General features: G+C 45.9%; 3 protein-coding genes across 3 annotated transcripts in view; 1 reads left to right on the forward strand and 2 right to left on the reverse strand.

The window, feature by feature from the left end:
* Positions 1-34,966: 34,966 nt before the first annotated feature.
* On the reverse strand, positions 34,967-73,932 carry LOC142582031 (kinesin-like protein KIF2A). Its single transcript, XM_075691453.1, has 16 exons — positions 73,673-73,932; positions 70,340-70,443; positions 68,355-68,517; positions 64,647-64,737; positions 63,512-63,575; positions 63,333-63,424; positions 60,119-60,261; positions 57,770-57,844; positions 56,024-56,159; positions 50,780-50,890; positions 50,329-50,396; positions 42,139-42,256; positions 40,627-40,728; positions 38,878-38,950; positions 36,856-36,918; positions 34,967-35,563 (listed from the first exon to the last, which is right to left on the reverse strand). The coding sequence occupies exons 1-16, from the start codon at positions 73,918-73,920 to the stop codon at positions 35,379-35,381; spliced, it is 1,836 nt and encodes a 611-aa protein (XP_075547568.1). The 5' UTR covers positions 73,921-73,932; the 3' UTR covers positions 34,967-35,378.
* Positions 73,933-76,469: 2,537 nt separating this feature from the next.
* Positions 76,470-99,796, reverse strand: LOC142583702 (uncharacterized). Its single transcript, XM_075694189.1, has 6 exons — positions 99,613-99,796; positions 89,291-89,385; positions 81,729-81,797; positions 81,400-81,568; positions 79,992-80,182; positions 76,470-76,544 (listed from the first exon to the last, which is right to left on the reverse strand). Exons 1-6 carry the CDS (start codon positions 99,671-99,673, stop codon positions 76,470-76,472), a joined length of 660 nt encoding a protein of 219 aa, XP_075550304.1. The 5' UTR covers positions 99,674-99,796.
* Positions 99,797-131,557: 31,761 nt separating this feature from the next.
* The window catches only part of LOC142583704 (phospholipid-transporting ATPase ABCA3-like), a 63,941-nt gene continuing 58,300 nt past the window's right edge, over positions 131,558-137,198 (forward strand). The window contains exon 1 of the mRNA XM_075694190.1: positions 131,558-131,980. Coding sequence (XP_075550305.1) covers positions 131,558-131,980 — 423 coding nt within the window. The remainder of the gene's footprint in view (positions 131,981-137,198) is intronic.

Below are 137,198 nucleotides of genomic sequence, written 5' to 3' on the forward strand. Positions count from 1 at the left end.
GTGCCTCCTTGAATGACATATTTTTGTTTGACTGTGTGACCATTTCTTTTTCTTTTTGGAGACTGACACTACCATGAGTACGCTGCATTCTCGTCATCACAGTTGACCTAGTGTGGAGTGTTCTGGCACATTTCAGAAAAATGGCAATTCTCACTGCACTCTGCACAAGTCAGCCGGCCAAGAGAGTTTTTAATTATTTTTATATATTTATTCAATACTGCCGGCCACCTTTTGGTAGCCAAGGCAGGAGTAGGTACATGACATTTACATATTAATGGTCCATCAGGAAAAGAACAGTAACAACTACAACAGAGGCACATAGGCACACAGTAAAGTTTCTGCGAAGCAAAGCAGGAAGAAACAAAACAAGATGCGAACGCGTTACATTCAAATCCGAAAATAAAGCATTTAAAGCATACCAGTGAAAAACCGAGTACACCAAACTTATTGGCTATAACTATAATTGCTGAAAAAAAGCATCGGGTGATGATATGGTGGCCACGTCGTAAGGTACCTTGTTCCAGTCGGCTATAGTTCTTGGAAGGAAGGAGAGCTTGTATGTGTTTGTTCTGCACCGAGGCCTTATAATCGTTTTGTCGTGTTTGTGCCGAGTCTGTCGGGTTCTGTTGTACTGCGTGTAAGTATGGAATTCTAGTTCCGTATGATTGTTAATGATTGCAAATAACATGTTCAGAGGGTGAATTTTTCGACGAGGTTCCAAGGTGTGAAGACCGGAGCGGCTGAGAAGATCAGATATCGATACCTGTCTTCCGTAGGCGTGATGTATGAATTGCATTGCCTTTCTCTGAACCCTCTCAATAGTGTTTACATTCTTTTTAGTGTGCGTATCCCAGACATCGTCAGCATATTCCAGTAAAGGACGCACAAGTGAAGTATAAGTTACAAGTTTTGCTATATTGATTGCATGTTTTAACCGGTGTCTTATTATCCATAGCCTTTTGGACGCCAATGCGACTATGTTTTAATGTGAGGGCTCAAACTAAGGTTCGAGCTGATCATTACGCCAAGGTACTTAAATTGCTCTACTGGTTCGAGAGAAGCGCTATTAATTTCGTAAGAAAACTTCAATGGATATTTTTTTCGGGTTAAGGTCATTTGTTTGTATTGCGTAACATTTAATGTAATCGACCAGTTTTTGCAGCAATTACTAACAGCTCACAAGTATAGTTATTTAGAATGAGCGGACCACCTTCGGTAAGAATTGTATGATAAATTACCCAGTCATCTGAAAAAAACCATCCCACACAGGAGAGTCAAGCTTCAGGTCATTTGTCAACTGTGGCCGAACTTCTGGTACGTAAGGCATCTGAGAGGATTTGGCACACATGGTATAACATGGATGTTGAGGTACCCGGTCTCGATACACTCGGGCTAAACACTTGAGCCGAAAGTGAGTACTAGGTGTTTGGTGTGGACGTTGCACAATGTACACGTTTCACCCGGTACAGATGCAGAAGAGGTCGAGGTTTACCGGGGTGAGGACGCATTGCTCTTTGGGGGGCTAATGACGATACCACACCGAAAGCTTGACCGAGTCTCAAATCATAACGACGCAGAAAACTTGGCCATGTCTCCAAGCATAACAAGGCATAAACTTAGCCAAACCAAGAATAACCTAGGTGGGGCTGCCACCTTCGCTGTTTGCCCAGTCTTCGAACCACGAGTGCGAAGCTGCCCTAAATATTTTTTCTACTTCTTTTTTTGTGTGTGTGATTACAATTCGTAGAGTACTTCACGCACTTTCCGAAAGATAAATGTTTTTGTTCCAGGATTCGGAAGTTTGAAAGTTTATTGCGAGATTTATTTTTCACATTCAGCATCCGAATATATATCACCATACCAGGTCGAAGGCCAAGGGCTGTGTATACCAGAGGAGGCCTACCCTCGCGGTGGTCAAAAGAGTGCATTTGAGACTTTCCGGAAGATAAATGTTTTTGTTCCAGGATTCGGAAGTTTGAAAGTTTATTGCGAGATTTATTTTTCACATTCAGCATCCGAATATATATCACCATACCAGGTGGAAGGCCAAGGGCTGTGTATACCAGAGGAGGCCTACCCTCGCGGTGGTCGAAAGAGTGCATTTGAGACGGCAACAAGCTTCCTTGTATGGCAGCCTTAGAATCACACAGAAAAGGAACATCCACAGTTCTGTGCAGTAAATAAAGATTTCTACATATTCACTTTGCGAACTACAGCTGTGAAATGAAACAACACAGAGAGCACTCAAACATAAATAAATAAATAAATAAATAAACAAATAAATGAATAAATAAATAAAAAATCTACCACGTTATGAATACAATAGGTCAAAGTCGTGTCCTATGACGTAAGTGCGAGATCCATAAAATTTTTGCAGAATATTTTTCTTGGAAACTCGTGTATTAGTGTTTCGATTACCTTGTTATCATTTAAGAAAGTTTTGGCAGGTTCTCAAGTCTTACACCCGTAGTTCTCACCTCAGGAGTCTTGCGCGAAACGTGTCCGAGTTCCTATATGTTATGAAGCCCCGTTTAGAGCCAGTATTTTCGGGTATTCTAAATCAATCAATCAACCAATTAATCAATCCATACATCAGACAATTAGTCAGTCACTTCATCCGCCCATTCATCCATGCATCAATGAATTAATCCATCAATCATTCAATCAATGTATCACGTCCGTCCGTCCGTCCGTCCGTCCGTCCGTCCGTCCGTCCGTCCGTCCGTCCGTCTGTCTGTCTGTCTGTCTGTCTGTCTGTCTGTCTGTCGGTCCGTCCGTCCGTCCGTCCGTCCGTCCGTCCGTCCGTCCGTCCGTCCGTCCGTCCGTCCGTCCGTCCGTCTGTCTGTCTGTCTGTCTGTCTGTCTGTCTGTCTGTCTGTCTGTCTGTCTGTCTGTCTGTCTGTCTGTCTGTCTGTCTGTCCGTCCGTCCGTCCGTCCGTCCGTCCGTCCGTCCGTCCGTCTGTCTCTGTCTGTCTGTCTGTCTGTCTTTCTGTCTGTCTGTCTGTCTGTCTGTCTGTCTGTCTGTCTGTCTGTCTGTCTGTCTGTCTGTCTGTCTGTCTGTCTGTCAAACAATCACGCTCGCCCAGTGGAACAAGTTGCGAGCCAGCTTGGCCTACTAAGTATGTGCTCGGGCTCGTCACGGCATCGTGGTCGTTCTATCGTGGTCAGTGCAGCTTTGACACTTGACTCTCGTCATGCCATTGTCGTCGCACCTTCTACGCCGATTCACTGTCCCAAGTTGTCGAACAGCTTGGGCCACTAGGTATGCAGACGTTGGCGTGGTGCCGTCGTGATCTTTGGATCGTCGTCATTGAAGCGATGTCATCAGGCTCTCGTCGTGTCGTAGCCGTCACTCCACCGTCGTCACACTGCCGTTATGTATTAGTTGCGATACGGTAGTCACGATACCATCGTCATCGTTTCATCATCATTACTCCAGTTTCGTCATTGACTCTCGTGATGCCGTCGTCGTCACATTACTACCCTCCCGTCATTGTTGTCATGTAGTCTTGGTGATGCAGTCGTCGTCGCGTCAGCGTTGTAATACAGTCGTCGCAATCTTATTGTGTTCCCACCATGCTCATGAGATTGTCGTTATACGATCGTCGTCATGCACTCGACGTCATACTGTAATTGTGAAGCTCTCGGGGTCGTTTCAACGTCGTCATTCGAACTTCCTCGTCCTTCCTCATTCGCCATGCCACCATCCTCACGCCATCGTTGACACAGAGTGGTAATCATACGATTACCGTCATGACGACGTAATCGCGCTGTCTTTTTACCATCGTCATCACTTCAGAAACTTCATTCCGTCGTCGTCATGCCGTAGCTGGCATATGGCCCTCATCGTTTCACAGACATCATTCCTTATTATAAATGCTATCGAAATCATACGCGCGCGATGGTGGTGTAGAGGCTGTAGCATTGTGCTGCTAAGACCCAAGGCGTGGGCTTGAATCCCGACCGCGGCGGGTTTCACTTCTATGGGAGCGAAATTCCTGAGCGCTTGTGTACCCTGCATTGGGTACACATTAAAGAAACCGAAGAGGCCGCAATTAATGCGGAGTCCCCAACTTCGGCGTACCTCATAATCATAGCATGGTTTCGGCACGTAAAACCACAGAATGCGATGCATAGTAATCATGCTGCCTTCATGCAATCTTAGTTAGGGCGCCATTGTCATGCAATCTATACCACTGCATCATCGTGATACAATCGCTGTCATGCATGCGGTGTCACACCATCGTCGTCATGCCCTCATTTCATTGTGCTCGTGGCGTAGTTTTAACGTTGTAATCTTTATAACCCAGTTATCACTTCATAACCGTAGCCTCATTATTGTCCTGCCCTTGTCATCATGCCGCTCCTGTCCTTCCACTGGCATTCCTTAGTCAATACATCGTTCTGAAAGTGGGGTCGTCATACCGTAGTGCTTATGGGTGACGTACGGAAGCAAGTGACGCAGTGTATTGGACCGAAAGGTGTGGTCGTACGTCGCATGTAGCCGAAACCATGGAAGTCTCAGATTGACCGCTACAGATTTTAAGCTAACGAGACTTCAACAATATAATGCGTCGCTAGATTGCTTGAATGCTGATTGCAGTACGATTGCCAGTCATCGTGAGATGGTTCCAGCTGTAATTTATTTATACTCGGTCTATCATGACCAACTAGGCACATCGAAATGCTTATAGCATCCCTTGCTTCACGTCCCTCTACATAACGCTGCGAAATAAAGCCTGACGAATATTTTCCCAAAACTGAGCTATTCTAAAGTTCGGTTCCCAAATCATGAACAGCAGGTTGCCGTTATCCCTCAAGAGAAAAGTATATAATAGCTGTGTCTTACCAGTACTCACCTACGGGGCAGAAACCTGGAGGCTTACGAAAAGGGTTCTACTCAAATTGAGGACGACACAACGAGCTATGGAAAGAATGATGGGTGTAACGTTAAGGGATAAGAAAAGAGCAGATTGGGTGAGGGAACAAACGCGGTTAAATGACATCTTAGTTGAAATCAAGAAAAAGAAATGGGGGCATGGGTAGGACATATAATGAGGAGGGAAGATAACCGATGGTCATTAAGGGTTACGGACTGGATTCCAAGGGAAGGGAAGCGTAGCAGGGGGCGGCGGAAAGTTAGGTGGGCGGATGAGATTAAGAAGTTTGCAGGGACGGCATGGCCACAATTAGTACGTGACCGGGGTTGTTGGAGAAATATGGGAGAGGCCTTTGCCCTGCAGTGGGCGTAACCAAGCTGATGATGATGATGATGATGATGATGATGATGATGATGATGATGAAAGTTCGGTTTGCCCTCGCAATATCCGCCAGTAAAACAAGCTGAATGAAAGCGCACTTCAGTGTGCAGTAGTGCAATCAATCAGGGGTGCTATAACGTACAGCTATTCTAAACTTTTCTAATCGAATTCTACAATCAGCCCTCCCCGATTGGTCAAAAATTTTTTTGAACCAACCCCGCCTCACCGGTTTGTCACGCGACGTCACGAAAACTGCCATAGCTCCCCTCTGATATGACATGTACAGATTGATTATGCATCATTCGACCTAATAAAAAAATATTTCTGAGTCGACGCCTTTTAGCCTATAACCCTCGGCTATTTGAGCTTCGGGCTGTATCCACTTCACCTGCCAGTCACGCGACGTCACAAGAGCGCGAAAACTCACCACGTCAAAGTGACGTCTACGCGTTAAAGATGCACTAATATGCCGAAAAAATCTGATTTTTTCATTCAATAGCCGCAGGCTGCCCGTTCAGAAAGGAATAAAAGATGGCTGCCGCCGATCGCTCAGGCACTGGCTACTCACACCTGCCGGAGAGCGACAGTTTAGAGGCGTACAATAAACCTTATTGCGTGGCTCTGCAACGTTTTAAAGCCCTTTCGGCACGTTTACGACCTCGCTCTGCCAACTCTTCTTTGCTGAGGATCAGTTTTAGAGGCATTCTTAACGCTCCGTTCCATGCCGCCGCGATTTTCTACCAGCCCACTGAAGCCAAATGAGGGAAAACCGACCAGTCGCAGATGCCAGCACCACCCTCTTCATCAGGTTATCAAATTTCAGTGCACTGGCTCGGCCCCATTCTCCACTTGAGCATGCTCCTTGCCTCTTGTCAGCCGCTTAGATAAGACAAGCCGCTCACTGTAGGCAATGTTATTCATTTTTAAAGCAAACAAAAGTGATCTCCTATAAACGAGGAAAGCGTTTTATTGGTCTGTTCAGACAACCATGTGGGTCGCCGCCCAATGCTTGCGTCAACGGTTAGGCAAATTTGACGTCAGGAGATAGGAATGTGAACAGATTGGAATAGTTTTACGTTACAGGGCCCTATGTCTACGAATAAACAACTGCAAAAAAAAAGTCGTAGTTTCGCGCGAACGGCGAAGCATTCATTGCGATAGCAAATTATTGGACACCTATACCAAGTAAGGATTGAACTTTTATTGGCCGTGAAAACTTGGTAAAATATAGGCATACTGACTAGTTAACAAGCAAGTTTCACGCGCGCACAGGCACACAGAAACAAATCTCACTCGATGACCGCGGACGCTTGCTATGGGAATGCTGCAGTGAGGAAACGCGGCAGCAACAGCGAGCGAATTGATCTTCCTGCAGCCACTCGAATCCACGTGAACTAAGTCGCAAAAACACAGTGCTGCGCGGACTCTGTACCTATCGTACATGGTTTTCAGCATACAGCGGCTTGGCAGGGCGCGCGCGGCCACCCGGAGTAGAACACTCCCTCCCCCTTCTCTACCCTCCCCACGAAGCTTTGTGCGCGACAGAAGGCGACGCCTTTCCTCCCCGCATGTCCGTTGCGTGCGAGAGCTTGAGCCGCGTTCACCTGCTCACCCTGGAGAGCTTTCACTCCCGCATACGGCGCGTAGCGAAGTCGATCTTATCACGCTTGAACTTTATACGGATCCTCACCGCGACGGCGACGGCAGAAATGCACCTGACGTTACCATATTATTGCTTTCGTAATAATAATTCTAGACACCTTTATTTTTCACCAACTTCACGAGCACGCACTCTCTCAACCATCTTCTCATCCATGTCAGCTTTCACAGCCCTTGTTTTGCATGTTAGGTACAACACTGGTAACTTCCTGTTTTTTCTTTTTTATCCGCCGGTTGTTTTACCCTGTTATGACCTTATTAGTTTACTTTCTTCTGGTATTTTCTTGCATTTCCTAGATTGAATGGATTGTCTATGTGCAGGCGGCGACAAAAGTCGTATACTCCACGCAGTCCACGCAGCGGGAGCCGGAGCAGCGGCACACTGCATCGCGATGCCATCTACAGACGGCATCTCGGATCGAGACAGCCAATGGGTGCCCTTTATTATCGGCAGACATGATCCCAGATGCTGCTTGTAGATGCGTTGCGATGCAGTTTGCCGTTGCTCCGGCTCCCGCTGCGTGGAGTGCGTGGAGTATACCACTTTTGTCGGCGCCTGTAGATACCTGTTTGGAACAGCACCACCAGAAATCCGTTCTTCAAATGATTTGTTCGTCTTCTTCATGTACTGCGTTTACATTGCAACTTTTTTATAATACTTTTGAAATCTGATTATGTTTCTCGCTGTTGTGTATCTACTAATGTTTTGTACCCACTACTACCTAAGGTCTAGGGAGAAACTGGCAGCAACAAAGAAAAAAAAAACATAATTAAACACTTATTCATGGTATTCGCTAACAGAGTGCGTATCACAGTGAGATCCTCCAACCCCTTCACTAAACTAACTCGGAAATTATTGACAGATATGAATAATTTGGGGCGCAAAAATTCAGCGCCAGGTAAAATAGTGTAATGTTTTGGACACGACTTGGTTTACGTTCTCTAAAAGACTGTGCTCAGCGGTTGTGCAAATCATACGAAATGAGATAAGAAACTAACGGAAATGAAATAAGTGTTCGTTTACTTGCCTACTGATGGGCTCTCCAAAATTCCTGCCAACAGCAGCTGTTGATGAACTTCTGCTTCGTCTTCACGCTCCCAGTGCGAGTTATAAAGCCTTGGTGAGCCTTGCGCGCATCTGGATACACTCTGTCTGTGTATATCGGCGTGCTTTCCACGTAGGAAATTATTGACTTAAAGGATTTTAAAAATTTGATCCAACGTCCATGTTAGGACCTTCATGAGTCGAAGCTATCGCAAAGGGGGTAAATAAACAATGCTAAACAAAATGAGATGCCTACAACTGTTTTTACTGTGACGCTATCCAGAATGGTATATTAGGAAATGTTTGTTTATAGATTACACGGGTCGCAACTTGTTTAGTCATCTAATATTATTGTCTAGACAGTAACGCGCACACAATGCAAACACCAGTTCAAGCGGATGTACATAAGCAGAAGCCGACGCTGCAGCGTGAGGAGGTTTAAGGTGATGTTTGTTATTTGTCGAGAGAATTATGCTAAGAAGTGGTTTATGCAGAGCAAAGTACCACGAGTATGTAAGTGTATGTATCGCTTTTATAAGCCTTGTGCGAAAGTTCCGCACGTGTTTTTTAATGATCTGGATAAGAATGGGCACACACCCACCGACGCATGCCCACTTCCAGAAGAAAGAGTTATAATATAACTAAATCTATAACATATGCGAAAACGAAAGTATTAGCAATTTTAGGAGCTCACAGAAGCCGTCGATTTTCATGCGTTATTGAATTAGGAAGTATGTGGGCTTTGGAGGTGCTTAAAATCCAACACGAGTCGGTTTTCTCTCATGAAATATTGTTGAGTTACGCAGAACACAGGTGGCGCTCACTGGCAATACTTTGTTCCGTAACACTGAGGGAAAGTATATACAGGTCGGTCTGCTAGAGCTTGCTTACGTAGCATGCATAACATTTAGGTACATATCGACAAACATTCATGGCGAGGTACCAACCGACAGACGTTCGAATGGACGGTAAATCGTTTAGCCCAGCCGAAGAAAGCTTCGTCTTAAAAATCATAGCGCTTAAAAAAAGCATCATTTATATCACTTACGCTTTAGTATCATATGAGTGCAAGGCAAAGTAAAGAAAATACGTTGTCTGCAAATAAACGTAATATTTGGAATGTTTTGACATCTGATCCGAAGTCGGCAAAAAACCAATAATAAACACTAACTTCCCATTTCAATACAAGCTGACCTTGGTGAGCCTCTAAAGCAAGGCCTTGCAATATACGGGGTTTAAAAAGGCGTAGCTTAGTTTATAAAAAACTTGAGAATCCCGTGCGCTGTGAGAATCGATTTAAGCGAAGATTTCTTTGGTAATTGCAAATAACTCTTTTATTATTTAACCACCATTAGTAAGCATAAGCACAGACTGAAGTTGGACACGCGTTCATCGCAAAGTTGCTCGATCTTCATAAGCTTTAGGTCGTCTAACATATGGCAGCCGCCAATTACTGCGAAGATATGACGACGATGTAACGACCATAACAGTGTGACAATCACGAATTGAGAAGAATGGTATGACAACATCAGAATGATGATGTAACGACCACGATGGTGTTATGATCGCTGTATAACCTGTGACGACAACGCATTGACGATGATAGCATGACGCCCATAAAAAAAACCACGATGGCATCGCAACGATGGAATGACAATGACGGTATGACCACCGCTGCGTTATGATGTTGGCTAGCCACAACTATATGAGGGTGACTCAATGACCATGATGGCACAATGACAATGCAATGCCGATGAAATACGATTACGGCGAAACGTTGACAGTGACGTGCTGGCGATGACGCCATGACGAGTGCAGGACCGCGATGCATTAACGACGATGCCATTTGTACATCTGTCAAAGGCGTCCATGTATCTAGTAACGCTACAATGACACCAGACAATGATGGATAACCAGATACCTGCAATATTCTGCGTGTATCATCAATTACTACAGCGAACTGGTTCTGAACAAATGTAATGCGAAGTAATCAGTGCCTCATTTCAAGCACTCTGCGACTGGTTGGTAGGCAGGGAGCTGTGACTTTCTCGCCTCGCTTCAGACCACTGTTAAAATATGCCTGGCGGCTTGTAGAATCACACCACTGCCACTGAGCAAATCAGTTCGATGCAGTAATCGCTATACCGTGATCGCACGCATACTTATCACGATGTCACGCAAAGGCGGCTAGTTCTCCGAGTCGTTTGGAGCATGCGGAATGTGCAAGCTGCTCGCATTCTGTCCTCGTGACAGCTCGCACTTCGAGACGTTGTGCTAGATCACACCGCCTTAGGGATCAGCCTAGATCCCTCAGTACTTTCTTCGTAAGAGCTAACGCTACAGAGAAACTATGCGGCTTATACCGCCTTCATGATCGACGAAGCTTGATCACGTTTTATCATTTCTTCGCCGGAATGCCAATGCAACCGTCGATATAAGCTAGACCGCATGACTTGGATATAGATACGTATGACTGCATAAGATTTAGCCGCAGATCGCGTGATATTCCGTGTGTCTTTTGTCACAACCATTATGCAGGCATTAAAAACCCAGCAATCGGAATGTTGTAACAACTTTACGTCGTAAACGGCAGTAGGAATTCTCCCACTGCCATACCATGACCGTCTACACCGTCCTCGTGTTTTTGCTGCTGTCATCACACACATAGTATTCGATTTGCACAAACTAGCTGGTTCACCTGCAACGCTTTGCAGAACCCTAAACAATGCTGGATAGCCAGGCACCTGCAAAAACCTTCTTGCTTATAGCGATCGAATTACTGTTATATCGAGTTACTCCGTCATAAAAATTTGAGTCATCGACTGATTCATTTGACTACAGCGAATCGACACAAAAAAAAGTAAAAGAAGAAGCAGCGCGCTGTATAAATGGCAGTTACGTGCTCAAAATTAGGCTTCCTTGAGATGTCCGCCCGTCAATTCTATTCGTTACGATGACTGGGACAGCAATAAACTTCACAGACATCGTCAAGTCGTCGCCAGCCGGTGACCTCCTCACCATGAACTTCACCCCCGTCACGCGGCGAAGAAAAAGAAAACTTCGCTCACAACAGCGAATGCAGAAACAATAAGTCGCAGCATACTCGCTTTGCTACGTTGTCCTAGCTGACTTTTTGCCAGGGTTTAGAAATGTGCTCAAGGAATCTGGGATGGCGCGAGCGAATAACGTTGTTGAAACTTATAACGAAGAAGCCACACTGTTTTTAATTCTGATTAAATTTTAGTTTGTCAACAATACGTAACAAACTTCGCAAGTGACGACTTTAGCACGGAACATTAATAAGAATGCAGTAGGGTGTAGTGTGGAACACATAAGGAAGCAGCTTCGAACTTCCTATTTTTTGCTAGTTACTTTTTCCTTGTCCTACACGAAGCACGCTAATATAAATAAAAGCACGGGACATGGCCATTCACGCGCTGTAAGAGCAGCGCTCTCAAAGTGCCACTTAAGTATAATAAGGTCAATGTTTTACATTTGCGATGTTGCATCAAAATTGACGTTACGAGGTACTAGAAGACTAGCTGGAGCAAATACACGGTGACGTGCTCAGTAGGAAACTGTCCACAACCGACACTTGGCACTACCGTGGCAATCCGCACTTTAATTTTCACCACCAGAGGATCTTAACGCGCACCCAATGGACGGGACACAGGTGGTTTTTCATTTCACATGGATCGAAATGCGGCCGCCGCAGACAGGATTTGAACCCACAACCTCGTGCTTACCACCATAACCACTAAGCCACCGCGACGGGCAAAAATGCCTGAGGAGTGCCGACTTTTGTTAAATCTGATGTGATTAAACGCTACAGAACCGGATTGCTGGAGGAACATTCTCGCTTCTACGCAAGTGAAGACTTATTGTGCCTAGAGCGTTACAACATTTGTTTGCATTTGGTCATAATACAGCAATGTGCTACTTACATATGTGTCACGGCTTTTTAAATCCGCACTTATGACTGAATCAAGTAAGCAGCCCATAAATAACGCAGTAAAGTAGTACACGTGCCAGACATGCTTTATCGCTTGTGATGATGATGCTGGACTTGCCTTCACTCTTCGCTGCATCGCAAAGAACTACCCATGAAAAGGGCACTTGCTCTCGCAGCGCACGTTGCATTTACCTTACAGAGGCAACGCTAACGTATTTTGTGATATATTGCCAATGCAACACCAGTACTTTTTAATCAGCGTAAGCTCACTCAGTGATAGACTATTTTGCCATTGCTATCTTGCTGCTTTGACGCAGGGCAGGTATAGCAAGAGCGAATTCAGGTTCAGGGCCTGTACAGCCGGTGCGCAGATAACGGAATGAGCAGTGGCTATATATATGGGATTGCACGTCGGCACGCAAACAAGATCACGCGCGCTGCCGTGCATTCAAGGGAGCTAGCCGTGGATCCGTTGCAGCCTGCGAAATGAAGTCCGCCACCGCTGCACTGGTGCTCCTGTTGTTACTGTTCTCGGCATCCGTTCCGGTCATGGCTCGGTGTCCCAGCAACGAAGGCGTCTTCAGTGACTGTGCCTACACCGAGTGCTCGCCGGGCGAGTGCGCCGCTATCGGCCTCGAATGTTGCCCGAAGCCTTGCGGTGGAACCTGGTGTGTCAGAGGCGAGTACACTTGTAACGTTTCTTTCGCTCTGAAGTTCTGCGGTAGCGTGCGCTCAACTGTAGGTTAAAAGTGTCGGGCCATTCTGGTTCAGTTGTTCTATTCTCTATAGCCAAAGCTGTCGTGCGTACATTTCCACTGGCAACTTTCGTAAGCAGCGTTGACCTGCGTGGCACGCTCAGCGCGGCAGCAGCCACAGGAACGTGTTTTCAAAGCAAAAGTGTTCTCGGCTTGAATCGGAAACTTATCATCCAGCCTCGTCTGTGGCGCTTGGCCATGAGAACTACCCCTTTCAGGTTACCAGTTCAGCCGGTGGACTAGTATTGATGGCACGAACGACGAGCCATCGCTGCATAGTTTGCGAGAGCATAACATCATGCTCACCAAAACGACTGCTACAGCTAATTTTGCTCTTTTATTCTTCATAAAGATCGCGCGCATCCCTCGTACGATGCATCACCTGTTCCGTCTTCACGCAACACAAACTCACACTTGCGTGACAGCACGTTCCCTTCGCTCTTACCATGTACCTTTTCTTCTTTCTGCAGGTGTTCTTCGCTAGCCGCCAAAGCCGTTGTGGTACTATGGCACTGAGCACCGTCATTTCCTGTGACGCCTGCGTGCCGACCATGGCGCCTTTACCCCTCCCCTGATGGAGCAAATAAACGCTTAGCACAAGACATCCGTTTCTGTCTTTCCTATGTTCTCGCTGTAATGTGTCGAGCAGCTAGTAGTTGATCTAATTTTTTCATGCAAACACATTCTCCTTGGTCGGTCGCAGACGGAAGGCATTAGCCAGAGGCTCGAAATGGTGCACAATTTAGCCCAATATCCAAACGTAATTTGATCGCGTTTGCACAACGTGCAGAAGAGCCAAGGAATGTCCACGCGACATGTAGGTGACGCGAAATACCGCGCATGTGATGGTGTGGTCACTAGCATAGGGAAAAGTAGCGACTAATTCATTTATGTTCTGGTACAATGATATGCCTAGAAAAATCATTGGTAGACTCCAGTGCAGTTGTATTCGCGTAATGACAAGCATTGCGCGAGTCGTGAAAGCGCGTCGGAGCTGTTAGGGGCCCTGGCGACGCCATGCGCGCTTTTTTGCATTTCTACTTCCTATTGTGAAAGGCTGAGGGGAACCCTAACCAGCTAAACCAACACTCCACTCATTCGCCTTATCGCTGCCATACCGGCACTGTGCCAGAATAGGACGTCGCTTGCCGGTGTCTTCGTGCCGCGCATCAAGGACTGGCGACGAAAATGTAGACGCCAGCATTGGCGGGTCCCCCTCCGTTGTCTCCACTTCCCCTCCCAGACTGCGGATGGCGGTAGTTGCGTGGTCGTTGACCTAAGAAACGCCGAGATGCTCGCACTACCAGGAAACTGGCACGAGTCGGAGAATTGCTTGCATTAAATTTAGACTTGCCACGAGGCCGACGTATATCTTTTCCTGAGTGCGGTGGATGTAGTTTCTATTTACCGGCATTGGCAGTTAAAGGTTTCCCGTGTTGTTGGCGCTAAATGATGGGGTGCCATCTGCTAGGTCGAAATCAAGCTCCGTTTGCCACTCAAAGTGGTGTCGTCGCAAGCCAATAGTGGTGCCGAAAACAACCGATTTCAGTAATACCTACCAAACATGGCAATAATTGGTCACGAGAGTCAAATGTGATTTGGTGAAAGTTGTTTGTACCATGCATTTCTGCTTGTCACGACGGAGCGCAGCGGGCAAGACAGTGTTCATATTGAAATTATTAGCCTGGGTGCGGCATCGTAGTTACGTAATCGGGGTAACCAGCCGAAGCCGCTGCGCGGACTTCAGAGTGACAATAAAAAATTTCTAGCTTCTACTGCCCCTACCGCTTCCTAAGAAGAAAGAAAGCAGAATATTTAATAAGCGGCCCCTCCCGGCCCTAGCCGACCGTTACACTTGTCGTTTCTCATCGTTGCTTGTAAATTTTGTGCGTGCGATTTCGCCTTATAAGGTAGCTTTACTCGGAACGAACTCCGATTTTCCTATTCATAGACATGTAAAACGTAGAAATGTTTTTGTGAGACGACTGCAGTACCAAAGTAAATGAAATTGGGTACCCTTGGGAGTGATCCTGAAGTTTTACAGTGTTACTCTATGAAGCCGATTTTAATTTCTTATTCGGAAAGACATTTCGAAAGAAGTTAACGAAAGTCTGTAAGTAAAAAAATTGAATCGCCATGCCGACCCTGCGTAAGTGGATGGCCAGCGAGTATACTGTAAACAGCACGAAGTTTACAAATATGTAACTATCGCATAAACAACTATCGCATATCTCTCAACTCCATCGGCTAAAGTATCTGAAGTGAGCGAAATTTACGTTTTTTTACAGGTTGCACAAAATGATTGCAGTGCTTACAAAGATTTTTGAGAAGTGCAACTCCAAAGTTAGTAGTATATTATAAATTGGTATGCAATGCATCAATATTGTCCGATTTAGTAGTTATTACGTGGATTTTAACAAATTGTGATATCGTCTTTCATAGCTGTGTTAGAGTTATAGACATTTATACTTGAATTTCTTTTAGATTTTGCAACATTCAATAATATTCATGAGAGTATTGACAGCCTAATAAAGTAATAGGCTTGCTACTGTCACTTGAGTTCATTTTTTTCTTAATTGCAACAACTCTCAACGATACCAGTGCTCTTATTGTCCAGAAAATTAATTTGTCCATTTCCTTGTGTTAGACAACAGCGGCCGAGCTAAAACCCCCTTTAAGCCTTCCAGTCACCTGGCCAGCAACGCTGCTTCCGTATCCTTTTGATAGCAAACACCTGTTATCGGTACATTTCGAGCTTTTTCATAACCCGCCGTGGTTGCTCAGTGGCTATGGTGTTGGGTTGCTGAACACGAAGTCGCGGGATCGGATCCCGGCCACGGCGGCCGCATTTCGATGGGGGCGAAAACAACCGTGTACTTAGATTTAGGTGCACGTTAAAGAACCCCAGGTGGTCGAAATTTCCTGAGTCCTCCACTACGGCGTGGCTCATAATCAGAAAGTTGTATTGGCACGTAAAACCCCATAATTTAATTTTTTTTAGCTTTTTCTGTGCAGTTTCAGGGCGTTCTCCTGAATTCCGCACGGTTAAGAAGGACTTCCCCCTCTTTAGTAAATTGAACTGCAGCTTAGCACTCCCGAGTGGACATGAATATAACATTGTCAGGTGACAATTAAGCAAAGCTTGCAGCTGTTCCTCTGAGACAGCATTTTATGTGATCCTCAAGTAGCACACGATTCTTGGCAATTATCTCGAAGTACTTATGCGAATTTACAGGTTTTTTGTGCAGGATTGATGCCACGGCACTATTTTCCTCTCCCATTCGAAGTGCTCGCGACTTTACAGGGCTAATCGAAACAGCCGCAAAGCTTGCCTTCTTGAACTAGATAAAGAGATAATATTCATAGTTTCGAGAAAAAAATAAACCAGATCCCACGCACCACACGAATAGATCTTCTGCAAAGCATTTTGCAGGCAGTTGGATACCCAGCATGGTTTGTGATCACACCAAGCGTTATTGGATGGACCAACGTGTTTCTACAAAACGAACAGCTATGTATCTCGAGCGAGTGTGTGACGACAAGCGCAAGACGTCGGTTACAAGGATCGCATGGCGTTGACGGGCATGATTTCTACTCCAACCATTCGACGGCACCTTGCGATATGCCGACTGTCTGGATGTACTTAAAGGCTTGAGTATAGTCCAGCGTTTCTAGCGTGCCGGCGAGCAGTCGCTGATGTGGGATACGTCTCGCGGGGGAGGCCAGGATCGCGGAAAACTGGCCCCTGTATACTGAAGTGATAATTAAAGCCCCCAACAGCCCAACGACCAGCAGTTGCTCCAGCGCATAAGTGCGCAGAGAGCGGGTGATTTTTCGTTTGCTGAACGCGCAAACTCGGCACGCTCTCTTCAGTAAAACATAACTGTAAGTCATCTTGGCGCCAGCCAGCCAAGATAGAGCGTAAATCATTCGGTACTAGCAGCCTCAGTGTTAAATAGGACATGTTCTATTACCACACCAGCCTGCGCCAAAACTCACGGAACGACTGCGGTCACGTCGACGCCGCTGGACCGGTGGACTGTAGAGCATCCCATTTTTACCGGCATACCGTAACTGAGCCGCAGGTGGCGCGTATAGATACTGCGCTGGACTATCTCCGCGCCTTATGTACTGGGCGAGCGGGAGCGAGAGAAACATGGAGCATGACGTCATCACAGACTATATGTTATACAATTGCACATACCTACGGCTATGTCTAATCGTGTAAGACGAAACGACGATGACGTTTGCGCTCCGGCGATGGAACCCTGAAACGTGTTTGGCCTGGACTGATCAGGAAGGCGTCACAGCTTCGCAGTTCCTACGTACCGTTAGCTGTTACGAAGAAAGTAGTGGATAATGTGGACGAGACAGGGAGGTGAGGGGAGAGGGTGTAGTCTAACAGAGTGTCTCAACGCATGAGCTGTCACGAAGGAGACGAGAAAGTGGCAGAAGACGCACTCGCCAAGTGTTTCAAGGAGCTACTGACTGACTAAAAGACGTGTAAGTACTGACGTAACCTGTGTTTTATACCACTGGGACGCTGTGTTTGAAGCCAGATGTTCGATTCCCCTGTCGCTAGTGGGCGAACCGAGAATGTCATTGAAGTCAGCGTTTTAGCAAGGGCATTTCTCTTCTTGAGGGCAGTTTCCACCCTAACGAATGTAACTTCCCTGTTCAGAACATCGGCTGCAGCCGACATTCCTTGTTCGACCACGTGTTATGATTTGTGGCCTCCATCTTGCTGCGTGCTTCTGTCCTGTTTGAATTTTCCGTCATGAGTAACAGAAACATAGCAAAATATCAAAGATCCTGTAAATACGCAGTTTGTTTTAAACGAAAATTAGGACATGTAGTAAAAGCTGAAAATATTTACCTGTAGCGCAGAAAGACAAAAGTCGCACGTAGTTCTCCTGTGCGTCTCCGTTATTCTTTTACTTTATCCAGTTCTTTTTCTGTGCTGCTGTTGAACAGAGACAGCACTTTTTGTGTCACTGCCTGTCAGAAATAATTTGTAACATATGACATTGTAGAACAAATATATATTTTTTTTTCATTTTACATCAAAAGATATCCTGTGACAGATAAGTAGAAAAACAGGAATAATAATAGAACTGCTTATGCCCACTATATTAAGAATACAAGTACCATCAGTTTACCTCCAGTTCTTCAAATTGCTTAAAAGTGACTTTCTCAGGCTATAGATGAGACTCCGCTGGATATGGATCACACGCGTACGTAAAGAAGGAAAAACAGAAAAAGTACATAACCTTTGAATGCAAGGTAAGCGGAATAAATAAATACACACAGCGTTTTGTTCAATAGGCTGTGATAGCTAATCTACGGAACTCTCCCAAGCCTGTCAATTAGTGACTGCGAATGTTTATGCACAATGTTGCGGCAAACAAAGCATCAAGCTGGGTGAGCAATTCGTATTACGCATCATGCTAGGTGCGCAGCGTTTGTTATGTCGGTGTCCAGATATTGTGAACTGCGCCTTGAAGAAATTTACATGCTTTCTAAATGCAAGTACAATCGAATTTTTTTTCGATGTAACGGAATTTGTTATGGAAAGTAAGATATCGATTTAAGTATGTCGTCACTAACTTACAAAATAGCGAAATTGTTCTCATCTGAAAACTTTATTCTAATTTCATTTTACCACTTTTTTCTGTCTTTTTTTTTCTAAAACCTAAGCAACCAAATATTTCATGGAGCCACATGGGACGAAGAGCACGTGGCAGCTCTAACATTGATATTTGATGCTTCAAAGAGGTAGGCTGCAGTTGCTTTCGTACGAAAATGGAAAGGTGGCTTCTTTTAAAGCATGAAACACTGATGGCTAAATTAGTCACATGAAAGAAAGAGAAACAAGAAATTTCTTGTTTCTTGTTTCTTTTTGTATCGTACTGCTGTATTGTACAACCTGCTTACATATTGAACGATAATGGTGCTGAAAAATTACTCAAAGTGGCCTCGGCATAAATTATTCGTTACTTTTGCTTCAAAGCTCAATCTTCAAGACACCTCTTTATGAAAACAACTTTTGGTGCATGGCCATGACGCTCGCTTGAGCGCTGGACCTTGTTTTCGCTCTCACGGTGTCATGCTGAGACCAGCCTGAAATAGAACAGTGGTACTCCTTACCGAAATATGTGGTAGCAGCATAATTGTACACGCCTCAGTGGGGCACTTATTTCGCTAAGGGTATTCAACAAAGCCGAGTAGTGTGTGCGTATCTGAGTACCGTGTGCGAAGCTAATTACAAATAAATTTTATTATAACAGTAAGACGACTATATCTTCTAAGGCAACTGCAGAATAATAGTAGGCGGCCAGTCAGTGGCAGTGTATACACTTTGTCTGACACCGACAGCGCTTACCGTTGCACAAAATGTACACGCATCAACACACACGCACACGCACGCATACGCACATGCACATGCACAAAAAATGTGAACCACACACATAAGCAGACGGACACAACATAGACACTAAATCATGTTCGTGGTCACTGTTTCTTTAACAAATGTAGAAGCATCTACAAGCCATTCCGCTGACATGCTTCATTTTATTGTCAGTATGCACAAGCTAGATGATGTGTGAACCTTCGGTTAATCGACTCGTGTTGTACTACCTACCCATCAAGTACTACCTACCCATCATTCCCGATATGGCTGAACGATTGCAGCGCCACAGTTCCCTCTAGTAGTTATTTTGGGTGTAGTGTATTAGAATAACATCCTAGTGACGCGAACCGGAGGGAGCACTCGTGCCCATTTTTGTTTACACCACTAGGTGTCGCCACTGCGACTTTTTTAGTTGAACAGCCAATGTCATAATCGCTGCTTTTGAAGCAGTTCGTGTTTTCTGGGCATTACTTGCGCACAGATAATTTTCATTATTACAGAAAAAGGTTATGTTAGCAAAGTATGGTGTAAAGAAAGTTCGTGAAGACCACATCGATACCCTGGTATGACAACGTCGTCTGCTGGCGTAGTCTGCCGCAGACCGGTGCTTTGAGTGCGCTAAGTACATTGCGCTCATGGTATCACCAATGGCAGCTGGCTATTCACCGAGCTCCTTTGCTAATATACCGCTTGAAAGCATAAATTTTCCATGGATCACGAAAAAAGCAGCAGTAAATTGAGGCTTGCAGCGTTTACCCATGTGAAAGACAATAGTGGTTTGTTATATCCTGCCTCCACTCTGTATCAGTTTGTGGTCATTAGAGAACACTAAAATTTACCTTTCCTAGGCACCGCGCATCTTACAGTCCTATAAGGAGCTATCACTCATGAAGCACATAACCAAAGAAACCCTGTAGCATGGAGTTATAGGTACACCGACTGAGCCTAATATACTTCGAGCTCCGCTGCCTTCCTGTCATTGGACTCATTCACGCTCTCTGTCAATAAATGTAGCCTGGTTGTGTTGTAGAAGGCTCTAAGTTCTGCTCTCATGCATTCGCAGTGAAGGAGGCCGCCAAATTTGCGCTGCCGCCTTGCTTTAACATTTGCAACACCTAATACAGTGCGTGCGACTCAAGAACACTACAAGTTGTGAAGTTCTCCAAGTTGACTACAAACTGGTACAGAGTGAAGGCAGGATATAACAAACCATTATTGTCTTTCATATGGGTAAAGACTGCAAGCCTCAATTTACCGCTGCTTTTTTCGTGATAGGTAGAAAATTTAGGCAGGCTTCATACCCTGCCTTCAAAGAGCACTGTCGCTGCATAACCATCGATATAAAAAATTAGGCAGTTAAAAGGCGCGAAGTTTAGTTTGGTGGCCTGCCGGTCAAACTGTGTTTTAAAATGATGGGGCCGTATGGATTTTATTGGTGCAAGGACCAGAGATGGCCAAAGAACGCTAGCCAATGATAATAAGTCAAGTTTGGATGGTAGAACGTGACAAGTGTCGGCGCTGTGAATCAGGACCTGTATGGTACATGTAACGTGGTTGTAGAGAGGCCTAAAAATTTAGCCGGTGCAAAGTGCGTAAAATGTACAGGTATTAAAATAATGACAATGACTAATAGTGTATGTGGCTTCAGAGAGCACTGAAGATTTAGTCGATATAAAGTGCGTAAAATGTAAAGGTATTAAATTAATGACAATTACTAATGGTGTATGCTATGAATGCAAAGTTCTATTACCAAGGCATGATTTACTAAAACTGTATATAACACTAGCACTCGTACTTCACCAGTGAGCCCTTGAACGCATGGGCTGGGAGGCACGTGCGTTGTAAAAATGCTATCACAACGCCAGCCTCTACTGAGAGGATACGGTAGGATACCTTGGTCTGATAACAATGTACCAAAATCTCGTAAAAGCGTTAAAACTAACTTATTGTCAAATAGCGGCTCAATGCCGAAAAAAATTCAGGGGGGAGTGAAATGTGTTGTTTTATACCATGCAAAAGTATTTTTTTTTTTTGTTGACCATCTATTTTTCGACACTCTAACAAGACGTAAAAGACCGTAAGCGTCTCGCCACACTTATCGCAGACAGGAGGATCATCACCGGTTAATAGGTACGAGTGAATGCCATAACTACGACCTATACTAAGGCGGCAGAAACTAACCTCAGTCTGTCGTATCTTTGTTATTGGTGGCCAGTTTCCTAAGTTTGGCTTAACGTGAAGTTCCTTAAATATTTCAGTGTCCTCAGTGCGTTGCCAACGGCCTCTGAGCTTGTCGCGCAGGAAGTGCATTAAATCTATGACAGGTACAGCTATGGATGAATTACTTGAATTTGTAGTTACTGTTGTGGCTTTACTGTCGGCAATCATATTACTCTCGATTGCTGTGTGGCCAGGTACATAGCACAATATGACATGACGATGATACACGTACAAAATGAAGAGAATTAAATAAAGTTCAGTAAAGACCGGATTATTATCCTTTTCTAGAGAAATTAAGGTTTTGACTGCACGTAATGAATCTGTTAATATTATTCACTTTTGTAGTTTTATTTTCTTGATGCGTCGTGCAGTCAACAATAGTGCGTAGACCTCCGTTGTGAAGATACGTGATTTCGGGTGCCAACAGCCAGATTCCGAGAAGCATGGACCAACTGCAGCATAAGAAACGCCGGCCGGCGATTTTGAAGCCACAATGTAGAATTCTGAGCGTGAGTGCTTCAATTGAAGTTACAGGAAGTGTGCTTTTATGTGTATTTTCTGGGCGGTCTTTGTCACTTCTACAAAATACGTGGCACAATATATCTGCTTCCACAGCCACGGTGGTACTGGCTTCGCTGGAACCATTAGATGGTTTTCGAGAAGTGCGACAGCCATTTCTTCTCTGAGGTTCATCACACGCAGGGAAAATTGTTCTGTAGCTGTTGGACAATTGGGAAAAAGTGCCGCACAAGTCGTATCGTTTGCGATTCCGCTACAAGGAAAGTCGCGGTTAGCGTGTGCTTTCAGGAAATACATCAAACTGGACAACCACCTTTGCAGATGGAGTGACCACTTATTGGATTTTGTATAGTGCCTATGTTGGGCTAGTTCTGAAAGCTCCTGTGGCCAGGCGTATACCTAAACGATATATTGAATGAAGCATTCTTATGGCACTCGGTGTAGCAGATCGATACAGCGTAGCCCCGTAGTCTAGGCCAGATGGTATAAGAGTTTTGTAGAGATTCATTAAGCATCTTCTGTCACTTCCCCAATTTGTGTGGGAGAGAATTTTCAGTATGTTCATTGCATTCAGGCACTTGACCTTGATGTATTTGATGTGAGGGATGAAACTTAGTTTTGAGTCAAATATGACGAGTATGACGAGTTTGAGTTAAGTATGAGCAAGAATTTATGTTCTTTGTTCAAAGGAATGTGCTGTCCTTGCAGTTCGATAGTGGGATCAGGGAACAGTCCTCTCTTTCTTCAGAAAAGGAAACAGGAGCTCTTATGTGGATCGATCTTGAACCCATTTTGTCTGCCCATTTGGATACTTCCTTCAGCCCAAGCTGAACATGCCTCACGCAGACTGCAAGGCTACATGACTTAAAGCCTATCTGCACGTCGTCTACGTAAACAGAATAGAAAATGGCTAGAGGTAATAAATAATGGAGCATATTCACCTTTACAATAACAAGCGCACAGCTGTGGATGCCTCGCTGATGTACCCCTGCTTCCTGTCTAAATGGACGCTAAAATCTGTTGCCCATTATTATGAGGAAATTACGCTTCGAGAGGTAACTCTCAATAATATGCATGCTCCCCTGATACCCATTCATAACAGGTCTCGGAAAATTCCATATTGCCTCGTGGTGTCGTAGGCCTTTTCCATGTCAAGAAATGTCGCTAAAAATTATAATTTATGGACAAAGGTGTCAAGAATAATAGCCTGGTCACGCACGAGGTGGTCCGTTGTTGACGGGCCTTCTCTAAATCTGCATTGGTGCGGATCAAGCATTCTGTTCGGTGTACGATGATGTAGGAGGCGACGATTTATCACATTTTTCAAGCAGCTTGCCGAGGCAGCTTGTTAGCCCTGTCGGGCGACAGCTTGCTATAGAGCTGGTATACTCGTCCTGTTTCAACACAGGGAAGACAATAGCTTCTTTCCATGAGTATGGAAGATGTCCAGCTGCCCAGAGAGTATTAAAGACTGCGAGTAGTGTGGTCTGTGTCTCGGTGATAGTGCTAATCAACTCTGTCGGGACCCGGAGCAACGTTCTGACACGCGTTTAGAGAAGCTTCCAGCTCCGCAATACAGGAAGGCTGGTTAACACATTCGTTTAAATTTGCGGTTGAGTGGCTTCCGCTTTTCCGTTTTTTTAAACTTCAGAAAAAACGCACGTGGTGCATAGAGCTGGAAACACATTCAAAGTGCTCACCAAGGGCGTCGGCCTAGTCCTTCAGAATGTTTCCTTGTGCATTTATCAAGGGAAACGGGTGGATTTGCTGCCCTTTCAGCCCTCTCAGCCCTTCTCTAACTTCACCTCTTGTGTGTACAAATCAATACCTGAGAGAAACCTCTCCCAGCTCGCCCTCCTTCCCTGCGATTTAATGTGTCTGAATTCAATAAGGGTCTCTGCATTTAGATATGAGCGGATAATGCCCATGCTTTATTTTCTTTCTTACGTGCCTGTCTGCATTTATTATTCCACCAACGTACTCAGATTTTGCATGAGTAACCATTTGTTTCTGGAATGCGCTTTTCTGCTGCGTCTATTTCTGTTGCGTATATAAGCGGTAAAATAAGCTAGTGCGCCATCAATACTGAATTCGATTATAAAATCTCGTGATAAAGAAGTTGGTCCTTTAATATATTCCAAATTGGCAGAGGCTAGTTTCCACCTAGGGGCATGTGGAGGGGAGTCATGTTGTCTTAGTTTAAGGTTATGGAAATCGGTCCCGTCCGTCAGAATTTTTGAGTACATTCCAGTCTAAGTCACGGAGAAGAGCAGCAGAGCCAATCGACATATTCACTGATGAATATGTGTTATAATATGTATTGTTATAGGTTGGCTGCTTCTCATTGAAGAGACACGCACCGGAGGTTACACGGAAGTTTTATACTAGCCGGCTTCTCGTATCGGAGCACTAGTCTCCTCATAGAATGTGATGGGTGTTCAAATCACCGGTGTTTTAGTGTGGTTCCGGAAGCTCGTCAATGAGGCGTTGAAATTCTGTTTTCGTGAGATGCGAATTATATGGTGTAAAAATGTTACAGATGGTTATCAATTTATCGAAAAGAATCGCTTGCACAGACACCGCCTCGAGGGACGCCTGGAGAAAAAAGTTCTGGCAGGCACCAGACTTGTCTGCAATTATTACTACACCTCCGGAAGCGGCAACAGCACCGTCACGGTCTTCCCAGAAGATAGAGCAACGTCTGAGGAATCTTGTGTGTGAAGGTTTTAGGTGTGTTTTCTGAACACAGAGCACCTTCGGGCTGTAATTACAGTTGAGCTCTTTAACGTCATCGAGGCTATGGAGAAGTCCCTTAGCGTTCCATTGCAATATTTTCCTGTTCCTATTAAAAAATAAGCTTGTGCAGTGTGTTTAACGAAAGTTAGTTCACAGAACCTCTTACGGGTCCTGTGATTCGCTTTTCTTTTCTTTTTTGAGTGGTCGAGTGATTCTCGCCGCTCCTGAGGCGCTAACTGCGCCGTTTGACTGGGAGTTGTGTCCATCGCTTCTTATAGGGCGCTGGACCCCCGCTCTTGCGGGAGCTGTGTGTGACGTGGGGCCTCATCTCGGGAGACGAGACCCTTGAGGCCACCAGCCCGAGGTCGATGGCCCCTTCTGTCGGTGCGGCAGAGCAGCGCTAGCTGCAGCCGTCAAGGAGGCGGGAGGCGTCACGGCCAGCTCACTGCGTGTGGGCCGAGTAGTCGCCGGTAGCCGTTGTGCCACTGCTCCCTGACGCACGCCATCGGCAAAGCTGTTCTTAGGAATGTATGATCTACTGGTTTTATCTACTGGTTCGAGAGAAGCGCTATTAATTTTGTAAGAATACTTCAACGGATCTTTTTTTCGGGTTAAGGTCATTTGTTTGCATTTCTAGACATTTAATGTCACCGACCAGAGTTGGCACCAATTACTAACAGCACACAAGTAGTTATTTTGAATGAGCTGGTCACCTTCGGTAACAATTGTATGATAGATTAAGCAGTCATCTGCAAAAAAACGGGACCGCACAGGAGAGTCGAGCTGTAGGCTATTTGTGAACTGTGGCCGAACCTTTGGCACTTAAAGCCACTGAGAGAATTTGGCACACATGGTCTAGCATGGATCTTGAGGTGCCCGGTCTCGATGCACTCGGGGTTGAACACTTGAGCCGAAAGTAAGTACCAGGTGTTTGGTCTGGACTTCTTTCCCGTGCCACCTAATCTTAATTCGTTTGTCACTGATGACCTTCTGATCACTCCAACCATGACGAGTTCAGCCTCAGGCAGCTCCAACGAATCAGCGTTGAAGACGATGCCACAGGTGGTATTCAGGGTACGTTGGGGTCACTGTTACTGGAAAATCCCCAAAGGACAGCAGATTGGGCAGTTTTTCATGTTGTTTCTGATCGCGTAGCTCGAGTAACAGACCATCGTTTGCCATTTTGTGTGTCTGTAGCCTGGTCTCAAGGCTTCAGTCAGAGATTTCGAGACGAGAAAAGGTGAGATTATTCTCACGATCTTTTCAGCCTTATCAGCACGGATGACACAAAACCGGGGAAGGTTCTGCGTTCTGCTGCTAAAAAAATGAAATACTGCTTCGGTGCGCCCCCGTCTCTGGCGGTGATCAGCAAGTGCAGGAAAAGAATTATCCATATATGTAGAATGTGCATTGGCGATGGCGCTTAACACGGAGACACTACAGAATCAGTAAAAGACAGGTTCTGCAAATTCCAATTCTACGCTACCGCTATAACAAAGTATGACTAACCCAGAATGGTTATGTGACACAAGGTTAAGCCTTAAAAAATTATTTAAATCATGGCGTTTTACAAGCAAAAACTACGCTATGATTATGAGGCAAGCCGCAGTGGGGGATTCCAGAATTATGGACCGCCAGATTTTCTTTATCGTGCACCTAAATCTACAAGGTTAACCCTTGCTACCTGGAATATCTGAAGTAAATTGAAGAGATAAGAAGGCATTAGAGATTAAACGTAAGAGAGAAACACGAAGATTGGAGAGGAAGGCAGGAAAAGGGAAGTACCGATTTCCCCCAGGTGACTCAGTGCGGAGTTGCCGTCTATGTGAAGCCGAGTCCAAAGGCGTGTGCTCCCTCCGCCGAAGGGCAATGCACTCAGCACTCCCTCAACACCCAAGATCCTGTATTCCCCGCACACGGCTAAGCCGCGCACGTTTAGACGCGGGAGGGTCCAACCCATTTGTGCTCGGGTACGTGGTATCGCAACACAACAAGCTCTTCCTCATACAAACGAGCCAGCGGGTGTATTTTCAAATGTCCCGCAATTCGATTCGATAGCCGTTTCGAGCTTCTGACGCGAAAAGCGATGCAGGAAAACGTCAGTTGTATGAATGTCAAAATCGCACTCATGCGCAGAACACAATTTTTTTCTTGTCCGGAGAAAGCTTTAGGCCGTGAGTGTCTGCCGACCAGCACAGCCAAACGAAGGCTGCTAAAGTAAACAAATATCTTGCGGTTGTAACCCACTACTTCTGACATGAACACGTTAAAAAACGATGAAACACACATTGCCTATGATGCACCACAAGAATTTGGACAACTGTTTACACGCAAAGCAATGCGACGTATGAGGGGGCGAGTAGTAGAAGGTCAACTTAATGTGCGTGCCTTCAACGGCTGCACTACATGTTTTACAGCAGCCTGAACGCCCCCTTTTATATCTGTTGCTGAAAAGGAGAAATGTTTTTAGCAATTATGAATAAAATGGAGTTGTACCCATTTTCCTCGCCACAATTATATACATTTGACCAGGAATCTGGTTTTGGTTGAATAAGATCAGCGTTGCTCTTTTGAAATAAACAGCAGTTTACTTCGTGTTTCTTCGCTCCTCAGAGTCGCTTTCAATCGCTGCTCCAACAACCGCCCTTACTGATGACAGTGACAATTAGTTCTGGACCGCATTTCACCCGAATTCGTTTTCGCTACCCATTTCGATCGACATTGTCCGGTATTCCTGAAGTAATCAAAATAACCAACCTGAAACGAAAAAAAAACTTTATGCTAAAGGAAGCCTGCGCTGGCTGCGCCCAATTTGTGCTCATGGTGTCATGTATTCTCTCTGAGGAACACCAGTTACAAGTCGGAACAGGGAAGCCCTTTCCTTCTGGGATGAAATCTGTTAGAGGGGTCACGGTTCTGAGTACCACACATGTGGTCTCATCAGGTGTACTTGTCGAAGGAATGAAACATTGATATTACAATAGCTGTCGATGTTCAGCATTAATAAAAAAATGTTACGATAAATTATGAAGAAGTGCAACACTTTTTGTATCCCAGCTCTGAAAACATGTATGTCTTTTCTATAGTTGTGCAACACTTCTTTTATTCCTTACCTCATGGTGAACTTATACTCGTCCTGGAAGGGTGGATTGACGGTAATGGTACTGCAAGGCCTCAAAACTCTTCCGGCTTTTCTGTAGGTAAGTTTCGAGAACTATCGTTTTACTTGAAGTCCACATTCATTCAAAGGAATGGAAACCCCTGCCTTCAGGAGCAAGGAATTCATACCGGTTTGTGCGTAGCACCTATTTTCATTGATGTGTTTCTGGTCAAATTAGAAAATTGTCTAAAATTTGGTAGATAAGGGAATGTTAAAAATTTGTAGTACGTTGATGACTTATTTTCCTTGACAAGGTTTCATATGTAATGCAGAGGCAGGGCCTTAATATTTTCGGGTCGTTTAGGGAATGCTGCAAAACTAACAGCACTCTAAATTTCTTGACGTTGGTCTATATCCTAAGAAGCCAACAAACAATGAAGCCAAGGACAACATAGGGGAAATTACTTCTGCTTCATAAATGAAATTAAGCAACGATAAATCAATGAAAATTAAAGTGGATAAAAAAACTTGCCGCACGTGGGGAACGACCCCACAACCTTTGCATTTCGCATGCGATGCTCTACCAAATGATCTACAACGGAGCCATTTTCTATCCACTTTCTTGGGTATTTATATTTCCTTGTAGAACTCTGGGAGTGTTAGCCATCGCCACCACTCACAGACCTTGGCGGCGGATGTGGAACATCCTTTCTGCCGCAGGCATCACGAGAACGTGATCTTTTCCGGTAAAGGCAACCAGTCAATAAACCCACACGTGCCGCTTGAAGGCATCAGTGTTGCCGGATTCGAGACCCCCGTTACGTAATAAACGAGAAGAAAGGGGTTTAACCGAGGGGCCGATTTTGATTAGACATATCCTAAGAAGCCATCAAACAATGACACCAAGGACAACATAGGGGAAATTAATGAATGAAATAAAGAAACGATAAATTAATGGAAATGAAAGTGGGAGAAGCAAGCACTTGCCGCTGGGGGGGCGGGAGGGACTTCGCAGTTCGCATACGAAGGTTGTGGGATCCTTCTCCACCTGCGGCAAGCTGTTTTCTCATCGGTTGCGGAATGGGTCCCAATGAAAGTAATGATGAATTCGTGGTGTTTACGCGCCAAAACAACGATTTGATTATCAGACACACCGTAGTGGAACACTCCTGATTAACTGCACAGGATACAGGACATTGCTGGACACAATAATTGCTGGGCACAGGAGAAGTGCACAGGACACAGAAATTTTTGCATTTCGCTTCAATCGAAATACGGCCGCCACGGCCGTGACGTAATCCAGCGAGCTCGTGCTTAGCAGCGCAACATCATAGCCGCTAAGCGGGTTGGCAACCGAGGCGGGTTGACAAGGCAAGGGCAGCGCCGTCGAGGACGGCAGAAAATTAGGTGGTGTGACGAAATTAGGAAATCTGTAGGCGTAAGCTGGAATCATATAGCGCAAGACACGGGTAATTGGAAATCGCTGGGAGACTCATTCGTGCTGCAGTAGACATAAAAAATAGGCTGATGATGGCTATGGCGACAAGCAAAGCAAATGGCCGGTGGCGATATTAACATACATGTGCTTTTTCGCACGCAAATGTCTCCAACAAGCAGTGTGAAGGCCAACCACATATATGACAGAACGTGCCGCTATCGCCCCTGTCACGTCTGTTAGTAGACCACACCAGCTGCACCTCATTCTTGTTCATGGTGCCGCCGATATTCACTCAAACATGCACCAGCTGCCAGTAGGAAAAGTGGACAGTCACTTTAGCATATGCTGAAGAGGACTAAGGCGAAAGTCTGCGCGCTTACGAGTCATTCATTGCATTACTTCACATTTTCATTCCAATGCGTTGTTACTTTCTCTTCCTCCAATGGTCGCGGGTTCGAGTACCTTAAGTAACTATACCCTAATTAACTGTGCCTTCATTCACTTCGACCTAATTAACAAAGTCGTGGGTCCGGCTCCCATCAAAGATATTGGGTTCTAGTGCCTTAACTCTATCGTATTTAACTATGCCTTAATTTACTTCGCCTGAACACGAAAGGTAGTGGGTTCGATTCTCGACCTTGACTATATCAATTGGAATCTAACTTGAAGTTATGGTTGGTTCACCCATATTTCAAGGTTCGGTCGCGGCTTCAAGTGCCTTAATCAACTTCACGTTAATTAGCACCAAAAGTAGTGGGTTCAACTGGCACCAAAGGTCATGGGTTCGACTCTCAACCTTCAAGATGTCAATTAGAATCCAACTTGGATATATCGTCGGTTGACCCATATCTCCAAGTGGTTTCGACTCCCACTAAAGGTCGAGGATACGACTGCCGTAATCAGCACTATCTTAACTAACCATGCATTAATTAGCTTTGCCTTAACACCACAGGTCGTGGGATGACCTTCCACCGAGGGTCATCAGTCCGACTCCCACCAAAGGCCGCAACATCGATCCCCAATTTTTGTGCCTTTCAATTTTGGTGCCATAACGCTTAACGGTCAAATTTTCGTCCCATGAGCGGTCTAAGGCATTCGCCTGAAAAAAACGGACGAGAAGTGAGATTAAGAGCCCCTTGAGGATAATAAAGCAAATGTGCACTTTCTCGGCGTTTTCATGCAGCATGGCTATCGCTAGCATTGCTGCCCGAGCTTGGCGCCGAAATTCATTAAATAGGCCGCGGCATCAATAAATCTTGTTGCTGGGCTAGCTGGTGATGCATTTTTTTAAACTGATGGTAGCGCTAAAATTGACGAGGGACGAACACGATGAAAAGACAACACGACGGCGTTACCTCGTCGTAGCGCTGCCTCCTCGTCGTGTCGTCGTGTCACCGTGTGTTCGTCACTTTTAGTGCTACCATCAGTTTTAAAGGCCGCGGCACAATCTGTCAACCTGCGAATTCTTTGCTCCATCAAGTGCTCCTATCAGGTATATGAGTGAATTTCATAGGTTCCCGCTTTATACACCACCAGTTCAGTAGGAAGAAAAATTCTGCAGAATAGATGGCATGTAAGTGTGAAACTGCAGTTACATTTGTTCAGAATGCAGGTGCATTAGGACGATTTATTGAGATTGGGACTGTAACTCGTGGCTCCCGATGAAATATTCACTCCCTGCGAGAGCGAATAGGAGGCTATACATGCTAATGTACAATTCGCATCTGACCACACTTTACGTCCCTCTAGCAGATATAAAAAATGACAGCTACAATCCTTGCGGTGGTCGCCATGTCCAGAGCGTAAGTCAGCATCAAGAAAAAGTGGCAGTTTCGCCCAAAAGGCGAACCATTGAATGTGATAGCAAATTAGTGGACAGTAAGCAATACAAAGTCAGGATAGCAGTTTAATTGGCCGTATAAACTTGTAAACATCATCATCATCATCAGCCTATGTATGTCCACTGCAGGACGAAGGCCTCTCCCTGCGATCTACAATTACTCCTATCCTGCGCCAACAGATTCCAACTAGCACCCGCAAGTTTCCTAATTTCGTCTCACCGCCTAGTCTTCTGTCGTCCTCGACTACGCCTTCCTTCTCTCGGTGCGATTTATGTCACCCTAATGGTCCAGCGGTTATCTCATCTGTGGGTTACATGACCTGCTAAGCGCCATTTTTTTCTCTTAATGTTTATTAGAATATCGTCTATGCCCATTTGCTCTCTGATCCAAATCGCTCTCTTTCTGTCTCTTAAAGTGACGCCTAGCATTCTTCGTTTCATCGCTCTTCGCGCGGTCCTTAACTTGTTCTCAAGCTTCTTTGTCAGTCTCCAAGTCTCTGCGCCATATGTCAGCACCGGTAAAATGCACCGATTGTACACTTTCCTTTTCAGTGATAACGGTAAGGTCCCAGTCAGGAGCTCACGATGTCTGCCGTATGCGATCTAACCCATTGTTATTCTCCTGTGAATTTTCTTCACATGATCAGGTTTCCCTGTGATTAATTGACCTAGCTAAACGTACTCCTTCACAGACTCTAGACACTGACTTGCGATCTTGAACTCTTGTTTCCTAGCCCAGTTATTTATCATCGTTGTCTTCTGCATATTAATCTTCAGCCCCACTCTTACACTCTCCCTGTTAAGGTCCTCCATGATTTGTTGTAACTCGTTCGCAGGGTTGCTGAATTGAACAATGTCATCGGCAAACCAGAGGTTGCCGAGGTATTCGCCGTCGATGCTTACTCCAAACATTCCCAGTTTAATAGCTTGAATACTTGTTCCAAGCACGTAGTGAATAGCATTGGATAGATTGTCTCTCCTTGTCTGCCCCCCTTATGTATAGTTACCCTCCTACTTCTCTTGTGTATAATTAAGGTTGCTGTGGAATCTCTGTAGATAGTTTCCACAGTATTTACGTAAGCGGTCTGTACTCCTTGATTAGGCATTGCCTCTATGACTACTTGTATCTCTACTAAACCAAATGCTTTTTCGTAATATAGGAAAGACATAGGTTTATTGTACTCTGAGGATTTCTCGTTAACCCGATTAATGACATGGATGGGATCCATTGTATTCTTTCCTGGAGCTAGCCTGGCTCCGTCGGTTGACGAAATTCCAATGTTGCTCTTATTCGATTGGATATTATTTTGGTAAATATTTTACATAATACTGGAAATAAGCTAATGGGTCTATAATTTTTCAGTTCCTTAACGTCGCCCTTTTTGTGGATTAGTATAGTGTTTGCATTCTTGCAGTTTTCTGGGGCCCTTGCAGTCGATACACACTTCGTATAGAGAGCCGCCAGTTTTCCTAGCGTTATGTCTCCCCCAGCTTTGATTAAATCGACTGTTATTCCATCCTCTCCTACCGCTTTAAGCAGTTTCATGCATTGCAAGGCCTTTCTGACGTCTTCGTTAGTTATAGGAGTTTGTGTACTGTTCATTGTTTTGAAAAGTACTCCCGAATCCTCTGGGTACTGTACAGGTCAGTATAGAAATCGTCCGCAGCTTTTATTATGCTTTCGAGATTTCTCATATTACTCTGCTTATCTTTCAGTGCATACATCTTGGTTTTGCTTATGCCAAGTTTCATTCTCACTGATTTCTGTCTGCGCCCATTTTTTACGGCTTCTTCAGTCTTTCTCAAGTTATAATTTCTAATATCACTTATCTTCGCTTTGTTGATCAGTTCTGACAGTTCCGCAAATTGTGTCATGCCTCTTGAGTTAGACACTTTCATTCCTTATTCATCATCATCATCAGCCTTGTTACGCCCACTGCAGGGCAAAGGCCTCTCCCATACTTCTCTGTTTCTTTATTAGGTCCTTTGTCACTTGGGAGAGCTTGCCTACTGGTTGTCTTGGTGCCTTGCCTCCCACTTCAATTGCTGCCTCTGAAGCCAGTCTCGTTAGCGTTTTATTCCTTACCTCTATGTCATCATCACCTCTCTGTTCTAAGGCTGCATATTTGTTTGCAAGTAACAGCCTAAATGTGTCTGATTTGACCCTTGCTCTATGTTGACCTGTTTTTTCTTGACCAATCTTATTCTTTCTCTGTCCAAATTGAGCTGAAACCTGGCCCTGACTAACCTATGATCACTGTACTTTACCCTACCGATCACTCCTACATCCTGCATTACGCTGGGAGCGGCAGAAAAAATGAAATGAATTTCATTTCTTGTTTCACCATTAGGGCTTTTCCAGGTCCATTTTCTCCAGCTACGTTTCCTGAAAAAGGTGTTCATTATATTCAGCTTATTCCTTTCTGCGAAATCTGCCAGCATCTCTATTCGAGCGTTTCTAGAATCTACACTGTAGTTGCGAACTGCCTGTTTACCCACTTTTTTTTTCTCACTTTTGCATTGAAGTCACATACTACTACTGTATATCGCGTTTGCACTTTTCTCATCACTAATTCAGAATCCTCATAAAACTGATGTACTTCCTCAACATCGTTACTGGACATTCGAGCGTATGTAGGTGCTACTTTTAATCTATACCTCTTATTGAGTTTGATTAAGACTACTGCTACCCTGTCGTTGATGCTGCAGAATTCGTCCGTGTTGCCCGCAATGTCCTATGAATTAGGAAACCTACCCCGTATTGCTTCTTATCCGGGAGACCTCTATAGCAGCGGACACTGCCATTATCCAGCAGTATGTAAGCCTCATAAGTCCTGATCTTACTAAGGCCGATAATATCCCAAACGATGTCTGATAGTTCTTCGCAGAGTGCTACTATGCTAGCCTCACTCGAGAGGGTTCAGGTGCTAAACGTTGCAAGGTTCAGTTTCCATTGGTGGCCTGTCCGGACCCAGAGATTCTTCGCACCCTCTGCTGCGTCGCAAGTCTGACCGCCGCCTTGGTGAGGTGCTCCGCAGCCGCTGGGGACTGAAGGCCATCGGTTGCGGCGGAATACTGCACCAGGGAGGCCAATTACTGTTCTGGTAAGGGAGTGTCATTGTTCAAGCTTACCGGTTCTTCCCAATTTGGTTGTACCTGGATTAGTATAGCCCCAACCACTCTCGGCATCTTTTGCCGGTCTCAGGCGTCACTGCAAGCATGCAGGCATGCTAACTAAACTAACAAGCATGGTGTTACGCCCGCACAAGAAACCATGAACACATCTCACTCGATGACCGCGGAAACTCGCTGTCAGACCTCTGGAATGAAGATGAGCGGCTGCAGCATCGAATGAATTCACCGTGCCGCGTCTCGCATTAAGGTGACCTAAGCCACAAAAGCACATCGCGTGGCGGACACAATCTCCATCGCAGAAGGCTTTCAATACACAGCGGGCCCGGGCCGCCCTAAGTAGAACGCGTACGTCCTTTCTCTCCCTCCTCGATCCTTGCGCGCAATGGAGGACGGCGCGCTGCCTCCCTGCTTTCCTCACTTGCGTGAGCGAGATTGCATAAGATGCGATCGCCGGCTCACCGTAGGAAGCGTTCACTCGCACATACAGCGCACGGCGATCTTATCGGCCGTGGACTTTATATGGGACCTCACGGCGACGCCAACGAAGAACTACGCCTGGAGTGTCCATTTAAGATTTATGATCAAGGAGCTTAGTAGAGATGACCTGCATGGTATAAAGTAATACACATTTTTTCTTAATATCTGTTGGCAAATCCGCGAAGCCAGGCTCAGAAATGCGGGTAAAAAACCTATCACGCGGAGAAATCACTATAGCCACATGCACGTGAATACTTTCTCAGCAATGTGTCGCTAGACTTGCGTACTTACGCCTAAGACTGCGAAAGCACTAAAAAAAGATCGATACAATAAAAAGTATACATCTTAACTTTTACTGCCAAGACGAGACTTTCTCGCGCCGACATCAAAATAAGGCAAGGCTACTGCATAGCACAATTATATTACATTGAAGGCAGCCTTACATAGGTCAATAAAGTCTAGTCCTGGCCAGGTAGGCTCTGGCAACGAATGTTTGCTCATAGAAAATTTATTCATTTGTCTGATCACATACGCGTTGCATGTGAATTTTATATTCAAGCAAAAGAGTGCGAAAATAAACTGGCAGTGATGTGTACATGAGGTTCTGGTAGCTAAGCCAATTAAAATAAAAATCGGCATGTTCCGCCTAAGCGCCACCCCGGCCCGCACCCAGTTGCTTTAATAGCGAAAAGTTTATTATGTACAGAAGATTGCATACGAAAATGGGCAGTCAATTTTTAAAAAACGCGTACAAATATATTATACACAATATAGTGGAGGTCTATGGCATCGTCCGCAATAAAAAAAACGTAGGCCAAGCCATGCATTCCCTCTCAATCAAAGTATGTGCAAGCTTGAGAGTGACACTGGTCTTCACAAATGTTGTTTGGCGAGGCGGGAAGGGAGCAAACAACGTTGGTCGACCGTTGTGCACGTGTTGATCCCTTCAGAGGCCGCTTGATGTTCATGCTAATTTTTTCCTCCTCGGCCAGCTGTTGCTGGAATGCAGTCAGTTTTCCTGAAGCAGGGATAGCCAGAAGTAAACAGACAAAGCCTCAACAAGGAATAGTTCCTGCTCCCGAGTATGCCTTAAAATATTTCGAACTTCAAATTTCCAGAAGTTAGTGTTATATGATAGGCCGTTGCATAGATAAAAGCTGACAAAACTAGCACAATGAAAAAATTACGTGGCTATACTGCGAAAAAACGTTTGCACATTGAAAATTCACCCCAGTTGTCTGCGCACAACATCACACGTATCACAGCCCCATTATGTTTCAAGCAGTATGCTCGGTTTCCCCGAGTCTCTGGACACCGAAAAAAGTAGGTGCCGGTTGTTCTCAATCTAGAAGGAGCCAACAGGCTTTTAAATCGCGGCATAAGCATGGCAAATTGTGAGATTCTGGCCAAGGCAGCGAGTGCCATCGGTAAAACATCAAGCCTGGGTGAACAAAGCCTTCTTTGTCAAAGGGTTCTTGAGCTCTGTCGAACACATTGTGCGGCAGCGCACCACATCACGAACAAGTTGCCTGCAATCGATAACAACAGCTGTCATTCCTCGGAATGTCAATCAGACCGTGCTTTACTTCTTCGCCGGATGCGCTTTTTACTCTCAGTTTTCGCTGCTGCACAGAGCCATCTATATACGCGTATTGTGTCCGTAATGTCTTGCATCAGATAGTAACAGCACTTGTGTTAAGGTACGTCCTCACTTCCGGAAATAAGCGCGCGCCGCGAAAGGCGCTTTCGCGACAAGAATTATCTAGAATAGCAGCTTGGACTTGGCTTTCCATCCTGGTCTTAAAAGCGCAAAACGTACACGGCACACAAGATGAGAAGACGACACGACAAGCGCTGTCGAAATAAGCGCGCCGCCTTGCTAGCGCGTATTTCCGCAAGGGAGGACGTACCTTTACAGACGCATTCTTGAATGTATACGAGTAGAAGTGACGATTCTGGAATGTGCAGTGATACATAGCGGACACACTTTACTCGCGAGTTTAGATCAATGACATAATTGTGCCGACTGCTCGTTGAGATGTCGCTGTTGACCACCTTTCAGAGTGCAAGCTTGCCCATTGACGTGACGCGCAATCTTGGCAGAGTCATTTGACGCGCAATCTTGGCAGAGCAATCTTGGCAGAGTCAGACACAGCGGCAATATTATCTAGACTGTATAGGCTTCCGTGCAGCTAGAAGTGCTAAAATGATGCAATTACGTAGCGCCATAAGGCGCTTGGCAATAACTGATTGTTCTATACTGGTATGGCAATGACACTGCAATCGACAGGATGAAATGAATAAACAAACCATTGAACTTGGAGAAGACCTCCATCTTCGCAGCCAGCAAATCCTTGAGCTTCTGCGCGTACACTGCATGAAAGTGAATCCATAGTAAGCGATTATATATTATATATATATATATATATATATATATATATATATATATATATATATATATATATATATATATATATAGCCACCTGAAGAGAAACGCTGGTTTAAATTTATTCTTACAAGGTGACACCTTACTCATTCAATTCACACACACGCACAGTCGTTACAATCATGCATATCTGTGGGTGACGCGCATAAATTTTCGCAAAGTCGATTTTTAAGGATATGGTGATTATCTGGACCCTCTGACGATGCCGTCGTCTTAGCCGTGATGTGCCGCGTATTGTCCAAGGACTAGTAGATAGCACCCCGCGTGCCTTTGACTACGGATACGAGGGAAACCGTTAGAAAGAGAGAAAACATTTACTTGGACCATCGAGGTCGTTGGCCGTGAGGTCGAGTGGGTGGCGTCCTCATTCCAGGACTCTAATGGCCATGGCTGGTCGACGCGCTTGCTGGACAAGAGCTTGTCCCGCCAGGGCATCGCCGGTCAACTGTACCTCCCACCACTCAAATGACGTGCTAGGCGTCTTTAAGTGTTAAGGTTCGCCCCCGCACACCCACGATATGTGAAAGAGTGTACGGCGTGTGTCGCCGCACCAGGGGCAGATGCCGCGACATGTACGTGGGTACATTTTGCTGCATCTGTGTAAGAATGTGTTGGTGTGAATAAGTCGGAGAGCTAGTGTCTCTTCGGTGCTGAAAGGGGGAGGATAAATCCTGCGGCTGAGTCGCCGAAAAGGAAGGTGGCGTTATGCGCGTCGTCTTTCCGCGCGTCAAAAATTGGAGGTTACGGGATAAAGCGCGCGCCAGCTGCCGGTGCCACTGAGCGCATCAGCGCGCTCTACCTTGGGGGTAATATGCGGCGGCTGCAAAAGTTTAATGCGAGCAGAGATGGCTGGTGGCTGAATTGCTCGCCTTCTTTCTGCGTACATTGCGTTGGAGGGCGCGAAATCTCAATTTCGGAGTCGAGTGGCACGAGTGGTAGCACTAAGCTGTCGCTTCACGTTGGAACAGCTATTCGTCAAGCCTGCGGTGTAACAGCCAGCCTTCGCGCTCATCGACTGAAATCTGATCATCTTGGCCGCTGCTTGTGTCAAACCATCCTTGGTCATTTAATTAGTAAACGAACGTTTAGTGCAGCTTATACGATCGATAAAATTAAGGACTTTTCTTAGCGCAGTCTAATGCTTAACGATCGCTGGCGATGCTTCGACTTTCTGGCGATTATATTTTGCAGTACTTACTACGCTTGGTGGATTTGCTCTCCTTACGGTAGCAATTAATTACTATTAGGGTGGAAAAGAAGCGACAGTAAGCTCATGACGTGAAGTAATGTTCACAGTATTACAGGCAGTACAAGTTGAAGACGTATTCTTATTTGGTGTCAAATGCCTAAAAAACAAGAACAAATTTTACTCAGTGCCCGCTAGCAGTCACAGTAGCAATGCGGGCGCAATGAGAAGTGCCAGTAGCTCATGTGTGCACACCTCTCATCCCGTTACCTGGACACGTGAAAAGACAGCGCGAATATGGGCATGGGCCACTTAAACTTAACTGCTCACCGATGCTCTCTGGCATGCTCTTTCACAAATATAGAGTTGATCGAATGACTAACACGCGGTACTTATGCTCCCCAAACACCATCATATCTAGGATAGCACTGTGTTGGCGCAAGCACACCCTACTGTCGTTATAATTGCTATAACGGGAATATTTTTCCCTGGCTGAATTTTCAAAAGAACGCTCTCCTGCAATATGCAGCTGCAATGTGATGTCTACTTCACTAGTAGTCTGCTTACTACAGGCAACCTACGTGCAAGCCTGGAGCTTCCACATAAACTGTTTTTCAGCTGAACCATTACATGGTTACTTCAGTATGTACCTTATAAAGCAACCAATCATAAAAGAACCGTAGGATCCGGACATGCTTACGGTCAAGGTCATAGTCAACTTCAGCAGTCATGGCGAGAAGGTCCATGTCCTGGTGCATCCATGCTTCGCTTGCCTGAGAACGGGTGGAAATGGGGATTATTGTTTCAAGAACAAACAACACCCCTTGAAGGGGGTGGTGCTGGGGTTTCACATTTCAGTGTTCAGCTCAGTTGGAAGAAGGGAGGGCGCGGCACATTCTCAGTGAAGCACGGGGCGCCGACAGCGCCGCAAAGCAAACGCAAACGTGGGACGCCGCAAAAAAGTATGCCGTGCGCTGTCTGCTACTGAACCACCTCCTTCCATCCACCCGTGAGCGGTTGCCCAGTAGTGCAACTTTCGTCATGCGGAACTACGTTAGAAAACATTTCAATTCGAGCACTGCCAACCGTGATGCTGTGAAACCATACAGGCACACCACCTTCCACCGTAGGGGTGTAGATGGCGAAGACATCAGCAATAAGACAATTTTTACATAACTCTGATTCGCCATGGCACAACGGATTAGATCTCCGATTTCCACAGACCACCATAACGTAGCCAGGCATCATCGAGTCATGCGGTGCACAACAGTGCCACGAGCCAGCTGCTCGCGATGCTATTGACCCATAAGCGCTGGGTCACTCCCCGCTACATTCGTGAAACGAATGCCTTTGTCTAGCGTGGGATAATGTCGAAATGCGAAGCTCGTATGAGATGAAGAGGCCTTCTTGCAGCGAAGACTGTTTTAAAAGATCTATTCCTTTCCATCATAACGTCTGGATGGCGGGCCAGCGAAACGAAACTTTATGAATCGCGTTCATCAAACCGAGACACATGACGTGTGTGGGTCAAGCCATGGGGTGGCTTGGCAGCAGACGACGTGCGACATGCACCGCCTTGACGGCGTTCCGCTCGGGGCTTACATTTTGTGGCTTCCGGCACCTGCCACCGCGCTCAGCATAAGCCTCGCGCTCGCAGGTTCTGCTAGCCATCGACCGACCTGTACCTTTTATAGGAAGCTAATGACAGAATTTCCATTAAAACTGGAAGGTTACAACCGCCGGGCTGTTTAAACTTTCTTATCTAACAGCCAACTGTCATAGCCAGCATTATTTCCCAGTAACAAGATGGTGAAAGGACACCCTTCTATGCAGGACACGTGCATGACTATCGTTACGAAAGCCGATTTCAATGAAATCTACTTCCTACGCTATAGAAGCGACATATTGCATTTAAATCATTCTATACGTTCAGGGCAATCAAGTCATGGAATTTCGCAAAGATAAAGGGATGGGCAAGTTAGTGCAGCATCATATTTCTTCGCATGCAATCCCTGTACCGCAATATCCGTGATGGTAAAGGCAAAGTCCCATGCACCATTCCTGAAGAAATCAGATGTGACAAGGCATAAGGAGTGCCCGTCGATATCGCTTCATCGGGCGCTGAAGACACCTCTGCTGATCATGTGTCCTTTAGAGCAGTACATCAGGTTTATGAAATCCTTTCATGCTATCTGTAGTTTCGTGCGCTGTATATTTCCCGTCTAAAATAAACCACAACAACCAATTTTTTATGAGCCCCATCAGGGTGGCGGGATTAGACTGAACGGGTACATGCACGTTTAGCATTGAATACAGTAGTGTGCAAATACTGCACGAGAATTAATTTTTGTACTACTAGCATTATCAGCTAAAAGTGCTGTCAAGTAACTTCGTCGGGTGCCTTAGCACGATCATGGGCCGACTAGTTCAGAAAATCGTACACACGCACCTCAACCACAGTTTTGTGCAGATCCAGGATATCTTCCTCCATCGCTTGTAGGTGGGAGTGGGCTTCGTGGAATTTGTGCATGCTGTCACCCATCTGCATGTCCTGCACATCAATTTTTAAATGCTAAATCTCATCATGAAAACGAAATTGCTAGTTGGCGAAATGAAATTAAGAGTGAGCGAAGTGCATCTGCGCTGGTTAAATGCAGAATCCTTGTAATTCGAAGAGAAAAAAAGTGCAGAGAACACACGATGAATGTGGATGGCAATGCGACTAGAATTGAAGCAATGTAGCGACACATAATGCTGAAGTCTCGTCTCTATAAAAGTTGTCATTCTCAAACTTCCGTTACTTCGGCTATATGTGGCTCACCCTCTCTCAGGCAACTGCCTGCTTTACTATGGCGCACGTTTGCAAGGTCGCCCAGGAGCATGGCGGCATGACGGCGCCTGTATGACGACGACGCTCTGACCACAACGGAATGACGAAAAAGGAATACGATAATGAGCCATCGATTCTGAAATTTTGACGATGGTGTAACGCCAGCATGACGAGGACGACAAAAGGAGGACATGGGACTAGATTGCGACTGCGATGCCGCAATGACGATGGTGTGACAACGAATGCCTGACAATGGCTGTCTGATGACAACGCGATACGGCATGGCAATGGTGACACAATCATGATTCAATTATGCGAGACTGCTTAGGCTCAATTACGGAGGAACGGCGTCGACGGAACCAAGCAATACGTATTAGAACAATTGTATGGCGTATTACAGTCATGATGCTAAACGACAAGGTCACAATGACATTATGACGACAGTGGTATGACGATGGCGTGACCACAACGCATGACGAAGTGGGATATCAGTGTTCGAATGACTATGATAGAACTACGATGGCTTTACGACTATGAAGGAACGTGTGGCAATGACTGAACAACGACGCAATGTCAACGATGTCATGACTATGGGACAAAGACAATGTAATGAAGATGAGTGAATGACAATGGCGTGGTGACAACTGCATCACGAAGACTGACTCCACATGGCGACACCATGTAACTCAGATAAGAAACTGGACTGACGGCAATAATGACCACGACCACATCACAATGACGGTATGACAAAGAATGCGCTACCACTGTGCTGACAATTACATGACGACGGTGTTATAACGAGAGTCGAATGACAGAACTGCCACGGCTACGATACAACGACCACGACGGCATCACGATTACAAGCGAATACCTATAGGCCTCAGCTAGAAGAGAACTTGGGTCACTAGGTCGGCGTGCAAGGTGTGACGATGACATAGGAATCAGATCACAAAGTTTGAATAACGATGGGACGAGCACGGCGCCATCACGACCGAGAGCACATACATAGTTGTCCAAGCTAGTAGACAACTTCGACAACTTGGTCGGCGTAAGAGGCTACATTTATTAGGCTCGTAACGCCTGAAGTAAGCAAATACTGCTAATGGCAATACATTAAAAGACGTAGCTCACATCATAGGCTGTTGACAGAATCAGGTTGCCTTCCTTTTGACTTCCTGGAGCCATTTCTGCGTCCTGGTCTGAGGCAGGCTCCAGCTCCGGTCTGTCCACTACACCGAGCTCCTTCACTCTGCACAGTGCACCATTAGAAATATGACTGAAATACGAAATAGTGGCTCACCAATTGGCAGGCCTGAAGGGCAAGAGACGAGCGCCAACTTTCAATGACCTTAAAACGCGAACATGCTACTCTGACTAGACTTGCCACGTTGGGTTGCCTAGTCAAGTTGCCGAACGTCTGATGGAATTGTACTACAAGTCAATGTCAACATAAATATGGACGGAATGATTTATGGAATATAAATTTAAATGAGGCTGACTGGAAATCACAGTGCCTACGAAATATATGTGTCTGCAAATACTGAATTGATGATTTGGAACCAAATGTTGCATCAAATGAGCAACAAAAACCAACTATTCAATCAAGTATCAGGACGTTTAGCACAAAGTTTATTGCTTACCAAATTTGCGCAAGAATGCAGTAGTACGCATGCTCGAGAGGCTGCACGCATTGTAAAATGTTCGCAAGCTATCAGTAAAGTGGGTACATAGGGATCTAAGTTTACAGTGTGGCATAGTAAAGCAAACACAAAACCAGTGTTCAGTGCCAACTGCAGCTTAGTATAAGTATGAAGATCTGCAAGATATATTCTTGTCAATAGCATGTCTTGAATGGAATCAAGTGCCAATGGAATGAAGACACGCCTCTATGTATCGAAACATACTCGACCTATAGCGGAATATATCTGGTGTTATGTCGTTGACGAACCTCGTGTAATCGGATTACATGCGCGATGTGAATACTGTTCAAACTTATGGAAGCCACGCGAGCTCCAGCGTATACAAGCAAACCTTTGACGAGTCATAAAATAGCCAGCGCACTTGACCCGCAGATCAGACTTCTGACGATTGCGGACTCTGCTCACAGCTATTATCGTACTTTGAGTGCACTTGCTTTACTGAGCTCAGATTCTCCCAATAAATAGTTGTTTGAATATTCAGCATTTGCTACATTCTTTGCCGTGGGTACAATATGACAATATAAATAAAAGACCAATAGACACCCAGTGAACCATTTATGCCCCACAGATGCCCATAGAACATCATGATTTAGACATTGCACACATTCTATAGATATCTATTTCTCAAATAACATTACAAATACGTAATGCGGAAACCACATGACCACGCACGTGCACAATAACTAGCCAACGGCATGCACTGTACCTTTATAGTTATGCTTCAGCCACACGCTTCGCGGTTCGCGTTCATTTTGCCCTCAGTGGTACATCTGCTGAGGCACACTAGTGCCACAGTAATCACCACTGTCGGCAAGTAGTTGCTGAGCTTATTTGAAATGTTTCGCTAACATGTTAACGTGTAAACGTCAAAATGTATAGATTGCAACACTCATAAGGTATCCACATGAGGTATCTAGGCAACACTCATGAGGCGAAGTTAAGGTACTCGAACCCACATCCAACATGGAGATATTGGCGAACCGGCCATAGCTCCAAGTTGGACACCAATTGGCATGGTGAAGGTCGGAAGTCTAACTTTCTATCTTCTTTGGCGTTAATTAAGGTGGAGTTAATTAAGATAGAGTTAAGTCACTCGAACCCACATTTGGTGTTAACTAGGGCGATGTTAATTAAGGCACCATAATTAAGGTAGAGTTAAGATACTCGTACCCTCTACCTTTGGTGGGAATGAAACCTACGGCATTTGGGGTTAATTATGGCGAAGGTAATTAGGACATTGCTAATTAGGATCGTTAAAGTACTCTAATCATCGAACTTTGGCGCAAGTTGAGCCCACGACCGTTGATGTTAAAAGGTCAAAGTTAATTAGGGCACAGATAATTAAGGTAGAGTTCCCATAACATTTGAAATTAATTCGGGTGAATATAATTAATGTACACTTAATTAAGGTCCAGTTAATTAGGACACTCGTACTCGGTCCTTGGTGGGAGTCTAACGTACACATTAGGTGTCAATTAGGGCGAGATACTTAAGACAACGCTAATAAAGATAGTTAATTATGAACTTAGGAACGAATTTACGAATTACGAACCCAGGACCGTTACTGTTAATTAAGGCAAGGTTAATTAAGGTACAGTTCATTAAAGTCGACTTATTTAAGGCACTCGAGCCTACCATCTTCATTCGGAGAAAATACGTGCGAAATGCATTCGAATGAGAAGTAATTTTAATGAATATTTTGCGAGTGCCCGGGCTTTCACGTCTTCATCCGCTTTAGTGGATGATAAGGTGACTCAACTTTATATATAGTCCTAGCGCTCATCGAAATGGGAGAACTGGGCTCACAAAATCGTAGATCTCTATTTTGTTCCTTGTGAATTATTACTAATCCTGCAATGGCTACATGAAAAAAGTGAGTTCAATAAGCACAAGGTAAGGCACACAAGTGACACTCACAATGTCATATAAACGTAACTTTTTATTTACAGAATTAATAAAGCTTCATTGCAAGCATAATTCGCACCCAGCCAGGCACATGTATGAAAATATTAAGGGCAAGTTCTAACTGTATACAAACAGATTAAACGTGGGTGTAAAAAAATAACTACAATAAAAACAGATTTCTGGAAATTCAACTTCACTAAAGCAAAAGTAATGAGAAAATGGTGTCAGCACCCAGAAAATGGCTAGCAGTCACAATGCCACAGTTGTATAAAACATTAACATTGATTAGTAGGAGGTGGTATCACATACTAATGAATGACGAAAATGGTATGGCCTAAAAGGGTTCGGACTAAAAGGCTACGACCGAAAAGAGTATGGACTAAAAGGGCATGGCCTCCATTCCAGCCCCTGGTTCTGGGGCCACGAGATTAAAGATAGGAAGCCAGCACCGTCTAGCTATCTTTAGAAATACGTACTAAAAGAAAATCCACACAAGCAGAATATAGAGCTGGAATGCTCATCTTGATAAGCAACTCGCTCAGGCCGCTTCTCGCACCACAGAAGTGCCAAAAACATGATGCTGCTAGAGAATTAGAGATAAGCATTGCAAATACGAAATAACTGACACTTTAAAAGGTGCGCAGAAACCAAGTGATACAAACGTGTCTGAAAATGAACTACCAAGACATTACCTTCAGGGTATTTCTATAAGCACTCCGCAAGGCGAACAAACGTACCACGAGTCGTAGTCAGAAGCACAGGTCTAAATTTTAGTACGCAACTGTACAGTTCTGCATAGTATATACGTACTTGGGCCATGTTCAACCGAACAAAAGACTCACCAATCAAGCACACTTCATGCTGCTCACGCGTGATAAATTACCTTGCGCTTGCGTCGAGGCGCGTGCTGCTTTCATATGCGCGGCGGTGTGAAGTCAAAGATTTTGCGAGTTCAAGCTTGTTTTTCTTTCTTTATAATCTGCCCAAATATGTCAGCAATTTAAAGCTTACATACTTTTATGAGTACAGTAATATATATAACTGAAAAAGAAAGCGTCTATGTATGAGAAAGAAAAATGACGCAACCAAAATCAAAAGTTTTGGTTTTTGACGCACAGTGTCCAGCAGTGCATGCAGAGGTCGTGCAAAATTGGACATTTATTTTTCTTAGCCAGGTTACAAAAAAACAAATGTAGTCATAACTGAAATTCTGAGCTTTAATACCTCAATTTGAATCTTTTCAAAATGAACAGATGGATATTTCGCAATTCAGGAACACCTCCCTCTCGTAGGATCTCCAACATGCACAACATGGGGAAAACAAAGTAAATGTGCGGCCCGCGGTGCTGCAACAGACAACAGCGCAATTTTTCCTTTCCTGGAATCTCACTATTAGGCACTTGAGACAATTTCCTTGTATTTCTGCGGCATGGTGGGTTCATCTAGTCGAAATGCACAATGTACCATGAATGCGCCGAAGCTTTGGATGTGCAAGATATGTTCAAATCACAGCCATTCGACGCCCATTGAAAAACGCTTGACTACATGTACTAATGGAACATTACTATCGATGTGAACTACATGTCGTTAAACGTCTTCGATATTTGGTCTTTTGTGGTACGTCCAGTGCATATTTATGGCTTGTTGGGGTGAGAGCTTATTACGGAGTATTCGTCTGCTGTCGCGTAGTGCAGCTTGGTTAAAGGGCCCCTCGCCAAGTCTGGCCTTCTTGAGCTGACAAGCGCAGTGCATACAATGCCCTCCATTGCGTCTACCGAGTATTATGTTCTTGTGCACAGCGGAACGAGTTTAAATTTCAAAAAAGGAGCCGTTTGCCATTCTGCTCGCGGGCGCCACGCTCCTCCCTAGCAAGAAAGTCGACGTATATTGCGCAAGTGCACCTACGTAGATGTACTGTGACGTTGCTCATAGTAACACGTGACTGAGTATTAGTCTAGGTAACATAAGCTATTTGTTTAAGCTTTATTTGTCTATTTCAGCATACGCTTTAAGAATAACATACAAACAGAATGTCCTTGTGGTTCTGATTTAATTAGTACCGTAACAAGATACATGTACTTCCATTTCCTCTGCGTGTTCCCACGTCATGCAGTCACGCGCAGAGAATTATCTTGAAGGGGCAGCGCAAAAAAAAAACGACGACAGAAGGCAGGAACACATAGGACAGCGCTGACCTATGTGTTCCTGCCTTCTGTCGTCGTTTTTTTTTTTTTTTTTGCGCTGCCCCTTCAAGATGTTCAACCAGTACCAACTCGCCCAAATGTCGATCCTTCCGCAGATAAACCATCTCATTCTCTACGGTGCTTCAGTGCCGCGATCATGCTCATTCATCCTCGTGCGGCTCCCTCATTGCCCGTAATTGTGACACTGATCAAGTGTTCTCGTGCAGTGCGATCCAATGCGTCCGCTGCGCGAAACGAGAATAACGCAACCGCTCGCACGCAGAGAGTCACCGGAAAGTGCGCCACTAAACAAAACCGCTAAAAAATAAAGAAGGCGGGGCGTGTGAACGGTTCGTAACGCGATCCTCTGGCTCCACTATTGGAGAGCGAAGAAAAAGAATTTTGCTTGCGGAGTCTAGACGGGGGAAGAGGAGAGAGTGCCTATGTTGGCGGTGACGCTCGCGTTCTTAAATCATAGGTTCGTGCCACTTCAAGTATTTCTACCTCTGCTATTATTGTAATAATTTGAGAAATTATTTCGGTAGAACACTCCTTATAGGGCACGTAACAACTTCCAGCTTATAACCAAAATTTGGTTTGTGGCCTGGTAAAAGGCCTTTTAAGGAAAAGCGGAGCAATGCGCGTCCTCCTCCGTGGTACTGCAGTGGACCGGGAAAGGCAGAAAGGCGAGAAAAGCAGAACTCCCCAGAGGCAAAAAGAGGTGAGGCGTTCAGACAGGACCAGAGTAGAGAAGTGGACAGCACGAACACTTCTCTACTGCACGCCTGTCTGCACGCCTCACCTCTTTTTGCATAATGAATCCTTACCAACTAGCACAGCTTTCTGTCTTTCTAATCCCCAGATGCATCTCGCAACTCACGCATGCGCACGATGCTTGGACAAAAAAATCTATGGACACTTTGCTGAGCTAAAGTGCGATAGGCGAAATCATATCTATGACTGCCTCTGTTGCTGCTGTCCGAACTGTTCTGCGAACGGACGCCGCCGTGGCCGCGAGCATGGGATGCAATCACAGCCTTATGGCTGCAAGATTTGTCGCCGATGTGCGCGCACCCCCACGCGCATGTTCGCGCTCTCCCATGCGCCCACTCGCACAGCGCTACTGGCATGGCGCCTCCTCTCCTTGCTCCCCTCGCCGGTGATCACCGCTTTCCTGCGTCCACCACCGATTGCGCCCGGACACTTATAAGCCACCAAAGGCTTACGCCTTAAAATACGATAAAGTTCTCCGGCAGTCTGCTGCGCAGAGTAGATACCGCAGCTACTACAGGGTACCACGACGAGCCTGCTCGCAGAGGACAACCCTGTGCTCCGATTGGTCTCTGGTCACGTGGCCCCAGGGCACGGAGGAAGGTTTCTTGCTCCGTACTCCAGGCACGTGAAGAGGCCACCGGAACGCCGACCGCGGTGGCATAGTGGCTGTATACAATTGCGCTACTAAACCCGAGGGAGCGGGAGCAAACCCCGGCATGCGGCGGCCGTTTCGATGGAGGTAAAATGCGAAAACACCCATGTACCGTGCATTGGGTGCGCCGTAAGGAACCCTAGCCGTGTAAAATTAATACGGATACCCTCACTACGGCGTGCCCTATCATCAAATAGTGGTTTTGGCACGTGAAACCCAGGAATTCAATAACATTAGCTGATTGGAACACGTCGTCTCCTCAGTGGTATACCTTCGAACTGTAATTCCGCCGAAGTTGTAGCATGAGAAATTCTTTGAACGCGATTCCAGAGTGCGGCATCAATCGCTTAGCCAATGTGCGCTTTGCCAATATGCGCGCGTGGGAACGTAAAGACGAGGTGTCGTCCGTCGCTATGAAATTTAATGATTAGCGTATACATAAGTACGAAAGAATGTGCTACCCATGTTAGTGCGAGAAAACACAGCCGCGCGTAGCTACATAGTGCACTTTACCACAGGAAAAGGACTAGGCTCCCTGAACTCAACGTTATTTGAGGCATAGCCTCATATTTTGGCACGTCACATGCGGCAAAATTGGAAGCAGTGACGGCTGCACGAAAGTTTGAAATCAGACTGGAAGTGCAGGTTACACTAAAGGTTCATTGGGTAGGCGGAGCGCGGTGATCGCAGCCCTGCTCCGCCGTAGGTTTCGCAGTGCAAGGCATTCGAAAAAGAGTAGGAGCACCGCGAAAGTAATCAACGGTGGTCTTTAATAGCCACTAACTCTGCTTCCGCTCTACGCATTAAAGTCCGCTTGCCGCAAAGTATTTCAGAACCTGGCTTAACGTGAAATACACTTCTTGACTTGAATGACGGGTGTTGCGGGATCTCTTTAGGCTTGGCTTTAGGGCACCTTTAATCTTCAGACTGCGTGAATCTGCCTGTGCGGACACGCGCGTCAATGATTGCGTTATTGAATTTTATTGGCGCAAGGAGCATGTGCTCAAGCAGTGCTGCATTCCATACATCCCGTTTTTGCCACCTCTTTCCGCGTTGCAATATATACTCGATTGGTCCCATTGATATGGAGGAACATTTTACCCAGACAGACCACGCGCCGAAGAAAGGCTGCGCGTCAAAGTAGCGACCACCCTGGCGTCTTTCGGCGGACGTACCGATTATTAAAAGATAGCGCACATTCAATACACGAGTATAAATATTCGAACATTCACTATTTGATTCGAAATGCGACACCCTTAGAATATAGATTACGACAAACATCGTCATAACTATGGTTCTCGTGTCAAGTACCACACCAATCATTAAAGTTGAGAATACCTGAATTATTCGCTGCCATCACCTCCCCATCAGCATTACCAGGTAAAATTATATTGCACCTGTCATGATGAAGGAAATGATATTTCTAATGTTGACCCCTCCCCTTGTGCAATACCCCCGAAGCTCGGGTCTTTAGGCAAATAAAAATGAACTTAAACATAAAATGAAATTAAGTTTGACGTTACTACCAAATTTTGTTAGAGTTGTGGCTGAATTACAGCTTGCGCAATCCCACATATGGCAACCAACCGTCATTGTAGAACATGGCCGCTATCTTGTACACGTTCGAAAAGACTACGTTCGGTTTCGCCTCACACGATTAGCTTAGGCCGCGATATCGGCGCAGCATAAGACAATCGCGTGAGACGAAACCGAAAGCCGCTTTTCGAACGCGTACAAGATAGCGGCTCAAATTGCCCTACATTTTATTGCTGTAGTACAAGAGAAAACTGAGATGGCATATTAGAATATTTGTATTGATATGCTATTTCTTCTTGCGTTTTTATTGTCTGAACGGTGCCCTGCCTATTTTGCAATGATTGACCAGTCATGAACGGTGGGTAATAAGGTATAAAATTGAGCGAACGGGAGGTAAACATCATACTGGCCCAGGTGGCAGCAGTGTCAAGCCACCTTGGGGGTTTGAGGTGCTGTTACTTTCCAGGAATGCAACTACTGCGAGTGACTACTACGGCTATGCGGGAATCGTTTCAACAACAAACAAAGACTTATGCATTCGCCAAATCAGGCACCAGATCAAAGGTCATACCTGTCTGCATAACGCAGTGTGTTGAGGGAGTGCTCACAAGAACTCAGGCTTGGAGAAATCATTGCAATCTGAAAACAAGCAAAGAAAAAAATACAAGCTACTTGTGCCAACTACTTGCACTAATCCCTCTCTGAAGTTGCAACAGTCATTGCGTAAGGGTCTGTAGCACCACCACATAAATCTCAGTCGCACATTCCAAATAATGATGGCCGGAGAAGGCATTTCCGATTAAACTCACATTAATTTAAAACTCTGTACCGAGTGAGCTGCTAGGATAGAGAACAAATCTCCAGCAACTGAGACTAAGTACTAAGTCTTCGACTACATTACAATTTTATTTTTAAAAGTGAAAAATCTGACGCGTAATAGCAATGCTGATTGCCACGCTAGATATGAGGCAAATGATTGAATGATATAGAGCTCAAGACTGCCAACACAAAGACGTTTTTACCATGCAGGTCCGAGAGTTCTCGCCGATGAACGAATCTTTGAGGACCTGTGTAAGCTTGCTGGCCCGAAACGGAAGGTGGGCCCCACGACGACCCAAAGCGCGGATGCATTCCTGTGTAGAAGGTAAAGACGACAATTTCAGCTGAAAGGAAAATTGTGCGAGAGAAGCACACAGCGGGAAAAAAAAGCAGTGGTGAAAGCCAGAAGGATAGAGCCACTACGAGGACACTTTTCATTTTCACTGACAATATCAGTACATCACGGGTTACAACAAAATACCGAGCCCCTCATTTTCGTTGTCTTTCTCGCTGAAAGACTTTTCACATATCGAATTACTACGTAGCTTATCTGTCAGTTTATCTGATAGAGCAAGAATGTGCTACAGGGAACCCTAGAGTGCTTTTATGAAACATTGAAATTTGTAGACACGCAGCGGTACCTGTACTCTGTTGAAAATGAAAAGTGGGGTACTTTAAGAGTACCACAGTGTGCTGAGGAATATGAAGGCGAAAGAATCCTACAAAAACGTTTGCTGGAGAACGCAGTAAACCTCATTTTGCCTTCAAAATGCCGCGTGCGCTGATGAGACGAATACATATGACTAACAAGTGCACCACATGGGGGAGAAATGAGCTGCGAATTGATCATAGCACGACAAATTTATTTTCATTACATCAGCTATCGCACAAGGGGAATTTAGCGCATTTCTATTAACTGTAATTCGATTCAAGCAATTGATCGCTGTAGATTAGGTATGGAATTTCATTGTCCCCTTAAATTTCACTTTGACATAGCCAACGCAAAAAAGAAAATGCCATATGGAATACGTGGTGTAGTTTAAGCATGTGCGTGCTTTTCGCTTTCAACTTACGTGGCTTTTATGATTTTATTACTCCACATAAAGCCAGAACTTGTGCCATGGTGTAACACTTAACACTAACCTAATGAAACTACAAGCCACGAAATACTTAGTGACTTGTATAATAACTTTCTCGCGCGAAACTGCGGTAAATAAGCTACTACGAGCAAATAATCTGAGCCTAACCAGTCTTATTAACCTGCGTTTTCATTTTCAGCTGAATAAACGAAACAGTTCCGCAAAGGCGGCTACAGATGTCTCAGGGATGTAAGGAAAAAAAGGTAGAACACAAGTCCAAGAACGGCAGTTGCTATACGTGCGAAACTGGTATATACTTGTAAAAAGTATCCAGGATGTCTACAATATGTTGTTTTGACTTAAGCTTTCTTTGTTTCGGCCAGAATATTATTTTCTGATTTTGCAGTATTTAGTGTGCGCATCTGCTTAAGCTTTGGGTAAAATGTATCCCACATGGAAATGTACCCTACTTCATCTTTTTTTAATGCATTAGGTCTGTCGCCCCGACCAAAGATTGGGCATGCCACGTCAAGTGTAGATTTTGTAAGCAGCTGTCCTCACACTAAAACTTATGTACGACGTAAGTTTTGATTCGGCGGCTTTCTTTTTCTATGCAATGCATCTTACTGTGAGCAGAGAAGTTTCTGTAAATCTTGTGCGCTCTTGCTTTATTTATGGTGACTCGAGACCTTCGGTGATCACCTCGCATCATTCTAGGACATACTTTGTACTTTTTCTTAATTTTCCACGCTACCAATGGGAGGAAGCAGAAAGCTGACACAAAAACGCAAGTTCTACGAAAACCACTAAAGCGCAAGGATGGTAAAGAACCCAGGGGTGAGTTCTGTGCCTTTGTTTCCTTGTGCAATATAGATGGGCTCTTGGCGGATAAAAAGAATGACTTCAAACTGCAAGCAACAAAGCACAAACGGACGGACAACAGAAAGATATAGGCTATAGTAATGTTGACCACGAAAAAGACTAATTCTGGGACGTTGTGACAAATTATGTTTTTTCAGGTTAATAAACCCATCTAGTAAACTGATGTACGCACGTGGACTAAATTTGGCGAACACTTGTGTAGAAAAAGGTGCTGTAACTTTTGTTTGGTATTTACGCGATTTTAATAAGGAATGTGCAACATAAGATTGTGTTTCTTGCTATAGTCGGAACTATGTTTCTTTAAAGTTTTGAAGAAAAATATGCCACATCTAGGAAAAGTTTAACACAAATAGGTCGAATGTAGCTTTTACGGACTGCTTTACACACAGCTCAACTTATTTATTCTATATAAAGAATATCCCATGCACAGCACTTTATGAACCCTGCGATTTATATTTCTCTACGCTACCTTCCGAAGTCTCACGTTACCTCCAGAAAAATATTCAATATGGCTTTTAGACCTTATATCGAAGCTAAAGCACGCTGCAACGACTTGACATATGCACCTTTTATTGTTGGGACAGGGAGACTCGCCATCCCAGAGGCTTTATCTTCCAGTTTCTCTATCATAGAAATGTGTTCGCTTTCTTATTCATATTTTAACCCAGACCTACCTGTCTGCATCTTATATGCGCGCAGTTATGTACATTTTTGGCAGGAACTTAATTTTTAAAATTTCGTTCATTCAACATGCCACTTCTTTGCGACAGGTTCAAAATAAATTAATGAATTAAATAAATCTGGAATTTTACATGCCAAAACCACAATTTGATTCTGAGGGACCCCGTAGTGGGGAACTATTAATTTTGATCACCAGGGAATATTTAACGTGCCCGCAATGCGTGGGACACGGGCGTTTTTTTTGCATTTTGGCTCCATCGAATTGCGACCGCATCGTCTGGGATTTGATTCCGCGACCTCGTACCTAGCAGGGCAACATCATAGCCGTTAAGCCACCGCGGCGGGTTGCAGGTCTAAACGATTGAGTAGACTAATATTTTTTTACACGCATGTGCGCATTTAAATATGAAAGTGATGTATCTAATCTAGCTGTGTGCGCATTCTGTCCTCTGCATTCGCCACACAGCGTCTGCTTTGAACATAGTATTAATTGTAGCAAACACAGGAAAAGGTCCTGATATGCTGGGCACTCACGTGTCCGTGAACTTCGCAGTGCAGCACCTACACAACGTAAATCTGATGTATGCCCGACAAGCCATAAGCACAGTGCGTTCTATACACTCAGGTCTTTCATATACGCAACATTTCTGCAACATAATTTGGACGACCGTTTGTCCTTTCTGGGAACGATTTAAATAATACAGAAAAACATCACATGGACGCGCTCAGGTCCAACCAACATATTTTGGATTGTCATGGATAATACAGCGTTTCATATTGGCTAGCCAATAGTCTGCACAACAAAGAAATTAAAAACTGAGACCTGTACTTGTTTATCTTTTTTTCCGGTGACCACGCTTCACTCTATAACAAAAGTTAACCCTCTGCGCATGACGCGCCTACATGTATCACAATGGGATCTGGTCTATATCGTAGCTGTGCCTTCTGTAATCAGATGACATACGCGACGCGAAGTGTTGCACATACACTCAGAAAGAACGCGAGCACCGGCGATTAGGTTCGAATCTTCGACGAGTCAGGAATAAGTAGCGGACGTGCTTGAGCCGCAGATAACTTTTTCAACGATCAGTGCGTGTGATCGTCACTGTCACTCAGCCTGAGTGAAACTTGTTTTGTGGGCACATGTTTGCCAAATAACGAGTTCCTTTCCCGACTCACGATTCTTGCTAGTGTGTTCTTCACTGTCACTACAACGTGACAATACTTACGACGCAAGATTAACAGAATATTAATTATCGAACGCGCACCAACTACGTCAAACACTTGGTACCCCTGAGAGCATCAACACTCTGGAACGCACTTCTACTTCCACTAAAAGTGCAGAAAGTTCAGATTGTAAACCGAACAAAAACATTTTACTTGTTTCCCACTTTTACCTTTCTTTGAGGTTCTACTAAGTGTAGTTAACGTTCTCTAGCGTTCTATTCCAATCAAATTATCGCGCCTTTTTTTCTGCATTCTTGAGTTCATGTTCTACTGCTAAAGAAAACTTTTACTTCGAAGTTTTTTTATTTCCAACAATTTATTCACAGCCACGCGTGGTATTTTGTTCATTTGCATGATAGTATATTTCATACGATGTTATAGCTGGAAGTTTTATTGATAGTCATTGCTAGTTTTAAAGGATTTCGCGTCATCATGCACCGGATTCACCAACTCATTTTCAAACTTCGTGAGCTCCTACAGCATATACCGCTTTCTTAAGCCGTACTTCACTTCTGACGTGAATAAACTGATTCCAATTTAGTTTTGAGCAGACAATAACGCTAAATGAGTTTGTAAGGCGCACAACTACCTGAGAAAGTCTAAAAGAATGGGGTGTCACACCAGTAACGGTTTACAGATAAGTACATGTCCTAAGCCAGGCGAGTGATGTGATTGAAATATGCCTCGGCTTTCGTACGGAGAACAAGGCATCCATGGGAAAGTCGAAATATCGCATAGAAACAGCTACTGAAAACTCTTGAATAGGTAACCATAGAGCGTAATGATTCTACGTGGCCTCAATTACCGAAATATATAAAGACCCACAAAATACCGTAAATATTGCGTTTGAATGCAACGAACGCTAGACGGGCGCAAAACGAATTGATGTTGCGCGAATGTCGGCAACAATTCGCTACACGTAACTAAAATTCAAATGAAAACTGTTTAGAAGCAGGAATATTTGCTGAAACTTGTAGCCTTATATTTTTAAATGAGGCGTGTCGACCATAAGGAGTCCGTTGCTGAAACCGTATCTAATGAAAACATGTAATTTTAACACCTATATATTTAAAACCGCACTATCCACACGCTATGCTTTAGTTTTGTGTATATTAAACTAGCCACTACCTAATAACGAATAAACAGCGTGCCCAGATAGCGCTGTCTCCGTGCCAAGAATGACGCAATTGGAGCTAAATTGAGCCTCATGCTCGGTGTAGAGAGAGGAGTAGCTCGGCATTACGCTTGTCGTTCTGAGTGATAGGGGTTGTGTTTGAGACACCTTTAATGCCACAGTAGTTGTAATCCAAAAAATAAACATGTGCACATTAGAAGTCCAAGGCTTATAAGTGTGGAATTGTAAGCCTTGGACTCCTAGTGAACGCATGTGTGAAAATTGTTGCATGAATTAATCGGCTACTCTGTTATAGCGTCCCCGCGTTCGAGACGTGCGATATCGAAATGACGTCGAGTACGATACAAACTACCAGACTTTTTTTTCGTTAAATAAAAGGGATCTCAGAATGCAATCTGCCCGCTTCTTTAAGCATAAAAGGGCGTGCTATGGAATGCAGCCACCTTCAGAGCAAGCAGGCTCTTGTTGATCTCTGCAGTTTCTGTCCTTGTCTGCCGGTTGGCGTTGGACGTGTCTGCACCCCGCTCATTCCCTGCTAGGTCAATGAGCGAGAACTTCCCGTGGAGACGGCCGGAACTGCTGCGAAGGCGAACAAAAGGTGTTGAAACGTGAACACCACGTATTACCAGACATTTGCAGGTTCGCATATGTCATATTGGGAAGGCCAGGTGCAGACTTCACTGCTTTAATTTGCACAGCGTCATTCACTGTTAAAGCGAACCCAGAAGTGTATGTTTTAGACTTGTAGCGCAGCTCAGAACGAGCAAAAAGGAAGGTGGTAGGGGTAATGAAAGGGAACAGAGAACAGAATGAGCGCAAACTTTCAAGCGATGATTTATTTCGTGACACAGAAGGCCACTTATACACTCAGCGAACCATGTGGCATGAAGAGATAACACAAAACCAAGCAACAAAACCGACAGTAACCATGTGAAAACATTCAGGCAGCATGTGGCTGCAGTCGGAGATATGCCAATTCATTGCTTGATAATGGTAATGAAGGTGAGCTTACACATGCATGGCCGAGACCTATGATCGCCCTTGCTTCGATGATTTCTCTTGTGAGCCGATTACGACTACGACCTAGAATGACGCATTCCTTTAAGACAGGTTCGCAACGACACGTTTTGCAGTGCTGCGCAAGAAACCCCCCAGCTGTAATACAATTCTTAGCACTGTAACCATGTTCGCGGGGCCTGTCATTCAGACATCGGCCAGTTTGACCAACGTAACCTTTTCCACACTTCAGTGGAAAACAGCAAACACAATGTGTGCAATTAACGAACTTTTTTTGTGATCCTTATCACAGCTAGGAGGAGCTTCCTTATTCGAATTACTGAGCTTGCAAATCCTCATAAGCTTGTTAGGGGCAGAAAACACTAAACGAACAATCGGTCCTCAGCGATTTATCTTTAGCTCGCCTAGATGTCGCCATGTAGTGAACTTTAATCAGACTAATGTTTTATATTTTTTTTTGTATTCAGTGTTCTCCGGCTGACCTTGAGACTGAGGTTGCCATGGTAGTGCTAATAGTCAAAGAATGCATTGCGCCCCTTGACGTTAATTACGAGCTCCCACAGGATCACACAATCCGGTTTTTGGATCTGGGCTTAACTTGTTCCGATATTCACACGTGTTGGTACTATGAACCTCATGTTTACAAACCACTTCTTCCATGTTATTCTGCTCATTTTAAGTTGGTCAACAGAAGCATCGCTAACATTTGCCTAAATAATGCTTTGAAACAGTCGTGCCACCATACTGTTTCATCTAGCTTTGCCTCGGTCCAAACAGCTTTCGGAAGGCTGGTTATCCAGTGTCCCTACAAATGTCAGTAGCAGAACGGATTCAAAGAGAGTTTAGAAAAGACAACCAGCACGAAGATAATCTTGCAACTACTCAGCGCAGGACAAGCATCATTCCTTATATTCACACCGCCGCACATAATCTTAAGAATATCGCCAAGCGAGCGAATATTCGTGTTGTGTTTTCTGCCCCTAACAAGCATATAAGGATTTGGAAGCTCACTAATCCGAATAAGGAGGCTCCTCCTAGCTGTGATAAGAATCACAAAAAGAAGTTCGTTAATTGCACAAATTGTGTTTGTTTTCCACTCAAGTGTGGAAAACGTTACGTTGGCTTCAAACTGGCCGATATTGCAAAGGCCTACGAAGCTGCGTATTTCCTACCTTCGCCTGAGATTGATTTGGAATACTGCGTGGGAGCGCGAGGAGTTCTGGTTAGCTGACGTTTGCCCGGATGTTCTGCAATGAAACAAAAAAATGGTGCATCAGCAAGGTCAACTTGGGTGGGAAGAGTAAGCATAAAATTGGTTACCAGATATGATTACTTGCAGGCAGTCTCACTTCCTGTCTGCAGTTTATTGCAGGTCACGTGCGCACATTCACCTTTTTCAACTTTCAACATTTTAACGCAAATGATTCTTTGACCCAGCGCCACATGACTGTCAGGATGTGTCTGGCTGCGAGGCACGAACTGTAGCTAAATAAAATAATTTTCTGGTGGAAACCACTCGAAGTAACCGATACATCCAAGAGAGCGAAGCTGTATGAGCAAATTAACACACCCTTCTGTCCAAGGATTAGCGGTTTTTTACGCACCAGGCTTTATATTTCTCGGAAGAGAACTCGAGCGTGCTGTTGCTGTCCTCCGTGCGACTTGTTTTTGCTTGCACGGCGAGGACAGGACAGGGAACAGCAGAGGTGCCGGTGGAAAGAGTATTTATCAAGTCACATCTACGCTAGAGAACCCACCAGAGCGTCTAAATTTTTCTCTCGAGTGTCAAAAATTAAGTGAGGTTCCAAGCGGGAGTCACTAGAAATTTAAAGGTCGGATTCTTTGCTCAGGTGAACAAACAAACAAAAAATTATCCCGGCATTTAAAAAGGCTGCCATCATTCAGTCCGCATTACCATTTTTTTTTTCAAACCGAGGGGATCCAAGCTCTCACTACCTTCAGACCAAGAGCACTCTAAAAGAATAATCAGTTTTCTGTGAACGTTGTCATTTGGAGCGCCGCATCACACCCAAATGATAATGACTCGAACATCTGTGGCTTTCAGTATACAAAAGGTAATCCTTGAACAAGTCGGACTCTTCTTTGGCATGGGAAGGTTTTTTGGCCTAGAAAAAATCCAGAAAGAGAATGCCCCTTTGGTTACCTTGAACGTTGTACTCTGAGCTGATAACCAATACTTGTGCAGTCAGATGACCACTTTTGAAAGATCAGCGCAAGTTGTAGTTTGATTTGCAATATCAACTCTGCCATGGTATATCATTGTACTATTCGTCTTCACTTAGCTCATTGTAGCGCGTAAAGAAAATTGAATAAATATGGATCGAAATCTACAGCCACGAATGTCAATGAAAGACCCCTCCGTATAATATTGTGTCGGGCTCTTTCTTTTGCATGTGATTTGCCAAGTCACCAAAGCCTCCCTTTCACCGAATATTACCATACTTGGGCACTGCACAATTTTATACAGCAGGTTTTGATTTTACATCGCAAAGCTGAATATTGGGTTATGAAGAAAGCCGTACCGCTGAAGGGATATAAAATAATATCCACAACCTGGAGCTGTGTACATTTCTTAATATGTCAATATGTGTGCACATGCTACTCTGAGGAAAATGTTTAACCTAAATCCTGCAAAGCAACGGTAATTTCCTGATATCGTAGAACAGTTTAGGTCGCTAACCTTCTGTGGGTGGCTTTTTGTTTTAGTTCGCACCCCAGGATAATATTACTTGCGAGAACATATATTCAGTGACTTGCTTCGAGAATAAGAATGAAATTATTTTTGCAGCAACACAGCGCCTATTTGTTTTATTGTGTGCTGTCGTGTCAATTATTGAATAATACATGAATAAACGAGACTAATTGCTTAGCAATGTAATGAAAATCGCACGACTTATGTTTAAATGCGGTTGGCACAACGAGGACCCATATTTTCTACCGTTTAATATCATTGTCTGTTCTCGTGGGTCGAGTCAAACAAAGACGGCTTTCTCCGACCCATGTTCAAACTAATTACGAAGGGTCCGAAGAAAGTAACAGCAAGTACATCTTAAAAGAATAGGACTCCAGGAACGCAACGTACATTCAGCAGTGAAGTGCCAAGCTTGGCAACAGGACGAAAAAAGTCATGCGAATGCGCAATCACGCTCCTTTCAATGGGGTCTGCGGCGCAGCACCGGTAGTGCTCTACGTTCCGCTGCTGCCATGAGCGTTGTGAGCATGTGCATTAGGCTTGTCGCTGAATGCCTAGCCGAAGTGTTAGCTTACACTGGTGTGCGAGCTGTAGACTGTAAATGGTTCGCTAAAGCTGTCTAAATAAAGATAAGGTGCCGAACACGGTAGCACACCAGCAAGTTGAAGTCCTAAGCATACAATTTAAACATTACAGATGCAACCCATATCATTCCCATAACAAATCAACAATGGAAGCGTTCAGTTTTCTCTAGTAATTCTGGTAGAAAACTTTGGAAACAGCAATGTGTAGCAATTTGTTGACGAACCTGACACTGCTGCCCTGTTGAATAAGCTCCATGACCTCATCAAGGGAGTCGACTTCCCTCTCAACGAGTCCCACAACCTGCACCTGCTGTTTGCCGTCTTCTAGCACGCGGAGCTTTTTCTTCGCGTTGAGCAAGTCAAAGACCTGAAAAAGCGATCGAAGGCAGGGACTCTTGAGCAAGCGAAGCAGGTCTGACAACAGCATTGCAAGTCAAAGTCAAGATACTTTCTCTTAGGAAAAAAAAAGTAAAGCCAACGTAAGCGAAATAAAATTGCTAGCTCATTACAAGCCAAGATGTCAAAGCATCATCCAGGGCTACTTTGCTGCATTCTATAGCACTTACGTTTTGCGAGCTACTCTCCAGCAGCAGTGGCTCATTACTGAGGGAAGTAAGAGCCCAGGAACAAGAAATATCGCCGTGCCTTGCACCTAACAATCCGTTGTCCGAACGCTGGTTTCAGCAACATTCCTTTTTCTATAACTGTTAAGCTTCCTTGTGTTTCCAGTGTTACTGAGGGCTATGGCAAAAGGAAATTTAGTTAAAATGCGTTAGGTCGTGACAAGACATCTCTTCGACAACCTTGTGCCGACAAAGCAGGCAACACTGAAGTAACGAATGCACCAGGCCCTACCGTCGGTTGTAAATTGTATAAATTGTGGATGCGACTAATCCACGTGGATGATTGCACACTCCAGAAAGATGTCTAGCGACGGCATACGTTTGAAAAGAATGAATGCATTCTGGAGGTTTACACGCCAAAATCATGATTTGGTTATAAGGTACGCAGCAGAGGGGACTCCCGATTGATTTTGGCCACCCCTGTAGGGTCTTTAGAGTGCCTTCAAAACACCGGACGCGGGCGTTTTTGAATTTCACCCCCACCTAAATGTGGCCTCCGCGGCCGGGATTTCATACGGCCTCGTGCTCGTGCACATTTGAGAATTTACTATGTTTCCGACACAATCACATCACATACCTTTGCTATAATGCCACAATGCCTTCAAAATTTGATTGCCAACAATATTTGGATTATACAAATCGTCACCTACGACACTATTAACAAGAAACTATTGTAGGGCAGGCGAAACGGATAAGCAGGATCTGTAGGTAACGGCAATTGCGTGCATCATTATCTCTCGATAACACTATTTGAAGTAAGCAACCGCAAGACTCCTTAAACCACGCTTTCGAGGAAGCGTGTAGCTTCGACAGATCAGCATCCACTATAAAAAGCGCCAAAGTGCAAACCAAGTTGCTACTATTCTAGGTAATAAAGTATTTCAACGTTCTCTAAAACATGATGTTATATTGCATTCACCTAAATATTGTTTTACCAAGCAATGAGCAACATAAAAAAGCGGTCTGGCGGGTTCCAATGGCCATGTAATGACGCTATAGAAGCTTCAAGGACACATTAGTTCCCACAGATGTAAGCCCTCAATGTGCCGTCGGCATATCACCCACAATAATCTTCAAAATAATGTAAAAATTAGAAGCACTGTGGCGACTATCAGCAGGATAAAAAAGTTAGCTTTAACTTCAGAAGTTGGAACGATATTTCTTCCTGGGAGTGTTTGTATTCCCACAAACATTTTAGGGGTGTCGTAACACAAGCTTTGGTAGATTTAAACGGACGTTGCACCGGCATGCCAAAGAAACTTCATAAGGCATTCCCACTGCACCTGAACCCCACAGGTCACAATATTGATGAACTTAATATCCTAGACTCACTTTGGTTCACCTGCACACAAAATTGGGCAAAAAAATAGTTCATTCACACGTTGATTACACTGCAGGCAACAGAACAACCTTTCCAAGGGAGCATGGCCGTCTGCTCGTTACACCAATGGCGCGGTCGCTCAATGCAGCCCTTAGATTTCGGAGTCTCATGAAGGTGCGCCTTAGCTAATCAGCACCTCCGTCCAAACTTATTAGATTTTGCATTTTCTTATCTCTTCACGAGCTTAACTCTACTATTCCGTTTTGTCCCTCAGTACCATACTGGCTCATTAAATAAACATTTCGCAGGATCGAATCCCGGCCACGGCGGCCGCATTTCGATGGGGGCGAAATGCGAAAACACCCGTGTACTTAGATTTAGGTGCACGTTAAGGAACCTCAGGTGGTCCAAATTTCCGGAGTCCCTCACTACGGCGTGCCTCATGATCAGAAAGTGGTTTCGCCACGTAAAACCCCATAATTAAAAAAAATAAACATTTGCTTGCATCCTGTATGTCCCCCCTCTGCTCTCGAAAAGACTATTTTACGCAAGCGTTTAGGTGCGGCCACCTTGGTATGCTAACGCGGCTATTTTTCTGTCTTTAACGAAGAATTGTGCGCTACTACAGTCGATTCACAAACATGAAAATAGTTGTATAAATGCGTTCAGCATTTCATGACCATGTTACGTCACTTTACGTTTGATAAAACATAGAAAATGTTTCTATAAGACATCAAGTGGCGGTGCCCATGAATCCTATATAAAATTGTCCGTACTTGTACGCTCCCTCCAATCATAACGTGGCTCCATCAAGCTCAATTAAATCTTCCTTTTCGTGTGTTCGAGCAGCATATCTTATTTCCTGTTATAGACGTATTGTCTGCGCTTGATTGCATTTTCAAAACCTTTCAATTTATTTTATCAGTCAAGCTTCTAAATCAGTAGTAGTATCCCTAGCTGTTGCATCGCTAACAACTCCACCGCACCCCCTCCCCTAGTTTCCCTTTGTTCGCCCATTTCTTTTCTGAAGACGATTTCTTTGGATCACCCACACCCCTCCCCTTCCCCATTGAGTGTAAGGGAGAGTGAGCTAAGTGCATATAGAAAAGCTGCTAAGGAAAATAGTTCCTTCTATGTAGACTACAACACTCCTTGCTGAAACTTTGGCTTTAGTGAGATTGCTTGTGCTGCCACTGTTAAACACTTCTAGCCTCCATCTTCCCGTCAACCTCTCGCTTTCAATTTCAGCCGCGGTAAAACACATGCATACGTCCAGTTTATCCTGTGGGATTTATTGAGACATTGTCAATGAGACTGCAGTAAAAAATACAGAAAATCAAGAAATGCGCTTGACAAGTACTGGGAACATACTTCGGCGGCGTTACGACTGCAAAGAACAAATAAGAACATCCGCAAAGAACATATAAGCCTGCTTTAGTGCCAGTAAATCGATCATTTCCCCACCAGGCGATTAGAAAATGAATCGGCACTTACTTTCCCACTGTAGATTTCGAAGAAGCTTGAAGAGACCACTAGACCTTCATTCTTATATTGAGGAGCCTTCAGCATCATAAACACATCTTTTGCTGCAAAGAAATAGAGAACCTGAGAATTTCGGAAACCTTTCAACCGTTACCAAAATAGCCAGCAGAAAATTGACGAGGTCAGCATACTTGCAAGCGCATAGATTCCTTTCGAACAATCTTGCACCTTCTCGGAGAAATCTCCTCCCATAGTCTGCGAAGGAAATTACATGAGCTCCAGTGCATGATAGGGCTACCCACCAAAACAAAGGTAGAATTCTGAATTGTAGCAGAAGAAAATCTAGGTGTCTCAGGGAATTTTGAACAAAATTACTTGGTTACTATCACGCGCCTACTTACGCCCATGTAGGATGAAGGCCTCTCCCATCAATCTACAATCACCCTTGCCTTCTGCCAACTGAACCCTTCTTATATGCCTAAATATTTCCTATTTTCATAGCACCGTTGAATTTTCAGCCGTCTCCGTCTACGGTTCTCTTTTCTGCGTACATATTTCGCTACTAATAAACCATTCCTGAACTGCCCCAATCAATGTATGGCCAGTTGAAATACTTCACATTCAGAGTATTAGGTAGCCTCATTTGATTTACAATGTAGACCACTGCCTTCAATTCGCTTTAACGTTCGCGCCTAACATTTTTTATTCCATTGCTCGTTCAGGGGTTCGTAACTTCTCAAGCTTATTTGTTAAGCTCCAGATTTGTGTCCCGTACTCTAGTACAAGCACGAATACACTCACGTGTAAGCTCACTTTTAACTTATGTCCACACATGTCTTGCCGGTGTGGGCGGCACACGAAGCCTGAAAATCTGGCCTGTACGAGGGTAACAACTTGAAGCCTTGAATATAGTAACTGTTCTACTTCTGCTTGATGCCACCTCGTAAAATTTCTTAGTAAGGTCAATTAAGTTAGTTTACAGCCAATTGAATGTTTTTTTTATAAGACACTTGGTCAAGTTCCTTCATTGCAGAAGTCATTTACCGAGCCTAAATGTGCACACCGTAGCACATGACCGTTGAGCAAGCACATGGATGACAAAACTGTCTGCTCCAGCTGTCGATATCTTGCTGACAGCATTGTTCATCATCGGACGACGCTGGTGGCCACATTCTGGCGCGTTGACACCTACGACGTCTAAGCCCGCTTTTGAGAACCACCATGTCCCTGGAAACCCTGGCATCGTGCCCTCGACATGGAAGGACAATGGCATGCTGTCTGCACACAATAAATCGGCGAAGATTTGGTTTAAAACTTGTCACTCACATGCGTCTTGCCACTGCCCGTCTGCCCGTATGCGAAGCACGTCGCCATGCCGCCCTTGAATATCGTCTTGACAAGTGGCCGTGCGGTGTACCTATGCAAGCACAAGGATACCGTAGAAGAGGCATTGCAGCAATTAGTTTTACTCCTGATGGGCAATACATGTCCATAGAGCTAGAATTCCCGGAGCAGCTTTACAAGTCTTCAGGTACATATATACAAATGGGAGATCGTATTTGATTAACTTGGATCGACTTGGATATTGGTAAGGGGTGATCACCGGCATTTTTTATGTTTGCCGTGATTCATAGTTTTTGTGGTATACATGTGCACTTTATTTATGATTAGTTAGGTTGTGACGCAGCACACAGGAGGGAGAAAAGCTAGGCACAGCAACAAATCAGAAGACAGTGCTTTTAGTTAACAGCGACCTTTTCAGTGACATTGCTCTTGCAGATTTAGCCTTCTTCGGGGAGTTTCTGAATAAACTTTCCCGAAGCATGTAGCCGTATGTTGGCTCTTTGCAGTGCCCCTACCCCCCCCCCCCCCCGAAAAGAAATGGTGGGACAGGTAATATCTGCATTTTTTCGTGCGTCTATTTTCAAAAGCGAAACTTTATTTTCCGCTACTTCTGGGCATGGAGCTTGTCGTCGTTTGATAGCTCGGTACCTGTGTTGAATATGTGTAGACAACTTTGCCCAGTGGGTATATCCTGGAGGTAGTAATTGCTGAGTCTTGACAAGTGGCCACAATGGCCACAATGGCCACAATGGCCACAAGTGGCCACAAGTGGCCACACAACATGGGTCACTCTGTAGGTGACCGATTAGATAACTTCGGCATTGGGTATGCGTTAATCGGTATGCGCCTATTTTTGACCAATTATTCAGATTTGATTTCAGACTTCGACACAAGTGGCATGCAGCCCCTCCTAGCACCGCACCCCTCACCTGCCAAGAAAGTTCGCTGCCAATCCACTCTTTAGGTATGGAGGCATTGTAGCGATTAGCGATCCGTTTATTTATTATAGTGGGTTTTTAATTGATGATAAGTGTGTGTGTTAAGTTAACTATAATATATTTTTCGACAATTCTGGTGGCTCGGCGCTGGCGGTTGGTCACCCGCGTTTGCTCCAAGCGAGGAGTGCGGCCCTCCGCCGCATAGTGGTGGCTTTTGCGCTTTTCGAATTGCGGTCTGCTAAGGCAGCTTCGGGCGCGAAAAATGTAGACGGTACGAGGGCTCACCGGGCGAGGCACGAGAAGCGACATTGTGTGTCAGGCGTCTAATGCAGCCAGGCTTCTCTCTGGCGCGTTCCTTTCTGGACACGCGGCTTCATCTGGCCACAACACTGAACGTTTTTGAATATACTTATTGCTATATGCAGCTTGTTATCTTGGTACACTCACCTTGGGGAATCAGCCAAGAATAGGCATACACCCATATTACATACACAGTGGCGAAGATATCTACTAGGCCCGACAGCGGCTGGCACTTACCTTATGTCCCGAACTAGTGGACTAGCTGTGCGTCTGAGTATTAAAGATTTAATTATGTGGTTTTACGTGCAAAATCCCCGAGCCGATTATGAGGTGCGCCGTAGTGGAGGTCTCTGAACATTTCGCCCACCTGGGGTTCTTTAACGTGCACCTAAATCTAAGCACACGGGTGTTTTCGCATTTCGCCCATTTCGAGATGCGGCCGCCGTGGGCAGTCTGAGCACGTGAAAGGAGACGCATACAGAGAAAAACACAAGATTGTGCGAATACTAAACTGCTGTATTATGATTTGATTTTTCGAAGTCAAATTCAATTTACTTGTGTCATTTGATTCGGTCCTCGAATTGAATAGCCACTATTTGATGTGGTCATCGAATGGAATTTTAAAAATCCGTAACAATATTTTCAATAAAGTTCGGATACTTGACGTCGTCAAGCGCACATACAGGCATGAAATATAAGTAAAAATGTTATAACTAACCATATCTACAATGGGTATACCGTGTTGGAGCCCCCAGCGTTTCTCGGACAGCCAAATATTTCTAGCGAGATACGGTGGCTCGCAATAATATGTTGAAACATGGGAGGTGCAGTAGGCACTGTTTAGTACTATTTATAGATTGCACAAATATCAGATTTGATCGCGAAGGTATACACAGATACTAACTAGGACAACAAAGCTGCTTTTCTAACAGTATATAATAATAATAATACACGACCATGTATGCTCTGAAGAGCCCCAAACTGGTGAGCAAAATTGTGAATGTGCGGTGAATGACAAGAATCAATTTTTTTCTATACTAATGGTGAGAAGGGTGTAAATTAGTCGAGAACTACACGACAAATATTCCATATTCAATTTGTTTCGCTACTGGTACTTTTCGATGCGTATGAGATTAGATTTCGAAAGCTATTTGCCCATCCCTACACAAAAATATCGACAGTGGACAAGTGCGCCAAAAAATGCTAATCGCAAGATGTGCTTAAACATGTGTATCTCTTCTCAGTTCATACTCCTTGTCAAAAACGTTCCTTCAGCGAGCGTCATACACTGACGTTGTCGTCGGGATGCAGGCAGCTAACAACTACAGGCGATTATGGCGTGCACAGGCTACCCGCTTCTGCTAAAAACCCGCTAACTCTAGCGATCGTCTAGCCATTTCATTAAGATTCTAATCTTCCGTTGAATCTGCCTGTTTTTTCTCGATATTGTTCGCCCCGTTCTCCAGCACTAGTGAAACTTCTTCGCGAACGGAATATATTTCTGATAACACTGACGCGACATTCATTAAATAGTAGGAGTCCAAAATAGTGAACTTTACGGCAAATTCAACAGTGTAGGCAGGTGTAAATTTTTATGTCCTCTTCATATCCGTTCTGGCGTGTGCTTCAAGGCGCGTCCTAGTAAAAAGCTGACAAAGGTGGAAATAAAAAGCTGACAATCACTTTAGCCTACGCTAAAGAGGAAGGCGAAAGCCTCTGTGTTCACGAGGCATTCATTGCATTACATGATATTTCATTTGAATGCGTTACTTCCTACTATACTCCCACCGAAGGGTGTGGGTTCCACCCTGGTCTCTCAAGTCTACATTAATGAACTGTCCCTTCATTAACACCAAAGATTGTGGGTTCGACTATCGACCTTCGCGATATCAATTGGAATCTGACTTGGATATATGGCCGGTTCGCCCATATCGCCATGTTGGGTAGTGGGTTCGAGTGCCTTAAGTTTGCTTTAATTACGACAAAGGTCGCGAGATAGACTCCCACCAGAGGTCGCGGGCTCGACTCTATGAATTTTGGGGCCATGACGCCGGAAGACGTAACGCTGGACATCAGATTTTTCGTCCCATGAGACGTCTAAGGGTTACGCCTTGATAAAGGCGCAGTGTTTCTTACAACTCCTGGCCTGCACACCACATCGTATAAACCGAGATGCTTATTTAGAAGGTAAAATCCCATAAACACTTCGACTCGAACAGTATTTCTCAGATAGCAGATTGATACGTAAAGCTGACAGACAAACTCACACGCTTTAAAGTACTGCTTTATATAATACACACGGCAAAAAATTCGCTGCACAGCGGTCAAGGGAGGCCCTAACGCTTACACTAAAAGCAGCCGCAAAATAGTCCCATAGCAGATCAGAACGTTGCCAGACAACACGTAACGGCGAAGCGTGAGCACAGCAACAACAGGACTGCAAGGGACTTACTTGTACACAAGCTCATTGCTGGCTGTCTCATCGAAGGCGTAGTCAAAACGAAAGGCTGAGTTCTCGAGGAACTTTGTGAGGTCTACCTTTAGCTTTGGCTCATGCACAATGACGCGATCTTCGTTTGGCACAGTGATAACGTCCACTTCCTTGCGCTGTAGCTCTGCGAAAAAAATTGTGCTGAATTGACATCCAGAAGCTCCATCTTAAGCTTGACGAGAACCAGAGTGGAAATCTACAAATTTAATTTTCTGAACATCCATGCACTAGCACATCTACATTTATATTCGCAAAGAATAACCAGCTTCACGTAATACCTGCATTTAAATTTTTCAGTGAGATCTTACACTGAACCTGGTATACACGTACGTGCTGCATAACACTTCCAAGTCAACACTAAATGGAAGTCAATATCGCCAAGAATATAATTACACGTGAGTGAACAGTAATACACACCCTGTTTAGAATCTTGTGAAGCTGGCCGGTTTCTACTGATGAACAAAATACTTTGAACTCTTGCAGTCGCACATGCACACAACATACCTTTACAAAAGTCTAATTTTATGAAGAAATACAGTACGAGCACACCACTACCAGCACACGTTAGAGTTCGAAAGGGAACTACGGCAGGAAGTATGTGCTCGTATCGTGACAAAAGTGATTGGACCTCGAGGTCCAATGTTGACAATAGATGCTCAAATAGAAGTGCGCATCAGACGACCACTCCCCATCATATCCCCCCCCACTACTCCCTAAATTTCACTGGAAAGAACTACATTGGCCAACGCAATACTCCAACTATAGCGAAGAGGGAAATGTGGGAAGATTATAGTAATCATGGAACCACCATGAATGCACCCTGACGATGGCAAAATTAGAACGGTGAAATTGAATACTAGCAGTGGCGTTTGACCCATGATCAAAACATTTGAGGACACCTAAGCACTTATGAGTTGTGAATGCGAAAGCATTATTGTCCAATTGAGCGCCGTTGAGTGGTTCTTAGTTACAAACTCGCGGGCAAGCGAGCGCGTCGTGGCACTTGGCCAAAGCCTCCTACATTGTACAAGGCCGGTGCGCTTTGATGGGTGTCGACATGCTACCTGGCCCGACGTGCATATAATCTAAAGGAGACGCTTTCAAGTAAGTCGGGGTGATTTTGATGTACCCACTTTTCTGACGCCGGGATTGGCAATGAAAATTTCGGTCCAAGTAGCATGACGTCATAAAGCAGATTGCACAGGCATGCTATCTAGGGGGCGCTGGCTTAGCCTAGAGGATAAGACACTCAGCCACTGAGCGTGGCATTGTAGGTTCGAAATTACTACATGGCGTCGCGGGAATGCCCTCTCCCCTCTCGCCATTCCTGACGCACTAAAGCGGTAGCAAGTGTTCCATTTGGTCCGCTCTGCTCCGCCACGGTCGTGACGTGGCATCGCAGCCAATGGAAACCGAGGCACCGTTATTAGCTTGACCGCGTGACAGATGCCGGCTTTCTCGCTGAGTGGGCCATTTGACGCGTCAGTAAGCTGCAAGCTGCTGCGAGCCATGGCAAACACCATAGTCTGAAAATTTCTTTGAAAACCGCCCAGCAGTTTCCTGAGGTACCCGGTTGGTGTCGTCTTGCCCAATAGCTCCCTGGAAAAAATTAGGTGTCCGATGGAACAATTGAACCTCGGTGCCACGGCCCCATGCTCTAATCCGCAGACCACAATAACGCGTACAATTCTAGCGTGCCAAGGACAGCTACCTCCGAGATGATCGCCGCGTTTGTGACAATGCGTAGCACTGGTGCGCGAACGCATGTGCGCTAGCTTACGCCACAGACAGAGCAATGAAATGGCCATACCAAACCCATTTCATTCACCACTTCACGAAAGCTTCGCAGACTCTGCATAATTTTGTGTGCTTAACGGCCCCTTTAGGGAACAACAGCAAGCAGAGCTTAGCCATGGAGCTCGCCATAGGATAAACAAATTTTGTACCTTTTCGATTCAGTGGCCGCTTGCGTACAGCGACACATATTCGGTGCAATTCTGATTGGTCGCTCATGCAGAGAGGCTTGATGTCTAGTGTCGACCTGTACTCCCTGAAAAATATGGGGAAGATAGATTCTGGGTGAATGTTAAGCGTAAGTGAAAAGCTATCCGCAAATCACTATAGTTGAAGGGAATGGGGTTAGTACAGTAGATTACTTTGCATATTACTGTAAAAAATGATGCTGGTGTAATTTTTTCCAACAGTGGCCCGATTTTCATGCTTACTCGCACGAAGCTGTTTCTGCTATCCAAGGAACCAAAAATCTGGCGGAATGAGCAATAGGAATGAGAATATTCTTAAGGAGTGAAACTATACGCGGAGGATATATTTACCAGGCAAGGCGTACAACGCTGCAGCAATGGAAGGGCTAGCGTGTGCACACCAGATAATCAGACCGTCGTAGTCACTAACCCAAGCACCGATTACAGGATCGCCGCCAGTGACGTGGACTATGACGCAGACATGGACTATGACACTCGTGATTGTGGCAGACGGTGGCTTAAGATTTAGCGAAGCCTTGTAGTAGGTCACGTTATATAGCGATTTTACGTAGGACTCTGTAGGGGCCAACATAGCGCGAGTTGTTTTTACACAGGCCAACGCGACGTGACGGTAACCGCAGCAAGACGAACAGTCCAGCAGGAAAGTGGTCCTCTCAGCGTCGGCGGTGCTAGACATTTTTGATTAACCTGTGAAGCGCATAACCAATCAGGGCCAACATTGAGGGCGATGTCAGCAAGGGTCAGGGCATCACGAGCATAGCTTGAGGGCGAGCCTGCGTGAGGATGGATTACGTAGGATGGAAAATGGGAAACGGCGGGTCATTGCGAAACAGACAAAAAGGTGAGCAGCCAGCTGTGTCATGACTGGAAGAGCTGTAGATCGAGGCCACAAAAGGCAGCTTGATAAACCAGTTCCGGTGGTCTTTAAACTCGTGCTATCGCGCTCAATATGACTTCTTGTACGGCTATACACCCGTCAGTTCTTTCAATGACAAAAATGTGAAGAGCCATTTATCTTGTAAACAGAGTGCTACCAGTAATCTGAATGGTGCTCGGCCATTTTTGCGTGCAAGCGTATTTGCCGCATCTGCGAAATCGGTGAAATTGTGTATGTCGCCTCGAGTAAAACGTGCGCCGGAGGAGGAAGGCGCCTGGAGTGGGAGAAGAGAATCGCCGCATTCCCACCCTTTCCGTTTGGGCTTCGACCTCGCGATGCTCGCTGTGCATGTTCATGGCATCCATACACTTGTGCCTAACTCGTGTTCACGACGTGAAGTTTACTAACCTTTTGTGTAGGCGCCGCTCTGCTGCCATACACTCCTCGTATAGGAGCCTGGCGGCGCCTCCAGAAAATAAAAAAGTTCTGACGTTTCACTTCGTCAACACGATTTACGCGCAACTGTGTGGACGCCACGAACATGCACAGCGAGCATCGTGGCGTCGAACCACAAACGCAAAGGGCGCAAACGTGGGGATTCTCTTCATCTCTAGGCACCTTCCTCCACCGCTCGCTTCACTCGCCGCGACAAACAATCTGACCGATTACGCAAAGGGGCCGTCTAGCCTTATGCGTAAGAAGAATGGGTTTTCCTGCTGCAACTCATATTGAGCGCGAGAGTACATAGGAAGCATATCTGTTACGATAGTTAAGGTGTTCAGTGAGGCCGTTTGTCTGGACGGTACGCTGTGGTGAACTTGCGATTGGTCGAGAATGAACGAAGAATGTCGTCCACTACTTTAGACCAGAAGCAGTGGTCACGGTCCGTGATTAAGTAAAGAGGATCACGAAGGCGCAGGATGATATTGTGAAGAATGAAATTAGCTAGATCAGTAGCACAGTTGTGAGTGCTCGTGTCAAAGCGTATCACGTTGCCTAGTCAGTAGCGACTGCAACCCATTTTCTTCCAATGGTTCACATGGGGGAAAGCCTTGAGAGATCGAGTCCCACCAGGAAACATTGTTTATCAGGGATGTTAAGGGACTGAAGGCTGCCATCATGCAGTAGGACAGGTGTTCTGCTTTTCTGGCCTAAGTCACAAGCCACATCCTGCTATCGCACACAACGGTAGAGGCAAGGCCCAAATAAACGCCGGCGGATGCGCTCATACGTGTGCAGTACGCCTAGGTGTCTGGCGGTCGGTGCATTGTGAAGGTGGCGCAGAACAATAGAGCGAAAATATGCCGGAACGACAAGCAAGATCTCGGTGCTGTCAGGACGAGCGTTATAGCAGGGTGAGGCGTCACTGTGACGCACAAACATCCGTAGGGAAGGCCCAGGGTGTGAACAGCATGCATCCGATCATAGACCGCAAGAACGAGCCTCGGCGATGTTGAGCAGCTATGTGAACGACGTGAACAATCGAGAGAAAAGGTTCCAAGCGCTTCCTTTCTCCAGTGTATAGGAGGGTCAGCTGGCTATAGAGACAAGCAGTGGGCGTCTTGGTGAAGCAGACGAGAACACCGAAGATATGTGGGGTCCTTGAGCGACCAAAGACAGGAAAATGCTTGGGGTGTAACCGCTGAGAAGTGCCCGCCGCAGAGGTACGGTCGGAATTTTGTGACGGCCTAGAGGACAGCTAAGCACTCGCGCTTTTTTAATACTTTACGATTGTAGTCGATTAGCGGTCCAGTAACGACAGCACCAACATGACGCGGGGCGAATGTCTGCTCCGCGAATGGAACGGGGTGTCGTCCACTGTGCGCCGCTGAGGCTTTTATGAAGCTTCGGTTTAGTCAGGGTGAGGCCGAGGGTGATTAGATGCGCACAATAGAGGAACCATTGTTCTGGCATGCCGACGCCGCCCACAGCTTTTGCTGCACTGCGCCAAGTTGGTGACTGTAAGGCAAAGGGAAGAGAGCGCGAGTGTTGAGAGTGGCAAAGGAGAGCGAGAAACAGAGGCGGCAACGTACTCTCATCAAACGCCTGTAACTTTGTTAAATATTCACGATTTCGAAACATTCTTGCGCTAATTTGTTCCTAGTAGATTACCACACATGAGCCACTATGTAAGTAATTTTGGAGCTCACAGTAGTGCGGGGACCTGTAAAAAGGTGCATTACTGCCCCTGTAGTTCTTCGATTAAATACTTATTGCTCTGCACCTTATTTTTTTTAATGTGATCCATTTGCAAACACAGAACACTGTTTGAAGCCAGGTGAACGGAGTCTAAGTAAATTTATGCCCCAAACTCCACATGAACGCTGAACCGGCACGATTACTGCTGCCCGAAACCCCGACGCCAGATCTTCCCCTTGCTATTTTTCCGAGTAGCTTACCGGATCATGGAAAGGAACTGCCAGTTGGGATTGCCCGTGTCAGCGTTCCTTCGCTCCCGCTTCTCCTCGACTGGACTCAGCTGCCGTGCTCTGAGCTCCTCCCGCTGCTTCCTGGTACTCTCCAGCTTTGTGACCGCGTTGATGCGCCGATGGTTTGTTGTACTTAGGTTGGGCACGCTGCCCCTAGGGGCAACCAGCGCCCTCGGAGGCTGCTGCTCCTGAGACGGTCGCCTTGCGACCGAGTTCATTAACACGTCCTTGGCCCCTGCATTAAGTCGGCGTGCACACGATTTGGTTCCCGAGCTACAGACACTTGGAAAACCAGTTCCAGCTATGTTGAGATGGTTTTAACCAGTGGTACCTAGTTGCAATTATGTTTTATCATGTATACGAGGCGCTCTTCTTAAACCAGGCAATTTTCTTTTAACAATCGCCTCTGGCAGGTAAAATAGTTGCGCACATATCACATTACTTGCGGAAAAGTCGAAATGCATTGGTAGGTCAGATTCGAAAGCTCGCAAATTTAATTGAATCGCTGTGCATAATGACCTTTAAGAATTATCGCCGCGGTGAGTTCGCAATGCGTATCCACCAAAAACGAACACTACGGATGACGCGAGTTTCGTGATCTTTATTGCCAAAGCGCGCAACGAAATGCAATGATAGTCCAGTTACTTTAGTGCTGCAATGCATAATACAGTGTTTCGGTAAACTACTAAGCGAAACAGGGAACTTGTATCACACAAGAAGCATCATAATTTGAATCCAGTTCCATTGACAGAATTCGTTCCAAATCATGATTTGCAAAAGCAAACTCAACGCCAACAATTCGTAAATCGTAATATGTGCCATATTTATTATATATATATATATATATATATATATATATATATATATAATTACTTAAACGGGTAATCAGTAGATTACGAATTTGGTTTCTCGGAGAATAAATGTTCATGTCTGATAAATCAGGTCAAAGGTTGGCATTGTGCCGTCTGCCAAGGGCGATCTTCAAAAATTCAGTGCGGCCTAAAACAAAAACAAACACCACGTATAGGAAGGTTCACATCCACTTCACAGTTCTTTCCCTCTGTTCTGTCATCTCCATCTGCGCACCACTGTTTCTGAATTGTGGGACCACAAGGGATGCCCGGAAACCTCCTGCCACAATGCCTAACCTAGAGGCTATATTAAAAGAGCCATGACAACAAATTTCCGAGCTGGAACTTGCATATCATGGTAAAATGTTTGCGTGTTGCAGCAAGCTGGCAAAGTTCGAGCGCAACTAGTACTGGAGAAAATTTTCGATTTTTTTCTTTTGCATTGCAGATCAAACGAACTGCAGTAAGCATGGACGAAATAAATCAGCCGCACCCCTCCTCGAAATGGCACCCTTGGAATGACTGAAGTCGATCACAAAGTCCATTATTTTGTTCGATGCAAGTTCCCAAAGCGATTGGAGCAGTTTTAATTGTGTCCTGTACCTTTGGTGCGTCTTAGAATCTACTGCTGCTTCTACATCGAAGCTGATAAAGCGATCAGAAGCGCGCGAAAGCGTTATAGGTCAGTATTGAGCGTTTTGTAAAGGAACTATTACACAATAAATTCACGTTCCATGCAAAATTTTGAGATATTTGTGGCATTATACAAGAAAATTTTGAAGTTGAAGTGCAGAGACTCGCTAAATACCTTCCAGTGCGCTCATCACGGAATATGCTTAACTTTTGAGCAAAGAGAAAAGGCCAAGAGTGCGGTTGAAGCGCTCGGTTATGCCGTTAGTTTGCGGATGGTACGCTGTACTGGTCCGTTGGACGGTTCGGCATTCGTCGAGTAGTGCCTTCAAAGTATCGAAAACAAAGGCGCGGCCTCTATCACTCAGAAGTTCGCGAAGGGCATCGTGCCAAGAACTATGTGTAACAGAAACGATGCAACGTGGTGGGCAGTGGCGGTCGGCAGAGCAGCTGTTTCAGCATAGCTGGTCAAGTCATCCACTGCAACAACAATCCAGCGGTTCCCAGATAGAGCGGATGATAGCGGTCCGTGTGTGCCAATACGAACACGATCAAAGGGTCGACTTGGGCAGCGAAGGGGTTGTGATGGGCAGACTTGTGCGGGACCTAATTTTCGGCGTTGGCACTGCGCACAGGAGCGAATGAACTTTCGCACGTAGTTAAACATGCCGCGCCAATAAAATCGGAAGCGTATACGAACGTAGATCTTGTAGAGGCCGGCATGTGTGCACTGTGGGTCTACGTGAAAAGCGTCCCAGATAAAGTCACGGAGATAGTGGCGTATCGCAAAAAGGCCACTTGCCACCGTCAGAAAGGTAGCTGCAGCGATAAAGGAGATAAAGGAGAGCTTGAGAGGGTGAAGAGGTGGATGGATCAGAAAAGGTGCTGATAGCACCAGGGATCTTTGCGCTGCTCCGACGGCATGTTGCGCAGTGCATGATATATAAGTGTGGGCTCAAGGGCGGATAGGCAAGCGCTTTCAGCGGAGGCCACAGAGAGAAAATGCGTCAGAATCCGTGTATTTGCGGCCGGAACGGTAGAGAACGCGGATGTTGTACTCTAGTAGCCTAAGGGCCCAGCGAGCAAGTCGGCGAGAGGGGTCCTCAAGGGTGGACAGCGAACAAAGCGCGTGGTGGTCAGCGACATCGAAAGGGTGACCACACAAATAAAGACGGAATTTTTCGGGGGCCTAAATAATGGCTAAACACACTCTCTAACCGAATAATTAGCCTAGGCCTTCGTCAGAGTTCGGCTCGCGTAGGCGACGGCATATTCATCGAACCCAGCTATTCATTCGGCGAGTACGGCGCCGAGTCCGATGCTGCTGGCATCGGTGTGAACCTCGGGTGGGGCAGCAGGATCTAAGTGGCGGAGGATAGGCGGCGAGGTTAGCAGGGGGCGTAATTTCGTTGAGGCGTAATCTCAGGCGGGTTCCCAAGCGGGAAGTTCTTTGTCGCCACTTAGAAGGGCTGCCAGGGCTACGCTAATGGAGGGGGGATTTTGAACGAAACGCTGCAAATACGAACATACACCAACCAAATTTTGAAGCTCTTTTAATTTCTTTGGTTGTGGAAATTCGGCGACAGCGCGCAGCTTGGCTGGATCCGGAAGGATGCCGTCTCGCGATAAAACATGGCCGAGAATAGTGAGCTTTCGAGCGCCGAAATGACATTTATTTTTAAGTAGACGTAAAGTCCCGCATCCCTGAGGCATTTCAGGACGTGCTCCAGGCGGCTGAGATGTGTTTGGAAATCAGCGGAAAAGACAACTACGTCATCCAGGTAGCATAGACCGGTGTTTCATTTCGAGGCCGCGCAAAACATTAACCATCATACTCTCAAAAGCGGCTGGAGAGTTAGACAGACCGAAAGGCATTAGGATGAATTCCTATAAACCGTCGTGTGGTATGAAGTTTGTAAACAGGGATAAGATGCCTCAGAAAGGCTGGCCAATGTTTCGATAGGAGGGCCCATCTTCTTCAAAGGCGGCCTTGTCATCCTGGGCTTGCTAGTTTTATACGGTTAGTGCAGTGACGTCACGTGCGGGTGTTGCCGCTCGCGGCTGGTTTTAAAGGGAGAGACTTCAGAGGAAATGAGCGCTGTCGTCCGACGTCTGTGAGCTTCGTTCCCAACACGTGGGCGACAAGAGCGGAAGAGTAGGAGCGTGGGGAGAAAAGAAAAAAAAAGTAAGACAGAAAAAAAAGGGGAAAAAAAGGGGGGGGGGAGCCAGGGCGACACCAAGACTGAAAAAAGTGAGAAAGAACAAGAAAGAGGAAAAACATTTTGAGAAAGACGGGGGCCTGGTGGCACGTAGGGGATGCGGGAGGTTAGGAAGCATTTAGGGGTATCGTTGGCGGCGTGTTCTTGTGGCACTGGTACATGCTACAAGCATGGGTACGCCTTTTGCACCAACCTACGCGAACATATTTATGGGGATTCTAGAAACATATTTCCTATCGCGCTGCACTTCCAAGCCCCACACACACCTACGATACATAGACGACATACTCATAATATGGGGACATGGTCAAGACAGTCTAGATAAATATGTAGGATTTCTAAACTCTTTTCACCCAACAATAAAATTCACCTCAGAATCCAATTGAGCGCATCAACATTCTGGACACAACAATATACATTGACAATGGGGAGCTAGAGACAACGCTGTATAGGAAACCTTTCGACAAACAACAGTACCTAGAATATAGCAGCCACCATCCCAGACATTGCAAACAAGGCATCCTTAAAGGCCAAGCCACACGACTACGTCGCATTTGCGTTGAAAACCAAGACTACATAGATAGACTAGATCACCTTAAAGAAACCCTATCAAACAGGAACCACCCAAACAGTGACCTTCAAACAGCCTACACCGCTGCAACCAAACTTGATCGAGACGAGGTCCTCAAGCCCCGCCCGAGGGTCACAAGAACGGCGCCACTTATTACTACTAAATTCTCAAACGAACTCCCAAATGTGAATAGCATCCTCAGTAAGTACTACCTAATTCTCACCAGCAACCAGAACATTAAGATTTTTCCCGACCCTCCCAGGGTAGCCTACAGACGCAACACTTATTTTAAAGATGTTCTTGTACACGCCAAACTAAAGACAACGAGGAAGTTGGGAACCAATCCTTGTGGCCGCCTCAGGTGCTCCACATGCAAACATACTCATTCTACCACTACAGTAAAAAGTACAGCGTCGAATTACGCACACAAGGTAACTTCGACTTTCACCTGCACATCAAGCAACGTAGTCTACTGTCTAGAATGCGCCGCTTGTAGTAAACAATACATAGGTGAGACTGGACAACAAATTCACACAAGACTCAACGGTCACCGCGCGGACACAAAACACAATTTACCCAAAGCAGTAGCCAGCCACTTTAATGAACATTGTCATATTTGACAAAGCAAGGCTCTATATGCTACAAGCAAATTTCCGTTCCCCTCGCGAAAGGAAGTATACGGAATCATACCTCATACACAAGTTTAATTGCCTACACCCGACGGGAATTAATTTGGCACGCGGCAACTTATAATCTCTAAAAGCGGTAACCTAAATCTGAAATTCTCATATCATCAACTAAGATACAAAACACGTTATGCCACCAGCTAACCTCAATTCTTAACCTCACCTACTCTTCCGTTCGAAAAATTTTTCCAAATTTTTCCAAACTGCTCGATCCAATATACTCTAAGGTTTTTACACCTATATCAACTGTACGAACCCCTTATTTCATGTACACTTGCCCCCGCCCGCTTCACCCGCGCACGTCAGTCACCCTCCTGTTTCTTATTCCTGTTTCGGTCCCCCCTCTCTTTTCCCTTCTTTTTTCTTTATATATATTTTTGAAGCCCCCTCACCAACACATTCCGAAGTAAATATGCCTTTTTCGGAGCCTCAACAAGGGTATCGCCATTTTTGGATGCCGCTGTAACGACACCTACGCTGAGCGACTGGGGCAATACCCTTTGAAATACCATGCCGGTGCCTTTCAGTCACCCCATACATTGCACTGCAGACTCCTCGTCGCCATCTTAAGTACTTCAAGATTACTCGACGTATTGCTGCTATGCTACTCAAGTCACTCTTTCATCTCGTTTTTTTTTCTTTTGTGTTACTCGCGCACTGACCGCCTGACCGTTTCTTCTAATGCCACAAGAACATGCCGCCAACGACACCCCTAAATGCTTCCTAAACTCTCGCATTCCGAACGCGCCTCCAGGCCCCCGTCTTAATTTTTTTTCCTCTTTCTTGTTCTTTCTCTCTTTTTTCTGTCTTGGAGTCGCCCTGGCTTCCCCCGCCCTTTCTTTCCTTTTCTTTTCTGCGTTCTGCCAAGGACAGCAACCACGAGCTCATGCCGGTAGCGATGCTGCTGAGGCATAGTTTACTCTTTTTCGTTACAAGAGGTCAGGTGACCTAGCCGGCCAATTTACAGGCCCCTGATTTCCATTGCATTGCGCATACAAAGTCGCTCTGTGCTCGACTGCTGCTGTGTGCCACCCCCTCTCGCTAATGCCACACAAGTGGAAAACGTGACAGTGGGGCTCCGCTCAAGCTTATTCACCACTCCTTAAAGGAGTTAGAGCACGAACCGCCGTCCAGTGGATGTGTGATCGAAAAAGACGGGACCAACTATTTTTCAGCAGACACTGAACGACCACTGGTACTGGTGACCAGTGCGCTTCACCCAGTGTGGATTGGAATCACTCCAATAATGTGCATTATGCAAAGTTGCCTGCAGTTTCTGCCAGAAGGCTTAATTTATCCATACGATGTTGTTCGAAATATACTGTGACTGACCCGCTTTTGTGAGGGCCCAGTTCGAGAAACCGAGACTATTGTGCAGGCCTCGTCTTCCAAGCATTCGTGCAGGTTGAGGTGGTACTGGTGAAAGGCCAGGTCATTTATAATCCCATAAACTGTTGACTTGGAAAGTGGTACCTGGGCAGCCACATCCCGCACGGTAGCATGAGGGTTTGAGGCCATAAATTCTGGAACATCCGCACGTAGGCTTGGGCACAGATAGAGTCCTCCGCCGCTGTTTCTTGAAGATACCGTCTTGTCCCAGGTTTTCATCATTTCTGTTCGTCAATGGGTTTGGTCTACCACCACACTGCCATGACATATTTTGCGGCCTTCCTATTCTCATTTGCAGCTCCCAAGGCAAGGATCATGCCTGCCTTCTGCTCATTAGAGAAAAACATGGAGAATGTGAGGTAACTGAACGCACCTTTAACCCTTTGCACTGGCGTTGTCAATTCGTTTTCGTGGCAATAGGTTCTGTTGCAAAACAAAAAAGAACCATCCGTACACTTTATCTGCGCTAAGACAACAGCCATCACAGCTTGTTTCCAACTAACACCAAACGCGACGTGTTGCTTCGGTCAGGGCGCGGCAGTTAAAATGCTAGCTTGATCACGATCTTTTGTTTCCTTTATTTTGTTCTCGCTATATGAGAAGGAGCCTGTTCGAGGGCGCTGCTTTATGATGCGGGTGGGAGTATAGTCCCGTGGTATTTTTCAGATTTTGCGGGATTTATTTATCAATCGGAAAATTAGTGCGCAAGTAATATTTCGCTAAAAATACCGCAGTTAGATGTCCCTTGGCAGTCTCTACAAATGCCTCAGTGACATGTTCATAATTGTCACAGTAATTCCCAAATTAGATAATTACATTTACCTAAGTTTGAGTAACGAAAAAGTACTGGCGTCTACTGCCCTGCACTGGAACAATTTGTACAAGGTTTTCTTCGTGTGACGCAACTGCTCTTTTTTTAAATGTTAGTGCATAATAGTTAGGACACCTTGTATATACATTATATATTATAAAGTTTTACGTGCTCAAACCGCGATATGATTCTAAGGCATGCAGTAGTGGAAAGACCGGATTAATTTTCACCACCCGGGCTTCTTTAATGTCCACCTAATGCACGGTAAACGGGTGCTTTTATAATTTTCGCTGTCTAAATTCGGCCGCCACAGGCGGGATTTTATCCCACGATGCCGACTTGGCAGCGCAACACCAAAGCGACTACGCCTCCACGGCGGGTCACCACGTAGATCTCACAATCGCATCTTTCACTTTGTTTTTTAAATATGTTTTTTCGTTGAACAACTTGTCGAAAGTTAGCCGACACACGGCATAAGAGTTGGGTGTGCGATGACTCGTTTAAACGTTGTTCATTTTATCTTAAAACATAAGTACTGACTGGAGGAAGAGGTGCTTCTGAGCTTCACCAGGGTAACTGGTGTGGGTGGTGGCCGCAGGGCGCTGTCGTGAAGGCTCTGACGAGGCATTGATGGTCCAGCCAGGCTACACCGGTCATGATTGGCGCCGAAATTTGCCGACACCACTGGCACTTGCGTACGCCTCGGCAGCTGCACACAGTGTATGCAGGGCAAAAGTCAATTCAATAGTATCCGAAGAGTAATTTTTCCAGGCTAATTTTACGGATTGCCTTACGAACATTTCGTATTTTTTTTTTAGTTCAGGCATACTTGCACATCATCTACAAAAGCGAAAATATGAAGAACTTGCCTTTTTAACAGAACTCGGGTTCACGTTCCGGAGTTCCGGGTTCAGCTCAAAAACTATGTTGAACTGAAGCTGAAATGCAAAAGTAAAAACCGAAGTCATTTACCAGGTAGAAAGACTGTTGTACAAAATGTTGGTGCCGGCCACCATTTGCCTAGCAGCGCTCTGTTACCTGCACCGACTCCGGCACCCCTAGAAATGTAAATTCCTTGACAAGACAGCTGTTGGCACTCTCACATACTTGGCGAAATCAGTACCGAGGTAGAAATCATTTAGTCTAAATGAAAATATGGCTGTCATAGCAGGGAACGGCACACGCAACTGGATACTAAAACGAAATCAACAGGTAAACTAGGTCCCCATATCATGAAACAGCAACGTGACGTGCAAGAATACTTCACACATTGGGCCTGTAATCCATACCTGCCAACCTGTAATCCTTCAAATTTATAAGCAGTACTCACGGATATCACAAATACAGCGGAGATTTGGCAAGAGGAAGAGGCGAATATGCATTTTCTTTATATTTGCCCTTAGCCCGCACTTTTCCAATATACACACGCCCTTTGCTTACAATTTACGCTTTAATACAGCACATAAGGCGTAGGAAAACCAGGCAGAAAAAAGATTTAAAAGCAACGCAGTGTTTACGAATCGCAGTGACCTTTTCAGCTAAATTATTTTTTCGGGTTTGTCTCGCACGAACAAGGTGTCCCAGTAAACATGCTCGAAGCTAGTGGCGCTCTGTTTAGCGCCTTGTATTGCCACACAAGGACGACACAGCTTCCATCGCCATTTTCTTAATTTTTTTGCAAAGCACAGCTTGCTCTAAAATTGTTCGGCGCTTACCAGCGGTATATACGTCTAGAGTCACGGATAGAGAACTTGCCCAGTGCGCATGTCCCGGGAGCGGTATTCCTCAGTAGACAACATCGGCCACTCCGCTTGTTCCGAGCCACACATTGCACATGGCTGCTGTCTGGCGTAGTCGACAACGTGGGTAAGTGTGTGCCACTAGGTATGGGCCCGCACAGACCACTTCGGCACCCACTATTTGCTGATGGGAATGCGCCTGTTCTTGAGCAATCACATTGGATACGACTGACAGCGGAGGTATAAAACCTTAAAAATATTTCACGTCACATGCATTCTTTGGAGACGATTGGCGATGTTAGTGCGACAAAATATGTTTTAACGATGGGTGTGCAATTGGTGTTCAGTTTGATATGTTGGAATTATTATCATGGCATTTTTTTCGACCACTTAGGTGGTGTGGCGTAGGCCATTCGTAGCACGCATTTGCTCCATGCGAGCCGCACGGGCCTCCATCGCATAGCGGCTTCGGTGCGGTGGTGCAGACGTGCTTGAGAGAAGGTAAGAGGGCTCAGCAGACGCTATAGCTGGAGTCGCGTCATGTATAAGGCATGTACAGGAGCCACGTTTTTTTGCACTTCCTATAGGATACGCTGCATCCTCTGGCGGGACCACTTGTCTATTGGTATATCAGTGGTCATACGTCCAGTTGCAGCTCTTGACTTGGACCAGGCTTTATCGCTTTACACACGCACCCACGCGCGCGCACACACAGCCACACCCACACACACACACACCCACACCCACACACACCCAAACCCAAACCCACACCCACACCCCCACACACACACACACACACACACACACACACAGACACACCCCCACACACCCACACACACACACACACACACACACACACACACACACACACAGACACACCCCCCCCACACACACACACACACACCCACACACACACACACAGACACACCCCCCCCCCCCACACACACACACCCACACACACACACACCCCCACACCCACACCCCCCCACACACACACCCCCCCACACACACACCCCCCCACACACCCACACCCACACACACCCCCACACCCCCCCCCCCACACACACACACTCTGCAGACCCACTGGTTTATGGCTCGTTTGAGTCGCACACAGAAATTGCAAAGAACCTTCACTAAACAGAAGCGCCTTCATTTTCACTCAAACTCCGGGTCAACGCAGATAATGATATTGCCGAAAAAGAAACTGCGTCCAATCTCAGCGGCATCACGACACACATAACCATTTGCGGCTTTCCTCTTCGCGAGTTCTCGCCAGTGCTCCACGCCACAGGCGAGACAATTTTTTCTGGTTTTAGTTGTTGCCACGGTTAGAGCGGCTGTACCTCTAACGTAGATCATGAAAGCAGGCGAGGCGTGCAGACACAGACGCAAGGGAACCAGACTCCACAAATGCCTTTTGTGTTCGTATCTGCATGCCTTACCGTCTTTCATAATGAATGATTACCTACAAGCTTAACTATCTGCAGTTCTAACCAGTAAAGTTGTTGCGAGTTGCTGCGGTTTCTTCGCGATGGCATTGATAGTGAGCCGCGAGTATGCGCAGCGTTTCCGATGGGGCGCACTCAAACACCTGCGAAATCAGCTCACGGTGGAGACTAAGATCCACGTTACCGATTGCTTGGAGAGTGGTTGCTCCACTTAAAGAGGTACATGTTTTTACTACACGATTTTTTGTAGGTATTTATTTTGTGGGTTGCTAACTCCAGTTAGTCACTGCGTGCATACTGAAACTTTGTAGCAGCTCTGACAACAGAGGTTCTTCTCGAACTTGTATTTGCCTCGTTTAAAAAAGCATTTCAAGAAATCAAAATAAAAAAACTGGATAAACGCATCCTATTTACCTCTGCCCTCGAGGCATAGCTTCCAACAATTACTAGAGGAAAGTGTGGCGCTTCGATCATTCATTCATCATGAGAATAATGGATTACATATATTTCGCTTCGGGTGTGTGGCTTTACGCGTTCCTGCGGCTTCGCTTATTGCTCTTTATGTGTGCCTCCATTCGCCTAAATTTCAAATTAATTTTTACTTTTATCATTGTAGAAGGTAACATTACCCTGCAAGCGCGCATAATCGCTGCTGCTTAGAGCGATTCCGCTTGTACTCGTTTCCATGGCTTAACGGTTTCAATATCGAGCTTTTGAGCTAGAGGGCCTTTGCTCGAATCCTGCCGTCGGACAGTTTTGATAATTTGTGATGAATTCTAACGCAGTACTATCTTCAATTTAGTCACCTTACGAGTCTCGAAGCCTTTTAAAGTCAGAACGACGAAGCTTAGGCAAATCTATGTACTGCCCACCATAGCCATGCTGGCTGAACTGCCCTCCTCGCAGCTCCCGTATTCACTAGCGCCAGAGTTACTTTTAGTAATTGTATGAAACTGCCTGGCGGTTGTCTTTAACTAGAGTCCATTGTATACGCGAATACCTTTCTTTGGCGCTTTCGTAGTTTTCGTGGTTGGAGGGTCGTTCGCTCGCTCGTTCGGGACATTTGCAGAATCTGCTGACGATTATGGTCAAAGTAAGCAGTGATTTTAAACGTCAATAACAGGTTGTGTCCCGTTGGTACATTCATTTTGGGAGAATGGTGAGAATGCGTATTTACTACTATCGCCTACGTATTGGTGAAGTTGTCTGTAGGTCAGACAGCAGCTTAGATAAAGCTCGTGGCCCAAGTACGTGGATAAGCTGGGTAACTGCGAGCGTGAAAGCAGTCAAATGGAGCTTTCAAGTAAAGAATCTACCACTGTCATGGATTCGGTTCTCGAATAGAATAGCAGATATTTGAAAAAAAATTCAATATTTTTAGAAAATGTTCCTAGTTTATGCCCTGGAACATACAAAATCCAGCAGAAAATTTGAAGCGGCGTTTCTACATGAAAGCGTTCGCGTGTACCACCTGACAAGCAGAAAAAGGCGGCGCTATGAGCAAAGCAATGTTCAGTAAAGTTAAAGCAAGCTATAAAAGAGTACGTACACCTGTACGACGGACAAAAATAAGCAAATGGTCGTCAAACCTAGAGCGCGCTCAGAAGTTCACCCTGGCCCTAGCAGGGCGCACACCGCACTAGCTAGCACTTCCGATAGCAACCTGCAGCGGTTTCGCGAGCTCAACCTGCAGCGGTTTCGCGAGTGTTCTCATTGCAGCTCCGTAACATTATGCGAGTGTTCGTTTAGTCAACCGGCAGTAGCTGGATGGCACATGCGCGTAGGTGCACCAATATGCCACGATGTCGGCGATACCGAGACTATCCCTTTCTCGAAGAAGTGGCGTTTGTCTCCTTACACAGACCATCGGCTTTCTCGCGAGCGACAGCCTGTTTGGAGGCCTTCGTTTGTGCACAATCTTCATGGGGACTGATCAGGTCTTCCTTGCGAAAAGGAAAAATTGCCGTTGCTCTTCGGTTCCATGTTGAACAATGTAAGAACAAGAGAAAAAGTATCACTCATCCCTGTGCACTTCCTGTTTACAAAGCACGTAACATTTCATGCAAAGCCAATCGCAAGGCCCATTCAACTTCAGCAACGTTAGGCGTTGGGTTAGTTGGTACTGACTGATCCTTTAACTTGTCCCATTCAATGTCCATTGAAGCAGTGGGTTGGTAATCGCACTGACACCAAGAATTAGGAGTGCATGCCAGAAGAAGCCACACTACATACACCATACAGCGTGCTTGTCTTCGAAGTGCATCCAGGCAAAGAGATTTTTTTTTAATCTTGTATAAACCAGTTAGGATCTTTTCCTTTGTTTTCTTGTCTTTGTCAAGTGAAAATTTTTTTAATTGTTTAAGAGATCCAGTTAGGATTTCTTGCATTGTTATTTTTTGGTCAAGTGAACATGTTTGTAGTTGTTTCAAATTTAAATTAAATTGATTTGAATGTACGGTGTACGTATATTGCTGTATGTGATTTGTTGTAGTCTTCCTGTAAAAATTTGTACTTCGTAACTCACCATGTCGAATCTGTGCCTGCGTGAATGCAGCGTGTCTAGGGCCTAGTCAGGTGGCCACGTGTGTCACCTTTAGCCCTGTTCATCTGGACAACTGCATATTTTCTAAATTTCAATAAAATCAAAGTCAAAGTTAAATCAACAAAAATATACCACTGTCTGCTGTTGACGATAGGTGTCAACCTCGTACACCTTTGCTGTGCCCAACGGTTGCCAGCTGCCAACAGACCATGTCGATCGTCTAATCGGAGTGCGCGTGCGATCCGCTCGTGCCGATTTAGCGTACACTAAATTTAGTGACAAGACCTGTCCTGCACACGTCCGCACTAGTCCGCACGCAGGCGAACGCGGGGGCAACGGTTCGACGAAGTTCCGGTCATTGACGAAGGATTGACAAAGTTCAGGTCATTAAGACCTAAGAGCTGTTCTGATGAATATGCTATTATCGTCATGCGAAGAAAGCATACGGCGAAAATCGCGGGGTACGCGCATTTCTGGAATGGCGAAACCCCCCTCCCCTCACCACTGCTTTCGCCAGAGCATAGCTGCAGCCATTGCTCGCGTGTTGCAGCTCATATTGAGCGCAACAGTGCGTCATCAAGGGCTTAAAAGGGAAGTAAAAGCATTGTGTATCCTACGAAGCATGCCCGTGTGCACAACTTTATTAAAATATGTAGAGAAGGATGTAAAGTGAGGGCTGTCAAGCTAGTCTTTAGTTGTTTTCTTTAAGCCTTGCCTTCGCAATGTTGTAATGTTCGGGAACGCGCTCTTCTATAGGTGAGCTCCACATGATTAGCAAGCAGCTCTCTTTGCCATTACATGTTCCTGTGAGCAATTTCGCTTGAGCAGGGAAGAAGTTTGGGCGTGTTGGTGGGATACATTCAGACTGGGATACATAGCGCAAAAGATGACACAGGGACAAGCAGAACACAGGACGAGCGCTCGTGAGAGCGCTCGTCCTGTGTTCTGCTTGTCCCTGTGTCATCTTTTGCGCTATGTATCCCAGTCTCGATTTCGCTTGCTTAAGTCAAATGGAGACCATTGTTAGTGCTGAATGTTTCTGAATGTTATCAGAGAACTCCCGAACTTGACAACCCAGCTGCCCATTTCTCTCCAGTTTTTCCCTTTACAAATAACCGACTTTGTCTCTAAATTTCGAGAGATATAAAACCCAAAAACGAAGAACCGAACTTCTAATGCATCGAGCACCGTGCTACTCGTTGCAGCATCCGTAACGGCATGTAGGTTTGTGCAATGAACTTTCAATTGGTCGTCGGCGCACGCGCATCACACCCGGTGTCAATGACCCTGACGAACGTTAGCCAAAATGCCCTCATCTTTCTTGCATCTACAGTGGATACAACATGCCACAGCACGCAGCATCTCTCAGAATTCAAATTTTTGTCCAGGTTAACAGGATCACTTGCAATAAAATGTTTCAACACGACATTTAGAACTATTATTTTTAGATGTACGCATTTCTAATTTTGGTGTAAAATATGGACAGATATTACCAACAAGGCAGCCTTCCAAGCTTCATGCGATAAAGCGCAACTAGGTATGCTCTCAAGAGCCCCGAACTGGCGAACATACTATTTAGTTGATTTTAATGATTCCTTTGTGCTCTCAATAATACCGAGCCTCTGAGCATGTGTTGGCGGGCTAGTTGGTTAAGCATGATTACAAAGACGGCGCCGAATAAAACAATTGTTTTATTCGAGCCGTCTTTGTAATCAAACTCAATAATACAATGTGCAGTGTAAAGATACAAACTTTCTAATGTAGTCAGTGATGAGAAAATAGTTTTGCTTTACAAATGCTTGAAATCAATTCTTTAACTGTTGAATAATTGACTGATGAAATGTCAGAAGCTAATGTTAGCTTCTGACATTATTTTTTATTTTCACCCCCCAAAACACACTTATCGCCGTATGGAGTTGCCAACTACTGCTAATCGCAATATGACGTATTCAGATATGTGTCGTACTCCTCACAACAATCTTCCTTCAACAGGCATCATACATCGACTTAGCCTTCCGATGCAGATTGCTAACAGCTACAGGCGATGACGTCATGTTCGGGCAATCTGTTCCTGCTGATATCTCGCTAGCTTAAACAAGGTTCTCGTGATTGAGATTGTAACATTGCGTCGTATATGCCTGCCTTTTTTCTCTTTAGTCTTGTTCGCCCCATTCTTCAACAACTTTGAAATTTTTTCTGCGTACAGAATATATCTTGTAATACTTTTGTAAAACACGGCTGCATTCATCTAATACGAGACAGATGCCCAATTTGTAAACTTTACAGCGAATTCGGCAAAGTTATGTGGTAAACTAATGGCAAACTACGTACCCAGGGACAGGAAGCAACAAGGTTTTCTGTAAAATGTTCAAAATGGAGCACTTCACCGCCGATGGTGAAAACCAAATGAGGATATCCAGATCCATACGGATCTTCGGATACGAAATTCGCAATACCCGTCTGAAATAGAGACCTTGAATGTTTTTCATTCGATACACATCTCTATACGACTTCAGTTCAGAAGGACCTTGAAACGGTCTCCTTTCGCCCATTTTCAGCAACTTCCTTCCCTCCCAACAATGACTTCCACCCGACCATACAACATCATTAAACACTCATCACTACATCATTAAACACTCAATCACTTGGAGTGCGCGGCAGAACACCATTACAGTGAAGTGTACTCGGAAGCATGCACTTACCTCCTTGCGCATTACCTCCCCCTGCTCTTCCCACTGCGCCAATATGCATTGCTTATTCTTGTCTATGCTGACCACCGTGGCCGAATGAATGCGCCCTGCAAGCAGAAATCAAGGAACACTGTAACGTTAGGAATCTGAAGGATGACACAGTTCAAGTGAAACTTGCAATCATTTAACATGGCGAAAAATTACCTGGTTATCCCCACAAAATCTAACCTACCAGTCATGCTAAAACTACGGCCAAACCGTCAAACTGTAATTCAAGCGTAAAGACAATACAAACCCCACGCTAGCATACGCTGGAGCAGGTTTTTAGTTTTGATCAGTTCGCGAATAAAATTTCTCATGAAAAAGCTAGCATTACAGAATCATTTAACTTATGCCCGCGACGAGAAAAAGAAAGGGTTAAGAAGTAGTTTGAAATTTACTTTGTACGGAATGCCGATTCTGCTCTGAAGTAAATACTTTATCTCGTCTTATGGAGCCATGAATCGAAATTATTCGTCTCTAAATTTGCGTTATATGTAATGCCGTACGCATCACACAGGAAGCAAGCAAAGTTTGAGCCCATTTGGGGTGGTAGAAAATTGGCAGTTGAAATTTCGAAATTCCACCTGAACCGTGCCGCAGTCTGGTGACACTTAGCACTGACGAAATGAAACGCAACCTCGGAGTAGGTCAAGCTTATGATAAAATACCATTAAGTGTAGCTCACGAAAGAAAAATCAAATACCGTTTCTTAAAGATGGTTGAACGCGAAGCTTACCCCCGATGAAAACTGAATCGAAGTCAAAGTCCAAACCCAAGGACCACGAAAAGAATCCCGAATATGCTGAGCGACCGGATGCTACGCATATGTGCTTGGATTGCTTGTTTAGGATTGTATTTGTTGAACGTTGAAGTTGAACGAAGATATTTCCTGAAGTTGCATAGCCCCTTGCGATTTATGAACGGGCGTCTGAAACGATGCGATCCCGCGTATCGGCAACGGCATGCAGAAGTCATGCGTATCCGTCGACAATCCGACCCATCAACGAGGCGGAAGCCAGGCGCCGTCGCCGCGATGATCCCAAGGTTTACAACTGGGAGAACGCGGCCAAACGCCAGCGACTCGACGCAGAGCCACCTGAAAAGCCGCGTCTCTTCAGGTGGTTCCGCGTCGCATCGAGCAAATCAAGCGAATCTTCTCCAATCGCTTCAGAACAGGGACACCCGCTTGATTTTATCGAATTTGGGCATTGCAGGTGTACCGTCAATGAAACCGACGCTCGGTTTTCCAGACTTGGTCTTACGTCAGAAGTTTACGCACTTAGCCCTCTTTCCTAAGATTCACAATTCCGATTCCGCTCTTAAAGACGAACTGTGCCTTCGCCAATCGTACATTTTACCTGGTGTCCGATCACCAAATGACGGCAGCGGTACCACCAAGTCCTCTCGTACATTCACTCGTGGACGCCATGGACTACCATCGACTGGAATCACCTTCCCACCTCCCCCACTGCCATCTGTGACACCGCTGATTTCAATACGGTAGCCAATGATTTCATATGTATTCACCACTCCTCTCTGTAATGCCCACCGGCTTTGAAAGTGCGCGAAGAAATAAATATATAATAAGCACTAAAAGCGCGTGGCAGACGTACGGTGTTGAAAAAAAATAGAAATCGCTTTTTAACAACACTAAAAGCACTTTTCTTGTCGTGAACTTTTCGAAACAAATTATGTAATCACCCGGAGCAGTTCTGCAAAGTTAGAAATCCCAGTCGCTCGCAACTAGTGGCCCTATAAGATAACGAACGCCCGCGTATTCCTGACAAACTGCGCAGCACATTATAACTCCTATACATATATTTTTATTAAACAGCTTGATCATGAATATAAGTGTCCATCAGTATCACAATATTCCCTGTACTACCTTTGGTTCTGCAGGCAGGACACAAATGAAGCATTCCAATTTATAATTCCCGTCACGTGTGGGTGGCACAAACTTACCATTGTAAATAAACACAATAGATTTGCAGTGAAATTCTGCATCATCTCTTTAATCACTTCTTATTAGGAGTGGTGCTCAACGGCTGCAAGGTGGAAAAGATTATGCCAGCCCTAGAGATGGCAGTCATGCCCCAGTTACTGCTCTTTCCCTAAGCAGTGTGGTTGCATACTAATGAACCACGCAATGTACTTAGACACAAGTTTTTATTGTTCGGTTTTTGTCACGGTTTCACTTTTAATGCACAAATAACGCCGGTGTTAATTACCTAAGCTCTAATCATGACCTAATCATTACAGTCGACGCGATCTATGATTTCGAAAAAGCTTTTGACAAAATACGCCATGAGTAGCTTCTAAAAATGTATCGATTAAGCCCTAATCCTCTTTGCCTTAGAGTGGATCTTTATTTTTTTGACTAATAGAGAGATGTTCGCTTATGCTAGTAATAATTGCTCGACTAGAATCCACGTTCTACCCGGGGTACTTGAAGGCAGTACCAGAGTAACCAGTTTTCTGATTTGCACGATTGACCTTCATGCTATCATTTCTGCTAACACACCTCTCTTCGCAGATTGCGTGGTTTATTGTCCCACCCATAATGACAATGACACCCCATCACTTTAAGACATCGTTAGATGTAGGCACTGGCTAATATTACGGAACACTAAGAAAATATTACTCTTTTTTTTACACGCAGGAAACATTTCAGCCCCATGAAGTAAGTCATCTGCAAGGCCGAAATATCTTCTGTCGATACATGGAGGCACCTGGCATCACCCTGTGAACCATTGTTTCTTGGTTCTCGCGCAGAAAATATCGCTAACGAAGCAAACCGCACTGCTTGATACCTTCAACAGTACTAGCGTCCGGCTCTCTTCTAAGAAAAACCACCAGACTATTCAAAATCGGCTCACTTAATTGTAACGTGCATGCTCAATTCGGGACTCAGAAAAATATTTCCTTTCTCATGGACTTTGAGTTTATAACCACGCATTTGGCTAATTTACTCTTATTACTCATATCACAACGGCTTTCCAAAACTAAATCTGACGCACATCTTACTTATCATGAGCTGAAGCGTCTTAGACGCAGGATGTGCCTTAACCACAGGCTTTACCATTCGCTTTTAGTGTCTCGTGTATTCTCGAGGCTCACTGTCGCTGCTGCACAAACCATGCAAATGTTGTCAAACCTCGCCGGCTCAGACTGCCGCTCAACTGCTTCCGTTCACCCCCCTCCCCTCCCTTTTTTTTATGCGGCTGTTTTCACTGCAAACGAGGAACACTCTTCCGAAATACGCTGTGCTCCACTCCAGCGCACGTGTAAATTCGCGTGCCTTGGTCATTAGAGGTACAAATAAATGAATTAATTACCCACGTTTACGATACCGCAGGGCACAAAAAAGATTTTGCAAATTGTGAAGATACTTGATAACACTAAACTACCAGCAGCAACGTACGAACGCCATCCCGTAATTGTGCAGAACACATTACGCTCCCTTCTTCTAACTACAGCGGCAAATACCGGTCTATATACAGCACCATCAAACTGATGACCTTGCCTCCTCTGCGTGTCAGATTCAGCTGCTGAGGAGAGAACATGCATACGAGAATAGCAAAATTACGGCCGGCAAGGGACTTCCGCGCCTAAACCAGTGCGGAATAAGGTATGTAAATTTATCTAACATTAAATCAGCACAAAAGAGAAAACTATCTTTCCCGCAACACCAAACTTCGTCGGCCACCAAAAAAAGGTGCTTCACACAACACGGCCGTTGAGGTAGAGAAAGATAAAAGGCAAAGGCAGGGAGGCTAACCAGATATTAGTGTCCGGTTTGCTACCCTACACTGGGGTTGGGAGATAGGGGTTAGAATGAGGACGGAGAGGAAAGTGTTAAAAAATGCACACCAGCCATTGAAAATGCACAGATCACTTATTACTTTTAAATAATCATTGGCGCATATAACACGCAGAGTATGGAAAAACCCGTAAAACTGGACACAACCACGAAAAAAAGTAACTTTAAAGTTCGTCCTTGCAAAATATACTGCACAGCGCGTAGTGGTTAATGGATGTTTACTAGACACCTTTCGCATTTACTGCGGCATACACACCGGTCACTGCTGCTACGAATACCCAACGCCGCACTCAACTCCGACGTTTTATAGCCACTTGATGTCTGTAGTACAACGTCAGTGATTTTGGGCAAAAAGCCTTTGAAGTGTATAATCACATCGCCGAAGCAGTGTACTGCCACTTGCTTACAAATGCGCTGCCTAATCGCAGTATTTTTTTCTTGTAAGTTTATCATGGGGTCATTTGGGTCGAAAACTAAGGCATCTTCCTTCAAGGACTGCACGTCTAAAATGTTGGGCTACGTTTCTTTAGCTCTGCGGGAATTCATTTAAAAAAACTGAAAGCGAAAGAAAAAAATTCGAACCAAGAGAAAACCGTAACAAATTTGCCACAGAACGGGTGTCGTGATAGCGTGATCATCGGAGCGATGGAGTAGCTTTGGCAGTGATGCTTCGTATGCAATTAAAGGCAGCACGAATGGGACGGCGACAGAATAGAAAGATGAATGACTAATGTTCGTCCAGCAGTCCTATTTGCGCTGTCTTTATAAAGAAGATCAACCAGCTCAGCATATTTTGCAACCAACTGCAAGTCTCCTGTATTAACGGACGTGTATTCCACAAGGAAAGCCTGGGCTATTACAGAGCCACAATGACGCAAATACCAGAAAATATTTGAAATACGTGTCGTCACGCTAACGCGCCACCGTCAGGGTAGCGGGGCGGAATTTAACAAAAATTAAACTGACCGCCTACCCTTCTTTATAGTTCGTGAACAATCGAGAGAATGCCTAGGCTTCGTGAAGCGCCAGTGCAGACTGCGTGTTGACGCATTGAAGCAAAGCTGCGCGGTGATATCCGAATGCGTTGCTTCCTGTCGCCTGCTACATACCCTGGGCTTGCCGAACCTTCACGGCTTTGCAAATAATTTGAATGTAGAACAATTTCCTTCTCTGTGGTAGCAAACTACCGTCGCCCGGAAGACAACCTTGCTTTCATTGTAATAGCGATTATATGGACACCCCAGGCGCATTTCTGCCGTCGCCATAGAAGCGCTGCTGCAATATTTTAAAGCTACTAAATTGAGTCAGTGTCTGATCCGGACTGAGTGACCGAACGATATCCCCAGTAGACTTGCTCTTCTAATCTTTCCGTCCCCTTTTCCCTTTCCCCAGTGTAGGGTAGCCAACCGGGCTCAGTCCTGATTAACCTCCCTACCTTTCCATTATCAGCTGCTCCCTCTCTCTCTCTCTGCCGTAGCCGTGAGGCTGCGCGCTTAGTCCAAGGGCGATAAATTCGTCACCGCGCGCCGTGTGCGGTATGTGCGAGTGAAAGTGTGCGAGGGTGAGCCGGCGAAAGCAGCCTAATCTCGCTCGTGCGAGTGAATGCGGGCCGGGAGCGCGCCCTTTGCTATCGCGCGCGAGGCACGGGGACGGTCTGCGGCGGCTGCTGTTTACGGCACATGCACATCTTCAAAGCGATCTGAGATGCTTGCAGAGTGCACGTAGCTTCGTGTGCGCAGCACTTACGACGTTTCGTTCGCGTTGAAGCGAGATGCGCGAAGGTCAATCCGATCGCTGCTGGTGCCGCGATTACTCACTCCAGCATTTTGACAGCGAGTTTCCGAGCTCATCGAGCAAGATGTGGTCATGTTTACCTGTGCGCGCGTTACACCGTGCTCGTTAATTTAGCAAAAACACGTTGGCAGGGTAGTTGGTTTGAAGCCATATGGTAGAATGTGAACGCGCGTCTGTTCAGTCGCGCCTGCATATTCTATCATTGTTAATTTAGTTAGTGAGAATGTTTGCAAGCTTACACGGCAGATGAAACTACTACCCTTACTCCGTGTAGCTATCTACTAACTTGCTATCGCAATCGGTGTTTAGCCTATCGACCGAAACTACTTTGTGTACAGCACGCAAAACGCCACTGCTTTCCCGAATTTGAGCCTTAAGATATGCTAGGCGTCGGCGAATGTTTTTTTGGTGTGGAGGAGGGGGCTTACAATCTCGTCTCTCTGTAATTCCAGCGGTTCGCTTAACGAGTAAATTTTGCGTTAAAACTAATGTTTGTTGTAGGCGATGCAGCTCATTTGCTCAGGGTGGCGCATCCACCGACATGAGACGTAGTACCGCAAGGAAGACTTCGTACGACCCTCCTCGAGCAACAAGTCACTGCTGCCAGCGAAGTTTCGATTCTCCGCACGCAGCTTAGTGCACCAGCACAATATAGAATAAAGCCCCCTAAACTTCGTAAAGTAGCGACACTCTCCTCCTCCGTCTTCACTTCTCGTTTCTCCACTCTTTCACGCTCCCTCCTCGACCGTGGCAGCGCCTACACTGCTCGAGTGTAGAAATGGCGCCAACATGCGCTCCTCGCCACTCCGTAGACGCTTCTCGAGCAACAATGGCGCTGACGAACGGCGCGAGGGCTCAGGTGATGCTATTAGGCCAACAGCGACGCGGCGTCGGCCTCGGTCAGACCGCACGAGGAGGAGGCGGCATTCTTCAAAGCGTGCTGCTACTTAACGAAGTTTAAGCGGCTTTTCTCTAACAGACGGGAAAAAAACGAACCTGCGCGCGGTAGTTTCAATGCGCGGTTGCGCAGGCGCGACTAGCCCTCCGTGGAGCGGAGCCACTGGCTTACGTGTTCACCCCGCCTCAGATCATCGCTTCTTGGGGTCATCAGGTGCAGATGACAGGGCTTGGCCTTTTTTATACGCCGAGAGCGCAATCCTTCAATTCGAGAGAAGCGAAAACATGAAAATTTACGCATGACAGACAAGAGCTCGCGAATGCTCTGGAAAGATTGCAGTGCGAAACGAAGAATAATGCGTCATCGAGTCACAGCATTAAAATAAACCCATAACGACAACACAACCAGATATGTACGAAAAAGCCAAAGTCTCGGCGACATGTGACGAGATGAGCGTGATAAGCAGGAGGACATGCAAAAAAGACAGAAAATGACAAGCGGCCCACAAAGGCAGACATATAGCACTGGAAAGTCGCGACGTGTCCTATCACCAGCGAAAGGCTACGAAAGGCAACGTGAGGAAGAAACAAGGAAGAGCGCGATTGAGACGTGGCTACAAGCAGGCTTCGCGGCACGACCGCCATCGAGCTGAGCGGAAACCGAGTAAACAAAGCTGGGGCCGAATCTTATAACGGTTCGGTTGGGGAACCGTTCCTTTGGACTCACCTGATTGGCCAAAATTTTGATTACGTCACAGGTCGTCAGAGGCAGCAGGGCGGTATCGCAATTTTCGAATACGGCACGCATCTGTCAATCATCTTCAAAGCGAACCGGTCGTAGGGACCGGAGAAGGGGTAGTCCACTTTGGGTTCCGTTGCTGTGGCTTGGCTGTTGGCTTGTGACCCTGGCCGCGCGCGCCGGTCGCGCGTCCCCGGAGACGTGCGGGCGTCGCGCGCGCGTGCGTTGGTTGCTTCGGAGGCTATTGCTTGCCTTCGTCGTCTGCTTGGCGTTGCTCTTTCGGTGTCGACCACGGCTGAAAATGCGACACGCTTTCGAAGAAGTGACGGATAATGAGTTGCACCGCCCTTTCTGGCTTTCTAAGTAGACCTTTTGCAGCCTACGCTATCAAATGGAGGAGACTCGGGTGCAAGCGTACGAGTGGCCATTCCACGCAGAGGAAGGGATATTGCGCGCTGCGGTTCATCGGCACCGGCCTGCAGCTCCCAGAGCTCAGTCGGAGGCGAAGCATTAATCGGAATTGCCTAGATCTCTGCTGCCGGCATTGTCCACAAAGTTTCTCTCGCAATTACTGTCTTGGCCGGTTGAAGGGCTGGGTCAGCTTTGCCGTGACTTCAGCTTCAAAGTCAATGCCAAGGAGATATTTGCATGGTGAGATTGAATTCCCAGTGCTATCGCCAGTGTGAATAGCTCGCAGATCGCCGTTCAGCAATCAGAAGGGTTCAACCTAGGCTGGTTCAGTGCTTCCTTCGTTCGGCTGATAAAACTATACAGTCAGGACGGGAAGGTATTGTGGAGCTCTCTTATATGACTGCCCTTTTTTCTCTAGTTCGGGAGTGTCATACTTTGTTTCTCAATTTCACGGCACAGCGCGCACCGTCAGCACCACACTCTTCGATTTGACTTCGCGCAGGCAATGCTGGGCCCGTATACCGTAATGTTCGATTTAAGTTCCACTGCTTCTATCACGCGACGCGCCGTGGGGCAGATTGCAGGGATAGCGGCAGCGCGGCGGCGAGCGAGTCATGTCCGAGCCGATGACGAAGGGCGAAAAAAGAAGGAAAATTGATATAGTCGGCTAGTAAAGGTGTCCCTAAGAACCAGTTCACGGTTTTGTCGTGCTGGTAGTGCGTTCCTGTTGCATGCATCGTGCGAGCTCCTGGTAGCAGACGACATAGCCCTGCGCTCTGCCAACTCCGTGGCCAACTCATTTACGTTTACGATACCGCCAGTGGGCTGCGAATGAAAAAGAATGACATTAATAAATTACTTCTGCATTGCGTAAACGCCCGACACCACAAGTTTATATTTCAAAACTTGGCGTATAATATTTAATTTATATTTTACATTCATTTAGCAAGCAGAAACATTCTGCAATTCCTCGATTAGCTCGTCATATAATGACGTACACTTCAGAGGTGGCACCCTCTCATATATTGGTCGCGTACTCCCCTTCTTCCACCGCCGGCTTAGGAGTGGCACATCTAATGACGTAAGCGGCGAAGCGGACGGTTCGTATTCCGAACCGTTATAAGATTCGGCCCCTGAACTGCAAATGCCACCAAGTTTTCTTGCTCCATGCCAGTTCATGCTCCAGCCATAAGAGAAGAAGCGTTTCCTGTTTTTAGCTATCATACGCAGATTACCGTGACGTCTTTTATCATGAGCCTCCACTGGAATCATGGCAACGGCCGCAGCCGTAGTCGCATCAGCGTGATAAGAATTCATTGGTCACGCTGCTCCTATCTGTCCCCCAGATAACACATTAAAGAGGAGATGCGGCTTCGCGATATGTTGTAGATCAAATAAAACACGAATGTACAGAACCCGGAACAACACAATGAATGTAAGACGACTAATTAATAAATCGGCAAGGAAACAAATGCCAAATGGAACAGCTCAGCGTCAATGCGCGAAATTAAACAAAAAAATTCAGGAAAGAAAACGCACCACGCAAGAGGCAGAATTTTAATGAGTTAAACAAAAGGTTTGAGGTTAAATGGTTAATAAGAGATGAACGATGTTAAATGAAGTATGAGGTTGATGAGCGAAAGAGAGACCTTGGTCTGAGACGAAGTGAGCAGTCTACATCAGCAATCACTCATCGCACACTCCCGTGTTGACACGAATTCCTTTATAAGCCTAGTAGATTAAACTTTTCTTTTTCAGGTCTTCTAGAACCGTGGATTATGCCTCGACGCGTTCAGGAAAAGAAGTGGCGCATTGGTGGGCAATTGTCGATGGTCGCGCTTATATTGCAGCAGTGTTGCGCTCTCCCGTGCTTTCCGATGACACGGCCTCGATTCCGCTAAGTTACGGCGTCACATCACGGAAGTGCACACGAAACACTAGCCTGCCTCGGAGCTTTCTGAAATGCGCGCAAGACACCTTTTAAAGCGAAAGCATGCTAGGGCTACTTCCCTCGGTAATCTGCCAGTCCGTCCGTCCGTCTCGCTAACGTATGACAGGATGCGCTGCTTAGGTATATATGCAGTCTATGCAGGTATACACGAGAATGGCTTATGACTACGCGTGACTATTGAGATTTATGAATACAACCATCTATAGTTAGTACTAAATGGGTATTAGGAGTAATTAAGGTTAATAAAAACTACTGAACTTAGGAACGTTGAAATAAGCCTAAATAGGACTGCTTTACGCTGAATAGTAAGGAGGCCTAATGCGCATTAATTAAAACAAATTTCTTAAGAGTAACGATTATTGACTAAGAGTTATTAGGAATATTCAGGATAATGAAGATTGCTTGGGGCGAAATTTTTATGATAATCATGAGTAATTCACGTTAAAACAATTAGGCCGCATCAACAACCGTTCGGGCGCCTAGTGTAACAGTCAAACACTCCGAACATGGTGCGACCATTCATCTGACTTCAATATAAAAAAAAAAGAAAAACGAGCATCACTCAGAAAGAGGGTCAGCCTCTCCTGTTACTTTCATTGCGGTTAAGCGTGTGCTTCCTCGCTTCACTATAGGCTTACGTTAAAAAAAAACAAAGAAGTCCGCTCAAGGCGAAGCCTCACCGTCGCTTCGTTCAATGTCGACGCTGGAACCAATTCGGAGCCCTCCCACTTGTGCAGCCATTGCGGTAGTGGATGCAACAGTCGGGTTGGATCGAGGCCGAAATCAGTCGCAGGAGCACATACGAGTAGATAGCTCTAAAACTAGTATTACTGAACTCCTTCCCAAGGTCGATCCAAATACGTCGCGAAGCTGCGGGCGAAAAGCGGTTCAGTACAAATTGTCACCGACATCAGGTAACGGTGGTTATGGGAGCAGCGATTGAAGCGCGACTATGTTTGTAGGGAACAAACACTAGCAAAGAGAAAGCGTTCTTTTATTCAAGCGAGCCGCAGTTACATTCATTCAACAAAAATAAGATTCGTGATCAATTTTATATATTCGTGACGAGTTAATAAACTACACCTTTATTTAATTTTATTATGATTAGCAAATACATTTCTTTTTAGCGCCCATTGTTACAGGGGGCGTTTACGCCGCTATCACTCGCAATGCAATGCACCTCTTAAAATGTGCAGAAAAGCGCGCTCGTAAAGTTCACCTGTCGAAATCCGCCCCCCTCACCCGTTGTGCTTTTTTGCTTGTCGACGTTTCTCTGAATGTGGTGACGTGGTTAGCTTCGTCGCTTCTTAACCTATTCAGTCAAAAGTATTGAGTTACGACCGCCAGATAATTGTTTAGTTGTTTTCCTGCGACTGAGCTGGCCGACGGGCTTGGCGTCCGACGATAGGACCAGCACTCTGCACCTAAAGCTTTCGTCGGCCTCCAAAGAAAGTACGTTCTGTGCAGGGGTGCGATTTCGACAACCGTACGGCTGGCCTTTTCCTGCATCGCTTTCCGGGCTGAAAACTCGAAACGTCCATCAAGTCGAATGGCGGGGTATTTGAATATATAGCTCTAAAGACAGGCCAGCAAAACAAATTTCGCGCCTTCGAAAACAAAACGACGTCACTTCTGTTTTTAACGGATATGGCGTCACATTACTTTTTCTTCCACCGGAAGTGTTCCCTCCACATTCAGATGCCGCTAAGCCCCATTAACCGCGGATGAAGCGCCATGTTTTGAACGTATGCGCTCCTGTGGAAGCTTCGGTACCAGGTATATTTACCTTGTCCTGCCCGTGACAGCTAGCTTAAATAGTTTTACGTTCAGTCATTGATTGCTGGCCTACTTTGCTCGCTCCAGTGTGGCCGGCCAAACCAAGATTGACCGCTACGTGTACGAAAATTCGGCAACTAAAATGGATATTCTGGGGCATGGTGGCCAGAACATGCCTGTGGCTCTGCAATAATGTTTCGCGCATGCAACTCACAAACAAACAGCATAGCCTTCGAGATCTGGTTTTGTCACTCGATGGCAAGCGTTGCTGGATCATTAATTTGGACACTATAACAAAAAAGTTACGGCAACGATATTTCAAAGCGAACTTTGCTTCCTTTTCCGGGTCACCGGCTGCTAGAAACCCCGTTCACACCGCGAAGTATGGATGCGTCGCGCAACTGTCAATCGGTATCTAGCGAGCCCATCGTCGGCTGCGAGCGGAACCAGAGCACAGAAAGTTTGCTTTCGGTTAAGTTGCAATGGCTCGCTATTGGCTCGCGACCCTGGCCATGGCGCTGCCCGAAGACACTCGGGCGTCGCACGCGCGAGCGTTGGTTGCTTCAGAGACTATTACTCCCCTTCGTCGTCTGCTTGGCGTTGCTGTTTCGGTGGTGACGAAGGCTGGAAATGCGATACGCGTTCGAAAAGATGACGGTTGTTATGTGCGCCACCACCATCGGCTTTGTGAGCAAACCTTGTGCAGGCTACGCTACGAAATGGAGGAGACTCGGGTACAAGCGTACCAGTGGCCCTTCCACGGAGATGAAGGAACTGCGCGCTGCGGTTCATTGCCACCGGTCTGCAGGTCTGTCGCAAGTGAACCATTAATCGAAATGGCCCAGATCTCTTTCGCAGACAACGTCCACGAAGTTGCTCTCGCAAGTACTCTCTTGGTTAATAGAAGGGCTGGGTAAGCTTTCTTGTGACGCCCGCTGTCAAACCAATGAGAAAAATATATTTTAATGGAGAGATCGAATTCGCTGTGCTATTGCGAGCGTCTAAACCTTCATATAGGAGGTTGCGGCCAAGTACTGCACAAGGGTGGCCAATCCTGCTCTGGTGAGGGAGTGCGTTACCGGTTCTGGTCACCAGGATAAGGCCACACTTCGGACAGACCGCCATTGGAATATGAACCTGGCAACGTTTAACGCTAAAACGTTATCTAGTGAGGCTAGTCTAGCAGTCCTATTGGAGGAATTAGAGGGCAGTAAATGGGATATAATGGGTGTGGGGTCCTCTCACACCCGTGCTCTTGGGACAAAGGAACGACAACACAGTAGTGCAAACAATCACAAGGGCATTTATTGCACCTTTCATAGATCAGTGCCTGCTAGCCGAGCTGCTATCCACAAAACATGCCGATGGGCGCGCGACAAATCTAGAAGTCTGACTCACCGCGACCGGAAGCGAGCGAATATGTTCGCCCCATGCTGGATCCCAAGGCCTGGTCGTTCGCGTGTATGGTCACGCGAATCGTGGCGCGTTCGAGGGCGGCCACGCGAGGCGGTCTCGCAGAAGCATGGGTCGGCGCGCACGCGGGATACGTCCCCGCCGCGCGCCGACCCGCCGGGCAAGAGGGTCGCTGCACGTGCGGCACGGCCGTCCCGCTTCCTGTCTCGAACCCAACAGCACGAGCGCCTTGTCTCCCGACGCCGAGTAACCCCGCAGCGGTGCGACGCTCGCGCCATCTCTCGCACCGCGCTTGTACCACCCGACCGCCGCGGGCGCCAGGCCACGCGGCGGGCGAAGCCGCCCTGCAGGAGACGAGCCATGCGGGATAACTAAATCTCAGGGGAGGCGTGAGAGTCACGCATGCCCACATGGGCTGAGTGAAGTTAGCAGGCCAAAACAAGCATATACAGTGCTAAAAAGCGGGCACGTCCTCTGCTACCGGGGCTTAGCGGAGCGACGAGAACTAGGAGTCGGATTCCTGATTAATAAGAATATAGCTGGTAACATACAGGAATTCTATAGCATTAACGAGAGGGTGGCAGGTCTTGTAAAACTTAATAAGAGGTACAACATGAAGGTTGTACAGGTCTACGCCCTTACATCCAGTCATGATGACCAGGAAGTCGAAAGCTTCAATGAGGACGTGCAATCGGCGACGGGTAGAGTGAAAACAAAATACGCTATACTGACGGACGACTTCAATGCGAAGGTAGGCAAGAAGCAGGCTTGAGACAAGGCTGTGAGGGAATATGCCATAGGCACTAGGAATAGCAGGGGAAAGTTATTAGTAGAGTTTACGAAACACAATAATATGCGGATAATGAATACCTTCTTACGCAAGCGGAATAGCCGAAAGTGGACGTGGAGGAGCCCGAACGGCGAGACTAGAAATGAAATAGACTTCATACTCTGTGCTAACCCAAGCATGATACAGGATGTGGACGTACTCAGCAAGGTGCGCTGCAGTGAACATAGAATGGTAAGAACTCGAATTAGCCTAGACCTGAGGAGGGAACGGAAGAAACTGGCACATAAGAAGCAGATCAATGTGGTAGCGGTTAGAGGGAAAATAGAGGAATTCCAGATCAAGCTACAGAACAAGTATTCGGCTTTAACTAAGCAAGAGGACCTTAGTGTTGAAGCAATGAACGACAATCTTGTGGGCATCATTAAGCAGTGTGCAATAGAAGTCGGTGGTAAGTCCGTTACACAGGATACCAGTAAGCTATCGCAGGAGACGAAAGATCTGATCAAAAAACGCCAATGTATGAAAGCCTCTAACCCTACAGCTAAAATAGAACTGGCAGAACTTTCGAAGTTAATCAGCAAGCGTAAGACAGCTGCCATAAGTAAGTATAATATGGATAGAATTGAACATGCTCTCAGGAACGGAGGAAGCCTAAAAGCAGTGAAGAAGAAACTAGGAATTAGCAAGAAGCCGATGCATGCGTTAAGACACAAAACAGGCAATATCATTACTAATATGGATGAGATAGTTCAAGTGGCTGAGGAGTTCTATAGAAATTTATAGAGTGCCAGTCGCACCCACGACAATAATGGAAGACAGAATAGTCTAGAGGAATTCGAATTCCCACAGGTAACGCCGGAAGAAGTAAAGAAAGCCTTGGGAGCTGTGCAAAGGGGGAAGGTAGCTGGGGAGGGTCAGGTAACAGCAGATTTGTTGAAGGATGGTGGGCAGATTGTTCCAGAGAAACTGGCCACCCTGTATACACAATGCCTCATGACCTCGAGCGTACTGCAATCTTGGGAGAACGCTAACATAATCCGAATCCATAAGAAAGGGGACGCCAAAGACTTGAAAAATTATAGACCGATCAGCTTACTGTCAATTGCCTACAGACTATTTGCTAAGGCAATCGCCAACAGAATCAGGAACACCTTAGACTTCTGTCAAGCAAAGGACCAGGCAGGATTCCGTAAAGGCTACTCAACAAAAGACCATACTCACACTATTAATCAAGTGATAGAGAAATGTGTGGAATATAACCAACCCTTCTGTATAGCTTTCATTTATTACGAGAAAGCGTTTGACTCTGTCGAAACCTCAGCAATTATGGAGGCATTACGGAAGCAGGCTGTAGACGAGCCGTATGTAAAAATACTGAAAGATATCTATAGCGGCTCCACAGCCACCATAGTCCTCCATAAAGAAAGCAACATAATCCAAATAAAGAAAGGCGTCAGGCAGGGAGATACGACCTCTCCAATGCTATTCCCAGCGTGTTTAGAAGAGGTATTCAGAGACCTGGATTGGGAAGAATTGGGGATAAAAGTTAATGGAGAATACTTTAGTAACTTGCGATTCGCTGGTGATATTGCTTTGCTTAGTAACTCAGGGGAACAATTGCAATGCATGCACAATGACCTAGAGAGGCAAAGCGAAGAGTGGGTCTAAAAATTAATTTGCAGAAAACTAAAGTAATGTTTAACAGTCTCGGAAGAGAACAGCAATTTACAATAGGCAGCGAGGCACTGGAAGTGGTAAGGGGGTACATCTACTTAGGGCAGGTAGTGACGGCGGATCCGGATCATGAGACGGAAATAACCAGAAGAATAATAATGGGCTGGGGTGTGTTTGGCAGGCATTCTCAAATCATGAACAGCAGGTTGCCACTATCCCATCAAGAGGAAAGTGTGTAACAGCTGTGTGTTACCAGTACTCACGTACGGGGCAGAAACCTGGAGGCTTACGAAAAGGGTTCTGCTGAAATTGAGGACGACGCAATGAGCTATGGAAAGAAGAATGATGGGTGTAACGTTAAGGGATAAGAAAAGAGCAGATTGGGTGAGGGAACAAACGCGGTTAAATGACATCTTAGTTGAAATCAAGAAAAAGAAATGGGGGCATGGGTAGGACATATAATGAGGAGGGAAGATAACCGATGGTCATTAAGGGTTACGGACTGGATTCCAAGGGAAGGGAAGCGTAGCAGGGGGCGGCGGAAAGTTAGGTGGGCGGATGAGATTAAGAAGTTTGCAGGGACGACATGGCCACAATTAGTACATGACCGGGGTTGTTGGAGAAGTATGGGAGAGGCCTTTGCCCTGCAGTGGGCGTAACCAGGCTGATGATGATGATGATGATGATGATGATGCCTTGCTGATAGCCATTCAGTAGCCCGATGCATTTAACCCAAGCAACTACAGTGATTCCCTTCTTTGGCTGTTAAGAGCGCAGAATCAGAACGGGGTGATTTTGGAGATATTTGGCTGCCGTTTACAGCGAACGCTGTACGTGAATAACTTTCCGTAGTTATTTTCGGCGTCGGGCAACAGAAAACGTCATCATGAGGGCCAATCCTGATGATAGTGCAGAAAGGGTCCAAGCTCAATGGCACATACCCCTGTGGGCTGGGGAACCTGTAGCGCGGCCCTTTAACGATTCTTGTCACACATGGGACCCAGAGAAGTCCCAGGCACACGGGTAAGATCAGATGTTCTTGAAAAAAATGTTTCGTGCATATTTTTCAAAAAATTCATAAATATTCTCGGCGCCAACCGCGCTAGTGCCACTACTCTAGCGTTCGTTGTTGTCGTCTTCCACAGCTGGCTCCGTTCTGCAAAAAAAAAAAATAATATCATCAGCAATGGCGCGAGCGTCGTCTTGTTCCGCAGCTGGCTTCGTTGCCGCTCATCATTCTGGCGTAATAGCCACTGCTATTCTGTCGTCGTAATTGGGAGGCCGCGTCTACGGGGCTATGAGCCATTGATTTACCGGGTGTGAGCCATTCAAGCTATGTTATCGAAGGGGCGGACGCATAGTTCGTACACCGGCAGAACGACATGCCTACGAGGAGACCGGAGGGAACAGCAACGAGAATGTAAACGGCGCCGGCGCGAAACGAACGCCGACGAAGAACGCTCCAGCGATACTGAACGAACAAATGACAGCCATTCCACTCTGTGAAGATGTAATGGCAGCGAAAGCACTTTGCTTTTTGTTTGAGAGCTGTGACTGTCATGAACTTTCGTCGCTGCCATTCCGTCTTCACAGAGTGAAATGGTTGTCATTTTTTTGTCAGGTTCGGGAGTGCCGCCCTTTCTTCCTACATTTCACAGTACAGCGTGCGCCGTCAGCACCACGCTCTTCGATATTAGCGCAGGCAATGCAGTGCCCGTATATTGTAATGTTCGAGGATCTCCTCAAGCTGGGGGTGCATAACACTGCCTAGGAGATTGCCGAAGCCCAAGAACGCGCGCAACTCACTCGTCTGAGCCCCACAGCGGCAGGTAAACACATCCTCGAAGAGCTGGGTTACCAACCTGCCGGATTGCCGATGGACAGTACTTTGATCCCTTGGTGCATTCGAGACATGTTCGAAGTGGCCCCTTTGCCCCGAAATGTCCATCCCGTCCATAACGAGGGCAGACGCAAGGCCAGAGCAGCAGCCATCCTCAAACAGATCAAGCAACGAGACATTAGAGCAAGCTTCGTCGACGCCGCGGAGTATAGATGGGAAGACCTTTGCCATCGTTGTGGTCGACTCCAGCGGCAAGATTTCCAATAGCGCCTTCATTCGCACTTCAGACCCCGGAGTCGCCGAGCAAACCGCCATCGCCCTCGCCCTGCTAGACGGTCGTGGGTCCGAGATATATAGCGATTCCAAAAAGGCAGTTAGGGCTTTTTAGAAGGGTTGCATCGCCAAGCAAGCTGCTCGTCTTCTTAGCAGCTCGAGTCGATATGCTATCCCGCGTCGTTCAATCCACTGGTTTCCCGCTCACGTAGGGTCTGTCGAGGGTGCTCCCCCGAACCTCAATGAGTCTGCTCACGAGGTTGCGCGCGACCTCACCGACCGCGCTTCCTCTGCAAGAAGCACCGACTCCCCTCCTCCTACGGCCACAGGGACGCTCCCGCTACTCACAACGAGATTATTAAATTCTTCTACATGTCTAGAAGAGTATTTTCACCCACTCACCCCAAGTTGAATAGGGCGCAAGCCGTTTCGCTTAGGCTTCTGCAGACCGGCACGTATCTGTGTCTGTCAGCTCTCCACGAGGCTTACCCGGACGTGTATCGCGACGACGCCTGCCCCTCCTGCGGGCAGACCTCCACTTTAGTGCACATGCTCTGGGAGTGCGGGTCGACATACCCCAAGTTTATCAAGGAGGAGTGGGACTCGCTTCTGCGTAGCCCCGCTCTAGAAAAGCAAATCCTGGCTGACCGGCGTGCCCGCGACCGGGCCGGTGGGCTAGACCTGCCGGTCCCGAAGTGGGACTAGCCGGGTGCGCGACGAGTTCGCGTCCTCGCCAAACCTGCGATAAAGTTTCTTCACTCACACACTCACTCACTCATTCTACCATGTGACACGCCGCGAAGCAGATCGCAGCGATAACGGCAGCGCGGCGGCATGTGAGTCATGCCCGAGCCGATGACGAAGGGTGAAAAAAAAGACAATTAATACAGATCCTCAGTCAAGGCGGCCCTAAGAGTCAGTTCCCGGTTTTGTTGCGCGCGGCTTAGAAAGTTCTGGCTGTGCATTCCCGGTGCGCGCATCGCGCAAGCTCCTCGTGGCAGACTAAATGGCACTGCCCTCTGCCAACTCATTTACGCTTGCGATACCACCTGTCGGCAGACAATGAAAAAAAGAATAACATTAATAAATTACTTCAAGCATTGCGTAAGTTTCCACAACCGCATAAAGATACTATTTAACTTAAAGTTTATATTTCATGAGCAAGCAGAAACATTGCTCAGTCCTTTGACTAGCGCGATATGATAACACGCACTTCAGATGTGGCACCCTCTCGTCTATTGGCCGCGTCCTCGCCTTCTTCCACCACTGGCTTGTTAGCCGCCCATTTAGTGACGCAAGCAGCGAAGTGAAGGGTTCGCTTTCCGAACTTCTATAAGATTCCGCCCTCAGCTTCACCTGTAGCAGCGTGTGAAAGTGATAACCAAGTGCTCTTAACGACCTTAAGATCAATATCGCTGATAATGCGAGTGTGAGTAGGCAGGATTGAGGTCGGCTGTGCCTTTGGTACCTTATCACTCCGTCGCTGCTTGGTTTAGCAATTTTGCACCAGATGGCAGGTGAGCAAACGCAGGGCTGTCCACAACAAATACAAGGTGGTGTGTTTAATCTGCAAAGGTGTAATTCAGCCAGCGCTGATGTTCGCAAATGCATTTCTGTGGTTCAAATCGCATATCTTGTCGGGGTTGGAAATTAACCAAAGATCGGTAGGCCGGTTGGCTTTGGGAGCCCACTATGATACCAAGAACAAGGCAGTACAGGGTTGCATGTGTTCGGCGTCATCTGAAGTCACAGAAACACCGAGCAAAATAGCTTTTGAAGAAATGCTGAAGAACATGCATCAATATAAATGGGCGGCCAAAGTGCACAAGTATCCGTACCTTTCAATATGTGGACACTGAATGGAGGAAGAGGTCAAGAATGTTTGCGACTAAGTACAGGGTAGCTGATAGTGTAAATACACAGCTATTATTCACCAGAAAGAAGTGAGAGAAGCACAAAGAGCGAATTGGATGCAAGGAATGGAAACAAAAAAGACGATAAATATTTACAAAAATGGTAAGAAATAAATTAGGAGAGAAAATTCAAGATTCTCGGACTAAAATAGTATGTTATTACCTAAAGTACGCACAAATTGCAGCAAGCAGACAGCGCTCTTCTCGGGTATAATGTCTTGGAATTCATTGCCCATGAACATCCAAGTGCGTCCATTCAGAACACTCATTTCATAAAGCATTGAAAATTCACTTGTGGTAGTAGTGGCATTGTAGTAATAAATGACCGTTATTGCTAATGAATCGTGTTTTGCTTTTTGCACTTTACATTATGTATCAAGGTCCAATACTTTATTCGTTTTATGTATATTTCTCAGTTTAATGATGTTCTAATGAAGTCACGTATTCTCGTTGTTTAATTTATCTTTGCTAATACTGTTTCACTTATCTGCAACAGCACTGCCGGTCTGCATTTGAATATTTTTTCTACTTAGCACAGGAGGCCCCCTCGGCAGTTTATCTCTGGGACCTCCTTCTGTAGTAATAATTAACATATACTTTCCTATATCCAAATATTTTTGAGTAAAAACCTTCAAAACCTTTAAAAAATGACATACTGGGCAATGCCTTGCTATTTGAGGCTTAAACTGGTTGCCTAAGGACAAAAACATACCAGAGCAAATATTCGCAATAAGATAGAGCATCTGTATGCTTCTGCGAAATTCCGGAGCCCACTGAAGACATCCTAATGGAATGCGAAGGAACTTACCCGGTGAGACTCGTAAGTGACATAAACCTTCCAGAAGCCCTTGGATTTAAAATAGACAGATGGGCCAACCGGTCAGCAGTGGTGATAATGAAGGGACGTTTAGAGTATTGGTCGCAAAAAAGCAGGTGAGAAATTCATACGGCCGCATACGTTTTGAGGAAGAGGAAAAAATATGAAGGAGATGTATATAAAAATACTACATTTAAAATATATATAGCATACCAGCCTAAATCGAGCAAGCTGGCTGCTATTCGTCACCGCCCCGTTTCGAAGAGGAAGGCAAAATATTATCATCATCGTCATTTAGTTACGGTTCTTGTTCTGTTTCTTTGTATCTGCATCAACTTTCGCGTATAAAAAATACGCAGCAAGTTCTGGACATACGCGAACGTGCTTCCAAACTCCATTTCCTTTTAAACATAAAGTGTTTCAGACAATAAACACTGATATCGTGCTTTTGAAAGTTTGTTTTCTTCTTAGTGTAAAGATTTATGAAGTTGTTACTGACAAATATTTTTTTGCCTTTGTAGCTATGCCACTGTAACGGCGTGATTAGGCTCCTTCAAATGTAGAAGAAAAAAGCTTATATTTCAGCGCGCGTAATTCAAAGATGAAAGTAAAAAAAAAAGCTTCAGCTGCCGCAGACGTGGTTTCGTACAAAGTAATATAGTTGAAGCTGTTTGAGGGAGTCTATTTGCGTTATATCCGTAGCACGCTTCTTGCGTACACAGTCCTTGTGCAAAGGGCTGCTTTCCGAATTATAACAAAAGCTTGTTCGCTTAGTTTGGGCTGGCACCTCGTAACCTAAATGTTCCGTCTTTATTTTTTTTTAATGGATATGCAGCGTACGTGTCTTATCACTTGAATCATTTACATATAGCTAGCCCTAATTTCACCCGCCATGGTTGCTCAGCGGCTATGGTGTAGGGCTCCTGAGCACGAGGTCGCGGGATCGAATCCCGGCCACGGCGGCCGCATTTCGATGAGGGCGAAAACACCCGTGTACTTAGATTTAGGTGCACGTTAAAGAACCCCAGGTGGTCGAAATTTCCGGAGTCCTCCACTACAGCGTGCCTCATAATCAGGAAGGGGTTTTGGCACGTAAAACCCCATAATTTATATTTTATAGCCTTAATTTCGCAAATACTATAGTTCTTTATATCTTTATACCACGACGAATACCTAGGAGTATCAAAATATCTGCGAAAAGACAGAATCCAGTACATGTAGCTTGCCGTGTACAAAAGGCGGACCGATACTTATAAGAGATGCTTTGTTGAGTTAAGCCCACAAAGTTCAGCAAGAACACTTATCCTCGACTACAAACACCACACTTACTCTACGATTCCGCTGGGCATTTCTTGTCTCACTGCGTCGCAGTGTCAGGTCACATCACCCTCACATAACTACTTCTTCAATTTTTCCGTAATTATGTGAGAATGGTCTTCGACCGGCGCTTTAACGTGCTCGAACAATTAACGAAGCATAGTAAAGGAATGTGAGAGTTTGCTAGAACTATACCTTCATTAGAATCCCTTACGTCCCATGTCGGTACGGACGTTTTGTCATGATCACCTCAGCTCCCACTGACACCATTCATCATCTTCTCCGATGTTTCTACATAAAGTACAACGGCAGTTGCGCCTTTCATGTTGTTCCACTAAGCTATTCCCTCTTCTGTCGCAATGCCACAAGACATGGAACTTTCAGCCTGCAGTACTGGCCTTTCGATTTTCCAGGAAGCTTAGCAAGATACGCGAGGCGAGCTAGCCAAGTTTTGAAATAGTCCTGACATTTCAGTAAAATTTAAAGGGAGCAATTTCAGTATCACTTCTTTCTCTACATGTGGATTGTACCACAATTGCGCTAATAATGGTACAATACATGGGAATTGAGTCATGTGGACTTTCCCGTTGACCCGCAAGCGGCTGAGAAGCAAGCTTGAATCCATTTCCCTCCCCACCCCCCCAACCCCAAAAAATTAACAAGTTTTCACGCCAATAACGTGGTCTCAGTAAGATTTTGAGTAGTCGAGGATACCAATAGTATTTTTGATAACATTTTCTAAGCGCTTTTAGGGGTAAATATATTCTAACTGGTCGGAGGCGTCACTGGGACGTCGAATAACGCCAGAAATCCGTACCATTCTATCTGATGTATCCCTGAAATCGACATCTTTAAGACTGTGAGTGCTACCTCAGTGAGAGCCGTTATCGAAGCCTGGCCGCTCATATCGGCTCGCTTCCCTGGGATGTCGCACTGACTCTACGCGAAAATATGTATCTTCTGAAACATTGCGTCAATATTTCAGGTCAGCACTGCTTGTTTTCTACTGTATCTGAACTGGACGACAAGCGATGGCAGTTGTACACAGATGCATCGCGCGCGCTGCCTACTGGAACTCCGGACCTGCACAGATAGCGGGCGTCTGCGTCAGGCACCCGTAGAGTTTCACGCAATAATAACTAGAGGAAACTCTGGCGCTAGTGTCTACGGGAGCTTCAAGCGAGGCGGTTCAGCCAGCATGAGAATGATGGGTCGTATATGGATTTGCCTAAACTTTGTTCCCATAGCTTTAAATGGATTCGCGACTTTATAAACTCATGTTCAACCAAGTACTGTGCAGTAAACAATTAAATAAACGTGATAAACTTGTGCGCCGACAGGATCCGAAAACATTCTCCCTTAGCATCAACGCAAGCATAAGTCTAGTTTGCGTTGATTTGAGGGGAGGAATGTTATTTCAAGCAACACTCCCTAACGGAGAATGAGCTTTCTTTAGTAGAAATGTATTCATCGGAAAAAAGCGTGGCAGTTATCCATTCCAAAAGAAAAGGAACTCAAGCGCGATAACGTCCCTTATCTCCTCAGTGACACCCAGGATTACAAAGTCTCGTTTGGCAGCAATTACATTACTTCGGTTAGGTCAAAAACACAACCAACTGTACTTAATCTATCCAACGCAAATCTTTCTGATGTAGCGTTCCGTGTCTTGTCGAAAAGTTTAAATTGCTGTCCCGCCGCCATATGTTAGAACGAGCTCCACGTCTACAAGGATTTAGACAGCTTTGCCCGCGGTCTCAGACTTCGCGTGTTTTATCATGACATACATAAGGTTACGCATGAACATCCGCAACTACCGTCAGCCAGGCATTCTGCTCTTCTTCTGCAACGTGACAAATACCTCGACATATACATTAAGGCAGTTCATCAGGATGTAATCTCCGACATTAAAAAGAGAAAGCCTTTCCGCAAGGACATACCTTAAGATAAAGAAAAAACATTAAGAAACCTCAGCTCTAGGACAGACATAATTATAAAGTCAGTAGACAAAGGAGGCGCCATCATAACTATGAATACCGAGGACTACATAAAAGAAGCCGATCACCAGCTAGAGAACATTATCTTTTACAAACAGGTAGACACAAACCCAGCTTTAGCATTTCAAGAAGCCCTTCGTAAGACCCTCAGTGACCTTCTAAAAGAATAACGGGTAAATAATGTCATTTCCAAATCCTCGCTTCCTCTAGTCCCTACAGCAGGCAGGTTTCATCCTCTACTGAAAACACAAAGAAAATAACCCAGGCCGACACATTTTCTCTTGAACTGGAACCATGACAGAAAAAAAAATCTAGTTGCGAAGATGCCCCTATTTAAGGAATTCCGCCTTCACTCGGTTATCGCATAAAAGACACCACTCACTTCCGATCCAAAATAATTGTAGCATTGCCATTTGTTGGGCGTGTTGGTAAATTGAAAGCATATTTAGCGCCAGCAAACAAGGACGGAAGGGAGACGACAACACAATGATCTAACTTCAACAACTTGATTTTCAGGAAATACACCTATATAACCCATGCACAGTCGCGCCACCTTATCCAAATCTTACCCATCCAAAAAAGCCGTCTCCTTATCGTACAGGTCGATTGAAGGGGCACTAACACACGTGTCTCTATTCCGCCAGATAGCCTGAGCTTCAATGATCTCGCGCACGTCTTTATCTTTGTGCTTCGCAAGAACCCGGCAGGATTCACACACCGGCGCACAGCCGCATTCTTGACAGTGGGTTGACAGATGACCGTATTGCTTATTTTTCACAGTTTGGCAATGTTCCCGTAATCGGTCATTAAGACATCTCCCTGTCTGTCGGATGTATTTCTTCCCACAGGACAGCGGAAGCTCATATACAGCAGTCTCTACGCATCCCACTGGCGCTTTTCGGTGATTCGTAGAGCATCCGGCAGCTGGCTTACGGTACGGGTCCGTCAATCGACATATTTTTGCCAGCTTTTCTGGTGCGGAAAAGACCACTTTTGTGTCCACCCGGCTAGCCATTTTCTTAAGTTTATGTGCCGTCCTATGCAGGTAGGGAACTACCGCTACCTTCCTTCTACGTTCCGTCCCTTGATTTGCCGTGTCCTGAATTGTGCTATCTGACCTGCACCTTTTTAGCAACCCCTCGACGAGCGAAACATGCACTGATTCCGGAAACCCTGCTGCTGATAACCTTCCCGATTGATCGATAAGGCTCGTATAGATCTTGTGGTGGCAAGACTTCTTTAGAGCATTTCCAAAGCATAAGTTGGCAATGCTCCTCTTGATGAGCTTCGTCAAGAGCTCGTCAAGAGGAGCTCGTCAAGAGGAGCATTGCCAACTTATGCTTTGGAAATGCTCTAAAGAAGTCTTGCCACCACAAGATCTATACGAGCCTTATCGATCAATCGGGAAGGTTATCAGCAGCAGGGTTTCCGGAATCAGTGCATGTTTCGCTCGTCGAGGGGTTGCTAAAAAGGTGCAGGTCAGATAGCACAATTCAGGACACGGCAAATCAAGGGACGGAACGTAGAAGGAAGGTAGCGGTAGTTCCCTACCTGCATAGGACGGCACATAAACTTAAGAAAATGGCTAGCCGGGTGGACACAAAAGTGGTCCTTTCCGTACCAGAAAAGCTGGCAAAAATATGTCGATTGACGGACTCGTACCGTAAGCCAGCTGCCGGATGCTCTACGAATCACCGAAAAGCGCCAGTGGGATGCGCAGAGACTGTTGTATATGAGCTTCCGCTGTCCTGTGGGAAGAAATACATCCGACAGACAGGGAGATGTCTTAATGACCGATTACGGGAACATTGCCAAACTGTGAAAAATAAGCAATACGGTCATCTGTCAACCCACTGTCAAGAATGCGGCTGTGCGCCGGTGTGTGAATCCTGCCGGGTTCTTGCGAAGCACAAAGATAAAGACGTGCGAGAGATCATTGAAGCTCAGGCTATCTGGCGGAATAGAGACACGTGTGTTAGTGCCCCTTCAATCGACCTGTAAGATAACGAGACGGCTTTTTTGGATGGGTAAGATTTGGATAAGGTGGCGCCACTGTGCATGGGTTATATAGATGTATTTCCTGAAAATCAAGTTGTTGAAGTTAGCGCATTGTGTTGTCGTCTCCCTTCCGTCCTTGTTTGCTGGCGCTAAATATGCTTTCGAAATAATTGACCGTTCTATTTCCACATGCAGCTTTCTTAGTGGCTTTGGTGTCGTGCTTTTAAGCACGAAATCGTGGGATGAAATCCCAGCTGCGGGGGCTAAATTTCTATGGGGCTGAACGCAAGAACACCTGCGTGCCTATCACTTGGTGCACTTTAAGGAATTATAGCTGTTGAAAATTAATCCGGAGCCCCCAACTACGGCGTGCCTAATATGGCACGCTGCGTGCCTAACCTGGCATGTAAAACCTCACGATTTAATTTATAGGCAAAGAAAGATGCCAAGCCAGCTCGCGTCCCCGCCTCTCACGCGTGCAACCGCAGTGCTCTCCAAAGGAATTCAAAGAACTAGCTCTGCTCAATGGTTGGCTTGGTTAGCGCGAAAAAGTGACAATGGGACGGCGTCTTTGTTAGTCGCTCGTACGAGCAAACTTCCGCGGGACGCTTCCTCTCCAGTCGGCTCTGGCCGACGATATGCGCGTTGATGAATCGAAGTAAAAAAAAAACAACCAAACGAAAAAATCAGCGCGCTAATGAAGCGAAGCAGAAAAAAACCCAATCTGACCAAGGAATTGCTGAAATTTTTGAGAAACATGACAAAGAATCAGGCAACGAAGAGCTGTCGGGAGACACTGTTCGACTGAACCTGCACGGCGAAGTTTCGAAGTAAACACAAGCAGGAATGATTTTCCACACGGATGGTCTCAACAGAAGCATGATATCTTACGCATGTTGGCTGCGCAGTTCAAAACGCCTGCGCTTGAATTTTGAATTCATTGGTGCCCATGTCATGCAAAAAATTTGGCTGCGGCTTAGCTCAGCTCAGCCTGGATATGCAAAGCGAAAGCTTGGCTTAGTGTGGTTAAGTGTTGGATTATACTTAGGTATACAATCATCGTTAAGCCAGCTATGACAGCTGTGGCTAGGTCGGTGGCTACACATGACTGTGGTTGGGCTTGGGTAGAGTTTCTGTATATGCTACCGTAGGTAGCAGAGTTGCGCGTAGGTCCGCCATCTTGCCTGAGAAGCAACCAAGTCTATGCAGCGTAGCCACACTCCGTTTTTGCAGGTGACATGCCTAGCGTATCGTCGATCGACCGTGGGCGCTTCTGCATCGCTTGTGCTCCGCTTTTCCGCCTAATCGCAAACAAAGCGCATCGAAACAGCTGACTGGATTAGATTGTGAAGAAAAAGGCGCTGCCCTTTTTTAACGTGCGGCGTAAGATGCAGCGCGTATATTAGTTCTTTTTTTTGGACTTGCATTCACCTGTGCACTTTCTCCGCCCTAATAACGTATGGGCACTCGCGTATCTAGAATAGATTGTGTATTCTATATACGCCGATCAGATGCAGCATTCGTGAACCGCGACGGTAACGATTAGATCGCACCGAATAAACTTAGGGAATATGGTGATGTTATTTTATAGATTCCGGAAATCCCACAAAAGTTTCCTGCGAAAAAGCTCCTTCACAAGGTAGTATAAGGTTCGAAATAACATAGCGTATTAAAAACTGGACAAACTTTAGTAATTGAGGTAAACAATCAGATACTTTAATAACTTTGCTTCGCTTGAATACTGCTTGGCACTCAGGTTTTGTTGCAACAGTGATAAATACGCTACTAAGAGGAGTGCAGTGCACCGAGCCGCAACTACCTCTTTTTTTGGCAATAAAATCACAATATGAATTTCAAAGAAAAAAACAAGAACACTAGTGTATGCGCGTGCAAATATTTTGATATAGTGAGCTTTATCAAGTGTTGCTCTTTTACAAAGGGAACTGTACTAAATATAATGAGGCCCATACTTGCTTATGAGCCATAGCTCTCAACATGTAACCAGTCTAAAGTATTACTGGGGAATCAATGACCAACCATTCATATTTCGACTCTGGTGCCCCATTAGATCTTGTGTAGGAACATGTCCATGAACAAGCAAGCAATGGATATCAGCTACACCTGCAAGTATGATTTCATTATGTGCCTTTTCACTGCAGGGATTCCAAAAGTAGCCTTCTGTGGGAGTGTAGCGAAAGTTTTTCTCGCAGGATTGACATAGCTACAATATAGGGAATCATTCAAAACACAGTTAGGCCCTTACCGTATGGTAAATGACGACATTCATTCATCTTGCATCCTGCTTCACATAAGCTGTAGTAGATTAAATATCTTTACTTAGTAGTAACCTCTTTCATATTCAGAAACAACCCAAGCAGTGCATAATCATGAAAATGTGAGCTGGCTTTTTTACGACACTTCTGTGAAAGCAGTGTGGTGCATCACATGCAGAAAACTGGTAATTCCAGCTAAATCTTCTGTATAATTCTACGTGCTTCCATTATTTTAAAAGAAATCCCGACTTGCAGTAGCTTTTAATATTCCAGCTCTGAATTTTTTAGCACAGCCCAAAAAGCACGTAGCTGTTAGTCAAGCAATTTCTTCTCATACACACTTGACGCAATAGGCAGTTGACTGAAAATATGTTTGTTCAGGTGTCTTTACCTGAACATCCTTCACTAGTTTTACAAAGGAAGAAAAACAATTACTGCAGTAAGGTGTCATGAGGCAGGTAAGGTGTCACGAGGCAGGCCGACGAAACAAACGTGAGATGCGCTGCGCACGTTGCGTTGTTGCTACGCAGCTAGCACGCACGTGGACAACGAACGGCAAGATCGGCCGGATTGGATTTGAATTTGACTGGCGATAACTTGTGTCAATCCCGTTCGCTGCAGCGGCGGCGTCGGGAAATACAAAAATTGGCCCGAACATCTGCTTCTCCGCAATGCACGGTTGCTTGGGTACCACGTGATGACGTTCTGCCAATAGAGGGGCTAGCGGCGTGATAAAACAGACGCGCAACTCTGCTACCTGCAGTAGCACATACAGTAACTCTAGGCTTGGGTAGACACGCATCGTTCGACCGCGCGACGCCTGTTGTGCCACAGGCGTCGCTAGACATGCAAAGAGACGCCGCGAACATCCGCAGCGTGGAAGCACGAACGGACAGGATGTGAAGGCGGTCACTACACTAATCTCGACGGTGCGACGCTTGTTGCATTCCGGACATTCTCCCGTGAAGCAGCTCGACGCGCGATATCCGCGGCGTGGCCCGACGCCGCTTGGCGACGACGGCTAAAAGCCTCCCGCTCCCGCGCAGCGCTCAGAGAATACGGCCCGGCCTCCCTCTCATTCATGACCAAGATTGCAGCCACTGACGTCTTGAATGGGAAAGCTCTTCGAACTGGTCATACACACTAGGCTTAAAAATTTCATTGAAGACAGGGGCTTGTTCCCAGCCACCATGTTGGGCTTCCGCAACGGCCTCTCGATGCAATACGCGTTCCTCCTGTTACAGGAAGAGGTACTCTAAGGCGTACCCAAGGGTGGGGAGCACCTATTGTTAGCTCTTTACCTGAAGGGCGCCTTTGATAATATATCACATCAATCGATACTTTCCGAGCTTAATATAATTGTTTGTGGAGAAAATGTCTTCAATTACATTAGAGCATTCCTCACGGGGACGAAGGCTACGATAGGAATATCGCTCGTCAAATCCGAACCGTTTCAAATGCCCAACAAACGTACACCTCAAGGAGCGATCATCTCTCCTCTACTTTTTAACATCGTCATGTGTAGACTTGCGCGGACCCTAGACGGTGTCCCGCTAATGGGTTATACTATTTACGCGGACGACATCACCCTTTGGGCCACGCGCGGGTCCCTAGCAGAGAAGGAGCAGACCCTCCAGAGGCGGCCACTGCAGATGGAAACTTTGCCAGGGCCAGCGGTTTTAGCTATGCTCCCGAAACATCGGAGATAATGCGCGTCCACGGGAAACGATATAAAAGTAATGGGAACATAGAAATTGAAATCGAAAATCAGCAAATCAAAGAGGTCACTGTTGCTCGGATCTTGGGATTCTGGGTTCAGAGCAACGGCAGGGCCAGCCACACCATCAATTTACTAAACTCGGCAACAAAACAAGTGGCAAGGCTGATTCAAAAAATCGCCTTCCACAAACCAGGCATGAAGGAAGCGACACTGTCCGTTTAGTACAGGCGCTCTTTATAAGCAAACTAACATGCAGCCTTCCTTTTCACACAATCAAAAAGAGTGAGGAGGAGCTGCTTGACACTATTATCAGAGGCACCTACAAGGTGTTCTTGCGCTTAGCGGTAGGCACGACGACACACAAGCTCCTTGGCCTTGGTGTATACATCACATACTCCGAGCTCTAGGCGGCAACATTAATTTCACAAGGAACTCGACTTAGCCAAGCGAGATCGGGCCGAGAGATCCTGGTGAGGGCGCATATTCTACCAGACCCCCAAAACTTGGGCGGGATACTAGTGGATATTTCCGGTCCCGTCCGAAGCAGGATCTCGGTCGCTGCTACCCGAGAAATATGCACAAAGGCTAAAACAAAAAGCGAAGAGAAGAGAGAGTGAAATGGCTAGGCAAACTAGTCAGAAATAATGAGAACACCATTTATGTTGACGCCTCTCAGTACAACTGGAAGCGTGCGGTAGTCACTGTCATAGGCAATGACAAGATAGCCTAATCTCAAGCGCCTCCCTGATCACGTCCTCTATTTCCAAGGCAGAATGCTTCGCCATCGCCTTGGCAATATCAAGGACCGGGAACGGACGGGGCCATCGTACAACACCATCATCTCAGACTCTCAGGAGGAGTGCCGCCTCTTTATGAACGGTCGTCTCCCTTTCAAGGTTAGCCACCTCCTGGGATAGCAACTCAAGAATACATACAGACTGGTCTGGTGTCCGGGAAACGCAGGCCTGGAGGGGAATGAGAGGGCTAGCTCGATAGCTGACGAACCGAGCGGAGCAACCATCGCCCTCGCATTCACAACCCGCCGCTTCACAGGAAAGCCATTGCGAGGAGGAGGATAACGATCCGGCACGTATGGCACCACGCGATATTGTTGCTCACCAGCGCGGCATGCGGCAAAGATACGGCGCCCCCCACACATCTTTGCAAGGGGAAGACGCAATAGATATCCGCAGAATTCAAACTGGCGTCTACCCAAATTTATTAGGATTGAGCAAAGTTTTCCCAACGATACACGATTGTGCCTGTCCGCGGTTTAGCGACTCGCCACCGTCTTTGTACCTCATCTCATGGGGATGCCAAAATAGACCGCCAAATTTATATGCCTACTTAGTTAGGTATAATCTAACCAACACACTGGATCAATGGGAGGCACAACTCGCCAGCTCAGACCCGAAGGCGCAGAAGGTCACGTTCGGCTAGCGGCAGAAGCCAGTGGAGCCCTGGACTTGGGGCGCCACCCATCAAGCTCCTAATTACCTATCCCTCTTTCCCCAATTCAATAAAGTTATTCTCTCTCTCTCTCTCTCTCTCTCACACACACACACACACACTGATTAGGCGAGCGCCTAGTCAGTGAGAGAGATAAAAACAAACTTTTCCGAAGAAGAACGCGCCGTGCTCCTAGAGTTCGTTTCGCGCAATCGCAGCCTTTCGACAGCGAAAAACATCCGCGTCATCTCCTCCAGGACTTCTGATGGGTACATGAGTGCAGTCAATGCACCCCCTCACACCAGGAAACCGTGTGATGGTGTAGGATCCTCCATTACGGATGCCAAATCATTAGCATTTGGCAACTTCACGACCTGCGCAAAGTCTCGGCAATCATTCTTGACATTCGTGCAATGATTCGAGACACAGTTGCTTACGAAGCATTAACGAGGTACCCGGTGACAACCTGAAATGTTCCGGCGCAGTAGAATCGCAGCGCGATTAGAAGCTGGAGCCGCGGCGGAGCGGGGTGACCGCGTTCGTTGTTTTTGGGGACCAGTGGCAGCATTTCCAACGGCCGTAGCACCGCTTGCTTGGAAAAGTGGTATCGCCACGAGAATTCAGCGTCGTTGTATACTTCCATGGGATCCTGTCGATCCTTCAGCCGTGGCCGTAATAGCGACACGTATCGGCATGCCTCATCCTCCGTAATATTGCGCACACGTCCGGCGAAATCGGCAAAGTCGTCTAGGCTGCCGCAGCAGGCAGCCATCTTGTTTGCTAGGCGAGAGTAGCGAAAGTCGCACTTAAGGTTGCCAATGACCGTACGTTACTTTCCGGCACTCAAGTTCGATTAAAGTTTACTTTAAGTACAAGATTTGTCTATGAAACGCGTTAAGCATCGACTGGCTACTTAAGCCATAAGTTAAGGGTAAGTTCCGTTTTTGAATAAGGGCCTGAGGATCTGTAAAAAAAGAAAAAAATCAAAGCCCTTTTCTAAAAGAAAGATGGTTTAGCGCCACGCTACTCAGCCGAACTGTACATATCTACATTGCATTACGCGCGTCATTCCTCTGACCGTCTGCTACAGCGATCACAAGGCAATACTGTGCAAGTGTAGAGTCGCCCGTAAAAGTGTGTGTGCGTGCAGGCAACGGCTACATGATCCAAAATAAAGTCTGTGCAACTTAAAGAAATGTGCCTTCATTCAACTTCGACGTTAAAATATACAATCCTATACACGCAAGCAAATCACATATGCATAGTATCTGGTCGCCCAACATTTCTTCGGTTCGTTGCCTGGTCATTGGCTTTGGACTTCGATTCAGTTTGCGTTGGGGGAAATCTTCGCGTTCAACCATCCTTCTTTTAGAAATGGGCTTCAATTCTATTTTTTTTTGTATGAAAGTGATATCTTGTCATGGATGCGTAAGAATCTTGTTGGAAAGACAGTCGTATCGGGCCCCCCATCATTACACAGTCGAAGTTGCACTTGTAAACCGGTCTACGGCGAGTGGTGGTGGTGGTGATAACTTTATTGTACACAGGGGAGTTGAGGAAACGCAGGTCCTTGGGCCCCCGCACGGCCCCACTGCACTCAAACGTTCATGTCCCGGAGGCTCATGACGCTGGCTGCCCGGCCTGTCGCGATGGCTTGCTTGGCCGGGTCCTCGGAGCGCCGTAGGGTCTCCCAAGCCTCCCAAGTAGTGAGGTGCTCCAGGCCCCGCGGGGGAGGATGCGCCGGGCAGAGGAAAAGGATGTGATCGAGAGTGACTTTGGGGTGGTGGCAGAGGGTACAGGAGGGGTCGGTGTACGGGGAGTGTACAGCGATTTAGAAAGAGAAGGATAAGCTGGCACGTGAAGTGATCGACGCACATGAAATCTATTGCGTTAAACATAATTGCGTAAGCAAGCCTCCATGACGCTCTAAAAAAAGTAAATTGAATATGACGCTCTGTAAAGGGCAGAGGCGACAGGATGAGAGACCTACTTTTCTTTTTTTAATTTCTGGTGTTTGGCTTTGTTAGCCTTCCTATTAGCTCTTTCAGGCGGTAGGTGTGTTGCTCCTTCCAAGAAAGTGTCACTTGTAGTTTAGCGCTGTGTCCTGTTGTTCTTCACTCCGTCTCCGTCTGTGGGCGCTGTTAACCCTTTAAGAAACTTTCATGTGTTTGAACAGAATGCTGTTCCCTCTTGGCGACCACTTGGAAGTAGATACCCCAGGGCCCAGTTGGACTCATTTTCTTTGAGAACCACCTCGCTCAGCATATACCTGCGGCGCTCGATCATAGACATGCCGCGCAAGGCGGCGAAGGAATTACGACGACATTATCACGATAATAGCGTGACGACACTGGAATTACTACGACAAAATGACGTCTACGGAAAGACCACGTCCACATGAAGACGACGCAATGAAAACGACGATGCGATGACTGCGGCATGAAAACCTTGTGCTAACAACGCTGGAATGATTGAGATGATATGACTACGACGACGATGGTTTGACGACAATAACTTGATACCGATGCTTGAATCATGGTGATGGTATGACTACAATCGGAGGACGATGGCAAAATGGCGAATGGTACGACGACACCAACCCCAATTGTGAACACCTGTCAGATACCATACTCAATCGCTCACATATCGTGTATTTGTCCTTCGTACACGTAACAATGACAGAGACTTGTTCCGTCTGTCACACACGTCCATTAGGGGCCGCTATCAGTCGAGGTTTTCTAGGGTTCGTGATGAAACAGTGCACCTTGATTATAACTGCAGCTATATTATAGTCACATGTATAATAGACTATATTATAGTGTTTCTGCAAGCCATTGCGCTGGACACATGCCGTTAGAGATGCTACAACGTTGTAGGCTTGAATTATCCGCAACTTCTTTTTCTGTAATCAACATCGACATCGTTATTCATCTGTCCTTTTTCTCCACGTCCATTTTCACCGGTGTATCATAGCCAGCATGCTATAAATGAGGCCGTTATCCCTCGGCCATTCTGCAAATAATTTCATTTTTCTCGCTCTCTTCAACATCGTTCTGCGTAGAAACATGGATCCACAATCATCATTGTGACATGGCTGATTAAACTTTTCAAGTTGGGAATTCGCATATCCTAATGTTAGCATTTCGAACGGTGCACTTCATACAAATAAGCATTAGTTGGCACGAAAATTTGTGATCTGTGCAGTGTATAAAAACATTTGATGTTGTTACGACTTCTATAGGAAGAAAATAAAGCCAACTGTACGCACCTGGTTTTGTTCATTAGTGCTTAATTACCTTTTTAATGAGAGCTTCGTTTCAAATAAATTATAGCAGGTGTGTTGGATCTTAATAATGTTTTTAAATGCTTTAGATCTCTTTTTCCTTTGGAGGAAGGTAGGCTAGCTTGACCAAAAAAAAAAAAAAGAGGACATCAAGCTTTTCTTGATGCGCGTGACGTAATACCACGCGAACGTTATTTGAAGACGAAGCAGAAGAAGAGCATCAACCGCCGGCGTTCGCACTAGTTTTGGAGATCCCCATCAGTTGGTAAGTGATTCAGTATTTATGCCCTTCTTTGGTATAGTTTCTGATCGGATTTCGTGTGTTTTGCCACAGCAGACGATCAGAGTCGTTTAGGAAAATGCAAACGGGTTCAAGTCCGCATATGTTAGGGTAATTCACCAGGTGCAGAATTCTTGCGTCATAAACTATTCAGGCCTGTAACCATTACTGGAGCCAGTTTAGTGGTACCGTTAAAGGTTCTAACTTACTAAGCGGTGCCCTCTGTTAGTGAGCAGTTTGAAACACTGCTTTTATGAGAGTTGGCATTTGTGTTGCCCCATTGAAAGCATAGCTTGCTTCATAGAAATAATATCCGTGGCTTCGTAACTATTATTTATAGAGTTAAAAAAAGAAGGATCGATTATTCTACAGGAACCAGAGTGAGGACCTAATGTTTGAAAGCTTGTAGGGAAACTGTCACTAATCTTTTAATCATCGACATTTATTGGACAAATAAATCCAGTTAGCTAACTTTTAAATTGTACGCCTAATTCTCAAGATGCCGATTAGAGGATTGTAGAGATTCGTAAACGACGTAAAAATGAAATGTTTCCAGCCACTTACACATCGCGTGTTTACGTTTTCCGGCAAATTCAGAGAGCTCATTTAACATTCGGAAATCTCATTCGAAAACCAATGTATTCGTCTGTTACTGGGCTTGCACAGCGGCCATAATAGCACGTCTGTTCATTACATTACACGCGAACAGCTCCCGGTGGTTAGAGTACCACACTATCAAGGATATGTGCTTTCGTGAACAGAGAGCTTAATATAAACAGGTCGCTTTCCCGCTGAGACTATTTGATGGTGCTACCAATCCGCCGTGGTGGCGTAGCGGCTTTGGTGTTGAGCCGCTAAGCCAGAGGGCGCGGGATCGAACCCCGGACATGACGACCCCGTTTGGATTAGGGCACAATGGAAACACCCCCGTGTACTATGCATTGGGCGCACCTTAAGTTACTCCGGGCGGTCAAAATTAATCTGGCGTCCCCAATTTCGGCGTGCCTCATAAACATAACGTGGTTTTCGGAATTAAAACCCCAGAAATTAATTTAATTTTGATGGCGCTCTTATTTTGTTTGCGCGGGTCTGCAATCACACAGTACAGTTCATATTTGGCGGGCTCCTTGTGTTTGCGGAAAAAGCAAGCAGTTGAGAACGACAGAAAGCTGAGCTAGTTGGTAAGGATTCATTATGCAAAAAAGAAGTGAGGCGTGCAGAGAGGACACAAGAGTAGAGAAGGGGACAACACGAACGCCGACTATCAACTGAAGGGAGCACTGAGGCGAAAAAAAGAAGACACAATACTCATCTGCGCATGCTCAGGAATGGTAACACCATGTGTCAGTCGGGTACACGTGCCGGTCTACGTGAGAGATAACTGTTAAGGCACTGAATCTCTTCCTTATGTAAAGTAATCGAAGGCTGACTCACGCACGCACTTCCACCATTAAAGATATGCCATGCCTCTACCATAAAGCGCGTATCTTCATTCTTATGCCTGTACAATATCGCGCATTCATCTAACTCTGGCGTGCAGTTACAGTCTCGGCAATGTAGCGAAAGATTAGAAGGCGACCCACCAGTTAAGGACCTTTTATGTTCCATTAGCCTCTGATCGATACACCGTCCCGTTTGCACTACGTAGAACTGGCCACAGCTAAGGGGAATTTTATACACCACACCCATACGACAGTCAGTAAAACTGTTGTTCTTATTGTGCTTCACTGGACAAATATCTGTTTGTTTTTTGTCTTTTACCCACTCCTTTTTATTTTGTACGGCAGCACATATGTTACCTAGCTTATTGGGAACATTGAAAGCAACATTAACATCATATCTACTTGCAACTTTTTTAAGCCTGTGCGGCACTGAATGAATATACGGAATACCCACTACTCTTTTTTTGCTGCTACTGCTTTCCGTAATCACGTCCGTTCCTCTGGAAACCGACTTCTTTAGGCGCTCAGCCACAGTGGCCACCGCTACACTAGGATAACCTGCTTCTAATAGGCGCCGGACCTGCGCATTAGAACTGGCGCTCATTTTATGCATGCAGGATCTGGTGAGGGAAGACTTAAGGCACGACATGGCAATTCCGTTTTTTACTAATTTAGAATGCTTGGATTGAAAGTTTAGCAACGGCTTCGAAGATCTTGGGGAGTACTGCCAACAAACATGGTTTTGTTCGAAGATCAAGGAAATGTCAAGAAACTGAATTACGCGTCGATGAGGAAATTCCTTGGTAAACTTTAATCCTCCCCCATAAAGTTTAAATTGATCACTTACTGAGGTAGCAGCGGAATCGAATTCTTCCCTATTGCAGAAAATCAGATGATCATCAACGTACCGAAATATCTTGATAACGCTAGCACCTAAGGCTTTCTCTAAGCAGTTGTCAACCTTACTCAGGTAAATGTTGCTAAGACTAGGGGCAACCTTTGAGCCAATACAAATGCCTGATTTCTGCAGAAAAACGCCATCTCACCATCCAATGAGCGTCGACTTCAAGTACATTGAAAGAATTTCTAGAAAAGCTGCCGTGGAAACACCGCATCTGTCAATAAAAGTCAATTCTTGCACTTGTTTTTTAATGCACTCATTTACGGAATTGAGTAACCCGTCATGCGGCAAGGAATAGTACAGGTCTTCGATATCCATACTAAAAGCTGTACAATCACCAGGATTTTCCTCTCTCAAGTACTGAACTAGTGCCTGAGAATTACGTAAGCAAAAGGGGTCTGAAAAACTAGTGAAACTAAGCAGTTCTGTAGGTAACTGGGGACACAGACCTGCCACGTCCCTTTCTCTGACACTATAGCACGAAAATGAATTTCTTGTTTATGGGTCTTGGCCGAGAAAAACAGTTCTAAAGTGAGGGATTTATCTTTATTGACATTACAGACAAGCCTATCAAGATTATGTCTTGACAAGAGGTCAACCGCACGTTGCTTAACTACCGAAGGCTTGAGTTTTACTAGCTGTAAATTCTTTTCTATGGCTGAAATCGCTTTTTCTGAAAACATGTCATCTGGCATAATTACGAAATAACCTTCCTTGTCAGATATTACTGGTCTAAGTTTATGCTCCACAAAGTAATCAACTAACGGTCGGACAGGGTCAGGCGTCTTAAAATGCGCATTTGATTGTTTAATGCTAGCAATGCAATCCGAAATACAGCGTGAGCGTTCTTCTTCCGGGACGAACCTGGTTATGGAGCGCGGTATGCTTAAAACGTCAACGGGTTTTATGTCCGGCCTAAAACAGTGCTTAGGACCTAAGGCAAGGGTTTTTCTATGGTTATGGTTACTTTATCACACAGGATAAGCGAACTATCAAAGTATGCTGCAGAAGTTATGGAACACAAATCAGAAAAATCCCTCCTTCCTTCAGTGCGAAACAAGCTTTTATAAAGAACACATCACCACAATTTCATTCAAAAGCATCCTTAAGAAACTTCATCGTTGGATCCGTGTTTGTTTTGTGTATGCATAGCATTAAATAGATTATCAACTTTATTGTGCTTTTTATGCTGGCAATATACGTACTTAGCTTTTTTTCGTGATTACAACGCGCGATATCACTGTTTATTTACGCAACTTCAGTTTTATTGTGGCTTGCGTCTTATCCGCGCCGTAACATGCATCGTTGTTTCGCACAGCCGGTCATGTCCCCCGCACCCAATGTAATCGACATGCAGACGGCTAGAGAAGGCTCGAGATGTCTACTTTTCTCGCGTTCCGCGCCGGGAAAACGTTGACGGCGTGGTCGCCGCTGCTTGCCACATGGCGGCGCCGAAACGCGGAAAGTCTTTGCTGGAAGCTTGCTGCGAGTGTGCCTCACACTGGTGACGTCAGCAGTGGTTCCGCGCTCCCTCCTTCGAATGAGCAAGAACGTGACCGTAGCTGTCACCTTAGCTCGCTCCATCAGCGGCGCGCAATGTAAGGTTCAGTATAATCCTATTTCCTGCTCTTGCACCGCTGAATGATAGCAAGGTTTCGTGAGTCCAGTCGCGGACGCGGAGCTCGTCAAATATACAAGCGAGTGTGACACTCAGACGTTTGCTTTTCCTGTAAGGTGACCATGTGCAATCGTCCCTTCTCTACTAATTCGGCTACGCGGCCTTCGGGATTAGCCTGTGCGAATGCACCTTAGGCGAAATACAGAAATAAAAGGAACACAATTTATTCCTATAGCAATTATGGTGGACACTCCAGGCGCATCTCTACCGCCGTCGTCGTCGTCGCTGTCGTCGTGACCGTGATGTTCCGTATAATGTCCAAGGGCGATAAGATCGTCCCCGCGCCGTGCGCTGTATGTGAGAGTGAACGCATGTGCGAGTGAACCGACGATGATAGCACAATCTCGCGCGCGCAAGGGAGGAAAGCGGAGAAGAAGCACGCCGTCTTCCGTCGCGCGCCAAGCACCCGAAAGGAGGAGGGAAGAGAGAGGGAGGCGTCCTAATTCGGTGGCAACTGCGTGTGGCGCGTCCGCGCGCTGCTACCCTGGCCCTATTTTGAAGACAATATATGATAAGTACAGAGCCTGGGTACACCGAGGGCTAATCGCCTCGTGTGTGCTCCGTTCTCGCCGCTTTGTTCGCGTTCGAGTGAGAGGCAGCTGTTGCGCTTTCTTGCTACAGCGTTTTAACAGCGAGTGTGCGCGGTCATCGAGTCAGATGTGTTCATATTTGGTGGTGCATGCGTGTCACCATGCTTGTTGATTTAGCTAGTAAGCTTATCTTTGGAAGTTAATACCGCGATAAAACCAATATCCTCCCTTCTTATTGCTGTCTACTAATTTGCTATCGCAATCGATGATGCGACAGCATCGATGATTCCATCAGGCGAAACTGAATTTTACTAGACTTTTATCTACTTCGCTGTAAAAATAAGCATCTTTTGCCAATTTTTTTATCTCCCCCTTTTGTTCTCTATACACTAGAGCCCTAGGCCAAGCTCATCGTTCTTCCCACCTCTATCATGCGCCACTTCGAGTCTAATAAAAATAGTGGCTTGTATTACCTTTCCGAGCAATTACGTTGGGAACAGGGACGTTCGGCTTCCACACAACACGATCACACTGTCCACATTTTCCTAGATGACACAGGATGATGTTTTCGATTGTAAGGGGCTCCTGTCGACAGGAAGGGGTTGGAGGGCGCAGGGGAAGGAAGAATTGATTGCCGACATCTGCTAATAGAATTATTTGGCGAAAAGAATAAATCATTACCGGAAATCAGAAACTGATATTGCAAACAACAGTTTCACAAAACTAGCCGTGTTATTTACTAATTAAGCAAGTGGCGCAAGTAACGTGTATGTTATCTTTGACAATTTCAATATGCAAACCAATCTCGTCGATACAGTTTCTTCAGGTCTTTAGCCAGTATACTTGTGGTTATTATGATTTTTTTCACGTTGCCTCAGTGTACAGCGTTTTTCAGAAGATTATTTATCTGTTTTTTTATCTTTTATTTTCAACACTGTTGCTGTGTTGCTGTAGCTGGCTTAGGAGGAAAAAAAAGTGACCAAGGATGTCCTCAAGCATCAAGTAGCCACTTATATTCCTGGCCCCTTTCAGATAATGTAATTTAGAACAAAAAAAAATGAATGAATGAATGAATGAATGAATGAATGCTCTTGTGGCCTATATCTATAGATGGATGGTGCTGATAACTGTGCCAGTGTTTCTTTGTCCTTTGAATATAAAAAAATTTTAGAAATGCGGGCTGTATTCTTCATAAGAAATAAATATTGCTCATTTTGCCAATGATGGAAGTTTTAATCTATACCTGTTTTAGTAACCTCCTTAGCAAAATGTTGCTAATGCAGAAATGTAGCAATGTAATACCGGTCATAATCGCTCAGCAAGGACCTGGAGATATAGGTCTCTATTTGCTAAGGGTTCATGATGCAAAAAAGGTGAGGCGTGCAGACAGGACACAATAGAAGTGGACAACACAAACGCCGGCGTTCATGTTGTCCACTTCTCTTGTGTCCTGTCTGCAGGCCTCACCTTTTTGCATGATATAGGTCTTCTAATGTAAAATCATGCAATCTTTTAGTAATATCGCGTGAGCTCCGACCGCACTGTGTGTCAGCGGCGTTGTAGCGGCGAGGTGAACTACTGAAGGAAACAGTGCCGCATGTATCATTCGAACTGGGAATCACCGTGCGTGCTAGCTCACACTGTCGCCGATCCCGCCACCCCTCACCAGTACAAGGCTACGGACACGCCATGCGGTCGACACTCGCGCGATGTTATTAAAAAGAAAAGTCGCAGTTTCGCCCGAAAGGCGAAGCACCAATTGCGATAGCAAGTTAGTAGATAGCTCTACGAAGTAAGGATAGTTTTATCAGCTGTATAAACTTGTAAATATTCGCTTACTAAACAAATTAACAATTCGTGTAAGCACGGCTGAACGAGGACGTAGAAAGAACAGACACACGGAGACAGCGCTGTCTTTGTGTGTCTGTTTCTTCCTACGTCCTCATTCAGTCGCGCTTACACGTGGTATCGTACTCAAAAGAACCCGCCAACGTGCTTTTACTAAATTTAGAAGCACCGTCTCACGCGCGAACAGGTAAACACGACCACATCTCGCTCGATGAGCCTGGAATTTCGCTGTCAAAATGTTGGAGTGAGGAATCGCGGCAGCCGCAGCGATCGAATTGACCTTCGCGCATCTCTGTCTTCAACACGAATGAAACGTCGAAAGCACAGCGCATACGAAGCTATCAGCACTACGCGCACTCTGCAAACATCGCAGATGGCTTTGAAGATCAGGCCGCGAGAGCGCGCACTTTTGCCCATCGCAGACTTCGCAGATCACTTTCAAGATACGGCGCCCGCACGGCCGCGCCGTAAGCAGCAGCCGCCTGAAAAGAACGCCCCCCCCCCCTCTCTCTTCCTCGCCTCATACCCTTTCCTCGCGCGCGACAGGAGAGCGCGCGCTTCCGGCCAGCGTGTTGTTCCGGCCCGCCTTCCTCACTAGCGCACGCGAGAATGAGCTGCGTTCGCCATCTCACCCTTGTAATCTTTCCCTCCCACATACACCTTACGGCGCGCACGACAATTTTATCGCCCTTGTACTTTATACGGAACCTCGAGGCGACGGCGACGGCGACTGCAGAAATACGCCGTGAGCATGCATATGATTGCTATGGCAATATTATTGCAACGGTGTACTTCACAATATATTGGTCGTCAAGTTCGAAGAATCCCAAAGTAGTATATCACGCACTCTTACAACTCTGACCAGTTGCATTCACCCAAAAAGATCATGTTCTCGTGACGCCTGCGGCAAAAAGGACGTTCCACGTCCACCGCGAACGCCTGTGAGTGGTTGCGGTGGCTAACACGTGCACCTTTTATTAAGCACAATTTCTCCTATGTTGTCCTTGGTGTCAGTGTTTGTTGCCTTCTTATGATACTATTACAACTAAGTAACTTTAATATTGCGTATGCAAACTCTAATGCCTGCATAGGAATTTCATTGTGGCCTAACTAAAGGCGCATTTTTATTCGCATTAGCTTTCATAGCTGCAATGCGTGTGCTGCATAATTAACTAATATTTCTGGCAGCAAAAGTTATTCATTCGGAAACCAGTCATTGCGGTTCGTTGTGCAGGTAATGTAACGCCTCTCCGAACAAGTAGAGGCGTAAATTAGCTCTTACAGGAAATTATTAAAATGTCTTCTGAATGCAAAAAAAAGAAACATAAGCTTTGTAGTAATCAAGCTGGGCGTATTTGAATTGAGTGACCCCCTGGCGCGTTATCCTTTAACGCGCCGTTCGCCGAGCAGGCAGACATGGGCACACTGAGTCAACTGGTGACGGTCGTGTGGAAGGAGCTGTGCCTGCGCGCCATGCTGCGCCAGGGCTGGCTCTCGCTGTCCGAGTGCCTGCTCGCGCCGCTGCTCTGCCTCGTGCTCCTGCTGACCACGGGTCCGCCGTTCGTGGACAAGCTCCGCGACGTGCCAATGAGCGGGGTCCACCTGCTCGACTGGCCGTGCTCCGTGGTCGAGAAGCAGCTGGTGTTCCGGCGCGTAGCGTACGCGCCACACGCGCCCTACTCGATGCGCCTCATGGAGGCCACGTTCCGCGAGTTCAGCCCGGTGGAGGGACTCGTGGGCTTCCAGGATCCCCAGGCGGTGACCGAATTCACGCGCACCAAGGCCAACGGCTCGGACGCATTTGACCTGGTCATCGTTTTCGACAACCTGCGCAGAACCGTGAGGGGCCTCTTTTGTTGCGGCTCAACGCGTAGATAATAGATGCAGCTGCCTGCTAAGAATGTCAGGCTCATAACTGCGGTAACGCAAGCCAGCCGGGCGTGTTGGTGAGGTTCCAGTCCTTGCGACATAACCATTTTGCATTTGCAATCATAGCGGTGAAAGAAGCACAACAAGGGGAGGGATTGGACACACATGATCAAAACATTTAAACATGTAATAGCAGCACGGCCGAGGGTCGCACACTTCAGTAAGACGATCCTTCTAACAGCGAATCACGCGTCCTTAGACATTATTCGACATTCTCTGCTTTGGGGGTCTCTACCTATGCCTTTTGCATCGCTTTCTATGACGTAAATGCAACCAAAAAGACACATAAGATAATCTATAACAATCCTCGTCAGATAGATCAGGTTGCGTTCCCCTGAGAACTAAAAATTTTGTATTGCAATGATGCCACCTTGTCCTCTTACGCATTTATTACTTTATTTTTTTGACAGCCACTGTGTTAATCATAGTGAGCACGCATTATATGTATTGAGGGCTACGTGATCTGCCGGTTTCTACTACTTCATCTCAGCTATAGTACCAGATACAAAGCTATCTCTTGTAATGACGCCTTTTTTCTATCCTAAATTAGGCACTAAATTTTCTTACGTTGCTGACTGCATCTTTCATAACTTTACCTGACAGTTATTCTTATTTAAATAGCCCTTCATACTAGTTTGCATTGGAAATTTTTGTTTGTGCTATTGACTAGGTGTTCTGCGGCAGTGCCTATGGAGCGTTGTAGCAAAAAAAAACTTTCAAAGCGGTTCTATAATTGAAGAGATAGCAGAAGTTAAATGCTCACGTTGCAACACCGTTAGGTTGTCAGCTTTACTGCCAGACGAGACGCTCTTCTACTTTTCATCAACTAGCGTCCCCAAGCAACATTCTTTGCCTGCCTTCTCCTACTGAACGTTTTTCATGGGCGCCGCCATATTGCGTACGCAGTGGCGCCACCTATGGGCAGACGGCATGCGGGCTCGGGCGAGTACTACGTGTTGTATGCCAGGTATACGCTCAGCGGGACTTTCTTGTGGCTGTCTTCGGGTCTCGCAGTTTATGTAGTACGACATAGCGTCTCCTACGCGGGAAACGGTTCTGTCGGACGTGCTGAAGTTACTTATGTCAGCGTCACCCGAGTTTCTGTGGCCTTGATGTGGACGGAGCAGTCAGTGCAATTTGCACGCGCTTCTTGTAGCCTAGAATCAGCCTCGGTGAGCAGTTTTGTATTTCTGGAAATTCGTTTCGCTAATACCTTACTGCAGCATTCTCAGTGTAGTTCTAGGCTGTAGTTTAGCAGCAGTGAGCAGTTGCGAAAAATATGGCAATCCCAACAGCATGGGTACTCTTCTGCTGCGGAATAAGTAGTGCTGTTTACTTTGATAGGAATTCAAATGGTTATCTGTAGATGCAATGCGCGACTGCCTCGTTTGTTTGACGAGGTTTCTACACGCAAATAAAATAGCTTCGTTAATCATAATTGCATATTGTGCTGTGAATTCACTTGTCCAGTGGCCGAGTGACCGCTTGCGGACTGCGCAAGCGTCCGTATCAGTGGTATGCTCGTCGATGTTGAGTTAAATATCTGTTTGTTCGATATAGCGGAATGCCCAAGCATGCGGCATGGCCATGCGAGATTTTACAGCTGCATTCGCGCGTTTTCTTTCTTTCTTTCTTTTTTTGCTCGCAAGGAATAGGATGAGAACTGATTGTTTTATCCATCTTGTTCGTCACGTCGTCTACAACGCACTGTGCCGTGTTACGGTAATTGTCTCCACACAAGTAGCCACCGGATTCTTTTTATGCGACTTCTAGGGTATTACCTTTGTAAAACGGTGTATTACCGTTTTACATGGCAAACAGGCAATGCCGAAGCATGAAACATATATGTATCATGCTGGGCCGCTGTAACGTAAAGCTATTCCAAACTTTTCTATTCCAATTCTGCAATCAGCCCTCCGCGATTGGTCAAAAACATTTTTGGATCGCCCCCACTACGCCTGTCTGTCACGCGACATCACAAAAACCGCGATAGCTTTCCATCTGATATGACATGTAAACACTGATTATGCATAATTGGACGGAACAAAAGAAAAAAGTTGTTTCTCATTCGATTTCTTTTTGCCATTAGCCCTCGGCTATTGGTCAATAGTTTTCGGGCTGCACCCACTTCACCGGCCTGTCACGTGACTTCAAAAAAAAAAAACGCGAGAACTCACCGCGTCAAGGTGACGTATACGCGTTAAAGATTAATTAATATCCTGAACAAAACTGAATTTTTTATAAGCCTCAGGCTGCCCCGTTGCGAAGGGAATAAAAGACGGGTGCCGCCGATCGCTCAGGCGCTGGCTACTCGCGCCTGCAGGAGAGCCATGGGTTTATTTGCGTATTGCAAAGCTTCCTGCGTGGCCGTCTCGCGTTTCAGAAAACTTTCGGTACGTTTACGACCTTGCTCTGCCAAAGGCGCTATCCTCGACACGCATGGCGGCTGCACGGCCGCCATTATCCGCCATGTTTGCTCTCCGATTGGCTGTCGAGAGGTCACATGCTTTGAAATTTGTGCCGGGAGGAGGAGGAGGAATAAACTTTATTTGTGCACAGCAGATTTGAGACCTAGGCCTCTACCTAAATGACGGCCTCGAGCCGGGAAACGGAAGTTTTGCAAAATGCAATTTTGTGTTTTCATCAAGATGACGAAACGTAACGTCGAGCTGCAAATTTTATGGACTAGTACATCTTCTTGGTCCTTGGCAGCTATATACTGCGACGTTAGCGCTCCAAAAAGAATGTGAGCGGTAGCGTGCAGAAGCCAGTGGAATGAATCTGCAATTTCGCGAATAATATGGTGGCGATCCAAGATATGCGCCATGCCAGCTTGCTGAGGCTGAAGGAATATCCCGTGAAGAGCGTCAAAAGAAGGGCTGTTTCTTAAACGACATTTTTACGATGCGTAACGTTGTGCTGGGCCGCCATTGCTGAGATTTTCCGCCATAATTTTCGGTGCGACGAGCCGCGCAAATTATGCTAATGAGAAGCCATATGCAATGACAGCCGAGGGGAATGCGTATCGCCACATTTTCTCCGCCGTTTGTCGCCATGAAAATCTTTTGATCATAACGCGTGCTCATAGTATTTGCATCGCTCTCGGCTGGTGTTGGCATTTGTGTTTGGGGCCATCATTTCTGTAAAATAACGCGTTTATACGAAATAATATTGGTTGAACATAGCAAACTTTCGGCAATGCTGTCCACTTTTCACTGCTGCATTTGTATTGTAATCAAGATTAGTGCCTTTTCGCACAATAAAAAGGTATGACAACGGCGTCTTTCTAATTTATAAAAAGAGATGTACGCAAGGCGGGGCGTTGCAGTTGCCTCCCGCGGTGCGAGTAACCAGCGAGGTGAACAAGAGATGGCCGCGCCGGCGCTTGCGTCGTGCTAGTGGATATCTCTGGCGCGCGCAACGCTATCGGTGATATTCGGCCGTTTCTCAGCCAGCCGAGTCGAACCTGAGTCACTTGCGTTTCACGAGATAGCGATAACGTGGCCTAGAACGTGCGCGCATCACCACTGGTAGGTCGCGCATGTTGTCTCAAGGAAGAAAACAAGTGCGTTGGCGCCAACATACGATGATCCATTCCATTTTTCGGGGACACGCATCCTAGCTATTTCAGCAGACGACGGAAGCGAGAAGCGTTTTCAACGGAATAATCATGCGATTTGAGCTAGCTGCTTTATTTTTACTGCCGAGGAAAACTGTTTTGATTTAACGAGAACCTTAGGTTCGGTGCCTTCATTTCAGTTTCTTAGGCAAAGCGTCAAATTGGCGTCACGTTACGAAAGCAAAATGGGGCCATCAGCGCCATTTTATTCGCGTCGCGTCTACGTCACGCATCGAAGAAAATGGCGGAATGTCCAGAATAGCGCCCCAAGTCTTCCTTGCTGAGGACCCGTTTGAGCGATATTGTTAACCTTCCGTTGCACGCCGCCGCGATTTCTGACCAGCCACCGCAAGATAAGTAAGGGAAAGCGGACCAATCAGAGACGCCGGCACCGCGGTCTTCCTCCGGTTATCTATTTTCATTGCGCTCGCTAGGCCCCATCGAAACCCTCTGCACTGGAGCGTGCTCCTCACCTCCTGGAAACCAATTTCAAACGAAAAACCGCTCAATGTAGACAATGTTCGTTTTGAAAGCAAAATGACGTCATATAAACTAAGCGGGCGTTTGATTGGGCTATTGAGGCAACGCAGAAGATTACTGCCGGATGCTTGCGTCAGCGGTTGTGTAAATTTGACATCAGGAGATTGGAGTAAAAACACATTGGAATAGTTTTACGTTATAGGGCCTATGGTTCACCAACCGCAATGATCGCTGTGCCCAGTAGTGCCATAGGCCTCCTGCACGAGGCTAGCGAAGACAAAGTATAGGTATTTCAAGTCTGGTAGACTTTTAACGCGTGAGAACGATGCTTGCGGCTGACGCAAATATTTTACAACACGATGAAACGGTCTATACTGGAACGCTGAAACGGTGTCACGTTTACGCCACTAGCCCCACGCCCTTTTTTTTCTTATTCTCTTCATTTTATGTTTTGCTGCGCGCTTCCAGTGGCAGCATTGCGCGTTCCGCATTTCACGATTCACCAGAGTATGTGCCATGGGAGGTTACGTTGCAGTCAGTGCATTTTACGCGGAACCATTCGTGCGTGTTACCTTGACTATCCAGCTGAAAATAGGCCTCCTTCGACCAAAAGGGTGCGCTGGCCTTTATTTCAAATTTGAGCTGTTTTTAAGGCGTAAGCCTTCAGTGCCCCATGAGTGTCCGGGCGCAGTTCGTGGTGACGCAGCAAAGCGGTGATCACCGGCGACGGGAGCAAGGAGAGGAGGCGCCATGCCAGTAGCGCTGCGCGAGGGGGCGCGTGGGATAGCGCGGACATGCGCGTGGGGGTGCACGCACATCGGCGACAAACCTTGCAGCCATATGGCTTTGGTTGCATCCCATGCTCACGGCCACGGCGGCGTCCGTTCGCAGAACAGTTCAGACAGCAGCAACAGAGGCAGTCATAGATATGATTTCGCCTATCGCAGTTTAGCTCAGCAATGTGCCCATATATTTTGTGCAGCTCTTTGCTTGGATACTTGCAGTCAGGATCGAAAGCACGTGATCTAA

Source organism: Dermacentor variabilis, chromosome 5, assembly GCF_050947875.1.
Source record: "Dermacentor variabilis isolate Ectoservices chromosome 5, ASM5094787v1, whole genome shotgun sequence".
Taxonomy (NCBI): domain Eukaryota; kingdom Metazoa; phylum Arthropoda; class Arachnida; order Ixodida; family Ixodidae; genus Dermacentor; species Dermacentor variabilis.

Bases quoted from the DNA above. Each gene is read 5' to 3' on its own strand.
- LOC142582031 (XM_075691453.1), bottom strand. From the start codon at position 73,920: ATGAACTCGGTCGCAAGGCGACCGTCTCAGGAGCAGCAGCCTCCGAGG. The intron at 68,518-70,339 runs GTACAAAATTTG...TTTTTTTCGCAG, and splicing joins GCGGCCACTGAATCGAAAAG to AGCTACAGCGCAAGGAAGTG. The intron at 35,564-36,855 runs GTTTGTTTATTC...TCCCTGCTTCAG, and splicing joins GGTCTTCTCCAAGTTCAATG to GAAAACTGACTGCATTCCAG.
- LOC142583702 (XM_075694189.1), bottom strand. From the start codon at position 99,673: ATGGCTGCACAAGTGGGAGGGCTCCGAATTGGTTCCAGCGTCGACATT. The intron at 81,798-89,290 runs GTAAGTGCATGC...TTTGCATTTCAG, and splicing joins GGGAGGTAATGCGCAAGGAG to CTTCAGTTCAACATAGTTTT. The intron at 76,545-79,991 runs GTCAGTCACAGT...TCCGCCACTTAG, and splicing joins CTGGGCCCTCACAAAAGCGG to ATCCTGCTGCCCCACCCGAG.